This window comes from Hemiscyllium ocellatum, chromosome 31, assembly GCF_020745735.1.
Source record: "Hemiscyllium ocellatum isolate sHemOce1 chromosome 31, sHemOce1.pat.X.cur, whole genome shotgun sequence".
Lineage (NCBI taxonomy): Eukaryota > Metazoa > Chordata > Chondrichthyes > Orectolobiformes > Hemiscylliidae > Hemiscyllium > Hemiscyllium ocellatum.
Window position 1 is genome coordinate 35,763,782 of NC_083431.1, and position 144,179 is coordinate 35,907,960.

The 144,179-nt window shown below is 42.1% G+C and overlaps 2 protein-coding genes and 1 long non-coding RNA gene across 3 annotated transcripts; 2 read left to right on the forward strand and 1 right to left on the reverse strand.

Moving 5' to 3' along the window:
* Positions 1 to 4,242: 4,242 nt before the first annotated feature.
* LOC132830279 (eosinophil peroxidase-like) lies at positions 4,243 to 51,045 on the forward strand. The gene is made up of 15 exons (XM_060847824.1): positions 4,243 to 4,323; positions 6,319 to 6,392; positions 16,780 to 16,873; positions 18,363 to 18,538; positions 19,278 to 19,410; positions 24,864 to 24,993; positions 25,928 to 26,134; positions 27,545 to 27,899; positions 29,369 to 29,529; positions 31,679 to 31,937; positions 37,572 to 37,742; positions 41,390 to 41,627; positions 48,628 to 48,833; positions 49,199 to 49,360; positions 49,650 to 51,045. Exons 2-15 carry the CDS (start codon positions 6,320 to 6,322, stop codon positions 49,841 to 49,843), a joined length of 2,559 nt encoding a protein of 852 aa, XP_060703807.1. The 5' UTR covers positions 4,243 to 4,323; position 6,319; the 3' UTR covers positions 49,844 to 51,045.
* A 5,992-nt stretch (positions 51,046 to 57,037) lies between these two features.
* LOC132830281 (uncharacterized) lies at positions 57,038 to 80,144 on the reverse strand. The gene is made up of 4 exons (XR_009646357.1): positions 80,070 to 80,144; positions 77,996 to 78,099; positions 75,462 to 75,578; positions 57,038 to 57,407 (listed from the first exon to the last, which is right to left on the reverse strand). It is a non-coding gene; the product is annotated as an uncharacterized LOC132830281 (long non-coding RNA).
* An 874-nt stretch (positions 80,145 to 81,018) lies between these two features.
* Positions 81,019 to 115,944, forward strand: LOC132830257 (eosinophil peroxidase-like). Its single transcript, XM_060847802.1, has 12 exons — positions 81,019 to 81,092; positions 82,170 to 82,345; positions 83,510 to 83,642; positions 89,899 to 90,028; positions 90,535 to 90,741; positions 93,532 to 93,886; positions 99,937 to 100,097; positions 102,762 to 103,020; positions 106,378 to 106,548; positions 111,500 to 111,737; positions 114,108 to 114,313; positions 115,530 to 115,944. The coding sequence occupies exons 1-12, from the start codon at positions 81,019 to 81,021 to the stop codon at positions 115,709 to 115,711; spliced, it is 2,292 nt and encodes a 763-aa protein (XP_060703785.1). The 3' UTR covers positions 115,712 to 115,944.
* Positions 115,945 to 144,179: the final 28,235 nt, after the last annotated feature.

The following is a 144,179-nucleotide window of genomic DNA, read 5'->3' on the forward strand; positions in this document are numbered from 1 at the left end:
TTGGAAAAGATTTGGGTGAGGGCTATGAAGTAATTTAAGTACTTGTTACAACCACCAAGAAGTTGAAAACAGTGAAGTTTCACTTGGTCTTGACCTGCTCTTAACATTTAAGAGACCAAAGATCAGCTTGAATGTATTCATGGAACATGCACAGATCTCTAGAATAAAGAATTCTAAAGATTCACAGACCTTTTCATATTTCCACCTAACTCTGCGTCAGCAGCAAACTTACATACAATTGGTCTCTGAATTTCTTTGTCTAAGTCATTAGCATGGCTTGCAAATTGTTGAGTCCCCAGCCTTGATTCTTTTGGCATTTCACTAGTTGCAGCCTGCAATGGATCTCTAATGTCTGATTCTTGTCAATTAATGAGTGTTCGACCTGTGCTGAAATATTGCTGGCAATTACATGAGTCAATTTTTAAAAAATTAACGTTTGCCTGTTGGAAATCCAATATGTTACATCCACGACTTGTTGTTTATTTACCTCTAGCAACTACATATTTTAAAAGGTAATAAATTGATCAGGCCCCATTTCCCTTTCCGTGTCTTTGTTTATTGCGATTATGAATCTATAATTGCATTGCAAAGATTTTGGTAAAAACAATATGCTTCAGGACTCAGTAGGTGTGGTATCATTAATTTAATCTGGGTGATGGGCATCACAGGTCTACATTCAGAGATTAGGCTGTGTCCTTCCAAATGGTACAAATGGAGGAATACCAAATCAACAGCCAGGAGAAGGTGATAAATGACAATTCGATTTGACCTGTCACCATGAGATTCCATGGGGCCCCAACACAGTCAAGTGTTGAAACTCACTCTGCAACCTTAAGTAGGTCTGATTTGGAGGTGCCAGTGTAAACAAGTTGGTCTGTTTTGGTGGTGAAACAGGATGAACACAGAGATAGTGATGGAGGAGTCTGAAATATTGATAGGTATAATTTGGTTAGTCTGACTCTGTTAGGCAATAGTTTGTGTTATGGACAAGACCAAACACCCTCAAAATATATTCAGAAGATAGACACTAACCTTTTATTATTTTAAAAGGGAAGTAGAAGATGTTGTGCTCTAGATGCAATTCAATTGGCCAAACTACTTGATGCTAAGCAAAACAAACTTTATTCAAACACTATAGTTAAGATGCAACAAAAGAAAAAAGAAATTGGAATAACCACTCCATTAAAATACTTAACAAGAAGATAGATTATTTAATAAACAGTAACTATTCCAACATAATAACATCCCATAAACACACCCTTATACAAAGACAAATTCAGTAAATTAGATTGGCTCTAGCTTTTAGTGTTACCGTGACAGAAAAATATAACTCCCATATCAAGCTTCAAGATCTCAGTATCTGTTACTGAAAAACTAAAATTAAAAATCCTAATTCTGTGGGAGCTTCACTCCACCCATTCAGGATGCTTCTATTGTTCACTGTTTAAAAAAAACCCAGACCTCACAAGCTGTTTACTTTATTGGCCACCAATAGACAGCTCACTGCCTCTGTCTGAAGACCTCTGTTCAAAACAAAAACAGGACAAAATACACCTCTTAAAAGCCATAGTATCTTCACACTTGATGAATCATTGATCTTAAAAATACAGAAGTTGGCATGAGAAACTTGCACTGGATTATTAGCGAATGACAGCAGCACCATTCTCCCAGGCATACAATACAGTACAAGGTAGAACGTTGTGGTACTTGATCAACATTTAGATTTGGGGGAGGAACAGGATACATAAGTGTCTTGTTTAATAATTGTGACTTATTTTTATCATTCATCCCTGTGTTGTGGGTGGTATTGATAAGATCAGTATGACAGGTTGTAGAACAGATAGATGTAGAAATTCAGGTTCATAATTCTTTGAAGTTTGTGTCACATGGAGACAGGATAGTTAAGAAGGCATTTGGCATGCTTGCTTTCATTGCTCAGTCCTTTGAGTATAGGAATTAGGAATTCATGTTGAATTTGTACAGGACATTGATGAGACCTCTTCTGGAATACTGTGTCCAGTTCTGGTTGCCCAGTTATAGGAAGGATATTATCAAGCTGAAAAGAGTTCTGAAGAGATTTACCAGGATGTTGCCAGGTATAGAAAGTTTGAGTTAGAAAGAAAGGCGGGTTAGGCTGGAACATAGGAGGTTGACAGGTGACCTTATAGAAGTTTATGAAACAATGAGGGGTATAGATAGAGTTAACGGTGGATGTCTTTTCCCTAAGATGGGGGATTTCAAGACTAGGACACACATTTTTAAGGTGAGAGGACAGAGATTTACAAAATACATGAGGGGCAATTATTTTATACAGAGAGAGTACATGAATAGGAAAGGTTTAGGGCCAGGAGCAGGCAGGTGGGACTAGTTTAGTTGGGATTATGTTTGGCATGAACTGGTTGGACTGAAGGGTCTGCTTCCATGCTGTATGACTCTATGAATAGCTGTCTTAACCTGTATTGCTAGGCCAGTGAGTTGGGCCAATCCCAAAACCTCCATCAGAGCTTGCTGTCTAGGCCTTGATACTGTGCAAGGGAAGTGAAGGCATGCTCATTATGATACCAAAAGGCCCGGGATTGGCCCTTAAGATCATCAGTGATGAAATTTCTGTTGCAGTTTTTAGTTCATAGAATCCCCACAATGTGGAAACAGGCCATTCAGCCCCACAAGTCAACATCGACCCTCCCCCCCCCCCAAACAGTAATCCACCCAGATCCATTCCATACTGTATTATGCAACATTTGCCCCTGACTAATGCACCTAACCTGCACATCCCTGAACACTATGGGCAATTTAGCATGGCAATTCACCTAACCTGCACATCTTTGAACTGTGGGAGGAAGCCCATGCAGGCGAGAATGTGCAAACTCCACACAGTCAGTCGCCTGAGGCTGAAACTGAAACGGAGTCCCTGGTGCTGTGAGGCAGCAGTGCTAACCACTGAGCCACTGTGCCGCCCATATGCTATTACATAGCTTTTTATTCTTGTTTTGTTTCTGTTAACTATTTAATGTTATATTAACTGATTAATTGTAAGCATATTGTAAAATGTTAATGATTTTGCAATTAGAATTAGTTTTGTTATTTAATGATTTCTAGTAAATGAGTACAAGTGAGCGAGGAAATTGAGTAGGAGGATAGCCTGGCAAATGGGTAGAGTTGCAGGTGGGGAAGGTAGCAGAATGGGTAGGGTAATAGTTAAGTAGATAAGGGTTAAGGTGATATTCTGGATGGGTAAGGCAGTTAGTGTAAGTCGGGTCTGGCCTGGAGGCATTCAGGGAGGAGGGCGTTTGGGGGATTGGTTGGGGCATAGGATGTAATTATCAGGGAGTTGGGAATCAGGTCTTTGTGGAGAGGAGGAGTTCTGGGAGATGGTGTCAGGATCTGGTGGAGAGGTATTGGACCAGGTGAAACTATGTTGGAGGGTGTCAGAGGAGTTGGGGAAGGGGTTATGGATCTAGGAGAGGAGTGAAGAGGGTAGACCTGAGTGAAGTCAGTATGATGTGTTTATTGGAGGGTTGTTGTGAGGATGTAGGGGGTGTGTAGCAGTTGTTGTCAGCTGGTTTAACAGTTACTCAGGAATTAAGCTAATTCCTCTAGTTTTTCCCGGGTAACCATTAGTTCGAACTATCCAAAGTGTTAAACCGTAAATCAGACTTCCGGACCTATGGGGCAGGTTGCTAATGCCAGTAACTACCCAAAAAAGTTTTCAATTTCTCTGTTAATTTCTAAGAAGTCAGTTGCATCAGTACTTTCATGAGGTAAAACTCCTGGAACTTCTCCCTGATATCATTGTGGGTTTACTTAAAACAAATGGATTGCAGCAGTTCAAGAAGGCAGCTCACCACCACCTCCTCAAGGGTCAGGCAATAAATGCTAGCGAGCCCACATTCCATGACCGAACTGAAAAAATAGGATTTCCCTTTCACAATTCCTGCTTTATTTAAGCGTGCTGCTATCACATTAATAACAGCTAAACTTCATTACTGATTGGCAATTCCTGTCTAGATTGCTACAATAGGAAGATCCAAGCCATCCAATTATACCTAATCTACTAAATGTTGGTACTGCAAGTGTTAAGGATCTTTGGCATTTCACTACAATTTTTTTTGATGAATTGCATCTGTTTAAAGAAAAAAAACATCCTCATTCCAATGAGATCAATGATAACATATCTTTCGCAGTTGAAATTAATTTTAGATTTGCTTAGAATCTTGTCAAACTAGGATGTGTCCTCCTTTTATGCAAATAGTTAAACAGTAGGAATGATTTATAAACCAGGGTTTCAGAACTATCCTAACAGTAGGTGTTGGAGGTTTGAAGGTGAGTGTCATCTGATTATAAGAGATTTGTTCTATTTGGGAAACTCTGATTGCCTGTCATTTTCCTTTTGAATATTTGAAGATTTGATATTCAGATACTTACTATTCTGAATTAATTCTTCATTTAAGCATGTTTTTACTCTTAAGTACAGAAATTATTTGTTATTCTTCACCTAGCCAGTGCCTTTTGTTGTGTTCTCCTTCAGTCTTCTGATCACCCTTTACATGTTACTGTTTAGTCTTGGAATCATCTGAGGAAATGTTTGTATTTTCTCTCTCCAGAACTGGGAAAAGTCTATTTTACTCTTGATTTCTCTTGTAATTTGATCATGCATTTAGGAAATTATTTGCTGAGAAATTTATTTATCCTGCATACTCAGAGTTATATATTAAAAGATCCTGCACTCATCATTAAACCCTAGAAGCATTTTTAATAGTTTTTTTGAGTTTTACCCTTTTAATGTTAAATACCTAGCTCCTGGTCTTAGGTGCCTCTGACTATCCAGTCAAGTTCAAACTTGATCAATCTTTGAACGTGCTTCCCCCATGGGTGGGACAACTTCCAAGTCTTGAAGCAAATTGTTTGGGAAGGGGATGATCAAATGTGAGAATGTGCAGAACAATGTTGAAAGAGACAATGCTCAAAGAAAGGATGCTGCTTGTGCAAATCAGTTAGTTTTACAAATTGTCATAAAATGTTCTATTAGAGTCATAGAGATGTACAGCATGGAAACAGACCCTTTGGTCCAACCCATACATGCTGACCAGATATCCCAACCCAATCTAGTCCCACCTGCCAGCACCCAGCCCATATCCCTCCAAACCCATCCTATTCATATACCCATCCCAATGCCTCTTAAATGTTGCAATTGTACTAGCCTCTGCCACATCCTCTGGCAGCTCATTCTTAGACAGACCACCTTCTGCGTAAAAAAGTTGCACTTTAAGTCTCTTTTATAGCTTTCCCCTCTCACCTTAAACCTTGCCCGGGGTCTCTTTTTTTAAGTAATTTGATCTGATTTGTCACTGCTATATTTACTGCTGTCCCCAACGGCTCGAAATCTTTGTTCAACAGTGACAATATCTCTGATTGATAGCATGAAAGTATGCTCTTGAAAGGAGTTGGAATTAGGTGGGGTTGTTGATGTTGATGCCAGACATATTTTCCTATTCACAAGCTAGAAAGAAAAATAATGAACTTTAATTACACAATCTGAGTTTTCAAAGGTTTGTCAATAGAGTACAATGTCAATGTCATTGACATTGTCAAGTAGTTTTCAGACTTCTAATCCAGTAATTGGTAGACCTGACATTTCATTCTTGTCATTTAATTTGGAAGAGAACTCCGTGACCATTTTACTGAAGCTCTCTATTACTAATATTGTTAAAGTGTAGTTAGTTGAAAAAATATATTCTCTATTTCTGGAGATAAATAGCTAAAAATGAAATGTCAGTGCTTTGCAAGTAATCCAAGTTGCGTGTGTATATGTTTGTACCTATTTGTCTTGACACGTTTCTATGTATGTGTGTGCTGTGGTGTGTCTGCTTCTAAAGGGTGGCATGGTGGCTCAGTGGTTAGCACTGTTGCCTGTTAGCACATAGCACCACAGACCTGGGCTCAAATCTAGCCTTGGGTGATGGGGTCTATGTGGAGTTTGCACGTTCTCCTTTGGCTGTGTGGCTTTCCTCCTACACTCCAAACATATGCAGGTTAGGGGAATTGGCCATGAAAGATTGCTTTGTAGGTTAGTCCAGGGGAAATGTATTATAATAGATTAAGGGAATGGGTCTGGGTGGATTCCCCTCTAGATTCCAATGTGGACTTATTGAGCTAATTGTCCTGATTCCACACTGTTGGGGTTCTTAAAAAATATCAGTCTGCACTGGGAAATATGGATGGCCTTGCAGAAATGTTCACTTTATATCTTCAAGTTTTACTATATCATTGATCTGTATGTACAATCCCTGACACATTGTCTGAATGTGGATCTTTCAGAATGGCACCTCTATGGTCTCTATCCGTGCTCCTCACTGCATTTGTCCTGCTTCAGAATGAGAAAGCTCATGCAGGTAAGAGTCTAAACTAACAATTCACATCATTAACATTTAGCATGGTACAGTCGGGCAAATTGCCGATGACACAAAGATTGGAGGTGCCGTTGATTGTATCAAGGGCTTTTGCAGACTATAACAAGACATTGACAGAATGCAGAGCTGGGCTGAGAAATGGCAGATGGTGTTCAACCTGGATAAATGCAAAGTGATGCATTTTGGAAGGTTGAACTTGAATACTGGATATAGGATTAAAGACAGGATTCCTGGCAGGTGGAGGAACAGTGTGATTTTAGTGTTCAAGTGCATAGATCCCTCCAAGTTGCCACTCAAGTGGATAGGGTTGTTAAGAAAGCATATAGTGTTTTGGCTTTCATTAACAGGGGAATCGAGTTTAAGAGCTGCGAGGTTTTGCTGCAGCTCCCTGGTGAGACCACACTTGGAATATGGTGTCCAATTCTGGTTGCCCTACTATAGGAAAGGTGTGGAGGCTTTGGAGAGGGTACAAAGAAGGTTTACCAGGATGCTGCCTGGACTGGAGGGCTTCTTTTACAAAGAAAGATTAACTAAACTCAGACTTTTCTCTCTGGAGAGAAGGGGGAATAGAGGTGACATGATTGAAATATACAAGGTAATGAGCAGCTTGGACAGAGTCGATAACCAGAGACCTTTCCCCAGAGCAGGATTGATTGTCACAAGGGATCACAGTTTTAAGGTGTTAGGAGGAAGATAGTGTTTTTTTTATGCAGAGAGTTGTGAATGCATGGAACACGTTGCCAGCGGTGGTGGTGGAAGCAGAGTCATTAGGGACATTTAAGTGACTGCTGGACGTGTACATGGACAGCAGTGAATTGAAGGATGTATATGTTAGGTCATTTTATTTTAGATTAGGATTAATCCGAGGCACAACATTGTGGGCCGAAGGGCCTGTTCTGTGCAGTACGTTTCTGCATTCTATGTTCTAAACTGAGCCCAATTCTTCATATTTGCCTCAGGCTAAATCAGGTGTGCAAAAGTTTTTGTGTCCTGTGGGAAATGGCTTAGGGAAGTGAACAAGCAAATGTAAGAAGACTCCTGTGTTAATGGTATAGAATAGCCTCTTAATAATCAAAATTAAATAAATGCAAAGCTTTTCTTGACAGGACATGCTAATGGAAATTTCTCCCCATAAGTAAGCTTGAAGCAAAGACATGAACAGTTACACCAAAAATAATACATAATAATAAAGGGATTTAATCTGACTCTAATGATATTCATTACTTATTTCTTAAATTTAAAAGGTTTTAAATAAAGATATTTATGGCATTGATAAGTTTAGTCATGAGTCATATTAACTTCTGCAAAATTCGGATCCATTAGATGTTTCACTAAAGTAAAATGTAAGCTACATTCAAGCTTGGAGTTTCTTTCTGCAAGCAAAAGTGATATGTACCCAGTATGTGAAGGATTGATATTTTTAATCAACTTATTCAGACATAGATCTGGTACAAGAGAGGGAACCCTTGAATCCTCACTTTCTAGTGAGGATATAACTGCACTGCAAGTCTCCAGGAAGATGAAATGGATATGCCAAGATGAAATTACACTGAAGTTACCAAACAAGCTGAACAAGATCATAACTCATGATGAGATAATAAATATAAATCGCCAATTGATTAGTTATTTCAATACGTTAACCTCCAACATCATGACAGAATATGACTCACAGGAAACAAACAGTTTATCAGAACTTTCATAGAAAGGCAGCAGATCAATTGAACGCTTTAATGCATTGCTCATTTCTTCTGTTTTCAAGTGACTGCTGGTCAATTAATTAATTATTATAACACAGCAGGAATTGTTTGCATGACTTCAATGACTGTGGGTTACCTGCTTGATATATCCAGTGCTTACGAATTAACTAAATTCAAATTAATTTTGAATGAATTTACAGCAAATGCTACAATCATGGGCCAATGTGTTCAATTAAGTTGTATTCTGCAGGAGAGAGGAACATGTGCAGAAGGGAAGAATTGTGATTGATAGTGTAAAAGGGAGACAGTTGCGATTGATAGTGAGCCAGGAAGGGGCTTTAACTGACAGTACACGGAGGAACTAGGCTGTCATTGACAGGGTGGAGCTGTCATTTAGAGGGTGAGACTGGGACTGACATTGAGGGGGAGACAGTGAGGCTATAATTGTTAGATGAGAGAAGAAGCTCACCAATCAGCAGTGCAGGCAAGAGGTGTTGTAATGTTTTTTATTCAGTCATGAGATGTGGATTTTGCTGAGGAAAGGATATATCTTCCATTACCATTGAGAAGGTAATGGTGAGCTGCTTTCTTGGTGAAGGAAGTTATTTCCAGGTTTTGACCCAATGACAGTGAAGGAACAGTGATGAATTTCCAAGTCAGGGTGTTGTGTGGCTTGGACTGGAACTTTCAGATGATGGTGTTCCCCTGTATCTATTGACCTTGTCCTTCTAGATATAATGGATATAGATTTGGAAGATGCTGTCTAAGAAGCCTTGGTGAATTTCTAAAGTTCATCTGGTGGACGGCACACACTGCTGCTAATGTGCATCAGTGGTATTGGAAATGAACATCAATGGTTGTGAATGTAGTGCCAATGAAGTGTGCTGCTTTGGTGTGGATAGTCTTGAGCTTCTTGAGTGTTTATAGAGCTGCATCCATCCAGGTAAATGGGGATTATTCCATCACACTTTTCACTTATGTCTTTTGGACGTTTGTTAGTTCTGAAAGCTATGACAAAAATACAGGGCAAGATTAAACAGAAAAAGAAAGCCTATGGTATTCACAAAAAAAACTTAACACTGCAGAAAGCCTATAGGAATACAGACAGCACAGGGATTAAGTTTAAAGAAAAGTAAATCAGAGCAAGGGCATGTAAAAATATTAGCCATCAAGATAAATGAAAACCTAAAAAAGATGTTTTATTAGCATATAAGGAGCAAGAGGATAGTTAAGGAAAAAGTGGGACCTATCAGAGATGAAGAAGGAAACTTGTGTGAAGATGCAGAGATTATGGGAAGAACTTTAAACCAATATTTTGTCTCTGTATTCACAAGGGAAATGTATGATGCAGATATGGTAATCCGAGAGGAGTACTGTGAAATATTGGACAAGGTAATAATAATGCAAGAGGAAGTGTTAAAGGAATTGGAATCCTGGAAAGTGGATAAGTTGCCACGGCTGAATAGATTATTGCTAGAATATTGAAGGAAAGGAAGGAAATAACAGATACTGTGAGGATTATTTTCTAAACTTCAATACACGCAGGTGAGGTGTTGGACTGGAGGAATGCAAATGTGTTCCATTGTTTATAAAAGGTACAATGGAAATGCCAATAAATTATAAGCCATTTAATCTTACTTCAGCAGTGGACAAATTGTTAGAATCAATCCTGAGAGATTGTATAAACTATCACTTAGAAAGGCATGGACTAGTCAGCTCTTGTGAAGGGAAGGTCATGCTTTATAAATCTGATCGATCATCCTTGTCACACACACAAAGAATTCAATGAGAGTTGTGCAGAAATGAATTTTAGTAAAGCATTTGACAAGGTCCAACATGGCAGACTGGCCATAAAGGTAAAAGCCCACAGAACAAACAGTAATTGAATCCAAAGTCAACTTAAATTAAAATTCAATTCAACTTAATAACAGAGAAAAAAAGAATAATGTTCAATGGCTGCCCTTGCAAATAAAAAGCTGTTTCAAATAGTGCTCCATAGAGCTCAGTGTTGGCACCCTTGCTGTTTGTTTTACACATTAACGATTTGGACTTGACATAAGGGACACAATTGGGAAATTTGCAGACTACAGAGAAATTGCTCCGAAATTATATAGGTGGATTAGTGGAGAGGCCAGGAAAGTGGCAGATGGCGCTCAATTCGGATAAGTGTGAGATAGGTCAAGCAGTAAACCAGAAATACACAATTAAATGGGTTAAAAATCACACAACACCAGGTTATAGTCCAACAAGTTTAATTGGAAGCACACCTGCTTTCGGAGCGACGCTCCTTCACCAGGTGACTGTTTGATGAATCACCTGATGAAGGAGAGTCGCTCCAAAAGCTAGTGTGCTTCCAATTAAACCTGTTGGACTATAACCTGGTGTTGTGTGATTTTTAACTTTGTACACCCCAGTCCAACATCGGCATCACCAAATCATGAAATATACTGAGAGGCGTTGATGAAGCGGAAGATCTTGAGCATGCAAGTGCACAGGTCCTTCAAGGTAACTGGACAGGTAGGTAAGGTTGTAACAAAGGTAGGTTAAAAACAATGACTGCAGATGCTGGAAACCAGATTCTGGATTAGTGGTGCTGGAAGAGCACAGCAGTTCAGACAGCATCCGAGGAGCAGTAAAATCGACGTTTCGGGCAAAAGCTCTTCATCAAAAATACAGGCAGAGAGCCTGAAGCGTGGAGAGATAAGCGTGGAGAGAGAGGAGGGTGGGGGTGGGGAGAAAGTAGCATAGAGTACAATAGATGAGTGGGGAAGGGGATGAAGGTGATAGGTCGGGAGCAGGAGGAGGGTGGAGTGGATAGGTGGAAAAGAAGATAGGCAGGTAGGACAAATCATGGTAACAGTGCTGAGCTGGAAGTTTGGAACTGAAGTGAGGTGGGGGAAGGGGAAATGAGGAAACTGTTGAAGTCCACATTGATGCCCTGGGGTTGAACTGTTCCGAGGTGGAAGATGAGGCGTTCTTCCTCCAGGCGTCTGGTGGTGAGGGAACGGAGGTGAAGGAGGCCCAGGACCTGCATGTCCTCGGCAGAGTGGGAGGGGGAGTTGAAATGTTGGGCCACAGGGCGGTGTGGTTGATTGGTGTGGGTGTCCCGGTGATGTTCCCTAAAGCGCTCTGCTAGGAGGTGTCCAGTCTCCCCAATGTAGAGGAGAGCGCATCGGGAGCAACAGATGCAATAAATGATATTAGTGGATGTGCAGGTAATGGGAAGGGAAATTGTGGTCTTAAAGAAGGAAGCTATCTGGTGTGTTCTGTGGTGGAACTGGTCCTTCTGGGAGCAGATACGGCGGAGGCGGAGGAATTGGGAATACGGGATGGCATTTTTGCAAGAGGTAGGGTGGGAAGAGGTGTAATCCAGGTAGCTGTGGGAGTCGGTGGGTTTGTAAATAATGTCAGTGTCAAGTCGGTCATCATTAATGGAGATGGAGACATTCAGGAAGGTGAGGGAGGTGTCAGAGATGGTCCAGGTAAATTTAAGGTCAGGGTGGAATGTGTTGGTGAAGTTGATGAATTGCTCAACCTCCTCGCGGGAGCACGAGGTGGCGCCAATGCTGTCATCAATGTAGCGGAGGAAGAGGTGGGGAGTGGTGCCAGTGTAATTACGGAAGATCGACTGTTCTACATAGCCAACAAAGAGACAGGCATAGCTGGGGTCCATACGTGTGCCCATGGCTACCCCTTGGTCTGGAGGAAGTGGGAGGATTCGAAGGAGAAATTGTTGAGGGTGAGGACCAGTTCGGCCAAATGAATGAGTGTCGGTGGAAGGGTACTGTTGGGGACGTCGGGAGAGAAAAAAAACGGAGGGCTTGAGGCCCTGGTCATGGCGGATGGAGGTGTAGAGGGATTGGATATCCATGGTGAAGATGAGGCATTGGGGGCAGGGGAAACGGAAGTCTTGGAGGTGGTGGGAGTGGGTGGTGTCTCGAACGTATGTGGGGAGTTCCTGGACTGGGGGGGATAGGACAGTGTCGAGGTAGGTAGAAATGAGTTTAGTGGGGCAGGAGCATGCTGAGACAATGGGTCGGCCAGGGTGGTCAGGCTTGTGAATCTTGGAAAGGAGGTATAACCGGGCAGTGCGGGGTTCCCGGACTGAGGTTGGAAGCTGTGGGTAGGAGATCTCCTGAGGTGATAAGGTTCTGTATGGTCTGCGAGATGATGGTTTGGTGATGGGGGGTGGGGTCATGGTCGAGGGGGCGGTAGGAAGAGGTGTCCTCGAGTTGGCGTTTGACTTCAGCAGTGTAGAGGTCAGTGCGCCAGACTACCCCTGTGCCCCCTTTATCTGCTGGCTTGATGGTGAGGTTGGGATTGGAGCAGAGGGATTGGAGGGCTGCGTGTTGTGAGGGTGAGAGGTTGGAGTGGGGGAGGGGGTAGACAGGTTGAGGCGGTTTAATGTCCCGGCGGCAGTTGGAAATGAAGAGGTCGAGGGCAGGTAATAGGCCAACGGGGGGTGTCCAGGTGGATGCAGTGTGTGCAAAGGGGTCCTCGGAAGGTGGGCGGGAGTCCTGACTGTGAAAGTGAGTTCGGAAGCGAAGGCGGAGGAAGAATGTTCAACGTCACGGCATGTATTAAATTCATTGATGCGTGGACGGAGGGGGATGAAGGTGAGTCCTTTGCTGAGGACTGATCGTTTGCCCTCAGTGAGGGGAAGGTCTGGAGGGATGGTGAAAACTCGGCAGGGCTGGGAGCTGGGATCTGATGTAGGTGTGGAGCTGGGAGTGGGGGCGGCACTGGTAACTGGAGTAGATGTGATGGTGGGGGGAATGGGGGTGGAGTCATGTGCAGGGGTGGTGCTCCCCTCAGGATTTAGGGGGCCGGGAATGGTGACAGTGGGATCTGTTGGGAGGCGTGTCAGCCGAATGCAGGTGAGTGGCGTTGGTGGGGGTGGAAGTGGTGGCAGACACAGAAGTAGGGGTGGGGGAAGTCACTGAGCGTGTGGCATTAGCGATGATGTGAGGAGCGGAAGTGATGTCGCGTGTGATACATGAGGAATTGTGAGGGGCAGAAGTGGTTGTGGGAGTGGCCATGATGGGGACAGAAGTGACAGCATCAATCAGCATGGGGGTGGTAGCTGCACCAGCCACATGGCTGTTGTCTTTTATCTCAAGAGGGTTGGAATATAAAAGCAGAGATGTGCTACTGAGACTTTATAAAGCTCTGGTTAGGCCCATTTGGAGTACTGTGTCCAGTTTTGGTCCCCACACCTCAGGAAGGACATATTGACACTGGAACATGTCCAACGGAGATTCACACGGATGATCCCTGGAATGGCAAGTCTAACATATGAGGAACGGCTGAGGATCCTGGGATTGTATTCGTTGGAGTTTAGAAGATTGAGGGGAGACTTAATAGAGACGTACAAGATAATACATGGCTTGGAAAGGGTGGACGCTAGGAAATTGTTTCCATTAGGCGAGGAGACTAGGACCCGTGGACACAGCCTTAGAATTAGAGGGGGTCAATTCAGAACAGAAATGCGGAGACACTTCTTCAGCCAGAGAGTGGTGGACCTGTGGAATTCATTGCCACAGAGTGCAGTGGAGGCCGGGACGCTAAATGTCTTCAAGGCCAAGATTGATGGATTCTTGTTGTCTCGAGGAATTAAGGGCTACGGGGAGAACGCTGGTAAGTGGAGTTGAAATGCCCATCAGCCATGATTGAATGGCGGACTGGACTCGATGGGCCGAATGGCCTTACTTCCACTCCTATGTCTTATGGTCTTATGGCTAATGGCATCTGAGCAGTTCCAGAGGCCGGGAGAATCTTCTGGAATGTTTGAGGAGCGCTGGTTATGGAGGTGGGTGGATAAAAGCTTGTTGTACTTACAGTTTTTGATGTTTGAGATTGAAATACTGTTTGTTGAGAGTATGAATTCTTCTGAGGATGTAGTACAGAGTGGGCCCTTTGCAATTCTGAGAGAGTGTGGCCCTCAGCTGAGGCAGGGCTGACTGTAGAGAGGTTAGGTGCCGGCGCATTGCTGCAAGCGTGGATCGGTGGATCCTGAAAGAGAACTCTTGCAGGTGTTTTTGAATCTGTAGTCTGTACTGTTTGTCCTGTTCGGGTCCAAACTCTGCTGGTTTAAAGGTGGTCCGGAGTCCGTGTGGGATGAGTTGGTTACGGAGGCAGGCACTGAGGAAGCAAATGTGGCTGTGGGAGCGAGTTTGTTTCACGACATGGTTGAAGAGCTTCAGGGCAGAGGAAATGACCTGGGAGTTGCAGTGGGATAGGGACTCCCTGAGATTCTTGTAGAGAGAGGAGGAAAACTTCTTCAAGGCAGGCATCCTTGCAAGAGGATTCGCAGTAGGGTTAAAATCAACGAGGTAAAAACAATGACTGCAGATGCTGAAAACCAGATTCTGGATTAGTGGTGCTGGAAGAGCACAGCAGTTCAGGCAGCATCCGAGGAGCAGTAAAATTGACGTTTCGGGCAAAAGCCCTTCATCAGGAATAAAGGCTGAGAGCCTGAAGTGTGGAGAGATAAGTGAGAGGAGGATGGGAGTGGGGAGAAAGTAGCAAAGAGTACAATAGGTGAGTGGGGGAGGGGATGAAGGTGATAGGTCAGGGAGGAGGGTGGAGTGGATAGGTGGAAAAGAAGATAGGCAGGTAGGACAAGTCATGGGGACAGTGCTGAGCTGGAAGTTTGGAACTGGGGTGAGGTGGGGGAAGGGGAAATGTGGAAACTGTTGAAGTCCACATTGATGTCCTGGGGTTGAATTGGTCCAACGCGGAAGATGACGCGTTCTTCCTCCAGGCATCTGGTGGTGAGGGAGCGGTGGTGAAGGAGGCCCAGGACCTCCATGTCTTCGGCAGAGTGGGAGGGGGAGTTGAAATGTTGGGCCACGGGGCGGTGTGGTTGATGGGTGCGGGTGTCCCGGAGATGTTCCCTAAAGCGCTCTGCTAGGAGACGTCCAATCTCCCCAATGTAGAGGAGAGCGCATCGGGAACAACGGATGCAATAAATGATATTAGTGGATGTGCGGGTAAAACTTTGATGGATGTGGAAGGCTCCTTTAGGGCCTTGGATGGAGGTGAGGGAGGAGGTGTGGGCGCAGATTTTGCAGTTCCTCTGTGGTGGCAGGGGAAGGTGCCAGGATGGGAGGGTGGGTTGTAGGAGGACGTGGATCTGACCAGTTAGTCACGGAGGGAACAGTCTTTGTGAAAGGCAGAAAGGGGTGGGGAGGGAAATATATCCCTGATGGTGGGGTCTTTTTGGAGGTGGCAGAAATGTCGGCGGATGATTTACTTTATGCAAAGGTTGGTAGGGTGGAAGGTGAGCACCAGGGGCGTTCTGTCCTTGTTACGGTTGGAGGGGTGGGGTCTGAGGGTGGAGGTGCGGGATGTGGACGAGATGCGTTGGAGGGCATCTTTAACCATGTGGGAAGGGAAATTGCGGTCTCTAAAGAAGGAGGCCATCTGGTGTGTTCTGTGGTGGAACTGGTCCTCCTGGGAGCAGATATGGCAGAGGCGGAGGAATTGGGAATACGGGATGGCATTTTTGCAAGAGGTAGGGTGGGAAGAGGTGTAATCCAGGTGTGGGAGTCGGTGGGTTTGTAAAAAATGTCAGTGTCAAGAAGGTCGTCACTAATGGAGGCTGTGGGAGGTTGTAATGAAGGTATATGGAATGATCTCCATCATTAGCAGAGATATAGAATACAAAAGTCAGGATATAATGACAAAACTATGGAAGACACTACTGAGGCCACAGCTGGAGTATTGTGTGCAGATCTGGTCACCACTTACAGGAAGGACGTAATTGCCTGGAGAGAGTGCAGAGAAGATTTACTAATGTGTTGTCAGGGCTGAAGAATTGTAGCTATGATGAGTGATTGAAGAGTTTGGGATTGCTTTCCTTGGAACAGAGAAGACTGAGGGGTGACATGATGGTGATATATAAAATTGTGAAAAGTAGAATGGACTAGAGGAAACTGTTTCCCTTCCCAGTGAGTTCAACAACCAGAGTCATTGATTCAAACTGAGTGGCAGAAGGATCCGAGGGGATGTGAGGTGAAAGTTTCTTTATGTAAAGGGAGGTGGGTATTTGGCATTCACTGCAGAGTTAGTGGTGATGGCAGACACCCTAAACTCTTTTAAAGAGTAACCCAGATTTGCACTTTACCTGCTGTAAACTGCAGTGCTTTGGGCCGTGTGCAGGGAGATGATATTAGAAAGGGCACCTGGGTGTCTTTGGGTTGGCATGGACAAGATGATCCAAATGCTCTCCTTCTGGGCTGTGTCATTTTAATGATTCTAATACATAAATAATTGTTGAGAGTGAGGCAATTGGTGTTTTGGGAAAGTAGTTGTAGCAGAGAATACTGGTGAAGGATATGGCTTAATATGTACAAAGCTTCTATTTAACCTTGTGTGTCTATATCCTCTCCTGTCCCTCTCTCAATAGGATTTTAAGATGTACCCTACCATTTTCTTTAAATGATGGAGATTGTTCCCAAATTACTTTAGTTTCATTGTCTAACACTGTAGATTAAAGAAGAAAGTAAAAGTATTTCAGTACATTAACAGGTTGTTAGTTTCACTTTAACAGTTTTGCAATACTTCCATGTGTTCAGCTTTTCACTCAATCCTTCCATCCCTTTTATTTGAAGAATGCTTTTATGTCCCTACTGACACTGTGACTAAGAGGTGTTGTGTTTCTACTGTAGATGACGACAAACCCTTGGGCAGTCCATTTGTACAAAGAGCTGTACGGGAAGCCATTGAACTGGTGGACAAAGCGTACAAGGAGACCAGAGTGAGGTGGGTTCTTTGTTAATGTAGCAGTGTCCGGTTGGGTTCTCCATAAAGAGCTCAACTCCTTAAATTTATATGGAACAAGGGTTATCATATTCGCAATGCAAAGAACATCTATTTTGTGAAGAGCAAATTTCAGTAGAGACTGTCAATTTGAAATAAAGAACATGTTGAAAATACTCAGCAGGTATGGCAGCTTTTGTACAGAGAAAAAGTGAATATTTCATGTCTGCCATCTTTGATCAGTTTTTTGGTGTGCTAATTCACTCAAAGATCTGGTATTGTGCTAATTGATTAACCTTATTCTGGGCCTATAAACCTGAGCTCTGGGCACTCCAAGTGGCAGAAACAGTTTATTTGCAATCTTTAGAGAACGATACACATGTTTGTAATATCATGCTACATTCATACATGACCAAGTCAAAACGTACCTATTCTACTCACCTTCTTCTCAAAGCACGTGCTAGGAATCAAATTAGCGTGTCTTTATTACAGACATTTGTTTTTGGTTAGATTAGATTAGACTTAGTGTGGAAACAGGCCCTTCGGCCCAACAAATCCACACCGACCCGCCGAAGCGCAACCCACCATACCACTACATTTACCCCTTACCTAACACTACGGGCAATTTAGCATGGCCAATTCACCTGACCTGCACATCTTTGGACTGTGGGAGGAAACCGGAGCACCTGGAGGAAACCCACGCAGACACGGGGAGAACATGCAAACTCCACACAGTCAGTCGCCTGAGTCGGGAATTGAACCCGGGTCTCCGGCGCTGTGAGGCAGCAGTGCTAACCACTGTGCCACCGTGCCGCCCACATCGTTAATGAAGTGAAAAATGCATGGTTCTCCAGCTGCTGTTACAGCAAGACCTCTACAATATTATAATGCAACCCCTTAGGACAAAATGCCAGCATACAACTTCCCTTCTCTATTGTATAGTGTTGAAACAGTACTACGTTAAAGCTGCAATTTGTAGCGTTCACTTGAAACTGCCATATTGAGCAGCACCAGTAGATGGAGATAGAAGAAAAGCTGGAGCTAGATTAGAAAAGCTATCACTAAAATATCTAGATTGTTTAATTCTACAATATTAAATGCTCATCTCTCTCAAGTCCAAAGAATCCCAAATCAGTCAAAAACCTCACAACTTGCTTGTTGTACTTTCTATTTGTCATTCTCTCGGGTACCTAAATCCCTCTGAGTGCCAACATAATTCTCACCTTTTAACACAAAGCCTTATACAATTGCTTTACCTATTGCTGCCTTATTTCCAACCACCTTGCAGCTTGCTTTAGTGCCCAGCTTTGTATCATCAGAAAACTTGCACATAGTGCACACATGCTCTTATCCAAGCCATTAGTCAGTGAGTGGATCTCCATCACTGACGTTAAACACTGAGCTTGTTCGTTGTAACGTGCGATGGCTATAGTCTGAGTCAGGATCTGAATTCCTCGTTATCTCTGTCTGATCTGTGTCTATTATTTTCCAGCCAAAAACAGCATCTGAGCAAAAGATCCTTGAATGCTGGTGACCTCCTGCGTTTCTTCAAACACCCAGTGGCAAAAACCAGGGTTGCTGTGCGGTCAGCAGAGTACATGGAATACACACTGCGCCTCATTCAGCAGCATGTCCATCGAGTCCACAAACGCTCACTGAATGCAACAGGTCAGTTAGAGAACAAGGGACTGGGACCTGGAGCAGATACAGATGGGCTTCCATCGGCCCAGTCTCCTCCTTCTAACATTCCCAGTGAATGATGGGTTGGTTTTAGAAATCCCTGTGATTTTACAAATCCATAACAAACTGAGCTATGTGAGGATGACTCAGAAAAGTTGGGTTTGCAGGAGGATGGTGCAGGCAGGGGTCAGGGTGAGTGTGAGCCAAGGCGGAACAGCGCTGGTGATTGAATTCAGTAAACCGAGAGGCAATATCCTGTCTGAATTTCAGCAGCTTACCCTGCATTTTACTGGATTGCTCAGTTCAAGACTTGCTTCTTGCATCAGATACCTGCCCCAATGCTCTGCAGTCAGTCTGTCTCATCCTTTCAGCAGGAGCAGGATCAGGGTAGATTTCCTGGGTACCAGTTCTAGCTGTTGACCAATGTGAGAGGCTGTACTCTCATAAACATCCCCGGAAGCAGCCTGTTTGGGAGCTGGGGAAAGTACCTCATACATAGTTATGTGGATCAGAGATCAAACCCCTAGTGGTGCAAACAGCAAACCACACAGTGGCACAAAGCAACAGACAGAACATGGAGTGTTGTGAATGTCTGCACCGTTATCTAACCAAGAATTTACCAACTATAAATACGGGGACTCCTATTGAACTGGTTATTTAACTGGTAGAATTAATGAGTGAATTTCTCAGAGATCATAACTGGTTAACGAATGTGTGTTTCCTGCAGATTTATTAACACAAGTTGACCTGGATACCATTGCACGTGTCACAGGCTGTCAGGCCATACGTCAACCTCCGATATGTAAATATGACTGTTTTTCAGACCGATACAGGACTTTCACCTCTGTGTGCAACAACAGGTAGGAACTGATGCTGCTACCTGACCACTTTGTTAAGTTCCAAGAAGCACCAGGAAGTCAAAATGTTTAACAGGTGGAGCTGAACATGTGAATCCAATCATATGACGTAATGATGCCATCTGGTCTAACCTTGCTGTCCGTTTACTCAACAGACAGTAAAGTTAGGCCAAACTCTTTTCACCCGAAATGGCAGATGACATCATTATATCACATGAATGGACTCTTAAAGTGACAGTCCAACAAACACACACAAACATACAACATTCCACGCTCCCCCCCTCACACACACACACACACACCCCACTTCACATTAGAGATTCCTGGAATGAAAATATCCACGATATTGACAATCGTGTATACCACACTTGGTAGGTAAGATGTTCTAGAAGATGTCAATTCCTTTATGGCTGTCAGTGTTCTTCATGTGTGTATTTACTTTTCTCATTGACTTAGACATCATCTGTCACTGTCCTTTTCCTGAGACCACTGAATGTTTGAACAGTGTTGTGCTATTCTTCACTAAGGTACTGAATTGACAAATGGCCAAAGTGTTTAATGAAGGAGCTTTATGAAGGAGATGTTTATTTTAAAGGTATCAAGGTTAAACTACCCTGCTCCCATGCAAAATGTTCAATGATGTCATCAGTATGTCATATGAGTGGACTTTTAAAGGGACAGTCCACCAAATGTACACACTGGATTGGTCCCCTATAGACAAGAGACATTGTAGTGTGGAAAAGACATTCAGATCAACTCTTCAAAACAATGCACCAGAGATAACATCAGTCGAAGATCTACAAATTATGTGTGAAATAGAAATCTGGATTCAGCTGACGATGCAATAGCAACACCTGAGGGAGGCATTTGATGAATGTCTACATTTCTTTATCTCCATTCTAATTAACATGTGTTGATAAACTTTGAATTATGAGCACACACAAAAAAACCATGAAGAAAGCTATACTCTTCTGAATAAAGGAAGTGAGTGTGTTCCATTTCTGTCATTTCTGCAGAGGATGGTCAATATTCTTTTATCATGTAGTGATTGGATGATGTTTTCTCATACACTCCCAAAGGACAGGCCTACAACTGGTTAGCAGCAGCTTCAGAAGCCAGCACAAAGTAATGAGAGGTTTCAGCCTCCACAAGCTGCAGACTGAAGGAATCTTTAGACTCTGCCATACTTCAGGCTTCAGACAAAGCAACTTGCATTGATATAGTGGCCTTAACATGGAAAACTATCCCAAAGTGTCGCATAGAAGTATACTGAAAGAAAATGGATAAAATGTGTTGAGGTTGAAGTATTGTCAATTTGAAGAGTATGTTTCAAGCATGGATTCTGAGATAACAACATCCTTTCAGCAGCAGATGAACAGATAGAGGGGAAAAGACAGACAATATTGCAGAGTGGCTTGTCATTGTGAAGACAAGTTTCAAAAATATAGATTCAAAGTTCCTCAGGCTTTTCTGGGCAAAGGCAGACCATTGAAGCCAGACAAGGGGCCTGCTTTCATGGAAACAAAGCAAGCATATGTCATAGAGCTGTACGGCATGGAAACAACTCCTCCAAGCTGACCAGATCTAGATACAAGAATAAAGTTAGCTGATATCCCTATGTTTGTTGACAATCATATTAATCAGCAACATCTCAGTGAATAAGAAGAGATTCTTCGGGGACTCTGGAAATATTGAGCCTAGGATATGGAAGTGCTAGGCCACTGAATAGTTCCTCCTTCTGAGCTGCGCAGTCTCCATTTATACTTTATTTTCATCTCCTAACATTTTCTCTCCCTCTCTCTCTCTCCCCCTCTCTCTCTCTCTCCCCCTCTCTCTCTCTCTCCCCCTCTCTCTCTCTCTCCCTCTCTCTCTCTCTCCCTCTCGAATATCTAATATTATCTCTATTGTTGCAGTTGTTTTTACAAATGATGCCTTCCACATTTGTGACAAGGGTTACTTTTACCTTAATACCTTAATCCCAAGGATAAGCAACATATAAAATGTATTTTGCCTCTCCCAAATTAACAGCTATAAAAGATATGCAGCAGAAGCAAGAGGAGGCTGTTTGTTTCCTCAGGCCTGTCAACCATTCAAAAAAGTCATGACTGATATATCTCAAGCCTCAACTCCTCTAACATAGTTCTCATTGCCCTGAACTCCTGATATTACAAAATTCCATCCAATCCTTCTTTAAATACTTAAGGATTTTGTCTCAACAGCTCTCTGCAATTGAGACTTCCATGCATTCACTATTGTCAAGGAGAAAAAATTCCTTTACATCCACTTTAGTTTATATGATTTCCCTTATTCTGTAAACATATTGCCTAGTTAAAGATTTTCTCTCCAACCATTCTGTCAAGACCCCCTCAGAATCTTGTATATTTAAATAAGATCATTCTCCTAAATAGTAATGATTAACATGTTTTGTCATTCCTGATAAGTCAACCCATTCATCCCAGGAACTGCCAGTTAAATTTGTTTTGAATTGTCTCCAGTACCAATAATTCCTTCCTTAAAAATGGGAACCAAAATTGTACACAGTTCTCTAGGTGAATTGAATTGAATTTATTGTCACGTGTACCGAGGCACAGTGAAAAGCTTTGTCTTGCAAGCAATACAGGCAGATCAGAGTTAAGTCGCATAGATAGTAAATAATAGGTAATCAGCGGCAAAATCAAAACACAGGTACAGGGAAATGCTAAGAGTTTGAGTCCATTCGATATTCTAACAACAGTAGGGTACAAGATGTTTCGAAACCATCTGGGGCGTGTGTTCGGGCATCTGCACTTTCTCTCCGATGGTAGATGTTGTAGAAAAGCATTGCCAGGGTGGGATGGATCTTTGAGAATGCTGGCGGCCTTTCCTTGACAGCGGGCCTGTTAGATGGATTCTATAGATGGGAGGTTGGCCTTTGTGATTGTCCAGGCCGAGTTCACCACTCTCTGTAACCATGTCCAATCTTGAATGGTACAGTTGCCATATCAGGTGTGGCTTCAACAGAATGCTGTATGCTTATAAAAAAGTTTTACCTTATTTTTAAACTCCAACCCCTCAGCAATAAAGACCAAAATTCCATTTGCTTTCTTAAGTATTTTTGGCTCCTGCATGCTAACTTGTATTTCATGTTTGAGAACATCCAGATCGCCCCATCCAGCCCTGCACTGAACCTTTTCTGATGTCTCTCTCTGTCTTCTATGTAAGTAACAGTCTGCTTTTCAGCTCTTCCTCACAAATGACTGACCTCACACTTCCTTACATTGGACTCCATCTGCCAGTTTTTGCCCACTTGCTCAGTCTATCTCTATCCCCAAGCAGATTATAGGGCCCCTCAAAGATCAGCAAGGCGGCCTTTGTGTGGAGCCACAGAAAGTGGGGGAGATACTAAATGAGTATTTTGCAACAGTATTTACTGTGGAAAAGGATATGGGAGATATAGACTGTGTAGGGAAATAGATGGTGACATCTTGCAAAATGTCCAGATTAAAGAGGAGGAAGTGCTGGATGTCTTGAAATGGGTAAAGGTGGATAATCCCCAGGACCTGATCAGGTGTACCCGAGAACTCTGTGGGAAGCTAGAGAAGTGTTTGCTGGGCCTCTTGCTGAGATATTTGTAACATCGATAGTCACAGGTGAGATGCCAGAAGACTGAAGGTTGGCAAACGTGGTGCCACTGTTTGAGAAGGGTGGTAAGGACAAGCCAGGGAACTATAGGCCAGTGAGCCTGACCTCGGTGGTGGGCAAGTTGTTGGAGGGAATCCTGAGGGATGGGATGTACATGTATTTGGAAAGACAAGGAATGATTCGGGATAGTCAACATGGCTTTGTGCGTGGGAAGTCATGTCTCAAACTTGATTGAGTTTTTTGAAGAAGTAACAAAGAGGATTGATGAGGGCAGAGCGGTAGATGTGATCTATATGGATTTCAGTAAGACGTTCGACAAGGTTCCCCATGGGAGACTGATTTAGTAAGGTTAGATCTCACGGAATACAGGGAGAACTAGCCATTTGGATTCAGATCTGCCTCAAAGATAGAAAACAGAGGGTGGTGGTGGAGAATTGTTTTTCAGACTGGAGGCCTGCGTCCTCTACTTTTTGTCATTTACTTAAATGATTTGGATGAGAGCATAAGAGATATAGTTCATAAATTTGCAGATGACACCAAAATTGGAGGTGTAGTGGACAGTAAAGAGGGTTACCTCAGATTACAACAGGATCTTGATCAGATGGGCTAAGAATTGGCAGATGGAGTTTAATTCAGATAAATGCGAGGTGCTGCATTTTGAGAAAGCAAATCTTAGCAGGACTTAAACACTTAATGGTAAGGTCCTAGGGGGTGTTGCTGAACAAAGAGACCTTGGAGTGCAGGTTCATAGCTCCTTGAAAGTGGAGTCACAGGATAGTGAAGAAAGTGTTTGGTATGCTTTCCTTTATTGGTCAGCATATCGAGTACAGGAATTGGGAGGTCATGTTGTGGCTGTACAGGACATTAGTTTGGCCACTGTTGGAATATTGCGTACAATTCTAGTCTCCTTCCTATCAGAAAGATGTTGTGAAAGTTGAAAGGATTCAGAAAAGATTTACAAGGATGTTGCCAGGGTTGGAGGATTTGAGCTATAGGGAGAGGCTGAACAGGCTGGGGTTGTTTTCCCTGGAGCATCGGAGGCTGAGGGGTGGCCTTATAGAGATTTACAAAATTATGAGAGACATGGGTAGGATAAATATACAAAGTCTTTCCCTGGAATGGGGGAGTCCAGAACTAGAGGGCATAGGTTTAGGGTGAGAGGGGAAAGAGATAAAAGAGACCTTTTTCTCACAGAGGGTGGTACGTGTATGGAATGAGCTGCCAAAGGAAGTGGTGGAGGCTGGTACAATTGCAACATTTAAGAGGCTGTTGGATGGGTGTATGAATAGGAAGGGTTTGGAGGGATATGGGCGGGTGCTGGCAGGTGGGACTAGATTGGGTTGGGATATCTGGTCGGCATGGACGGGTTGGACCGAAGGGTCTGTTTCCATGCTGTACATCTCTATCACTCTATCTGTGGCCAATATTCCCCATGCGGTGAGTTTTGGATCCCTCTGTTTTGAGTAGCAGTTTGTCAGTGGCTGGAAAGGACTAGTTGCTAATTGATTCCCTGTTCTCCACCCAAGGTGACTGCCCTTTTTAATGAAACCAGTGGAAAAGGAGGGTAGGTGAGGTGGGTAATCCTTCCCAAAATAACAACTGGCCCTGAGCTGTTTAGATCAGGGACAATAATCATTTATGACTTTTACTTAATGCCATTATTTGTTAATTATTACGTTAATTGAAAGAAAATTCCTGCAGAAACATCGAGCAGCCACATGCTGTCAGTCCTTTACTGCGATATTGTTTGTGCCAGTTCCCCTCAAACTAATTTCTTCTTTTGGATCAGGTGCCCGCATGTAAAGAAATGAATGTTTTGTTTTCCTGATTTCCAGGAAGAATGCTCGCCTGGGATCATCCCACATTGCATTCACCCGATGGCTCCCACCTCACTATGAAGATGGGTTTTCACTTCCACTGGGCTGGACCCCAAACAGACCAGTATCAAGATACACTCTGCCACTGGTAACTATTCATACATCAAACAGAAATAAATCTGGGGTTCACTGAAAAATCTACTCTCAAATATATTGAACCCCACCTTCAGGAAGCAGGCAGTGGGTGTGTTAGTACAGTGTCCTTTCACTTAGCAATAAAACCAATCCAGTCAGATGGAATGAAGCTAATTTTTTTTCATCTTTTAGCATCCTTTAACAAGTTGTCGAAAAAGCCCAGTTCCTAAAGGGCACAGCCACAAAATAAAGTGCTGTTCCTTAATGCAGTGCAAACTAGCTGCAGGTTTGTAGCCACACTTAGAAAGACTGTTGAATGAAGAGATGCACAAATGACCTTGAATAAAAGCCAACTGTGAACTATCTTTGGAGCTGTATCTTTAGAGGGTTGGCTAGATTAATTCCAGTGATGAAAGACTTGTCTTACAAAGAGACAATGAGCAATTTAGGCCTTTATTCACCAGAGTTTAGGAGACTGAGAGGCAATCTATAAGATGGGAAAGTAGATGTTCACCCCTTGTGGGACAAACAAGAATGAGAGTTCATAGTTTTAGGCTAAGCTGTGGCAGATTTAAAAACAATGTGGATTGCTTTTCTCTGTGTCATGAATCTGTGGAATTCACTAACCAGAGTGCCGTGGTTGCTAAAACACTGCAAATTTGAGGAAGAGTTGGACACATTTTTAATTAGTAATGTGCTAAAAGGTTATGGGCAGTGGGCACAAAATGAGACCAGCCATGATTGATTAAATGAGAGTGCAGGCTTGAGGTTGAATTGCCTGTTCGCAATTTTTATATTTTTATTACCAGAAAGAACAGCATGTTTAATCAATGCCCCCTTAGTTGCAAACATACCACAGAGGGGCAAACATAATGACATAAAAATGGTGTGATGATAGATTAACCTTTGTCCTGTTTTCCTGTAATGAACACTTTCTGTTTCTCCAGGTTCGTGACGTGTCCAATAAAATCTTGAGAACACGCAATGAAGATGTGGTCAATGATTTAACGGTCACTCACTTGTTTATGCAGTGGGGTCAGTGGATTGATCACGATATGAGCTTAAGCCCTCATTCTGGCAGCATCCAGACCTTCAATGATGGCATTAACTGTGAAAGAACCTGTGTTCAAAGAAATCCCTGTTTCCCAATACGGGTGAGAGCTCTGTTCAACTTCATTTTGAAATAGTGTTTGAATTTTTACTGTGTTTTCCTGACCACAATGAAAGTCCTGGATCAATAATCTATCCAAGTATTCTTGGACAAAATTGTCCCACAAACACAAAACGCACCCGTGACCAAATTGTATGTTTTTATGGGAATAGTTGAAGGATTATTTTCATTAGGTGAGAGGATGAAATGGGCTTAAAATTTCTCCTTGTGTTGTTAAGGAGACAGTGTTGAATTATACTATATCTTAAGAAGATCCCATTTTATTTTTCTCAAGATGAGTTCCTCGACTTTTTACTCATCTGTCAAAGCTGGTAGAAGATTATGCAATTGGATTTGAATCAGGAAGGGAGAGCAGTAGGGATCAGTGAAGATTGGTTTGGAGCGTGATGTTTCACTTTAGCTGTGCAGTCAGGGGACCAGATATGTTTCCAGGCTTCACATTTCAGAAAGACACCTTTAATAATGTATTGTCTTAGAAATTTAGAAACATTAAAAATGGGCAGTCCAGAGGGAGGCTATTTAGTTGTCATATCTGTCCTGGTCAAAAAAAGTAACATTGCATTATCACATTTTCCAATTCTACATTTTTTCACCTTCAAGCACACATTTTATAAGAGGAACAGTGCGTGTTTTCTGCCTCTACCGCTCTTTCAGACAGTATGTTCCACATCCCCAGTATTCTGCGGGGCTGCAGATCCCTCCTCAACTGCCTTCTCATCATCATTTGGCACTGGCTAGTCACCTCTCTGTAAAACAAAACTGATCCTTCTTATCCACTCTATGCAGGACCCCCCAAGTGTTATTTACTTCAAAGTAAGTCACCTTGTCATTTGCAGCTTGCTAGCGTGATAAACCAACTACAAGCCTCTGTTTCCTGAGGGCATGTGATGTGTCTTAGCCAAATGACAGAGAGGTAGAGAGACTCTCATTTCTATATGGTGAAGGTTTAATGCCACTTTGAGGAATGGGCACTGTGGACAGAATTTAAAATTTACAACCTATAATGGTCAGTATACCTCCAGCAGGTAGTAAATGTCTGCCATATTGAAGCTTTGCACCAGAAGAAACTTTCTGAATGTCTGAACTTACTGACTCCAGACAGATTATTTTCTTCCAATTTACATTCACAATGTGTTCCAAACTCAGGGATCAGTTCCATAATTTGTCTGGTTTTTGAAAGCAAGTGATACCAACAGCATGAGTTCAGTTGTCAGGCTGACAACCATAAAGGTCCTCCCTTCAATGCGCTGTGGGAACTCACATGTTATACTCACTCCCAGTCATCTCTCTCTGTGATGAGTCAGCAGTCCAGTGCTCCTCTTGGATTTTTTTATTCCTCTGGATGTATTTATAATTAACTATGTTTGACAGATTTCTGCACTTTTCCTGACAGATCCCTCGAGGTGACACAAGAATCAAGAACCAGCGTATATGCTTGCCATTCTTCCGGTCAGCTCCTGCATGTGGCAGCGGTGAGCTGGGCTCATCCTTTGGAGATGTCAACACTCGGCAGCAGATGAACGTACTTACATCTTTCATTGATGTGAATGAAGTCTATGGCAGCACGGACTGTGTGGCCAACAAACTCAGAAACCTCACTAATGAACTTGGTCTGTTGGCTGTCAACACGGAATACTCTGACAATGGACGAGAATATTTACCATTTAACACCATTTCAAGCAACCTTTGTGGAAGTATGGGGGAAAGTTGTTTCACCAGTGAAAATTCAACTCCGTGTTTTATAGCTGGTGGGTAACAGCTGGATTTAGAAATCCTGCCTCAAGTCACTTTTGTATGGGACATACTTTTTACATACACAGCTCCAGCTTTACTATTGTTTAACACACATCACAGGAATTTACATATAAAGGTGTTAGGCAATAATGATGTAAAAGTTGGTTGATTAACTAGAAATGAACACCAAAGCTTCCAACTTGATGATTGTGTGCACTTACTGAGCTTCAAGAACAGCAGTCACCATATTGACAAAGATACAGATAGAGGCATCAATTTCTAGGATATGTCCCCAAAGTTCCACAGTAGTTCTGCTGTTCTCTCTTTATTTATATATATATATATATATATATATAGTTTAAAAACTATGTCTTAGTAGCCTGTGTAGAATCTCTCAGAAATACCCACTGCATGAGTCTTCCTCAAGTGATTAAAAAGTCAGCCAATCTGTTGCAGAGTAAGTAAACTTTGAGGTATCAGAAATTGCCTCAGCTAGATGTTGGTAAGGCAGATACTCTGGAGTGGATTGAGGGCAGGGCCAGGAATGACATTAGCAACAGTAGCATACCTATTCCTCATTGCTACGCATTAACACCAAAACAATTAGCTGCAGGTTATACAGGGATAGCGGGGCTTTGTGGCAAAAAGGGCCAAAACGTCTGGGTTCAAATCCTAACAGTTCTGGGTGTGTCATAACGCTTGTGCACATTGACTAAAAATAATTCTGATTCTTCACTACTTTGCGACAGGGACTGCAAACAGACATTTCACATCCTTTTTGTATATTTAAGGAATCTAATGTCAGTATTGGGATAATATCAAGAGAACATCTACAGATTCCAAGCTAATCTGGCATCAAGCATGTTGTGACACTGTTAGGACCTAGGTCTGATGCTTTAACATGAATGCTGTGATGACACTTTACACCGAGAGGGTCTAAAGATCAAATGTCAATTCTACATTTCTCCAAGATATATCCAGTCTCAATCCCACAGCAGAGTACTTTCTTTCTGAGTGCAATGATAGCAGTGTGAAGAAACAAGTGATGTGGTAGCCTGGTGTGGAGAATAAACTGTATGCCAAAGAAAAGGAAGGGATGACACCTAATGACAATAAAAACAGGAAAGATGACTCAACTAGAGGAAAGAAAGGGAGTGATTTCTAACAGGGGATTTCTAAGCAACTGTGATTGTTACTGAGGTTGAGTAAGCCACATCATAAAACAGATGGGATAACCCACCTTAAACTTTGCTAAGGATGATTCATTGTTGTTCTATTGAATGGGTAGCACCATCTGGTTGTTAGAATGGAATGTATAATGCTATCTGAGGTTCAATCTTGTGCTTCCTTAAAACCCTGGATTTCTTGATCTTCCTGACCATCTAATCCATACTCAAGTGACTGTTCTTTTGGATATTTCTCTATGTCTCTGTCTCCTTCATTAACAAGACAATGGTAAATCCAACACTGATCCTGTTCACAGGGGATGTACGTGTCAATGAACAACTGGGGATATTAACCTTCCATACAGTGTTTCTCCGGGAACACAATCGTTTAGCGAGAGAGTTGAAGAAACTGAACCCTCACTGGAGCGGAGAAACAACCTACCAGGAAGCGAGAAAAATCCTGGGAGCTTTTCAGCAGGTACAGAGAAAATATCTCTGGTAACACCACGGTAATTCAACTCTCTAACTAAATTCCAAATCCCATCACAGCAAGTTGTGGGACTGAATTTAATATATTTGTTCTAAACAGCAGACACTATTTTTATTTTTAAAATCTATCCATCAAAAAGCAATCCTGTTTCCTTCTCCAAGGTTGAACTACATGTGATAATAGCCCAACGCCACGTCGTAGAGTCAGAGAGTCCTCCAACACGGAGACAGGCCTTTTGGCCCAAACTGGTCCATGCCGACCAAAATGTCTGCCCATGCTAGCCCCATTTCTCTGAACTTGGCCCATATCCGTCCTGATGAAGGGCTTTTGCCTGAAACGTTGATTTACCTGCTCCTTGAGTGCTTCCTGACGTGCTGTGCTTTTCCAGCACCACTCTAATCTAGACTCTGATTTCCAGCATCTGCAGTCCTCACTTTTGTTTTGCCATATCCTTCTAATCCTTTCCTATCCATATAGTTGTCCAAATGCCTTTTAAATGTTGCTCACCTACCTGCCTCAACCACTTCAGCTGGCAGCTCATTCCATACTCATGCCATCCTCTGTGTAAAAAAACATTGCTCCTCAGGTTCCCTTTCATTCTTTCCCCTCTAACCTCTGGTTACCCTGGTCATTGATTCCCCAGCCCTGGGGAAAAGACTGAGTGCATGCCTCTCATGACGTTATACACTTCAGAAGGACCCCCTCAGTCTCCTAGGCTCTAAAGAGAAAAGTGTTAGCTTGTCCAACGTCTCTCTATAATTCAGACCATTGAGTCCTGACAACATCCTTGTGCATTTCTTCTGCACTCTTTCTAGTTTAGTAACATCCTTCTTACAACCAGGTGAGCAAATCTAAATACAATACTCCAAAAGCAGCCTCACAATGTCCTGTACAAGTGCAACATAACTTTCCAACTTCTATACTCAGTGCCTTGACTGATGAAGGCCAGTGTGCCAAAAGCCTTCCTCACTGCCCTGTCCACCAGTGGATGGATCTTTGTATTTTTAACAAAGGGTTGTAATGCTGCCATGCCTGTTTTGCCTACATCTTGATCTAACTCCGTACTGAAAACTATGGTCACCTGGACATTGGTGGAAGCTGCAAGGAAAGCAATCAAGAAAGAAGATTTATGAAGTTAATAATATAAACTAAAGAACGCCGGATGCTGGAGATCTGAAACAGAAATAGAAACTTTGGCAGCACCTATGGAAAGAAAGCAGAGCTAACATTTTGACTGAGTTCTCATGAAGAATCACTGGACTTGAAACATTAACTCTGCTCTCTTCCCACAGATGCTGCCAAACCTGCTGAGTTTTACCAGCAATTTCCGATTTTGATTCATGAAGTTACGTTCATTCACTTTGAAAGAAGACTGCTACAGCTGAGAAATATGAACAGAATTGGCAAAACTCAGCTAAGCACGCTGCTCATCTTGTTGAAATGTTGAAACCTGAGGAGCTGTTTCTTCACCGTGAAGAGTCAGAAGGAAAGCCGTGAGAAATGGTCAGTGGGTTTTGGCTAAAATTCCTACAGGAAGGAATGTAAGGGGGAGCAAAGGAGTACCCTCCCCACACTACCCCTCCCCCACCCACGCTTGTTCTAGCAGTAAGGATGTCTGACCCCCTCCCCACCTCCCACCCACCCTGTGTTCAGACTCTATGGAGGCCCTGATCTTCTCCCACCCACCCACCCCCACCCTCCAACATGTTCACACAGTGGGGAGACCCTGATCTCCCCCGCCCCCACCCCACCCCCTCCACACCCCCACCCCTCCATGTTCAGACAGCGGAGAGGCCCTGTGCACACCCTCATGTTCGGACAGTGGTGAGGCCCTGATCTGGGGTCACACAGCGTGTTAAATTCAGATGATTGCTTCGTACTGTGGTAAGTATTTAACCAAATGAGACTGATTCACATGAGAATCTTGCGGTAAAGGCCAATTTGCAATCCTTCTCACTCCCACACCTCAGCAATGGTGAAAACACGAATCCTTCTCTCTGTGCCAGAGCTCTAAGTATTTAATATCCAGTGGCAAATAGTTCATTTGTTAATGCTCTTAATGGTCCCTGTTAAATGGATTATTTTTGCATCTCGTTGTACTAATTTTTGAAAATGTTCTCGTTTCTCACTGCTACAGATAATAAACCACAGAGACTATGTTCCCCTGGTAATCGGAAAGGAGGCAACAAAGAAATATCTCTCACCTTATGAAGGCTATGATGAATCTATCGATCCTGGTATTGCCAATGTAGTCGCAACAGCAGCTTTCCGTTTCGGACATCTCAGCATTCAGCCAAAGCTATTCCGTTTTGATGAAAGCTACCAGGAACACCCACAATTCAAAAGCCTTGACCTGCACCAGGCTTTCTTCACTCCCTGGAGACTGATCAAGGAAGGTAGGTAACAATCTTTAATATGACGGCAGCAATCTCATCCTGAGAGATTGCAGTGAGTCTGAGAGCAGCTTTCAACTGACCAAGAAGTCCTGTGTTTCTTTTTGAGCTGAATGTTTTTCCTTGCTATATCTGCCCCAGCCATAGGCAGGAATAACACATCCAGAGTAAACTGTTCCTTTCCAGGTTTTTAATTTGGGGACACATATTCTCATGGACACAACAGAAAGGCAGTTGCATAAGAAACTGAGCTGGTCAAAGGGAGAGGGAAATATCCATCAGATACAGACTCAGAGTGTGGTGCTAGAAAAGCACAGCCGGTCCGGCAGCCTCCGAGGAGCAGGAGAGTCAACGTTTCGAGCATAAGCTCTTCATCAGCATCAATGTCTGATGAAGAGCTTATACTTGAAACGTCGACTGTCCTGCTCCTCGGATGCTGTCTGACTGGCTGTGCTTTTCCAGCACCACACTCTTCAACTCTGATCTCCAGCATCTCCCAGATACAGTCTCAACCTTGGGTCCATTTAACTGCTCACCTCCCAGAGGATCAAGGGATCATCATGAAGGTGGGGATGTGGGGGGGGGGGAAGGGGGGGATTTGGGGTGGGGCAAGAGGGGAACTGAAAGAAGGAAAAGCCTTTACTTTTGGTTTCTTTGGTCTGCCTCACGTCACTGCACATCTTCACAGCACTGTGGTTAGCACTGGTCCAGTGGTTAGCACTGCTGCCTCACAGCGCCAGGGACCTGGGTTTGATTCCACCCTCGGGCGACTGTCTGTGTGGTGTTTGCACATTCTTCCCATGTCTATGTGGGGTTCCTCCTACAGTCACAAAGATATGCAGGTTAGATGAATTGGTCATGCTAAGTTGCCAAAAAAACTTTCTATTTCCCAAACTCAACCCTGAGAAATAAATGCTACATTCTTCCTTCCCACAACCCCATTATCATCCAAATCTGTCATCTGAATTTGATATGCAATTAGATATGCCCCCTATGTCCCTTCTGGAATTCATTTGTTCCCGTGCTTTTTGGGAAAGGCTGATGTAGGCATGAAGGAGAAAAAGAGTGCACAAGGCAACACCTAACCTGTAAATATGTGCGCCACAGCTTCTACAGAAAACAAAGGACATTTCCTAGATGTCGGTCTTCCCTCTACACTATTCATGTCAATTGGTGGAACTTGGAGAAAGTGAGGACCTCAGATGCTGGAGATCAGAGCTTAAAAATGTGTTGCTGGAAAAATGTGTTGTGGCCAGGCAGCATCAAAGGAACAGGAGAATTGATGTTTCGGGCATAAGCCCTTCTTCAGGAATTGGTGGAACTTGACTTGTAGCCTCTGTCCACAAGTGGTGCTGCACTGTCTTTGGCTATGAAGATTGTGTTTTTTAATTGTTCAATTGTCTGATATTTGATTATGTATTTTGTTTGACGTTTCACTGTTCTGAGCTGTCAGTGAAGTGTAGTGACTGATCACGGATAAACTCATCGGTTCACCACATCATGTCCAGCTCCAGAGCAGAAGTGTGACATCAGTTAATGTAGAACTACTGTGCAAACATGGAAGCCATTACAACATATTGGGGAATGAATGTGGGTAGTTAAAGCTGCCTGTGATAAACTATAAACTTAAAGAGTATACAACTGGGGTAGTGTACTGGCATGGATACAGAACTAGCTGGTAGGCAGGAAATGATGTGTAAGAATAAATGGGTAATTTTCTGAGTGGTAGTCATTGACTAGTGGAGTGTCTTTGGGATCATTGCTTGGACCCTAGCTATTCACAATATATATTAATGATTTAGATGAGGGAACTAAATGTAATATTTCCAAGTCATCCAAGATTCAAATCTGGGTGATAACACCCACTACCCACACTGAATGTGAAGGACCATTGCTTTTCGATTTTGGAAAATTCCACATAATACACCAAGTGAGGTCACAGCAATGCCCTATATAAGTGCCTTGTATAGAAAGACATGTGTACTTCTGAATTCTCACCCTGGCACTATGAATGCCAATGTACCATTTGTCAACTTCACTGTCTGCTGTACCTGCATGTTTGCTTCCAATGACTAGTGCTCAAGGGCACTAAGGATTCATTGTACCTTCCCCTTCCCAATCAATCGCAAAGTCTATCAACTTGAACACCCCAGTCCTGAAGAAGAGTTACATCCAAAACGTGGACTTCTCCACCTTCTGATGCTGCCTGGCTTGCTGTATTCTTCCAGCCTCCTGCCTGTCTCCCTGATTTTGCTACCAAAGTGGATAACCTCACAGTTATCCACATTATACTGCATCTGCCATGCATTTACTCACTCGGTCAACTTAGCCAAATCACATTGAAGCTTCTCTACATGCTTCTCATAGATCACCCTCTCACCCAGATTTGAGTCTTGGATGACTTGGAGATGTTACATTTAGTTCCCTCATCTAAATCATTAATATATTGTGAATAGCTAAGGCCCAAGCACTGATCCCGAAGACACTCCACTAGTCAATGACTGCCACTCGGAAAATTACCCATTTATTCTTACACATCGTTTGCTGCCTACCAGTTAGTTTTGAATCCATGCCAGTACATTACTCCAGTCACATATGCTTTAATTTTACATGCTAACCTCTTATGAGGGGCCCTATCAAAAGCCTTCTGAAAGTCTAAACAAACCACATCCACTGACTCCTCCTTATTCACCTTGTCAGTTACAACCTCAAAATTCTGGTAGGTTTTTTCAAGCATAATTTTCCATTTGTGAATTCAAACTGAATCTGTCCAATCCTAGCACTGTTTTCCAAGTGCTCTGCTGCTAAATCTTTGAGAATGGACTGTAGCATTTTCCACTGTGCCAATATTGGGCTAACTGTTCCATAACTCTGTTCCTGCCTACCACCTTTTTAAAATAGTCAGTTACATTAGCTACCGTCCAATCAATAGGAACTGTTCCAGAGAGTGTAGAATCTTGAAAGATGATCACAACCTCCAATCCATGAATCTCTAACATGGACAACCTTCATATGTCAATTATGAGAAAGGACACTCAAGTGTTAATGAAAGACTTGATGTACATATATTTTTGTTTATGATTGTTTAATTTATGATGAGATCTTTTAGTTTTACAAGAGAGAAAAGTTGAAGTGTCAGAAGTTAATTGTACATTGCTTCTTGTCTTCTTAGTTATTAGTCAAGTTGGGTTGTGGTGACTGAGAGAGAAACAAAACTGAAAGGTGCAAGTGGATTCTTCTGATGCAGACACTTCAGAACAATCTAGTTCAGGGTTAGAAACTGATGTATGTCACCTCTTCATATTCCAAGGCATAAAGCATCCAGAAGTGCAAAGACAACTCTTGAATTTTATTCATTTAATTGTTTCCAAGTAGCAGTTAGTGACATGAGTTACATTGGCTGGTTAGCCATTGATTGTCGCCTTAGACATGTCTTGAATACATGGTCAGGAATGGCTTGGAGTTAATCGAATTCCTTAGGGAAGCAGACAGAAACACCAATGTGGATGGAAACACCAAAGGGAGGATATGAATAGTACAGTTTTGTTGAGATGAAGGCCACAGTCTGAAAGCTCCCATCAGTTGCCTCAACATGCAGAGATTTCATTACCCTAGTGACCAAGTAGTTATTGAATATAGGCAACGTCAGTGTGTGCAATTTTGCGATTCAAGTGATTTATTTCTTCTCCAGCTGTATTGCACAGGCAGATACAGGAGAAAGTGATTGACAGAAGACCAGGAGAATCACTTTCACTGTGGCTGATGAATTTGTCCCAGAATTCACATTCAGGTGCTGATAAAATGATGCAATGGACAAATATTCTAGTCAGTCACTTAAATACTGAAGTCAGTATAAGGCATATTGTTCACACTTCAAACAAATCCTGCACATTTTGGTTTGGATATCAACCCTTGGAATATCAATTCATCCTTTTTTCGTTTATTAACCTAAGGATTTGGATTAAAATCCTCTTACTTCAGCAAGTCCAGAAGTTTGTCACTTGCTCTCTATAATAGCTAGTTACTACCAGTGCTGCCTTCAGTATGTTATCTGAATGTTGACAAGTCTCACACCTTGCCCCTCAAGACTGGTTGAACCTGCCAGGTCACATTCTTCATGGAATGTACAATTATATCTGTTGATAAATTACAAATAGATTATTCTGAATGATGGAAATTGGAAAGCAAAGCAGAAAATGCTGCAATATTCGGCAGATCTAGCAGTATGTCAAAAGAGAGAAACTGAGTGAATATTTTGTTTTTCTGTCTTCACAGATGCTGCCTGACCTGTTGGGTATTTCCACAATGGATGTAGGTTTGCTAGCTGAGCTGGAAGGTTCAGTTACAGATGTTTCGTCACCATACTAGGCAACATCATCAAACAACCTCTCGATGAAGCACTGGTGGTATGGAATCCAAGTCGATGTGTTTGTTGAAAGAGTTCAGGTTGGAATACCATGCTTCTAAGAATTCTCACGCATGAATTTATTTGGCTTGTCCTAGGATGGATGTGTTGTCCCAGTCAAAATGGTGTCCTTCCTCATTTGTATTAAAGATACTAGTGAGAGTGGGTCACGTCTTTTTGTGGCTAGTTGGTATTCATATATCCTGGTGGCTAGTTTTCCACCTGTTCAGACAAACAGTCAGAAATCTAGCTTGGACAAGCCAAACAGAGACACGCGTGAGAATTCCTAGAAGCATGGCATTCCAACCGGAACTTTATCAACAAACACATTGACTTGAATTCCAGTTACCGCCCCTTGAGAAAAAGAATAGGAAATGACATCACCATAGGAAATGATGCCACCAACTCAAGGAAACCTGAACACATTAATAAAAAGTGGGCATCCCACCAGTGCTTCATCCAGAGGCTCACTGATGATGTTACTGCGTATGGCGATGAAATGTCTGAAACCAAACTTTCCAGCTCAGCGAACAAACTTGTATCCACAACTTCACCCTGAGCTACAAATCTTCTCAAAACTCACTGTTTCCACAATGTTCTGTTTTTGTTCACAAACTCTTACTGTTATTGGGTTGGGTTGGTTTCTGTGCCTGAATATGACTCTGATCTGCGTTGTTTGCATTATTCATTCACCATTCATCAACGACTAACTTCTCCCTATAGAGAAGGATAGGATTCCAGTCTGTGTTCAGTAGTGAAGAACTTTTTATCTCCATTCTGGGCAACTGTAGATTATTGAGAATGTTCAGCACAATCAGAATTCAGGAGATTATTCCAAGTGAAGTCCTACACTTTCTCTTCAATTTATTCCGGATGTTAATGCAGGGTGATACCTGATAACAGATAGTTACAGTTTAATGCAATGAACAGCGGTCTATCCTCTGTTTTACTCATGTCAAGAGGAACAGCTGTCTAGCATTGCCATTTACCCTTGCGTCAGTGTTGGTTTAGGGACTTCAACCTGAAGGGTAAAATAACTCATTATGGGTATCGTTTCAATGGTGCTTTTATTGGGTAATAGTCATTGTCACAATATTCCTGTTTAGCTCAGTTGGAGATATTTAATGTGCAGCATCAGTCACTGTTCCACCAGCTGCATGTCAGACAGTATGTTGTCAAACTGGGAAATGGATGAAAGGGTCTTGTTTTGTGTATGTGTCTGTGTGTATTAGGTGGAGTCGATCCTCTCATGCGAGGGTTGTTGGGCAGACCAGCTAAACTGCCGACACAGGACAGGATGTTACCAGACGAATTGCGGGAGAAACTGTTTGAACTGACTGCTCATTTAGGAATGGACCTGGGTTCCCTGAATATGCAGCGTTCCCGGGATCATGGACTCCCAGGTAAGTAGAAAACAAACACTGGGTAGAGGTTGACTCTGAAAAGCAAATTTGTAAAAATGTGAGTTAATACAAGAATTTCAGTGTCTGGAGCCACATTATCAAGAGACCAGCAGCAACATATTGGTCATACTCACTGAGAAAAACTGATTTCCCTCAGCATTATTGGGAATGATATGGAAAGGCTGATGAAAGGCTGAAGTCCAGTGCTGGGTAGTAGAGAGCAGGTACTGAGTGAGGAACTGAGAAACAATCTGTGGGATCATCTTACAATCATCAGAGACTGCGGAAAATGGGATCAGAATCACACCTCTGGGTATCTTATCTGCTGTTATATGATACATGTCTGAGATCTCGCAATAATTCCCTCTGAATTATTCCTGGGATTATTTGCCAGGATGGATTCAGTCAGGAGACTTTATCAGAGGGATGATCATTAGGAGAGTATTGACTGAGGAGTTTTGTTTTAAACAATAAAGATAAATTAAGGTTATTCACTTGCCAATATTTACCAGTGAGTACTTGTAACTTATGTTTGCTGAGAAGTATCAGCCATGAAATATTTACCAAAGACTATTAATTGATATGTACTGACCAGAGATGATTTGCTGGAATTCATGCCATGAATTCTGCAAAGAAGTAGAGAGCAATATGTGGAAATATGTTCTCATTGTAAAGAATTGGGAAAGAAAATGATTTTATTGACAGACTATTAATCCAAAAACTCAGCTGAAGTTCTGGGCACCTGGATTAAAATCCTGCCAAAACTGGTGGTATAGCTTGAATTCTGAAAATATCTGGCATTAAGAACTTACTGTTGGCTATCAAATCATTGTCATTTGTCAGGGCAAAAAAAGACCCATCTGGCTCACAATGTCTTTCAGGGAAGGAAATCCACTGTCCTCACCATGTCTAGCCTAGCTACGACTCTGAACCTACAGATCTGTAGTTGATTCTCAACTACCCTCTGAAATGGTCCGTCACCTTCTGAAGGCTAACTAGGGATGGGCAATAAATATTGGCCATCTGGCAATGCTCAGGTCCCACGAGTGAAAAAGCAAAAATGAGTTAGAACATAGAACATAGAACAGTACAGCACAGTACAGGTCCTTCGGCCCACGATTTTGTGCTGAGCATCTAAATCTAAGATCAACCTAACCTACATACCCCTCAATTTACTGCCATCCATGTGCTTGCCCAGCAGTCGCTTAAATTCACTAATGTATCTGACTCTGCTACCACCACTGGCAGTGCATTCCACCACTGTGTAAAAAACCTACCTCTGACATCTCCCATATACCTTCCTCCAGTCATCTTAAAATTATGACCCCGTGTGACAACTATTTCTGCCCTAGGGAAATGTCTCTATCTAGGCCTCTCATTACCTGGTACATCTTTATCAAGTTACTTCTCTTCCTTCTTCTCTCCAGTGTGAAAAGCCCTAGCTCACTCAACCTCTCTTCATATGACATGCCCTCCAATCCTGGTAAATCTCCTCTGCATCCTCTGTAAAGCATTTACATCCTTCCTATGTGAGGCGAGCAGAACTGGACATGATATTCCAAATGTGGTCTAACCAGGGCTCGATAGAGCTGCATTAAAACCTCATAGCTCTCAAACTCAGTGCCCCTGCTAATGAGAGCCATATACTTTCTTAGCACCCCTATCAACTTGGGTGGCAACATTGAGGGATGTATGTACATGGACCCCAAGATCCCGCTATTCCTCCACACTGCCGAGAATCCTGTCTTTAACCCTGTATTCAGCTTTTGACTTTGATCTTTCAAAATGAATCACTTTTTGCATTTATCCAGGTTAAACTAGATCTGCCACTTCTCAGCCCAGCTCGGCATCCTGCCACGTCTTGTTGTAGCCCTCAACACTATCTACAACACCACTGAACTTTGAGTCATTGGCAAACTTACTAATCCACCCTTCCACTTCTTCCTTCAAGTCATTTATAAAAACTACAAAGAGTAGAGACCAAAAACAGATCCATGTGGGCCATCACTGGTCACCGACCTCCAGGCAGAAATACTTTCAATCCACTACCACTTGCTGTCATCTTTCAGCAAGCCAGTTCTGTATCCAGATAGCCAAATTTCCTGTATTCCATACCTCCTAACTGTCTGAATGAGCCTACTGTGGGGAACCAAATGCCTTACTGAAATCTATATACACCACATCCACTGCTCAACCTTCATCAACTTGTCTCACCACATCCTCAAAGAACTCAACAAGGCTTGTGAGGCATGATCAGTTGTTTTTGGCTGGCTACTAGGTAGCTGACTTGGAGCTATCTGGATGAAAGCATTCATTACCTGCAATACAGTGGTGACTAGGGGATAGGTTTTCAACTATACTTTCACACAAGTTAACACTCAAACACAGGCTGGTACATATGTCAATGTTCAGCCCACACCAACAGAGTTGAAATTGGCTTAGTAATCTCTATTTTTGTGCATTTATCAAACAGCAAAACACAACATTGTCTACAGTTTGGGGCATAATTTGCAGAGGTGGCTTGCTAATGGGCAGTTAATCTCAGTCCTTTATTGCCTTTATTGCCACTGTGACAAGAGGTCATAGTGCAGACTGAAGTTTCCTTCACATCTTTAGATGAATCATCCCATCAATCAAGCACACAGCATTCACCAGCTGGCCAACATTGATTGCCCATCTCTAGTTGGCCTTGAGAAGGTTGTAGACCATTCCAGAGGACAGTTCAGGCAACCACGTTATGGGTCTGGAGTCACATGTAGGCCAAACCAGGTGAATGTACACCTGCACTTTTTTTGCAGCAATCGTCTTTTTTTTAAAAAAAAGATTTTGAATTAAAGACTAAAAATGTCCATAATATTTTGGGGTTCTAAGTCATTGTGATAGTATTTACTAGAGATTCACTGTGGTTGAATAATTTATGGGTGAATATTTAATGATTGATTTATTTATAAAAGAATATTTTTCAAATAGATTTTATGGAAAAATACTTAGCATTTGTTATTTCCAGGGTGTATTTACCAAGAAATGGCTAAAAGAATGTTTACCAGAAAATGTTTGCAGCATCTTGGGATGTCCTAAATTCCCAAAGGACCCAAAAGTAATAAGTTACTTTTGAAATGTATTGAATGTTGGAATCTAGGAATCATTTTTATCACAAAGGAAGATGGTTACAATTGTTGGTACTCATGCGTCTCAGGAAGTGCAAAGTTTTTTAATCACACCAACTCCCCCAGCTTGAGTCCTTAGTCTGAGCTAGTACCACTAGATGGAGACATGAGACAGCATCCATTCATATCCACAAATCCATCTTGAATGAGTTATGGTAAGATATAACAAGAAGAGTACTTCCAGAACATTCTACAAAGCTTCAGAAAGGCATTGCCATTATCTGATGGTTAGCTGGTCAAAGTTAATTGTGGTACTGGTGGGATGATGCAGCTGAAGATGTGAACGAAACTTTAGTCTGCACTGTGATCTCTTGTAACTATAAAGGCAATAAGGTACTGAGAATATCTGCTCATCACCAAATCTTTGAATCTCAGTGTCTATGTCATAAGAAAATAAAGTTTATTGTGCACATTTTGTCCAGTGTAACATTTAGTTGCTGACAGATATATTTTATGTTTCACACTCTCTGAACTTCACAGGTTACAATGCTTGGCGAAGATTCTGTGGCCTTTCAGCACCCAGAAATTACAGTCAGCTCTTTCAGGTCCTCCGCAATACTCCTTTAGTGAGGAAACTCATTAGCTTGTATAGAATTCCAGAAAATATTGACGTGTGGTTGGGGGCAATCTCCGAACCCTTTGAAGCAGGTGGCAGAGTGGGCCCTTTGTTGGCTTGTTTAATAGGACAACAATTCAAGAACCTGAGAGATGGAGACAGGTAAGGAACAATAGTAGCAGCAAAATAAAACTTAAAAGCGTTAACATTCATTGAGGTGAGAGTTTATATTTCACAATAAAAGCACTGCAGTTCAGAGATACAGAGCTACCAGCCTGGGCACTAGTAGGTTCAGTCATTAATTTATGTTGTTGGATAAAGCAGATAGAGGGAGTGCTGAAAGATTGTCAATGACTTTTTCTTCTCCATAATTGTGTTGTATAACAGCCAATTGAAAACCCAACAGACCATGAGGACCCCAAGTAGCTTCAATCACTTAGTCCCCTGAGGAAATGTAAGGGTTAAAAACATGCAAAACAACATTAATGGAAATGTCTGGGCCTGGGTTCACTGGAAAGGTGAAGAAAGCCATTTGGCAGATCGTGCCTCTGCCAGTTCAAGAGCAGGGGGATGTGATGGATGGCAGTTATAGGAAGGAAAAAAGTTTCAGATACAGTCATATAGACGGGTTAATTCCAGGAAAGATAAGAGAGGTAGGCAAGTGGTGCAGGAGTCTTCTGTGACTATCCCCATTTCAAACGAGTACGCTGTTTTGGAAAATGTAGAGGGTGATGGATTCTAAGGGGAATGTAACAAAAACAGTCAAGTTTCTTGGATCAAGACTGGCTCTAATGCAATGAGGGGTACATTGGGTTGCAAGAGATCAAGTGTGTTAGGAGACTCTCTAGTCCGAGGCACAGGCAGACATTTCTGTGTCCAGCAGTGAAACATCAGAATGGTATGTTCCTTCCCTGGTGCCAGGATCAAGGATGTCTCCGAGAGGGTGCAGAATGTTCTCAACGGGGAGAGGGACCAGCAGGAGGTCATTGGACACTTTGGAACCAACGACATAGGAAGGGAAAAGGATGAGATTCTGAAGGAGGATACAGAGAGTTAGGCAGGAATTTAAAAAGGAGGTCTCCGAGAGTAGTAATATCCGGATTACTCCTGGGACTACGAGCTAGTGAGGGCAGGAATAGGACGTTAGAGCAGATGAATGCATGGCTGAGGAGCTGGTGTATAGGAGAAGGAGGGGGAGGACTCAGAGATAGTGAGGAAAGAGATCAATCTAAGACTGGTACATTTGAGAAAAGAAGTGAGTCAAACAGTCAGGGCAGGCAGGGACAAAGCAGAGAACAAGGTAGGACTGATAAATTAAACTGCATTTATTTCAATGTAAGAGGCCTAACAGGGAAGGCAGACGAACTCAGGGTATGGTTAGGAACATGGGACTGGGATATCATAGCAATTACAGAAACATGGCTCAGGGATGGAGAGGACTGACAGATTAATGTTCCAGGATACAAACGCTACAGGAAGGATAGAAAGGGAGGCAAGGAAGGAGGGGGAGTGGTATTTTTGGGAAGTTATTTGGATGGAACTGAGAAATAAGAAAGGGATGATCACCTTATTGAGATTGTACTATAGACCTCATAATAGTCAGGGAAATTGGGAAACAGATTTGTAAGGAGACCTCCGTTATCTGTAGGAATTAGAGTGGTTATGGTAGGGCATTTTAACTTTCCAAACATAGGCTGGGACTGCCATAGTGTTAAGGGTTTAGATGGAGAGGAATTTGTTAAGTGTGTACAAAAGACGTTTCTGATTCAATATGTGGATGTACCTACTAGAGAAGGTGCAAAACTTGACCTACTCATAGACTCGTAGACTCTTAGAGATGTACAGCATGGAAACAGGCCCTTCGGTCCAACCTGTCCATGCCGACCAGATATTCCAACCCAGTCTAGTTTCACCTGTCAGCACTCGGCCCATATCCCTCCGAGCCCTTCCTATTCATATACCCATCCAAATGCCTCTTAAGTGTTGCAGTTGTTCAAGCCTCCACCACTTCCTCTGGCATTCCATACACAAACCACCCTCTGTGTGAAATAGTTGTCCCTTAGGTCTCTTTTATATCTTTCCCTTCTCACCCTAAACCTATGCCCTCTGGATCTGGACTCCCCGACCCCAGGAAAAAGATTTTGCCTATTTACCCTATCCATGCCCCTCATAATTTTGTCAACCTCTATAAGGTCACCCCTCAGCCTCCGACATTCCAGGGAAATCAGCCCCAGCCTGTTCAGTCTCTCCCTATAGCTCAAATCCTCCAACCCTGGCAACATCCTTGTAAATCTTTTCTGAACCCTTTCCTGGGAAATAAGGCAAGGCAAGTGACTGAGGTGTCAGTGGGGGAGCACTTTGGGGCCAGCGACCATAATTCTATTAGTTTTAAAATAGTGATGGAAAAGGATAGACCAGATCTAAAAGTTGAAGTTCTAAGTTGGAGGAAGGCTAATTTTGACAGTATTAAGCAAGAACTTTCAAAAGCTGATTGGGGGTAGATGTTCACAGGGAAAGAGATGGCTGGAAAATGGGAAGCCTTCAGAAATGAGATAACAAGAGTCCAAAGACATTATATTCATAGCAATGTTTGAGATGATTTGTAGCTCAGGTTGAGGTTCTGGATGTAAGTTTGTTGGCTGAGCTGGAAGGTTCTTTTCCAGGCGTCTCGTCACCCTACTAGGTAACATCTTCAGCGGGGTTCCGGGCGAAGCAATGCAGTTGATTCATGCTTTATTTTTATTATAAATAGAAAGGGAAATAGATGGTGACATCTTGAAAAATGTCCATATTACAGAGGAGGAAGTGCTGGATGTGTGAAATGCATAAAAGTGGATAAATCCCCAGGACCTGATCAGGTGTACTCTAGAACTCTGTGGGAAGCTAGAGAAGTGATTGATGGGCCACTTGCTGAGATATTTGTATCATTGATAGTCACGGATTCGGTGCCGTGAGATTGGAGGTTGGCTAACGTGGTGCCACTGTTTAAGAAGGGTGGTAAGGAAAAGCAAGGGAACTATAGACCAGTGAGCCTGACGTCGGTGGTGGGCAAGTTGTTGGAGGAAATTCCGAGGGACAGGATGTATTGGTATTTGAAAAGGCAAGACTGATTAGGGATAGTCAACATGGCTTTGTGTGGGGGAAATCATGTCTCTCAAACTTGATTGAGGTTTTTGAAGAAGGAACAAAAAGGGTCCACTGCAGAGCATTGGACGTGATCGATATGAACTTCAGTAAGGTATTCGATAAGGTTCCCCATGGGAGACTGATTAGCAAGGTTAGATCTCACAGAAAACAGGGAGAACTAGCTCATTTGGATACAGAACTGGCTCAAAGGTAGAAGACAGAGGGTGGTGGTGGAGGGTTGTTTTTTAGACTGGAGATCTGTGACCACTGGAGTGCCACAAAGATTGGTGCTGAGTCCACTACTTTTTGGTATTTACATAAATGATTTGGTTGTGAGCATAAGAGGTATAGTTTGTCAATGTAAAGTACATTGGTTAGGCCACATTTGAAAATTTATGTGCAATTCTGGTCTCCTTCCTATTGGAAGGATGTTCTGAAACTTGAAAGGATTCAGAAAAGATTTAAAAGGATGTTGCCCAGGGTTGGAGGATTTGAGCTATAGGGAGAGGCTGAATAGGCTGAGGCTGTTTTCCCTGGAGCGTCAGAAGCTGAGGGGTGACCTTATCGAGGTTTATAAAATCATGAGGGACATGGATAGGGTAAATAGACAAAGTCTCTTCCCTGGGGTGGGGAAGTCCAGAACTAGAGAGCATAGGTTTAGAGTGAGAGGGGAAAGACATAAAAGAGACCTAAAGGGAAACTTTTTTCATGCAGAGGGTGGTGTGTGTATGGAATGAGCTGCCAGAGGAAGTGGTGGAGGTTAGTATGATTGCAACGTTTAAAAGGCATTTGGGTGGGTAAATGAATAGGAAGGGTTTAGAGGGATATGGGCCGGGTGTTTGCAGGTGGGACTAGATTAGGTTGGGATATCTGGCTGGCATGGACGGGTTCGTCCCAAGTGTCTGATTCCGTGCTGTACATCTCTATGACTAATGCCAATCTCCTGCTTTTTTCCCACACCCTTGCACATTATTTTCATCCAAATAACCACCCAATGTCCATCCTGAGTGCTTCAATTGAACCCGCCTCCTCAACATTTCCAGGCAGCACATTCTGTACCCCAACTGTGAGAAAGTTTCATTTTCTCACATCTTCCTTGCTTCATTTGCACATCACATTAAATCTATACCATCATGATCTTGTTCTTTTTAGAAATAGGAACAGCTTCTCCCTAAATACTCTATCCAGCCCTGCTCAAGGCTTTGACTTCTCGATTAGATCTCCCCTTGACTGCCTTCTCTCCTGTGCATCTCTCCCTGAAAACACTCACTGGGTGAGGCAATACCTGTCCAGTGCAGGTGTTGACAAAGGGAGATGATAGCATTAAACTAATAATCCAGAGGATCAGACTGTTGCTCTGGGTTCAAATCCCACTATTGCAGCACATGGGAATTGATTTCAATTAATAAACCTGGAATCGAACAACCAATCAGTAAAAACCAAAATCAAGTAAGAAACTATCATCAAACTCATCTAGTTCATCAATGTCTTAGAGGGAAGCAAATCTGCCATCCTTAACTGGTTTGGCTTTCAGGTGACCCAAGTCCCATGTTGCTTGAATCTTAAATGCTCTCTAATATGGCTGAGCAAACCATTCCATTCAAACAGTTAGGGGGGGGGAAACAAATGTTGACAGTGAAGCCCAAGACCCAGGAAAGAATTTTTTAGAAAAAACAGTTTGGATTGATGATCTTTGTTTGGAAGTGGAAAGTCTCACAGCAAAGTGTCAGAGAGAGAAAATAGAGTAAAGACAATCTTAGAAATTAATTGTAAAATAACCAGCTGCTTCACTCTTGTATGATAAACATATTAGAGTCATATAGTCATAGAGATGTACAGCATGGAAACAGACCCTTCGGTCCAACCCATCCATGCCAACCAGATATCCTAACCCAATCTAGTCCCACCTGCCAGCACCCAGCCCATATCCCTCCAAATCCTTCCTATTCATATACCCATTCAAATGCCTTTTAAATGTTGCAATTGTACCAACCTCCACCACATTCTCTGGCAGCTCATTCCATACATGTACAACCCTCTGCGTGAAAAGGTTGCCTCTTACGTTTCTTTTATATCTTGCCCTCTCACCCTAAACTAATGCCCTCTAGCTCTGGACTCCCTCACGCCAGGGAAAAGACCTTGTCTACTTACCTTATCCATGCCCCTCATAATTTTGTAAAGCTGTACAAAGTCACTCCAACGCTCCAGGGAAAACAGTCCCAGCCTCTTCAGCCTCTCCCTATAACTCAAATCCTCCAACCCTGGCAACATCCTTGTAAATATTTTCTGAACCCTTTCAAGTTTCACAACATCTTTCTGATATGAAAGAGATCAGAATTGCATGCAATATTTCAACAGTGGCCTAACCAATGTCCTGTACAGCCGCATCATGACCTTCCAACTTCTGTACTCCATATTCTGACCAATAAAGGAAAGCATACCAAACACCTTCTTCACTATCCTATCTACTTGCGACTCCACTTTCAAGGAACTATGGACCTGCACTAAAAGGTGTCTTTGTTCAGCAACACTCCCTAGGACCTTGCCATTAAGTGTGTAAGTCCTGCTAAGATTTGCTTTCCCAAAATGCAGTACCTCACATTTATCTGAATTAAACTCCATCTGCCACTTCTCAGCCCATTGGCCCATCTGATCAAGATCCTGTTGGAATCTGAGGTAACCCTCTTCGCTGTCCACTCCACCTCCAATTTTGGTGTCATCTGCAAATTTATGAACTATATCTCTTGTGCTCTCATCCAAATCATTTATGTAAATGATGAAAAGTAGTGGATCTAGCACTGATTCTTCAGGCACTCCACTGGTCACAGGCCTCCAGTCTGAAAAACAACCACCCTCTGTCTTCTACCTCTGAGCCAGTTCTGTATCCAAATGGCTAGTTTTCTCTGTATTCCATGAGATCTAACCTCGCTAACTAGTCTCCCATAGGGAACTTTGTCAAATGCCTTATTGAAATCCATATCGATCACATCTACCGCTCTGCCCTCATCAATCCTCTTTGTTCCTTCTTCAAAAAACTCAATCAAGTTTGTGAGGCATGATATCCCACACACAAAGCCATGTTGACTATCCCTAATCAGTCCTTGCCTTTCCAATTACATGTATATCCTGTCCCTCAGGATTCCCTCCAACTTGCCCACCACCGACATCAGGCTCACTGGTCAATAGTTCCCTGGCTTGTCCTTACCACCCTTCTTAGTCACAGGTGAGGTGCCAGAAGACTGGAGGTTGGCAAACGTGGTGCCACTGTCTATCAGTGATTCAAATATCTTGGCAAGTGGCCCATCAATCACTTCCCTAGCTTCCCACAGAGTTCTCGGGTACACCTGATCAGGTCCTGGGGTTTTATCCACCTTTATGCGTTTCTAGGCATCCAGCACTTCCTCCTCTGTATAATGGACATTTTTCAAGATGTCACAATCTATTTCCCTACATTCTATATCTTCCATGTCCTTTTCCACAGTAAATATTGATGCAAAATGCTCGTTTAGTATCTCCCCCATTTTCTGCAGCTCCACACAAAGGCCGCCTTGCTGATCTTTGTGGGGCCCTATTCTCTCCCTTTTGTACTTAATGTATTTGTAAAAACTGTTTAGATTCTCCATAATTCTATTTGCCAAAGCTATCTCATGTCCCCCTTTTTGCCCTCCTGATTTCCCTCTTAAGTATATTCCTACTGCTTTTATACTCTTCTAAGGATTCACTCGAACTATCCTGTCTATACCTTACATATGGAGAGGAGTAAAAATGATGCCAAAGGAAAGGAGACAACAATGGCATCCATCCTTACTCTGAACACAATGAACAGTCCGCGTTACATCTTTAGGTTGAATCTATTCCTTCAATGGTGAAAAGTGCAAGTTTACTGTATAGGGGTGAGTAAATATCTTCCCCTATCACCCTCTCTGTTGTCCAGCTCCGATAGTTCACCTGCCATCTTGCCCATCTGCCAACACAATTTAGGTCTTGATCTGAAAATGTCAGGTGTTTAACAATGAAACTTCCCTTTGTTCTTCAGATTCTGGTGGGAAAATGATGGCGTTTTTACTGGTAGTCAACGTCAGGCTCTTCAAAAAATCTCCATGTCCAGGATAATCTGTGATAACACAGGGATTGAGCTTCTTCCTCGGAATGCTTTTAAATTCCATCAAAATTCACAAGAATACGTTCACTGCAGTAAGATCCCAAAGGTCGACTTGAGTGCCTGGAGGGAGGATACACAAGGTATGAGATGATTGGACTGGACCCAGTCTGCAGAAAGCTGGCATTATCAATCAGTTATGTTTGAGTATGAAACAATCAAACTCTGATGGTATAATAAAAGGCCAAAAGGAATGTGAGAGCTCAGTTTCTCAAGTACCTGAAACATTCTCTCTCTCTTTGTTGATTCTAATGTTTTATTCAAATATATTTATTTCGTCTGGAAAATTTTCCATCTGCACTAGGGACTAAGTCCGGCAGCACCTTGGAAAGAAGTCAGTTAACATTTCGGATCTGGTGACATTTCTTCAGAACTGGGGGTAAAATAGGATAGCTCCAGGTTTCCTTTTTCCTTTTTCCTAATTAGTGTCTGTTTGTTCTGTCTCCAGTAACCCCCTGTGGCTCTGTTCCTGTTGTTAAGCATGCCCATTTCTCCATCTGTAAGTCTTCAGTCAAATATACCTGCGAGTCCAGATTCGAACTGGTGGGAGGAGACACATTAACCTGTCTGAGTAATGGACAGTGGAACCGAGAACCACCTGGCTGTGTAGGTAAGAGCCGAATTCCAGTGGATTGCATTAGGACTGCCAATGGTTGGCATCGGGAGTAAAAAGTTAAATCTAAACATAGAAACAGAAATTTTCACCTCCATCATCTGAGCACTGACCTGTGATAAGCGGTCACCTTTCGAATCCTCCACCTGTGACCCCTGTACTGTTACCTCCGGCTACCCCTCTCTTTCTGTGAACATGTATGTTTATTCCAAATGCTTTAATGAGAATTATTAAATAAATCTTTGATGCAAATAAAAATGATGATCTTGTCTTTCAAATCTTTCAGATCCCCAGTCAACTGGATATCACAATGTTCGAATTAAAGTAATACAAGGAGGCAAAGGTAGTTGTGTATCAAAAGGATCTAATGGAGAATGTATTCAATCTGCATCACAAAATGAGGTGGAAAAGGTTCAACTCAATGAAAAGAATGCGAAAATAAAAGATGCAATTCTATCTGGAAAGAAGAACAATGGCTAGAGAGGTTACAAAGGTCAAATAGAAATATTTACTTGTCAGATACCTGGGTTTATCGATTTTCTTAATACTGTGAAGTGAGCAGAGGCATCATTGTGTACCTTTATAAAATAAAATTGGGCTATATTGAGTGTCTCAGGGCAGGATGTCAAATATGGGAGAATTACTTTTTGGGAAATAGCATCCTTCAGCTAAATTCTGGTGATCAAGCTTGATTTGAGCTTGAGCTGGTTCCTTAATCTATTACCAACTTTTTCCTGGCCTGCTTACTTTATAGTTTAATTACTTTACTTTGCTTTCCTTCCAGACATAAATAAAGATCTTTCCAAGTAAATTGTTAGCAAAATTTGCTTTTGGGGTTTCTTAGAAACTGAGCTGGGTAATCAGGAGCCACTCCTGAATCTTTATAATAGACAAGCTGATTTCCATAATTCTCATGTGTAGAGCAAATCCATCCTCTGGTCTGATCTTGGGATCTGGCTCAGTCACAGATTCTTTTTCCCAATATTATTTCAGGGCTCCCCAGAGTGATTCAGTCAAAGAGCTGAGATATTACCAACAAATCTGAGTTATCAAATTAGATTCACCTTCAGTGTGGAAATACGCCCTTCATCCCAAAAGGTCCACACCGACCCTCCAAAGAGTAACCCACCCAGACCCATTTCCCTCTGACAAAGGTACCTGACAATATGGGCAATTTAGCATGGCCAATTTACCTGACCGGCACATCTTTGGACTGTGGGAGGAAGCCCATGTTTTCACAATTAACATTTCTACCTGTAGCACATTTTGGACGAGCCATGTAGCAAAGATCTATTTTTGACAATGGATGGCAGTGAGAATATCTAATTATGGGTACTTCTGTGAGAGGGGCTGGTTAACTTGGACGGCTGGTCTCTGATGCAGATTTGACAGCAACACTGTGGGTTCAATTCCTACACTTACTGAGGTTAGTATGAAAGACTCCCCTTCTTAATCTCTTCTCACTTGTTGTTAATTGGGTTCAATTATTAATGTGTGCATAAAATTTAATATATTAACTAGAAAATGTCTAATCACACTGAGTGATGTAATGAATCATGTCTGAATTTTCTGGATATAATGTGACGAATTGCTTTCAAATTGTTTATTTCAATGAAAGCTTAAATGGTGAAGTGTGAGATCTCAATTGCATGGAACTTACAATAAATTCACAAGGACACTGACTGTATTACCTCCGTGTCGTTTATTCGCTGTTGCTGCTGCTCTCGCAGGTTGGCAGTGTCCATCACATGCCATCTCTGTCTATTCCAGTTGTGCAGGACACACTGTACAATGATTATATCGTACATTCTGTACAGATTGTTCCAAGCGTCAGAAACATCTTTTCAGGAGGCCCCTCATCTGTTCGGCTGTTATGTCAGAAGTAGGATGGGATGCTTTGTATCTACATCCCACCCTGAATCAGGAGTTGTATTATGGAGAAATCAGCCAACAGGGGCGGTACAGCTCCAGGCCATGCCTGGGCCCGGGTACCAGATGAAGGAGGCATTGGCATTCCAGCTGCAGAGCTGTGCGGGATCTTGGGAACACCTGAGTGTTTGCAGATCGAGCGATGGACTTTGTGCTTTTTCTGTCAGCAAGGACTCATGGTGGAGACAAGGGGTGGGGAGTGATGTACTAGACGTTTCACTTTCTTTTGGCTGCTCCTTTTATTTCTGCTTCTGTCTGAAATTCTGAATATTTTATCCTAAGATGCACCAGAGAATGGTGACTGTACTCCTATATTCCTGTACTTAAATACACAGGACAATGAAATCTAAATCTAAGACGAAATAAACTAAAGGCTGCAATATTAAAGGGAGTGCAGAAGCAGCACCACCTGGATGTTTCGGTGCAAAAATCGCTGAAGGTGGCAATGAAAGAGCCATTAAAAATACACTTGGCATTATGGACTTTATAAATAGAGGTGCAGAGTATAAGAGAGGAGAATGTAAGTTAAAGCTGTGTAAAAATGTGTCTTTAACCTCAACTGGTTTGTTGCATTTAATCCTGGATTCCATACTTTAGGAAGCATGTGAAGGCACAGCAGACATTACAGAAAAGATTCAAGAGAATTTTCAAAGGATGAGAAACTTAATTATGTAGGAAGATTAGAGAACTGTTCCTTATTGGATAAAAGAAGGTTGATAGGAGATTTGATGGAATTGCTCAAGATAATGAGGGGGTCAGACGAGATCAGTTAGTGAGAAAATGTTCCCATCAGTGGAAGGATCAATAACAAGAGGGCGCAGATTGAAAGGATTTCACAAAAGAACACATAACAACATGAAGAAAAGCATTTTCAGCCAGCAAGTGGTTATAAGGAATGCACAGTGTGGTGATGGAAGGATCAAAGAAGGCTTTCAAAGGGGAATTGGATCATCGTAATTCAAAATTACAGACAGTATGGTCTGACAGGTTTCCTTCTCTGTGTGTTTAATTATTCAATTAATTGTATGCGATATCTGTTAACAAAAGGATGGTATGCCTCAAACAATTGTGTTACCTCATGCATTATGCTGAAAGGGACCTCTCAATCTGCCTTGGCCAAATTGGCAAGAGATTCTGGAAAATTTCTCATCAATCTTGCTTATTGACAGGCTACAACACTGATAATGATCTTGAATAGTTTCTTCCTATTTCTTGTATGGTGTTACCTCTGTCTGTGCCATGAAATAGACAAGCTTCCTTAAAACATAAAACACCTTTATTCAAACATATTTCATCTTTCTATAATTTAAAGCCGTGTCACCGAATGCTCTCCAACTTATCTGATTGATATAATTTGCCAGCAAGAACTGGTTCACTAATGTCCTTCAGGAAAGGAAATCTGCCATCCTTACCCAGTCTGATCTATATTAGATTACTTACAGTGTGGAAACAGGCCCTTCGGCCCAACAAGTCCACATCGACCCACCGAAGCGCAACCCACCCATACCCCTCCATATACCCCTTGCCTAACACTATGAGCAATTTAGCATGGCCAATTCACCTGACCTGCACATCTTTGGACTGTGGGACCTTCTGGGCATTTAGGATATGCAAAAACATTGAGGTCCATGTACCATGAATGAATTTTTTAAAAGTGCATAATCCAGTCCCCTGATTCTTTTACGCACCTCAAACAAATTGATTCTGACATCTACCATTTTCTAAATTCTGGGCAGAACCTTCCCAGGCCCTGAATGATGTGGTGACAATCTGGGAAAATAGCATGACATGTTCAGTGAGGCCTTTCTCAGCACCAAGTTGCAGCTTCCAACCAAGTTCCAGATGTCATGGCAAAATTCTTGCTCAGGAGCAGGGAGATGCGTCCTCAAGGGTTAGCACTGCAGCCCCACAGCACGAGGGATCTGGATTCGATTCCTTCCTTATGCGACGGCCTGTGGGGAGTTTGCACATTCTCCCTTTGCGTGTCTTTCCTCTGGGTGCTCCGGTTTGCTCCCACAGTCCAAAGATGTGTGGGTCGGGTGAATTGGCCATGCTAAATTGCCCAGAGTGTTAGGTGCATTAGTCAGAGGGAAATGGGTCTGAGTGGGTTACTCTTTGGAAGGTCAGTGTGGACATTTTGGGCTGAAAGGCCTGTTTCCACATGGTAAGGAATCTAATCAAGTAGCCTGCTGCTCTGAACCTCCATCTTAGACACTGGCACCAACATCCCAGAGCATGCCCAGGGCAGCAGCCACACTGGTACCTGACAGGTACTACTGCTTCATCGTTGCACCTCTCCATTCCACTTCTGCACTTCAGTGTCGTGTTTTGGACAATGCCAGTGCCTCTGAGTGTAAGGCTACTGACAGGACACCATGGTCACATAGGGACAAGTATCACTTCATAAATCGGACCAAGAAGAATCTCAGGGCTGCTTGCTCACTCTCTTTGCTCTTTGCATCCACCTGAACAATCCCAGCATTCCTGCTTCATATTGTTTTTACAAATAGAAAAGGGAGCAGTCAATTCAGTGTAGGCCTAATGAATTCAATCTCTCTGCATAAGACAAACCCCTCATCTCCGGAATCAGTCTAGTGAAGCTCTTCTTGTCTTGCCTTGGTGTTGTCTTGTATTTTTGTATTCAGTCCCCTCAGACAGACTTCAAAGGCTCGGAATGCTTTTATTTTGCCTCGTCTTTTGATGCAGACACAAAGCAAGGCAGCTTATTATGGTTCTCAGCATTTACTTGTCAAAAGGGTTAAACATGTTGCTCTACTGCACATTGCTGCACTCATTTCACACATACAGGATATGCCAGCAGTTTAAGCAGCAAAGACACTGCATGGACCTCACCCAAATAGCCTTTCCTCCAACACAGAAGGCCTCAGTCAAGTCAAGAGGCCTGCCAGCAGTCAGGGGATCCCCGCACAGTCAGTCAAGGGCATGCAATATTTGTTCACTGTCCAGGGGTCAGTTGTCTGGTCAGATGATCAGGGTTAGGGGTTCTGTTTTACTGCAGTCTGAGATGTGAGTCTGTATGTCCAGTGCAAGCAGTCAGGGGATTCACAAATTTGTCAGGAAGCTGAATGGAAACAGGGTTAGCCAAAGGCTGAACTCTAAACCCATCATAGTCAGGGGTCCAGTCAGTTCTCAGTCAGAGCTGTCTGTCCATTCTGGTCAGGGTAGTGGGCCATGGTCAGCCTTTAGGCTCTGTTCAATGAACATTAAGGAAGGAGCTGTCTGATGACATGGCTATCATAGGGAAATGGGGGGGAATGAATTCTGGAGATTGGAGGCAGCAACATCAATGCTGAGGGGATAAGGACAGTGAATGGGAGAAATTCAAAATATAGAACAAGAGCCAGGAATACATGGGATGCTGCAACAGTGTGTTAAATGTTGATATAATCACTGTGGCCTCAACAGGGAGTCCACATTTCACAATGGTGGTGAGCACTAAACTGTGGGGTTTCAGAAATAAAGATTTAATTTGCAGGTGTAACTCCAAGTGGTAGTGGAAGCATGTAGTGGATCAGTAATGATGGGTGGTCTATGAAATGCCAGGTAGAAAAATATATGGAGCTTTGGGATGATTATGATTAGGCTGAGCCTAGCACCCATGGAGCTGAGGCTAAGTGTGTCTTGTATTGCCTTCTGTTATTTATCAATTTCTAATCCTATCAAACCCTTCAAATGGAAAATGGTTGTGATCATACCAAGATTGGGTAGTGTTTTTGTCTCTGGGCCAAAACGAGGGCTCCATCTCTGAGCAATGGGAGCCCCTTCAGAGGCAATTACAGCAGTCATACATTTGTAGAGAGCAGCTTGAAGTCATTTCCAATTAGACCATCGTGCTTGTAAAATGCTCACAGTGTACACCTGTATAGGGTGTAATTGCTGCGAGCAATCTTTCCTACCTCACTGGTCCATTCAGACTGAAGATAGGTATCACTGTGAAGGAGAGGTAATCTCAGGAAACCTTAAAAGAGACCCCAAAACACAAGGATAATGCAAGTCTTATAGGCTACAGAGAGTATGAAACTGGTTCAGTCTCAACTTGATATGTGTTGATAATATAAAATGTTCTTGCATGCACTGTTATATTTTATGGTAGATGGGGGCCGTGAAAGAAAGGTTCAATACTTGTGTGGGACTTGTAATGTCCAATGGTCTTAACTCAACTTCCCAGCCTAGTTTTCTTTTGAGGTTTTCCTCTATAGGATCGAATCTATTCTGTGTGTCCAGTAATCAGGCTCTTTGTGTGGCTGCTCAGACTGGATTTACCCCCTTGTCTGTTAATGGGCTTTTATTGTTCTCACTGCTTTTCTCCAAGAAGTTTGTATCCCCTCTTACTGTTTGTAAAAGTTGCCATTGACTTACTTGATGAATTCTGTATAGGGTTTTCTGCAGGAATTTTACCTTCAAACCTGCTGTTTAGCTCTGTACCTGTTATGGCTGTTAGTTGATCTAAAAGCTGTTATGATTTTGTTTTGGAAAAGTGTTTTTCTTAAGTTCTCTTCCTCAACATTTGTATTCTGTTCCAGTCAATTTCTGGTCTGGTCCGTAACTTCAGTTCTGCTGTAATTTTGTAAGCATGGAATCCTATCACTGACACTATTTTTTTTTGTCATGTGGTTTTTGGGTCATACCTGAGAGTTTGAGGTTGAGTTGACAGGTTGAGGAGAAGGCAAAATCAACAAAAGTTTTCAGGCTTAGGAGTCTGTAGAATTCTATTGATTGCCTATTAATACTAAACACAACTATATATGGTAAACTGAGACATACCAGGTTCAGAGCTATTTATTATTTGTTAAGGGACTGCAAGCTACTTATGCTTCTGGCTTTATTCCACTTCCAATCTAATTAACTCCTCCCACACTGAGTTATTTATGTCATATGGGAGGCAATTTTGGGATCTCATTGTAAGAGCGTTCTAGGGTCCTGAAGCTCTTATTCAGTACTTTGCACTAAAGATTTTGCAAGTATCTGAGATGGAACTATGCTTTTGTTGGTGCTGCTCACATGCATAACATTACAGTAGTGTAAGTTGAACAAATGATGACATATTTCATCAACGCTTTGAGATCAACTTCCTTTAGTAAGTGAACACTATTCGAATCTTAGTGCAAACTGTAAAATTGTAGGTCATTCCCTATTATGATCAGTTCTCAGAACTAACTGATCCCACCACTGCCATTTCTTCTGATCAACTCCACTGCTGCAGCTTGTTAAAATACTGCTTCGATCCCCGTTGCATTGATTTTGTGGGCAGCACGGTGGCACAGTGGTTAGCACTGCTGCCTCACAGCGCCTGAGACCCGGGTTCAATTCCCGACTCAGGCAACTGACTGTGTGGAGTTTGCACGTTCTCCCCGTGTCTGTGTGGGTTTCCTCCGGGTGCTCCGGTTTCCTCCCACAGTCCAAAGATGTGCGGGTCAGGTGAATTGGCCATGCTAAATTGCCCGTAGTGTTAGGTAGGGGTAAATGTAGGGGTATGGGTGGGTTGCGCTTCGGTGGGTCGGTGTGGACTTGTTGGGCCGAAGGGCCTGTTTCCACACTGTAAGTAATCTAATCTAATCTAACTAACATCTCTCCAGTTGCAACAGAGGTTTAAGTATTTCATTTAGCACAAGATGACACGCTTTTGCAATTACAATATAGCTAAATATTTTAATTATAAGCAATTAGGAGCTAATTTCAGGACTTCCATGAGTTTAAGAGTGAACAGGTTTGTTAACTGCTAAATAATAAAGACACCATTAAGACATGGACCACACACAAATACAAAGTTAAATCAAAATGGGGATCATCATGAAAGAAGATAAAAGAATACATTGTTGAAAGTCGTTTGGATGTCTTTGAGGCTAAGGTTTCAACTTGAGACATCGGTTTCTTAGACTCAAAGTATTAGCAAATGTTGCAGTTACCTTGAAAATTCTTGGCTCTCTGAAACTTCTTTCTGATCGGTGTTGTCACTGGATATTTTGTTTCTTGTTTCTTGAGAGAGAGAAAGACCCTTCTTCTGTCTACGTTCAGTTGTGCAGACTAAAGTTCACCTGCTCCAGCTTGTCTAGGATTCTCCAATGCACTGGCAGCACACCCTGTAAAAGCAGATCTGCCAACAAGGCAGAATGGCAATCAGCAGTGTAGGCTGCATTGGGTACAGGTACTGCACAGGATCAGGAACCCAGTCTGTAGCGTGGATAAGGCTGCCTCCCAGGAGCACTCCTTTGCTGTCTCAGCACGCATTCTCCTCGTGCCATGCCCTTATTCTGCACACCTTCTCTTGCATTGGCAATTAGCACAGTCACAGCAAGAGGCAAGTGGCCAATCTGAGCAGCAGTCCTCAATCAACGGCACTTATCTTACATCAGTGTGCCATGCCAGCCTTGCAGCTGTTACACATGGCAGCAGCATTCATGACAAACACATGGCATAAATAGCAAGCAATGGAACATGCCTGAGAGGATTAGGATGCAGTGTAGATGTTGACAATTCTCCAGCATTCTCTGAGGACACAAGGCCTCTCTGTCCATGACTGCCACCAACCAGTCCAATGATACAGACAGCCAATTGCAGGACTGCCTCCACTTAGGCAGTATCTCAGTGTGTACAGGCAATGTGTCAGTGAACTGCCTGCATTTCTCCCCAATAAAGGCCGGTGCCTCCTGTCTGCCTGCCTGTCACTGCTGCTCCTCCCTGGGTAACTGGTGTTATGTAAGTGGTATACCTGTTAGGGCTTGTGTGGGAAAGGTGTTGAGGTGTTCCTAGGGTGTGAGGAGGCAGCGTGGAGGGTATGCAGGATTAGTGGTGAGGGAGGATGAAGGGAAATGAGAGCAAGCAAGGGAAGGTGTTTCATGCAATACAGTGGGTGAGACTTGGTGGGAAATGGGTGCAGTGGCAGCGATACAGTGAGTGGGAGGTAGCAAAGAGAAGTATATGGCACTTTGCCTGGCAGGGTGGAGAAAGTCATTCACCTTCTTCTTGCAATCCTCCTCCCCTTGGAGGTTGCACTGACCCAGGTAGCAAATTCTGACTAGGTCGACACAATCTGGTAGCGTGGCCTCTTCAGCTGATCATCCCGGAAGATGACTTCCCTCTTCCCAACAATCCCTGTCTACAAGGGACCTGACTTCCAGTCCCTCCCTGAGGGGGGGTGTATTCCAGATTCCCCATCTCAGACATCTTCCCCGACCGAGTGGGAAAGCTTTCAGATACCAGTGCTCCTGCTGGTGAACAGCAGCTTAGGAAGATGGCATGGTTGCAAGGGGTGCTGGTGATAGGTCGGATCTCTGGTGAGTGACGTGTTGCTCTGGTAATGGCACATGCGGTGGAAATTGGACATGAGAGCTGGATTGCCAATAATTGTGACGAGTTTGGTAAGAATCACTCAGCCAAACACAATATAACTTGCACTTTGCCAAAAGAAAATACTAGATTCAGCCCCATATTTTATATAATCGAAATAATTTTGTTTCAACCGTTCGAATAAATATTAAAGAGCAAAGGACTTACTCCAAACCTGTGGGGCAACATTAGTTTCACAAGCCCAAGCAGATCCACAGTTTTTGATAGTACATTTCTACTTTGGTTTTGGTGGATAGTTATTGATGGATACAAAGCTGTAATAAAATTGGAAGTTATTCACAAAGGGGCTGGAACATTATCTTTATTCATGATCTTGTGTTGTCCTAGATTAAGCAAACTAGCTGCAGGGATTACTGCTCTGAAGTTTGAAGTGGAGAAGATGAGATAAATTGGAATATGGTTACTTGTTAACAGTGAATTCGAGTTTTGAAAGCTTTCTGTTGTCAAGAATAAAACAATACTGATAGCACATGCTAGATAGTGAGCACAAGTCATTAACAGAACCCTGAAGAGATACCTGATTATGTCATTAAGATTAAAATGTAAGTATTGAACATTATTAGGGCATAAAAAGAAAATGGGCACAGACCTAAGCTGTAACGCTTTATAATCCTACTCCACTGTTTAATAGATAACAGCTGATCATCAACTTCAACTCAACATTCCCAATCTACCACTGTCTTCCCTATGTCCAAAAATCTTTTAATATCATTCAATTGATCCTGCCAACATGTGGAGAAGCATCTTCTATACGTTTGGCTGTTAAGTGACTGCAGGTCAGGGCAGGAACTTCCTGCTGAGGTGAACTTCAGCTCTGGATGCAGGCAGGGACAGGCTGCTGCCTGGATTTTATGTCATTGCCTGGTCCATGCTCTCACATTGCTGCCTGCAGCATTGACTTCTCACTCCATTGGTCCTACCTTGAAATTCTGGGCTTGGTGGCTGCAAGCTGTTGTTCTTGATACTATTGATGAATTCAGAATTGGGGAATTCCAGAAAATAGTTTCAAGGAGTAGGGACAGGAAATAAACAATTAGCAACAAAGCCCTCCAAACTAACATTCAGTAGTGATGTCAATGTTTAGGAATACCTGTAATTTTAACGATTAATACCCTTCAAGCCAGTCTTTCATTTGCCCATCGCCAGACACAGCTGCACTAACTGAATGAGCTACATGGGAGGTCAAATAATAGTTTCCCATGCAACAGTGGAACACAGTAAGCATCCAAGATCCAACTTCTAAACACAATTTGTGTGCATCACTGGCAAATCCCAGCATTTGATTTTCAATTTCTGATCAATGATGGCCCTTGAGGTTGTTAATAATAGAAGATTTGATGATGGCCATTGAAGGCTAAGGGAAAGCGGTTAGACTGTCGCTTGTTGAACAAACTGGTTGACTTGGACTTCACTAAGCTGAGTGCTATTTATGATTTCCAGACCTTTCTGAACAAAAAGGTGGGCTGCATGAATGTTGCAAATGGAATTGAACGCTATGCAGTCAGCACAAGCACAGATCCACTTCGGACCTTATGATGGAGAGAAGCTTGGAGCTAAAAATAGTTGATAGGATCCTGCCTTGAAGAACTCTTTCAACAATATCTTGTGGCTCAGATAACAAGCCTCCAACAATCATAAGAATCTTCATTTGTGTGAGTGAAGATGCCAGCCAGTAGTGACTTCTCCTTCAATCACATCACTTCCAGTTTTCCTAGGTCTCCCTGGTGTCATCATTACTCAAATGCTACTCCTCGCTGATGTCAAGGGCAGTGAGTTTTACATCATCTGTACAATTTAGCTCTTTTGTCTTCATTTAAACAAAGACCATTCTGGAGCCTGGAGATAAATTGTCCCGATGGAACCCAAACCAAGCACGACCGCAGACTGATAACACTAACAATGCCATCTCATTCTGACGCACTGGTCTTCAGGGATGTTAACCTTTACTGTTCCCAGAATTCTCAGCTTTTCTTGACATCATGTGGAATGAATTGAATAGGTTGTAGGCTGACATCTGTGACAGTTGGAATCAAAATAAGACATCAGTATGACACGTTCACTCAATACCTGTGGTGGAAAATGGTTATGAATTTAATTTCATATCAATGATTGAATGTCCTCTTCCTCATATTAATTGTCCAATTTGCCCACATTCCTGTGCCAAGTTTTCAGAGCTTTAATGTGATTTTTTGATTGTGAAACTCCTTTGTCTTCTATATGATGTGCTTCTTTAGCTTATGTAGAAGGTATTGTATCCTTACAAAGTTAAAAATTCATGCTTGTTGCCCCTCTGTTCTGCACATCTCATTGACCACTGGATTTGTATTAATGGTACCTATCTTATGATCTGAACATGCCGGCAATCCATAACATTTGTGAAGCAGACAGTTTTAAGAGTTACCAGAGGGCAACATTGAATTCTGCCCATCAACAAGTGAGGGGTTATTATAAGGTTTTCAAAAAGGACAGGACAGATCGAGGCCCACAAAGGAGGGTCAAAGCCAGTGAGTGGGAAGATAAAATAAAAAAAAATAGAGAAATGTAGAGCCTTTAAGGCTTGATGTTGAGATCAAAAAGCCCCATTTTGCAATCAAATGTTGCTCATCAGGGTGAGATTCTTGTTCATGAGCAGGAGAGATCCATAAAATGGGTTATGGTTCATTATCACCCCCTGCTACCACTTAATCTCACCTTATTAATATGTTGACTTCCATTTTACCACTGGCAGGGTAAAAGCTAAATGCTAAAAATTCCTGACAGGAAAGTCAGAGTGGATACTCCTGCTCACCACGTGTTTCTGCAGACCTTCATTTCAGACCATCAATTCAGGACACACTGTGTTGCCAATGGCCACTCACACCCCTTGTCCAAGGTCAGTGCTGCACAAGGCGAAGTATCCACTCCATGCTCAATTTGTCAATTCCCTTTAATATCTTATTTCTTGATTAGATTTCCTCGCATTCTTGCAAACTCTAGGAAGCATAGGCCTAAACTACTGAACTGTTCTTCGGAAAACAAACTGCTCATCTCAGGAATCAATCTAGTGAATCTCCCCTGAACTGCCTCCAGAGCAATTACATCCCTCCTCGAGTAAAGGGATCAATACTCCAGGTGCAGTTCCACTAATGTCTTGTGCAGTTGCAGCAACACTTCCAATATTTTATTATCTATTCATTTAGCTATAAATAGTAAAATTCCATTTGCCTTCCTTATGAGTAGTTATACCTGCAAACTAGTTTTCTGTGATTCATGCAAGAGGACATTCACATTCCTCTGCATGAAACATGCTTCTGTTTCTAAATAAAAGCAAATTACTGCAGACTGTTTCTCTTCATTTAAATGATAAGTTGTTTTACTGTTCCATAGTCGGTCAAATCTCAGATGGCGATGAAACAAACTACAGACGGGAGGTAGAAGACCTGAAAAAATGGTGCATTGAGAACAACCTAGCTCTCAATGCCAGCAAAAACCGAGGAATTCATTATTGACTTTTTGGCGGGATGTTACTCATGTCCCCCTACACATTAACAGAACAGAGGTGGAACGAGTGGAAAGTGTCAAGCTCCTGGGAGTGGTAATCAACAATAAGCTTTCTTGGACTCTTCATGTGGATGCACTGGTTACAAAGGCCCAACAACGTCTCCTCTTCCTCAGGCAGCTGAAAAAATTTGGCATGATGGCAAATACCCTCACCAATTTTTATAGGTGCACATCGAGAGCATTCTGTCTGGATGGATCACTATTTGGTATGGCAACTGTACATTCAAGATTGGAGATGGTTACAGAGAGTGGTGAACTCGGCCCAGACAATTACAAAGGTTAAGCTCCCATTGAAGACTCCATCCACCAGGCCCGCTGTCAAGGAAAGGCCGCCAGCATTCTCAAAGATCCATCCCATCCTGGCAATGTTTTTCTATAACCTCTACCAGGTACAGAAGCCTGAGCACACGCATCAGCCGGTTTTGCAACAGTTTGTGCCCTACTGTTGTTAGAATACAGAATGGACTCACAAACTCTTAGCATTTTCCTGTACTTGTGTTTTTGTTTTTGCCATTGTTTACCTATTATTTACTTATCTATGCTATTGAACTGTCTGATCTGCCTGTATTGCTTGCAAGACAAAGCTTTTCCCTGTGCCTTGGTACTCGTGACAATAAATTCAATTCAATTCCACTAAACAAAGTAAATAACTCCACACTTATCCAATGTTAAACTCCATCTGCCAAACATTGGCTTGTTCACCTAATCTAACTATATCCAGTTATACTTTTTCTATTTTGTCATTTCAACTTACTTTTGTACTTTTTGTTTCATTTGCATAATTGGCAATAGTACTTTCCACCACTTCATCCTAGTCATGAATACAGATTGTAAAGATTTGGGGCCGAACTCTATGGCCCCCACTAATTACACTATGCCAACACTTTGTGCACATCTTATCAAGAGCCTTCTGGAAGTCCAGTTATAGCTACAACATCGACAGAATCACAATTATCCATCTCACTTGCAACATCTTCAGAGAAGTGTAGCAAATTAACCAAAGACAATTGACCCTTGATAAAACCATGCTGACTCTGATGCATTATGTTTTAACTTTCTAAACAACCTATTGTTACATTTTTAGTAATAAGATTCTAACAAGTTCCCAATACATCTTAAACTAACTGGTCTATAGTTTCTGACTTTCTGCCTCACCCTCTTTTTCAATAAGTAGATTATACAAACATATTTCCAATCCACTACAACATTTCCAGCATCCAGGGAAATTTGGAATATTATAACAAGTAGTACTATCCCTGCTGTCACTTCCTTTAAGACATTAGGAAGCCATCAGGACCAGGGGACTTATCTGCCTTCTTCCCAATAGTTTGCTCGGCATTTTTTTCCTGAGTGACGATAATTGTTCTGCATTCCTCCCTTTCTATAACCTCTGCATTACCTGTTACTATTGGAATGCTATAGCTTCCTCCATCCTGAAAACTGAGGCAAACTATGGATTTAGTGTCTCCCTCTTTCTATGGTCCCAACTATTAATTCCCAGAATCATTCTCTAAGGGTCCAACATTCATTTTTGCTATTGTCTTCCCTTTTATATATATATAAAACTTTCACTATCGTTTTTTATCGAGTTATATAGTTATAGAGTTATACAGCACAGAAACAGACCCTTCTGCCTATTTCATCTATGCCAACTAGATATCCTAAATTAATTAAGTCCTATTTGCCAGCATTTGGCCAATATCCCTCTAAATCTTCCTATTCATGTACCCGTCCAGATTCATTTTAAATGTTGTAACTGTACCAGCCTCCACCATGTCCTCTGACAGCTCACTCCATACACACACCACCCTCTATGCAAATAAGTTGCCCCTTAGGTACCTTTTGAATCCTCCCCCATTTACCTTAAATCTATACCCTCTAGTTTTGGGTTCCCCCTTCCCTGAGAAAAAAAACCTTGTCTATTCACCCTATTCATGATTTTATAAAGCTCTAAAAGGTAACCCCTCAGCTCCAGTGAAAATGGCCCCAGCTTATTTCGACTCCCCTGGTAGCTCAAACCCTCTAACCCTGGCAACATCCTTGTAAATCTTTTCTGCGTGTGTCATGAACATCAACTAGCCACAAAAAGATATGACCCACTCTCATTAGTATCTTTTCATACAGATAAGGAAGGATACCACTTCGACTTGGACAACATATCCATTGTAGGACAGGACAAACAGAGATATGCACAAGAGTTCTGAGAAGCGTGGCATTCCAACCGAAAATCTATCAACAAACACATTGACTTGGATCCCATTTACCACCCCCTGAGAAAAAGAACAGAAAATGACATCACCACAGATAATGATGTTGCCACATGAAATGACATCACTGACTAATGGAAACCCAAGCAGGTAAATAGAAAGTGGGCCATACCCACCAGAGCCTCATCTGGAGGCTCACTGATGATGTTACCAAGTATGATGATGAAACATCTGAAAATGAACCTTCCAGCTCAGTGAGCAAACCTGCATCCAGAACCTCAACCTGAGCTACAAAGTTTCTCAAAACTTGCTTACTTCATGCTTGTTTTCTTTCATAATTTCTGTTTTCGCTTTTCATTATTTTATTAGTAACTACCCCTATTAATAGGAATGATTCTTTGTTACTTTTACTTCAATGTATATGGATTGTATTCTGTCTTACTGATGGCCAATGCCATCTGTTATGTTATCTGTTTAAAAAATTATCCAGAGATAATTATGTTTGATGTGCTTATTTATGACTTAGCTCCTGCTTCTCCACCAACAGGGCCTCATTCTCTGTGATATGCTCTTTGTTTTCCCTCTCTTTTTTAAACATGTTATACTCTACGTAGTTTAATTGCCAGCAATTCTTGAAATGTCTAGTTCCTTACAATGTGATTTCACTCGTTCCCTTTTCTCATTATGCTCATTCTACACTTTACTATGTAGGCATTCTATTAACAATTCTCTCACTTCACTTTTGACCACATTTGAACACATTAGTTCTATTTATTCCCTGGCCATTTAAGTTCTCCATGTATGATGTTGTTCACAGCACTTCTTTTCTGTTTCATATTGTGCTTCACCTATTTTCTATAGCTCTCTCCCCAGTCTTAACAGCATAAGGCTTTTACTGTTTTCCCAGCTGGGCATGTCTCATTCTGCTTCAGGGAATGTTTGTCCCATTGCTCACTTCGTTCTTCTAGCTCTTGGCGATGTGCCATGCAAAGGAGCCCATCTTGCCTAAACATGCCCTTCAGCTAAATGCTAATTCTCTCCACAAATCTGTCTATATGCTAATTTGCATGTGGTTTGGGTAATAATCCAGAGATAATTATGTTTGACATGCTTATTTATGACTTAGCTCCTACTTCTCCACCAACAGGGCCTCATTCTCTGTGATCTGCTCGGATTCAGATCACCCAGCTTTTCCCTTTCTTTCTCAAATTACTCTTCTGTTGCCTTCAGATATTCCTCACCCTGGCATCAGGTAGGTTTTGCTTATCCTTCAGTGTTCTTGTTTGTTGTGGCAGAATACACAATTTAATCTCTTGATCACAGAATTGCCCCATCACTACAAGATTTCTATTCCGTTTTTCTCCATCTCCTCCTTTATTTTAGATAACCTTCTGAGTCACAGTGCCTTAGGATATACATGGTATTGTGGCTGCCTTCCTCACATTATTCCCTTTGTCCTCACAGATAGGGAACTGGACAGCAGCCACATTTACAACTTATCCTTCCCAAACTTCCTTAAATCCCCAATGCCAAATTCCCTGGCAGTTATCTCTTCTCCTATCTTGATCATGGGATTTTCTCTGACGTGTTACTGTGATCTGGAGAAAACTATGCAGAAATTCTTCTTCAACCACCTCTGCCATTGCCCCTCATCCCCAACCTTCCATGCATTCTGGTGCATCTCCAACTCACTCTCTAGCACAATGACTCTGAGTTGAAATGGCTCAGCCAGAGCATTTACAGTCTTTGTTGTAAGTGCTCAGTTTCACTTAAAACTAATGTACTGGTGCTTCTCTAAAAGTGTGTGCTGTTCTAGTGCATTTATTTAACCAGTTAGAATCCAATCATAGAATCCCTACAGTGTGGAAACAAGCCCTTTGGCCCAACTAGCCCACCCTGACCTTCCGAAGAGTATCCCATCTAAACCCATTCCCCATTACCGGTTATTTTCAAAGATTCTGTAAACGTAAAAATTGTCCAGCTGAGATTGACTGGATCATAAATCCCATTGAATGTTGTTTGAGCATTTTGTTTTCCAAGAAAATTCTGTGAAGATGCCCATTTCTCACATGAAATGAAATTTGCAAATATTAAAACCAACACAAAATGCATAACATCGAAAGATTTCAACGCTAGTAAATCTCAAACTCATGGAAGCTATTGGATTACTTTCTGTATTACTAACGCAACTTCTGCTTATGTCATTTCCATTTGTTGTGATACATATCAAGTGACAAGAAAACTGAAATAATTCATAGTTAAAAATCACACAATACCAGGTTATAGCCCAAGAGGTTTAATTAGAAATAAACCTGTTGGATTATAACCTGGTTTTGTGTGATTTTTAACTTTGTACACCCCATTCCAACACTAGCACCCCCAAACCAGAAATAATTCACTACTTACAAAGCGCCTAAGAATAGCATTGAGGAGAATCTGCACTTTTGACCATTCACCAGGTTTGAGTTTATGTAACACTGAGGTTGCATTTAATTCTAAAGACACACACTCTGAGCTGACTTGGATGGGGTGGGGCTTATATGAAAGTGAGCGTTTGCCTTCCAGACTGGTGTTTTCACCTCTCCCAGACTGGAGCATTGATAGGTTTTTGGGGTGGAAGGAGTAGGGTCCGGGGGCTGAAACAGCAATTTAAGTTGGTTGTAACAGCCTGTCATCATGATATTCCTGAAAAGTAATAGAAAGAGTGGACAGAGTCCTGCTGGATGTCATAGGTGAGACTTTATCTAAAATAAAGCATTTATCTATATAGAATTGGAATTGAGGCTTGTATATACGTATGGGGTGTTACAGGGTGAGAATTGAGTTTTGTAATGTCTCTCCAATCAAATAGTCTTTTAACATTCCCTGTCATTACATTATGGAAGTCCATAAAATTACAAAAGGAAAATTGTGAAGTTTCCACTTGTGGGGACAAACAAGCCTGGAGGCCGTTCGTACAGTGGCTCATCAAGAAATCAAATCCAGAATTCAGAGGAAATTTAATTCCCTTTAGAACATGGATGTCACCAATACAGGAAGTGAAGGTGTTAAATAATATAGATTCGCCAAGGGGACATGAAGGAAAAGATAACAGGGGGTTATGGAGATAGAATTTAACAAGATCGAATGGAAGGAGGCATGAGTGACAGGAAGGACTAGTTGAGTTGAACGGCCTGTTTCTATGCTGTATATTTTGATATGTGGTCACAAACTAAGAAACACAGCAGCCAATTTTGGTGAAGGAAGGTATCATCAATATCATGAAATGACAACCAAGCAATGTATTTTAGTCACTTCCAGTTTGGGATAAATAATGTCTGTGGCAAATAGAATTTAATCCTGAAAAGTGTATGATGATGCAGTTTGGGAGGACTAACAAGGTAAGGAAGTAGATAATGAAGAGTAGGACCCGGAGGAGTACAGAAGAACAGATGTTCCTCTTGTGTATGTCCATAGATCTTTGAAGTAAACGACAAGGTGGATAAGGCAGTTAAAATGATATGTATGGGATATTTATCTTTATTAGTCAAGTCATTGAAAGCAACAGTTAAGATGTTATGATGGAGCTGGAAAAGATGTTTAGTTAGGCCATAGCTGGAGTAGAGCAGTGCTGGTCACCACACAATAATTGTAATAAAGAGGGGGCAGAAACATTTCACCAGACTGGTGTCTGCGCTGGAGTGCTTCAACTAAGAAGACAGACTGGATAGGCTAGCTACTCACTCACTTCGGATACTACTCCACATCCATGAAAAATGGTGACTGTGCCATCTATTTTCCCTTTCTTCATATTTGCTTCTCTCTCATTCCAGGAGGAAAACAGCCCACAATAGGGCAGGAAGTGTTAAGGCAGGTGGTGGGCCTGTTTCTTATCTGTTACAAAAGATTATCCTGATTCTGACTGCCCCGAGTAGCTGACTGATTGTGTCTAAGCCTCTGGACTGGTATTGAAGGTTTCCCTTTACTTACTGAGCCAATCCCCTTGAGCAAAACCTAACTCCTTCAACTTAACAAACACGACAAGCTCTGCCTTTGTGTTTGTACTAAATGGAAAGGTGAGGCAGAAGTACCATGAGCCTGGGATCTGTGACTGAAGGAACAAAGTGCAAAAAGGCAAGACAATGCCTGGTATGGTAGGAAGATCGTATGAGGAAAGGCTGAGGCACTTGGGGCTGTTTTCATTGGAAAAAAGAAGGTTTAGGGGTGACTTGATAGAGGTGTACAAGATGATTAGGGGTTTAGATAGGGTTGACCATGAGAACCTTTTTCCACGTATGGAGTCAGATATTATGAGGGGGCATAGCTTTAAATTAAGGGGTGGTAGGTATAGGACAGACGTTAGGGGTAGATTCTTTACTCCGCGAGTCGTGAGTTCATGGAATGCCCTGCCAGTAACAGTGGTGGACTCTCCCTCTTTATGGGCATTTAAACGGGCATTGGACAAGCATATGGAGGAAAGTGGGCTAGTGTAGGTTAGGTGGGCTTGGATCGGTGCAACATCGAGGGCCGAAGGGCCTGTACTGCGCTGTATTTTTCTATGTTCTATGTTCTAATGTAAGACAGCAATGTTGTGAGCAGCCAGGTAGGTTCTGAGTGAGTGAGTACCAAGAGAAAAAGTGAAAAGCCAGGAGACACAGCTGGACCAGTGCATGAGCTGGGTATACGTCCCTGAACACTCAATGTCCTTACTGCAGTTTTGCAACGATAGTGCCCGCCACAGCCCAAAGTGCAACATAGAATTGTGGAAATATCCTGTACGTGGATTGTAGAAACGCCATGAGGATTGTGAGAGCTGGCATGCGTTGGATGCCAATGTCTGTGGGTGTGAGATAATTGCAGCCAGTGCCATGGAATATGCCTGAGGTACTGGTTTCCTTTGCAGTCAGTGACAAGATAAATCTGCCAGGTACTCACTCTGGTTTCCACATTGAGTTTTCTTGTCATTTAACTTGTTGGATATGTCTGGGAAGCTATAAGTTGAGTGTTAATGAGGCACGTTGAGCCATCTACAAAGCAATGATTCCCATTATTTCGAAACTTGTCACTACCCAGTTAAAAATTCACCAAATTACTCATGAAAAGCATAAAAGATGGAACAAGATGCTCCCAACATGAAGATCAGCCTTGTTGGACTCTTTTGTTACTTTGCCACAAATCCCACCTTTACCCATGCCACTCAGACTCTATTAGCTTGCACCTATGACATTATATTATGATACTGTAGACAGCTCTACTGAGTTTTTCTGAAATATCACCAGATCAGTTCTTACATTTGCTCGGCTTAATATCTCATCTGAAAGGCAGGGCTGCCTCAGCACAGCACTGGGCTGTCAGCCAGGAACAGGAGGATGAAAACAGCAGGGTCATGTGATTTTGAACCCACAACCAGCTGCCTCAGGGGTGATAGTGCTATTGGGTAAACCATAGCTGGAATCTTTAATATACAAAAATAAACTGTATTTAAGGGTTCATTGGGAGTTCTGGGATTTTTGCCTCCACTTCCAACAGATCCTCCTCTAAAACTGTGCAGACCCTTTGAGGTAATTCTCCATGCTTGAGAGTTTATATTTTCACATCCGAGTGAACATTCAACACCATATGTCAAAACTCACCACACGTGAGCATTGTTGAGATCAGTGAATGAATGAAATTGGCCTGATTGCTAAAACAGCAGATCTGTCTCTGACGCTAGTGATCCAGACTAGTGCAGTTAAGAACTGTCAAAAAAGTTTGTCCAAGATTTTACAATCAACCTCATTTTACAAGGCAGTGAAGAGAAGCCAAAATATTTTTTTTTTTGGAGGGCTTTTCCTGAGATTTCTTCAATAGCTACTTTTTGATTTTCAGCAGCTAAGTTTTTGTTTTCTGGAATTTTTAAAATTCACTTTAACTCATTATTAAATGATACAGTAACCTAGTAACAATTCCTCTGTATATAAATAGATATTTGCAACTTCTGGACTCACAAAGAAAAAAATTAGAACAATTTATCAATGTCCTCACTCACTAAACTTGAAACCACAACACACAAGGAGAACATTAATATAATTTAAGTAACAGTATTGAATTTAGCATAAAAAGTAGATACAAGTTAGCAACAAAAACTTTATTTTTCAAAATAATTAACACACTTCTGTACACAAAAAGCCATCACTCTAAACACATCTTCTGCAAACTGGTACAGTCACAGTTTATGTGTTTACAGCATAAATACACAAACTTGGAACATTGTAATTAGATTAGATTAGATTAGACTTACAGTGTGGAAACAGGCCCTTCGGCCCAACAAGTCCACACCGACCCGCCGAAGCGCAACCCACCCATACCCCTACACTTACCCCTTACCTAACACTACGGGCAATTTAGCTTGGCCAATTCACCTGACCCGCACATCTTTGGACTGTGGGAGGAAACCGGAGCACCCGGAGGAAACCCACGCAGACACGGGGAGAACGTGCAAACTCCACACAGTCAGTCGCCTGAGTCGGGAATTGAACCCGGGTCTACAGGCGCTGTGAGGCAGCAGTGCTAACCACTGTGCCACCGTGCCGCCCCAACTGTGCCACCGTGCCGCCCCCCACTGTGCCACCGTGCCGCCCCTTTTTTACTACCTTTTTTACTGCATCACTGATCTCAAACCCAGATTTAAATTTAACAATTGATCCACTGTTAATTACGATAGTATTTATTACATACTTCCCCCCCAATATAATAGATCCAGAATATTCAGCCTTAAGCTAGTTTAAGCTACGTTTATTTTTAAGACATTCACTATTTCAATAATTTAAGTTTTCCTGGTTCTGAGTCAGCTGAGTCTTTCCTTATTGACAGATTTAATCATCTCTGCTTTGCGGCCTCTCTCTCTGAATCCCTTCCACTTTCAGCTTCTTTCTCATACCCAAAGATTTGTTCCGACCCATACAGCGTCACAAAGCCCCGTCTTCTCTTCCCCATTACAAACCTATCCTCCACACCCGCCACAATCCCTTTCTTTCCTCACTTGCAGTCCTCTTCCTCTCTCTAACACCTCCCCCAGTTCCCTTCATCACTCTCCTCCTTCTTGTCCTCCCTTGCAGCACTCATCATCTCCCCATACATCGCAGCACCATTCCTCTTTCTTCAACCCCCCACAGCCTTTGTTTCCTGCATGCCCCTTCTCCCTGTCCAAACACTGTCCACTCGAGTGACACACTGGCTACAGCAACTTATCTGCTCTTCCCGTCATGGGCTGGGGTTCTCTCTCATGTTTGCTACTGATGAGGTCACTAGAGGAGCAAAGAGAAACAGTCTGTGATTGGGGAAATAGCCCCTCAGAGATTTTGTCCATGTTCAGTGTTGATGGTTTTCCACTTTGGTCCCTGTATTTGAATATTCCTAGGTATTTTAATGGTTTTTGACATTGAATAGATCTACTGCCCCTGTCTAAACTTAGCTCTGATGGTGAGGGAGATGTGGCCAAGATTCTTAGGAATAATTTAGCAACTTGAACTGCCATCATGACAGAGGAAGTTTCTGGAGCTTCTAACTGTAATTTACATTGTTTACATTTAATTTATGAATTAAATTCTTTATCATTGACCCCATAAATTCATCAACTATATCAGCACTGGAGGAGACCCAGTCAATATGATTCTCACATTTTAATTAAAATTATAATACCCTGAGGAGCTTCAACCCCTTTAAAGTAGTCAAAGTAGTTACTCTTTTTATCCAGAGGAGACAGGTGTTGAGTCTATTTCTAAAAGTATTAAGAATAATTGAGAATTCTTGCATGACTATTTATGATGTAATATTGCACCTGTATGATTATAATTATCTTGATTACACCTTTTAGATTCAGTTAGGTTATTATTTTAAACAGAATCTGGTCAAACTGGAAATGTCAACATTTTATGCAAATATTTAAACTACATCAATATTATTAAATGCAAGTTTCAGGAATATTGTAATAGAAGATGTTGGAAGTCTTAAGGTAAGTTTCATCTGATTTCTGAGGCTGGATCTGTCTGAAAAGAACATGCTACTTCTGTTTTCCCTTTTGAATATTTAGATGGATTGACATTCAGAATATTTACTAATTAGTATTTATTCTCCTTACAAGCACATTGCATCTTTTAAAGATTGATATTTTTGTCTTGTAGTTTATTGTATGCACTACATAGTTACTCTTCTGTTTAGTCTCTGTTGTTGTGCCTTTTCCCATTTTCAGTTTAGCTTTTGTGACTACCCACTTCAATATATTTCAGTACACCAGTTATTTAAGCCATCCAATATTCTTTCCCCTATATTTGTAAAAGTCTATTTAAACCACGTATATTTGAGTTTATGTTGCTTATCAGTGAGTAAATTTACATAGCTAGCCTACATCTCTGAAAGGGATTCTACTTTCCATTAAGTCACAGCTCTAGTCTGAAGCAATCTTTAAATTTAGTTCTTTTAATGTTAAATACTTGACCATTACAGTGATATTTGTTGTCTGTCTCTCAAATCACATTGAACCTGATTTCCATCAAGCTATTTAGAAATGCATTCAAATACATTAAGAGCAACAAAGATCAATCTAGCAAAATGTTTTTGATTGTGATAAAGAGTGAAGTATATACCAAAATAACAGTAAAACTTCATCCAGATTTATGCCTCAAATAAATAATTTGGTATGATTTGACATTATCACCATATGTACCAATATCTCCAATAATTTCCACGCGTTGTGAGGGAACTTTCTCTGACACTTTGACAGACAGTATAGTTTGTATATGAATTACTTTATTAATTAAAGGAAAGAAAATAACAAGCAAATTGTAGATGAAATCACACCATCTCTGAACATAAAAACACTTTCTATATAAACCCCATTCTTTGTTAATGTTGAACAGTTTGTATATAAATGACATTGCTCATCGCTTCGTTATAGTTCAGTGTGAATATATTATTCTAGTAATTGACAGGATATTGCATTTTATCTTTGTCCAATAACTTCGATGGGAGCACCATCACACCTGTGCAGGACCTTACTGTTATCACTACCTTCAAGATTTTAGTACTTAGTAGGATCAGCACGTTCCGGTTTCTATTTCTGGATACTACTAGAGAAAAGTTTAAGATGGTTTTGTGCAGCTGTCATAGGTTATGGATTTGGTGTGTGTTTCTCTCTATTCATGGCTGTGACAGTGCTGTTATGTGTCTGCACATATGTCTGTCTGTTCCTGCAATAATACTTACCTTTAGTCTCTATCCCTTAATACCTTAGCTTAACAAAAAAAACCTATGTCAGATTTAAAATTAAAAACTGATCCACATTCCACTATGATTTGTGGAAGAGAGGTGCAACCATCTATTATCATTTGTGTATAAAATGAAGGATATTATTAAGCTAGAGAGGGTTCAAAAAATATTTGCCAAAATGTTGCTGGGAATGGAGAGACTTTTGTTACTGGAGTTTAGAAGGTTGAGAGATGATTTACAGAGGTTTATAAAATCATGAGGGTTATAGATAAGGTGTTTGGCAGATGTCCTTTCTTTGAATTTAGGGATTTCAAGGTTAGGGAGCATATTTTTAAGGTGAAAGGAGAAAGATTTAAAAAAGACATGAGGGGTAACCTCTCTACACAAAGAGTGATTTGTATATGGAATGAACTTTCAGACGATACAGGTACAGTTATAATGTTTAAAAGACATTTGGGTAGGCACAGGAATAAGAAATGTTTGGAGGAATATGGGCCAAATGCAGGAAGGCGGGACTAGTTAAGTGTGGGATTATGGTCGGCATGGACTGTTTGGACTGAAGGGCCTGTTTCCATGCTGGATGACTCTGTGATTCTCAGACTATAACATCTCTCCAGAATGGTCTGACCCTAATTCTCAGACTGTGCTACTAGTTCTCAAACTATTTCCACTGGTTCGGGATTTATCTTCATCAACCAGTCCTTTTCCTGTCAATAGCTTGAAGGCTTTGATATGATCACCCCATAACTTTCTAAATTCTTGAGGCCTAATTTGTGTAATCTCATCTCATAACTTAATCCTAAAGTCCAGGAATCATTCTTGTAGACCTATGCTATACTGTCTCTGTAGTAAGTTAAAAATCACACAACATCAGGTTATAGTCCAACAGGTTTAATTGGAAGCACTAGCTTTCGGAGCGACGCTCCTTCATCAGGTGATAGTGGATGAAGGAGCGTCGCTCCAAAAGCTAGTGCTTCCAATTAAACCTGTTGGACTATAACCTGGTGTTGTGTGATTTTTAACTTTGTACACCCCAGTCCAACACCGGCATCTCCAAATCAGATCTCTGTAGTGATTAGAATGAGGTAAGTCACGTGGACCTCATAGGGTTCCCTGGTTGGGGCTGTTAATCTGGTCCATTCGAAGCCCTGGCTGACAGATAAGAACAGGAGTGTCAAAGATTCTGCTCACTCAGAGGGCTGGCTCTGAGAGAGCTGGATCAGTGTCAAGGACTCTCCATGTGTAGAGCAATGGTGACTTGGTGATGGGATACTGGCCTCTGAGGAATTAATTTACCCTCCAAAGATATGATGCCCTGATCTGCTCAGTATTCAAGTGGGGTCTGACCTGGATTCTGTATAAGTCCAACATAACTTCTGCACCCTGTATTGTAGTCTTCTTAAAATTAACGCCACAATTTCATTTGCATTTTTGATTATTTTCTAAACCTCTTTGTGACTTCTTAATGATTTATGTACCTGAAACCCCAAATCTCTTTGGACATCTATTGCATTTAACTTCATACAATCTAGAAAGTACTCTGATAAATCCTTTTACAGTTCAGATTAGATAACCTCAGACTTGCTTACATTGAACTCTGTCTGCCACAGTTTTGTCCATTCAGGGGAGGCAATGGCCTAGTGATATATCCAGGGCCAGTACTGATTGGTACCTGGGTTTGAATCCTGCCATGGCAAATGGTGGAATTTGGATTCATTTAAAATCTGGAGCTAGAGGTCTAATGATGACCATGAAACCAGTATCAGTTGTCAGGAAAAACCCATATGGTAGACTAACGTCCTTTAGGGAAGAAAATCTGCAATCCTTACCTGGTCTAGTTTACATGTGACTCCATACGCACAGCAATATGGGGGTTGCCTCTTAACTGCCTTCTGGGCAGTTAGGGATGGACAATAAATGCTGGCCTAGCCAGTGACACCTACATCCTGTGAATGAAAAAAATTGTACTTTGTCTATCAATATAGTAATTTTATGCTATCATCTATAGAGTCTACAATTCCACCTACATATATGATCTTTTCATATTTATATCCTAGTTGTTTGAACTGTCAGCTTTCTAGATTTACTATATTAGTGATCTCTCTGTCCAGTCCCTGACTCATGTACTGCATGTCAATCTTGCAGAATGGCACCTCTGTGGTCACTCAGTGTGCTCCTCACAGGATTGTTCCTACTTCAAACTGATGGAGTTTGTGCAGGTAAGAGACTGAACCTAACTCCCCAGATCCATCTTGCCTAACTTCACTGAGTGAGAGACAAATGAGACCAACATTTCTCATATAACCTGGCAAAGTAAGAGAGGTTGAATCTGACTCTCCAGTTCTTGATGTGCACCGGTCCCTAAAGTTAGCAGGACAGGTAGATAAGGTTGTAAAGAAGGCATATGGAATAATCTCATTCATTGGCAGAGATATAGAAAACAAAAGTAAAGATATAATGATGAAACGATATAAGACACTGCTGAGGCCACAACTGGAGCATTGTGTGCAGTTCTGGTCACCACATTACAGGAAGGACGTAATTGGTCTAGAGAGAGTGCAGAGAAGACCTACTGGGATGTTACTATGTCTGGAGAATTATAGCTTCAAGGAGAAGTTGGAGAGGTTGGGATTGCTTTCCTTGGAACAAAGAAGGCTGAGGGAGGACATGATTGAGGTCTACAAAATTGTGAGGGGTAGAGATAGAGTAGACTGTAAGAACTGTTTCCCTTGACAGAGAGTTCAAAAACTGGGGTCATAGATTCAAGAGCACAGCAGTTCAGGCAGCATCCAACGAGCAGCGAAATCGACGTTTCGGGCAAAAGCCCTTCCTGATGAAGGGCTTTTGCCTGAAACGTCGATTTCGCTGCTCATTGGATGCTGCCTGAACTGCTGCGCTCTTCCAGCACCACTGATCTAGAATCTGGTTTCCAGCATCTGCAGTCATTGTTTTTACCTCATAGATTCAAGCTGAGTAGCAGAAGGATTAGAGGGGACTTGTGGAAAAAACTTTTTTACACAGATGGAATTGATTGCCCGAGTTGGTGCTGGGGGCAGATACACTAAACTTATTTAAAAAGTACCTGAACCTCGCCTTAACTGCTATAAGCCACAGGGCTATGGCTGTGAGCAGGAAGATGTGATTTGAAAGGGCACTTGGATGTCTTTCTATCAGCATGGACAAGATGGACCAAATGGCCACCGTCTTTGCTGTATCATTTCCATGGTTCTGTGGTTCTACCTCTCTGACCTCACCACAGACTAGATGATACCAAGAGTGTCTCCTCAATTTTGTTGAGGTGCAGAGTAGGCTTTCTGTGACATGGTGCATTGGTACTTCCTTCCAATCTTACCATTTTAATGGTATTATCTACAATGTAAGGCGAGTGTAGGCAGAATAAGATAAACAGATTAAGAAGATTATCTACAGTGTGGAAACAGGCCCTCCGGCCCAACAAGTCCACACTGACCCTCCAAAGAGAAACCCACCCAGACCCATTCCCCTGCACCTAACATTATGGGCAATTTAGCATGGCCAATTCACCTAACTCGCACATTTTTGGACTGTGGGAGGAAACCAGAGCATCCGGAGGAAACCCACGCAGGCATAGGGAGAATGTGCTGGGACAGTTGCCTGAGGTGGGAATTGAAGCTGGATCTCTGGCACTGTGAGGCAGCAATGCTAACCACTGTGTCACTGTGTCGCCCATTATCTTGTTAATGATACCAAAAAATTTCTTAATAGCCAATATTAAACAAATGCACAGTTCTTTTCAACAGGATATGCCAGAGGAAATTCCTTGCAGTCAAATATTGAGTGAGCTTAGAGCAGCTAAGATGGGAACAGCGAAGCTAAAAATCAATGTCAGATAACAAGGAGGGGACATCACCAGACTTTCTCTGACATGAATAGGGATTCATCATTTTTCACTTAATTTGAAAGGTTTTTATTTAATCTTCATTTCTTTGTAATAATTGTTGTTTTATCGCTAAAGCAAAAGTGTGGGCTTGATTCAGTGAGGGACCACTTTATTAAAACCAAAACAGATCAACATATGATCCATCAAACCAGGTTCTCTCTTAGATCTGACTTCTCTAATATTAGCATGAGCTGAGATCATAACAATAAGATTATTCTATCATGTTTGGAATGGAGACACTTGTTCCCACTTTGTCTCAACTTCCAACCTAGTTCATCAGGTAAAAGAGGAAGAAAAGTGCCGCCGAACTGTATAAAGTTTTCAGTTTCAATATAACAGCCAGTTCCAGTTAATGACCTTCTCACTCAATTTTAAAGTCCTGCAATCTCTAAGAATATTTCAATACATCCTATTATACCATCTCTGTTATTGAAAAATACTTACAGGTAGAAGCTGCCCTAGGCCTTTCTCAGCATGAGTAATTCAGAGGCGTTGTGTTTCTGTTATAGGTGATGACAAACCCCTGGGCAGTCCTTTTGTACAAACAGCTGTACATGAAGCCATTGAACAGGTGAATAAAGCATACACAGAGACAAGGATTAAGTAGGTTTTTAACCTTCTTATCTGATTTCCCTCTGATTTTGTTATCTGTTACTTAATTCAATTCACCCACACCAATTTGTCAGCAATTTGTTCGAGAATTTAATCCATTTATATCTGTTCAGACGAGACCTAACTAATTAAGAAAAGACAGTAGATTGAAAATGTTACAAAGTTTCTTAAAACAAAAAGGTATACTTAAAGGTAATTTTCACAAGATACTGTCTTTGAACAGAAGATGATAAGATTTAGGAGCATCATTTGACCCATTGAGGCTGTTCCACCATTCGATCACGGTTAATATGTTTCTTAACCCCATTCTCCTGCCTTCTTCCCTTAAACCAAGATCCCCTTACTAATCAAGAACCTAACTATCTCTGCCTTAAGTACCCTCACTGCCTTCTGCAGCAATGGGTTCTAGAGATTTACTACCCTCTGGCTGAAGAAAGTCCTCTTCACCTCAGTTCGAAAGAGTCGTCCCTTCACTCTGAGGCTGTGCCCTCAGGTCCTAGTATCTCCAACTGGTGGAAACATCTTCTTCACATCCACTTTACCCAGGCCTTTCAGTCTACTACTTGTCAATACTCTCTGTCTTATTACTTGTCCTGGAAACTTTAATAACTTTCACTGATCCCTCCCGCCCTTTAACATTTTCCATAATTTTTCATGTAACTGAGTCCACCCCACAACTATATAGTTGAAAGCTCTATCCACAACCTGAGTCATGTGATTCACCAGTACTCTGATCCCAGCCTGAGTCAAGTGGAGCCCAGTCCACTGAAACAGCTCTCTCCTTCCCCAGTACTCATGTCAATGTCCCATGAATTTCAACCTGTTTATCCTATATTATTCTTTGAACCATGCATTTTTGACCCTAATTTGGTCGTACCTCAAGTAATAACCTGGAGATTATGACATTTCTGGCTCAGATTTTTAGCTTAGCCCCAGGCTACTCATATACACTCAGTAAACTTTTTTTCTCTTTCTATCTATACCGTTAGTACCTACATGGACCACAACACTGGATCTTTCCCTTCCCACTCCAAGTTCCTCTGAAGCCCAGGAGAAACATCTTATCAATCACGGCATAGAGAATAATGTCTATTCCCCTGGTTATATATCCCTGAGACGAGATTTCCAACTAGATTTCTCTTTTCTCCCCCCTCTCTTGAATGGTTCCTTGTACCGTGGTGCAACTGTCAGTTTGTTCCTACTGCCCCCACTCTCATCCACACAGGGAGCAAGAAGCTCCAATCTATTAGACAAGCTCAAGGACTGAGGTTCCTACAGCCCTATTCACTGGATCTCTCAACCTGCCTCATTCATAGTCACACCCTCCTGTCCCTAAACACTGATTGAATTCAAAAGTAGTTAATCTAAGGGGTGTGACTGCCTCCTGGAACACAGCGTCCAGGTAATTCTCTTCCTCCTTGATGAGTCACATTGCTTGAAACACGAACTTTAGCTCATTAATTCTGAGCCGGAGATCCTCCAGCAACTGTCACTTGATAAAGATGTGGTCACTATGGATCACAATAGGATCCGCCCGCTCCCATATCATGCAGGTATAACACATCGGCTGGCTTGCCTCTCTATTTTAATGACTTCATTCGTGATATGCTTTTAAAAACATTTCCTATTGGAATTTTAAGTTGTAAACAACATTTCCCCTAATTACCTACAATCTGACTGTGACCCAGAACAGATAGTTAAAGTAATAGCTTTTACCAGTCAATGGATTTATAGATTTCCTGTGATGTTACTATTTGTTTTGTGCTGGGTTCCCAATCCTAGGCTTCAATTTATCCTGTTAAAATAACTTACAAAGACCTTACAAAGTACGAACCAACAAAAAGCAAGCAAAAAGCACCTCTTCCCCTTGGCAGTGAATTAAAATCCCACCAAACTATATACTCACTTGGTCTATGTCTTACTCTGACATGATCTCTTTCCTGATCGTGTGCAGCTTACAGTCTTGGGCATATTCCAAAGTGCAAATATGATTCGCACCTCAAGTGGCTTCAGGGCTTCACTGCAACAAAACATTACAGAGCCCAGTTTTTAACCCCCGAGTCACTCCCCTTCTGCCTCAGAATCTGGCTTTTCTTAACAGCATTTCTTAATATTACTTTTCTCAATAGACAGTGGTCAGATGACCATACAAAAATATAATGAAGTTTGTTTCACATAGTCTTTTAATCTGAATTTAAGCATCATTTCTAATCGTTGAACTGAACTCCGAAAGGCTGTGATTTGCCTTTTTTCTGGGACCTTTATCAGTGATCCATAATACTTTAATGTTGTAATAATTTGTCTGAAACTGCACTTTCTCACACAAACACATTTATAAGAGTTGAACTTCAATTTCAAATGAAAACCCAATGTTTCTACTGTCATTAAACTTAATTAATTGTAACTAAATCAACATTTAATCATTTGATTCATGTCTGGTCACTACCATATTACAGTAATTAGGATCTTTTGATGATGCATGTGATTAGTACAAAATACAAAATGGCCTATTTGGCCATGTATCAATATCAAAATGGCTTCCTTGGCCTTGTTACAGCATTACAGGGGACACAACATAAGAAGAGTGTAATTAAACCATCTCATCCAACACTGTAACATTGTCAGGTTGGTTTGTCCACAAAGAATCAGCTCATTGAATTTATGTGGAGGTGATGTACTTTGGTGGGAAGAACATTGAGGGACAATATAAAACAGGGGATACAATTCTAAAGGTGGTGCAGGAGCCAAGTAACCTGAGTGTACACGTGTGTAGATCACAGAAGGTGGAACGTCAGAAGGAGAGAGAAATTAATAAGCTTTATTAATAAGAATATAAAGTATAAGAGCAAAGAGTGATGTTGAACTTGTATAAGATACCTGCGATACCTCAGCTGGAGTATTGTATACCGCACTGGGTAACACACTACAGGTAAGGTGTGAATGCACTGCAGAGAGTGCAGGTAGGGTTTACTAGAATTGTTTACTAGATGAGAAACTTCAGTGATGTGGATAGATTGTATAGGTTGGGACTCATCTCCTTGGAGAGAAGAAGGCTGAGAAGAAATTTGATAAAGGTTTTCAAAACCATGAGTAGGTTGGACAAAATAGGAAGTGTGGGGGAGAGTGAGTCCAGTGTTGGTGGGGGAGGGGGCTGGGGGGTAGAGTGAGCCCAGTGGGGTGAGAGAGTGAGTCCAGTGTGGGAGGGGGAGAGTGAGACCAGTGTGTGTGCGTGTGTGTGTGTGTGGGGGGGGGGGGGGGGGGGGGAAGAGTGACCCCAGTGTGGGAGGGGAAGCGTGAGCCCAGTGCAGGGGGAGGGTGAGCCCAGTGTGAGAGGAGGAAGTGAACCCAGTGCGGGGGGAGGGTGAGCCCAGTGTTAGAAGGGGAGAGTGAGCCCAGTGCAAGGGGGATGGTGAGCTCAGTGTGGGAGGAGAGAGTGAGCCCAGTGCGGGGGAGGGTGTGTCCAGTGCAGGGGGAGAGAGAGCCCAGTGTGTGGGAGGGAGAGAGTGAGCCCAGTGTGGGAGGAGAGAGTGAGCCCAGTGTGGGGGAGGGTGTGCCCAGTGCAGGGGGAGGGCGAGCCCAGTGTGGGAGGGGGAGAGTGAGCCCAGTGTGGGAGGAGAGAGTGAGCCCAGTGTGGGAGGAGGGTGTGCCCAGTGCAGGGGGAGGGTGAGCGCAGCATGGGAGGGGAGAGTGAGCTCAGTGTGAGAGAGGAGAGTGAGCCCAGTGTGGGAGGAGAGAGTGAGACCAGCACGAGGAGAGTGATGGATGTCTCTTTATGCGATATTTTTCATTTTTCTCTTTTTACTTTAACTATTAAAATGGTGCTATATTGGAATAGCTTTTCACTGGATTTTATTGTAATTCCTGCTGTAAAATACGTGACAATAAAATCATTCATTGTTTATCATTCATCACTGAGCTTGTGCGTTGTAACATGCAATAGCTATAGTCTGAGTCAGGATCTGAATTCCTCATTATCTCTGTCTGATCTGTGTCTATTATTTTCCAGGCAAAAACAGCATCTGAGCAAAAGATCCTTAAATGCTGGTGACCTCCTGCGTTTCTTCAAACACCCAGTGGCAAAAACCAGGGTTGCTGTGCTGTCAGCAGAGTACATGGAACACACACTGCGCCTCATTCAGCAACATGTCCATCGAGTCCACAAATGCTCACTGAATGCAACAGGTCAGTTAGAGAACAAGGGACTGGGACCTGGAGCAAATACAGATGGGCTTCCATCGGCCCAGTCTCCTCCTTCTAACGTTCCCAGTGAATGATGGGTTGGTTTTAGAAATCCTAGTGATTTTACAAATCCATAACAAACTGAGCTATGTGAGGATGACTCAGAAAAGCCGGGTTTGCAGGAGGATGGTGCAGGCAGGGGTCAGGGTGAGTGTGAGCCAGGGCGGAACAGCACTGGTGATTGAATTCAGTAAACTGAGAGGCAATATCCTGTCTGAATTTCAGCAGCTTACCCTGCATTTTACCGGATTGCTCAGTTCAAGACTTGCTTCTTGCATCAGATACCTGCCCCAATGCTCTGCAGTCAGTCTGTCCCATCCTTTCAGCAGGAGCAGGATCAGGGTGGATTTCCTGGTAACAGCTCTAGCTGTTGACCAATGTGAGAAGCTGTACTCTCATAAACATCCCCGGAAGCAGCCTGTTTGGGAGCTGGGGAAAGTCTCTCATACATAGTTATGTGGATCAGAGATCAAACCCCCAGTGGTGCAAACAGCAAACCACACAGTGGCACAAAGCAACAGACAGAACATGGAGTGTTGTGAACATCTGCACTGTACCACTAGAATAAAGTGTATTAGATAGGAGTAGCAAGAGGCCATTCAGCCCTTGTGGCCTACTGTGTCATTCAGAGATCATGGCTAGTCTTCTATTCATGCCCTATCCCTGTATCTCTGGTTACTTCACTAATACAATCAACAACATTACACTTTTGATGCAATGAATTGGCAAATATCTTCACAGAAGCATGATGAAACAAGCAAAGAAAGATGTATAAGGTTAGATATCCAAAATCTTTATGACAGAGGTAGAATTTAAGGTGTATTTAAGTATAGAAATGAGCTAGAACATGGACACATGTAGACAGGGATTTCTAGCAGTTAGGAGCTAGGAAACAGTCACCAATAGTGAAGCAGTTCTAACTGACAGTGGAATTAGAGGAACACAAATACTTCAAAGAATTATTGGAGGGGTGAGGGTCTCAGGAAATTTCTGACTGCATCTGTCATTGGTCCTTCCATGACAAGAAATTCAATTTTTGTTTAACCAATGAATTTTGTGTGAATTTCTCAGAGTTCAGAACTGCTAATAAGTGTGTGTTTCCTGCAGATTTGTTAACACCGAATGACTTAGACACAATTGCAAGTATCACAGGCTGTCTAGCCATACGTCAGTCCCCAATATGTAAATACAACTGTTTCTCAGACCAATACAGGACCTTCACCTCAGTGTGCAACAACAGGTAGGAGCTGATGCTGCAGGTGACTATTGTCTACTCTACTTTCAGCAAATAACTGCTTAACAAATCTCCTCATTCTCAAGTAATCTCTCAGGACAGAAGATACCTGGCTTTGATACTGGCCAATTGGACTGTTAGATGAACTTGAGCATCTCCATTCACTTGCCAGGCTGGGGAGTGGGGTTTTGGAGGCTAGGGGTCCCAGCTGCACTGTATAATCCAGTCTGAGATGGAAACGAGGAGAAATTTCATTTCTCAAAGTGTAATGATCTTTGGAATTCAGTACCCAGGAGGCTGAGTCATTGAATATTTGCAGCACCAAGTTAGGCAGATTTTTAATTGATTAGAGAATCGAGGATTGTCGGGCAGCAAGCAAAATAACTGGAGTTGAGTCCAGCATCAGACCATCCATAACCCAAACAAATGGCAGAGCAGATCATAAAGCGTTGAATGGCTTACTCCTGCTCCAGTTTGTCATGTTCATGTGGTCTTTCATTTGATTTAATTTGGTTTATTGTCATGTGTACCTAAGTACAGTGAAAAACTTGGTTTTTGAGCAATACAGGCAGATCAGAGTAAGCAAGGACATATAGATCATCGGGTGAAAGAAAGCTTAGACAGAGACATACTGGTTACGTCACACAGCAGGTGTGCTAGGCAAGCTCAACATTAACAAGATCAGCATTCTTTGAAGTTAGGAAGGCTTACATATAAAGTCTAATGAGCATCACCATGATTTCAACGAACCTTGGAATTATTCTGTTTTATTGTTAAAAGGACCTGCATTTCTAACACTGACATTAGCCCCATTATTCTCCTCTCCAAACCGATGTAAAATTCAATCGCATTATGATCACTGCTATCGAGAGGAACCCTTACTAAAATGTCATTAACTAATCTTGACACAATGTAGCTGTAAGAAACTTGAAAGCATTGTATGAATTCTTCATTGAGATACAATTACCAACTGATTTTTCCAGTTTATATATAAGCACTGATGTTTATTGTGGTCCCTTTATCATAAGCACTGAGTATTATTTCCAATGCACTTCTTCCAAATAGACAGTCCATTCAACAGTCTAATAATGGCAGGGAAGAAGCTGTTCCTGAACCTGCTGGTCCGTGTGCTCAAGCTTCTGTATCTTCTGCTTGACAGAAGAGGTTATAGAGCACTGCCAGGGTGCAATGAGACTTGATGATTTTGGTAGCATTTCCATGGCAACGAACCATGTAAATTGAATCCAAGAATGGAAGATTGGCTCATATGATGGTCTGGGCTGTAGTTTCTTATGGTTTTGGGCAGAGCAGTTGCCATACCAGGCCATGATGTACCCGGAGAGTATGCATTCTGTGGTGCATCTGGAGAAGTTAGTGAGGGTCCTTATGGTCATGCCAAATTTCCTGAGCCACCTGAGGAAGCAGAGGCTTGACTCTGGCATCGATGTGGGAAGTCTAGGACAGGTTGTCAACTATCATCTGTCCGATGACACTCTCCACCCTCTCAACCTCAGCTCCATTGACGCAAATGTGGGCATATTCTCCTCCTTCCGTTCTGAAATCAAATGATTCAGAAACATGAGAGATTAGTGATGAGGAAAAAAGACATTCTTTCATGCATAAAGGCATTGCTGGATATAGGAACAAAGAACAAGAAAAAAGAACCTGTTTTCTTCTTTTACTCTGGGCCTATTGAGTAGTGCTTGTAATTTGTTATTTTATCTAGTGTCATGTGTGATTTGGTGGTGGTTTATTTTATGAAAAAGGAGCTTTCTCCTTCCCCAGTGGAGAAGGCCTTTAATCAGGGAAAGATCCAGAAAAGAGACGTGGAAACTGGTTTTTGTGCTGAACTATTGATCTACAAGAAAGTCCTTTGAAATCTCTAAAAGGTCTTGCTGCCTAATTCAATTGTAGACATCAGACTGTTAAACATCGGAGTATTTAAATAAGAGTAACAAGGTGGGCCTGAAAGCTGAGCCAGCTGAAGTGAACAAGGATATTAGGGTAGGGGAATAGATCAATAAAGAAGCAGTGGCAGACACTTAATGAGATATTTCAAAATAGGTGCATCACTACAACGGAGAAAAATACCAAGAAATGAACTCAACGTCTGTGGTTATCTAAAGAAGTTAGGGAAAGCATCACATTTAAGGAAAAAGTCATCATTCTGCAAAGCTAAGTAGCAGGTTAAATTAAATTAGATTACCTACAGTATGGAAACAGGCCCTTCAGTCCAACAAGTCCACACCAATCCTCTGAAGGGCAACCCACCCAGACCCACTCCAAGATCCCATATTTCCCCTGACAATGCACCTAACACTCTGGGCAATTTAGCATGGCCAATTCACCTAACCTGAACGTCTTTGGATTACGGGAGGAAAGCGGAGAACCTGGAGGAAACCCAGGCAGACACGGGGAGAATGTGCAAACTCCACACAGACAGTCACCTGAGGCTGGATTTGAACCTGGGTCCTTGGCACTGTGAGGCAGCAGTGCTAACCACTGAGCCACCCTTAAATGACTCATGAGAATCCCAAAAACAACAGGGAATGCCTAAAAACTTAATCAGGACAAATAAATTGGTGCATGAGAGGAAACTAGCTAGAAATGTGAAATCAAATAGCCAGAGTTTCTACAGGTATCTGAAAAAGAGAAGAGTAAGTAAAGTGAATGTTGGTCCTCTGGAGGGTGAGAATGGGGAATTAATATTAGATAGAAAAGAAATAATGGCTGTAGTGAATAAATTTATTGCTTCTGTAGAGGATACAAAGAGCATCTCATTCATACCAAGAAATAGATTGAAGGAAAAGTGGCACTTGATTAAACAGTAACCACGAGGGAAGTGGTATTGGACAAATTGATAGATCTATAAGTTAATAAGTCTCTAGGTCCTGATGGGCTTCATTCTAAGGTCTTAAAAAGGGTGACTAATGAGGCAGTAGTTATATTGTTGGTAATTTTCCAATCTTCGTTAGATTTTGCAAAGTTCCATCAGATTGGAAAGTAGCAATAAGCCGTCCACTCTAGAAGGGACAAAGGATGAAACTGGAAAAAATATATGCCAGTTAATTTGTATGTTTTTGGATGCTATTTTTGAAGGAGTAATATGTTGTCGATAAAGGGGAGCTTGCTGATGCACAGTACTCGGATTTGCAAAAGTCTTTTGACGAGGTTCAACATAAAAAGATATTATTCAAAGTAGGAACTCATGATGCCAGTTGCGACATATTAGCATGGAGAGAAGGTTGATTGGCTGGCAAAAAAACAGGCACTGTGCATAATGGGTCATATTTAGATAGGCTGGATATGATAGTAGTGTTCCACAGAGGTATGTTGGATCCTTAAAATGTGTGAGTGACATTCAGATAGGTGAGAAAGTATAAAAGTGATGCATATCAAATGGATAGACTAAGTGAGTGGGCAAAAATCTGACAGATGATGTACAATGTGAGAAAATGTAAAAGTGTTTACATTGGCAGTAAACTTTTTAAAAAAGGCTTACTTAAACAAAGAACAGCTACAGAATTCTGAAATGCCAAAAGATTTAGATGCTCCAGTCCAGGAGTCACAACAAGCTAGAATGTAAATGCAGCAAGTGATTGAGAAGGCTAGGGGAATGCTATCCTTTTATACAAGAGGAACTGAATGTAAAAGGAAGAACATTATTCTTCCATTATACACAACCACAAATGAATTTAAGATTGCTCAGAGGAGGTTTACTAGATTGATACCTGGAATGAGCAGATTGCCTGATGAAGAAAGAGTGAACAAGCTGGGCTTGTTTTTGCTGGGGTTGAGATTGATTGAAGATGTTCAGATTCTGAACAGTCTTGACAAGATGATGGTGATTGGATATTCACTCTTATGATTGAGTTTAAAACACTTTTAAAATTAGAGGTGGGACAGAAATGAGAGGATTGTTTTTTTTCTCTGAGGATTGTGTGACTTTGGAACTCTCTGCCTCAGAAAGTGACAGAACTGGGGTTATTGAATACTTTTAAGGAGATCGCAGATAGACCTTTGAAAGGCAAGAAAACACAAGCTATCAGGGGTAGATGAGAATGTGGAATTCAGAACAGAAACAGATCAGCCATGACCTTTATTGATGAAGGAGGTGGCTTGAAAGGCTTAATGGTTTCCTGCTAGTCCTAATTTGGAATATTCATATCGATGTACGTATTCCATGAAATATTTTTAAGAAGCAGAGCTAACTGTCTTCAGCAAGCAGCTGGAAGCTGATTCTATGTCTGTGGATGATGTTACCAATGTGGAACATTGTTATGCTGGGAGGGGAGCTGAACAATTTGTTTGTTGGAATTGCAGAGATAATGATAGAGGATTTGAATGGAAACAATTTTCAGATTCAGGAACCAATTTGTGGACATCCCACCAAACTGGATAAATGAGGAGAGGAATTAGAAGAGAATTGTGTAGTTGACCATGTTATAATTTCCATCAAGGTTTAGTAATAATAAGAGCCTGACTGCAGTTACTGTAACTTTTATCCATATCATTCGTAACCTCAGAACCCATACTATGTGTAATTCAAGATACTTAACAAGAATCCAGTTCTTGAGGTATATATTTGGCTAACATGTCAGGGACATCAGACCAAATCATATTGGTAGTTACCCAATAAACCACATCAATGTTGGGTTTTAAACAGTCAGTTATGGAAGAAAGACCGAGATGAAGAATTAATCTTGGACAGTATTCCAGAGCTTATCACTTCAGCAGTATAAAGCTCAGCCATTAATGACAGAGCAATTAAAACCAAGAATAATTAGATGAGCAGATATCTTAGAGGGTTGATGGAGGAGATTACTCAAAGGAAGAGGTCATGGAGGAATTGAAAAATCCGGGGGAGAATTTTAAATTCAAAGTATTGCTTAACAAGGAGTCAATTTAGAGCTCAGCAGGTGTAAAAGAACTGTGTGAAGGGGCCTTGTTATGAGTGAGATCATGGGCAGCAGAGTTTTGGATGGATTCAAGATTACCCAGAGTATCATGTATGAGGTTAACCAGGTGTATGGTGGAATAGTTAATACTAGAGGTAGCAAAGCATGCATGAAAGCTTCCGCAACAGATAAACTGAAGCAGGAGCATGGGTGAATAAATTTACATCCCAGGGACAAAGTTAGCAACAAAACATAACAGTGTGTTTCAACTTAAGACAGTTGCATGGAGAAGGATTAAGGTGATAGTAAGGGAACAGAATCTCTCACAGGTCTGAAGACAATGACTTTGGTTTTCCCAATTTTAATCGAAGGGACTTCGTACTTGTCCAGTACTGGCTGTTGGAGAAACAGTTTGGTCAAGTATCCCAAAAACTTTAAAGGGTCAATTTCAGCAATCCAAGGAAGGTATCACGCTTAACACATTTGTATATACACCTGCCCTCTCCGTCCCTGGCCATTCCCTTGTAGAATTCATACTCAAAAGACTTTTTGCTTCTTACAAGGTTACCTTCCCGCTGCCTTGGCAAAGCAGCCAACATTATCAAAGATCCTTTCCAGCCTGGTTATAATCTCTTTCACCCTCTTCCGTTGGGCAGAAGATACAAAAGTTTGAAAATATATGCCAACAGATTTAGGAACATTCCCCACTGTTATCAGAGCCACAGAGATGTACAGCATGGAATCAGACCCTTCCGTCCAACCCATCCATGCCGACCAGATATCCCAACCCAATCTAGTCCCACCTGCCAGCACCCGGCCCATATCCCTCCAAACCCTTCCTATTCATATACCCATCCAAATGCCTCTTAATTGTTGCAATTGTACCTTTTAAATGGACCCCTCATATATTAGGATTGATCGTTCTTTGCACCTTCTCTATAGATGTAACACTATATTCTGCATTCTGTACTGTTACCCAGGTGTACCTTCTCAGGTATGATTTGATTGGTTAGCATGCAAAATAAAACCTTTCACTATATTTCAGTATGTGACAATAATAAATCAAATCAAACATTTCCCATTTTTTATGTTTTGTCCTCCTTCGGGTATTGATGTTCTTCACTTCAATCCCTCCTTTGATCTCAGATGGAATTCTAACTTTTTCTCCATCACTAAAGTTGTTTTTACTGAGCTTAGTTTCTACGTGTGAGTCAAAGAATCATTTTTAATATCACCAACTCTTAACTTAGCATAAAACATAAGCATTTGTGAGATATTAATTCCGCCCAGATGTCTAGGCAAACTCTTCTAACAGCTCTTACATTCATGAAAATATAGAAATGAACATTGTTTTTGATTTTCAGGATGAAACCTCGCCTGGGATCATCCCACACTGCACTCACTCGATGGCTCCCACCTCGCTATGAGGATGGATTTTCACTTCCACTGGGCTGGACTCCAAACAAGCGAATATTAAGATTCCCTCTGCCACTGGTAACTATTCCCACGTGAGGCAGAAATAAATCTGATTTGCTGAAAAATCTACTGCCAATTGTACAGAACCCCACCTTACTGGGAGCAGGCAGTGGGTGTGTTAGTACAGTGTCCTTTCCCTTAGCAATAAATCCAATCCAGTCAGATAGGATGAAGCTCATTTCTCTCTTTCCATCCTTTAACATTCTTTTATGACTTATCCCTACATTGAATGAACCCAATTCCTAGAGAGTACAGGCACAGAACAAAACAGAGAGCATCATTTGGAAAGACCACACTGCAGACTGATGTGTGAAATGGTTCCCTTTGTGAGACAGTCTAAAGAACATTGCCATCTCCTTTTGGATATCTCTGGAGCTGCTCAGATGCAATGTCAGCCTTCATTAGTGTCCCCATATTTACTAACACAGCTCAAAGAGCAGATCAGGGTGCCATGAAGATGGTGTGATGATAGATTAGCCTTTGCATTGTTTTCTTGTCATGAAAATTTTCTATTTCTCATCCAGGTTCGCAAAGTATCAAATACAATCCTGAGAACACCCAATGAAGCCATAGTCATGGATACAGAAATTTCTCACATGCTAATGCAGTGGGGTCAATGGATTGATCACGATATGAGCTTAAGCCCTCATTCTGGCAGCATGCAGACCTTCAATGATGGCATTGACTGTGAAAGAACCTGCGCTCAAAGAAATCCCTGTTTCCCAATACGGGTGAGAGCTCTGTTCAACTTCATTCTGAAATAGTGTTTTGAGTTTTTGTATTTTGTCCAGCATGGAATTAAAGAAAGCTTACATTAACAATCTATTCAAGTCCTGTTAGACAAAATATTCCCATAAGCAGGAAATTCAAAAAGAGTGAATTGGTTGTTGTCTTGGCCTTAGTGTTGATGTTGGTATCGGTCTTGGTTTCGGTGTCAGCGTTTTGGTGTAAAGAATCAGGAGCTAGAAATTCATTAATTTCCATTTATTCGCATTGGGTCACAATCATTTTGCTGCCTAAGCCATTGAAGACAAAATAGTCAGCATTCAATGCATCTCAGTGTAGTATGACGACAACCAGCTTCTGTACACTCCTCGAAAATTGTACTGGTCCCCTACGCATGAAATGTTTCATGTAAAAATATACATTGACAGAGTGGTAGCTCATGCTGCTGTGGTGGGACTAGCACCTGCAGAGTCACAGTATAACTGATGACTTCGGAAATCCCCTATCCTGGGAAAGACTGGTGCTCTTTCATCAAGGGAGTTCCACTTTCAGCCACATCTCCCCCTGATATGTGTACCCTTGTCCTCTGCCCAATTCTTCCAGGAAAAGCAAACTGCAGCAAACTACGTACAGCGTATGGTGGGGTCCCTCTGAGTAGAATACAAAGGCTACAACCATCTTCACAACCATTGGGTGGGCAATCCTCTCCTGATTTAAAACTCCAGGCCATGTTGTTGATTCATATAAAATCCTCTTGAGACTCTGCTCATTATCAGTGCAGGGTTGATACTCATAGGAGGCACTTTGGAGGTAGGAATTTTGAAAGAACACTCTCCCATTCACATTAAAGTTACCCTCTCCTCCTCTTCATATATGATTTATATTGTAGAATCTGTAGCACTGCAAATACTGCCCCCTTATCTGTGAATGTTATTTTCTGCCTGTGGCCAGCAAAATACTCTATAATCCTCCAGTAACTCACCACAGTGTTTCCAACGAACCTTCATTTGAGCATGTAGTCAAAGCACCTCAATTGCAATTTGTTGACAAGAAGTACAAATACCCCTAAAAACAAGGTCCATCTTGTTCTTTAATACTTTGAGTAAGAGAGACATTGTCTGCATATTTATTGACCAGCCGTGGTCAACCATAAGGAATGTGTCTGCCAGCACTTTCAGGAGACACAACCTTGAGGACTACACCAATTCCGTAACATTGTGTAACATTCAAGTATTGCAGAGCATTAGACAGGTCTTAGTAGTGTCACCAGAATTAATCTAGCGTCCCATATTCTGTGGGACAGAAGAATCCATCAGGAGTGGAGAATTGCAAAGACCAGTGAGGAATAATGAGGGGAAATTCTGGGTACTCCAAAAAAACAGTGATTTTCAAATATGCTGTCAAGAGGAACACCTCTAAGTTCCATGTTTGGATATTTGTAGTTTAACAGCCAGATAAGCTCCAAGTAGGCCTGGTTTCTCAGAGTCGTGGGGGATCCAGTTGTCTCATTGTTAACTAATTCTGTAGTGGGATTCTCAAAAGAGCACTGGAGACTCTTCTTTGTAAATGCAGGGAATCGCTGCCTGTTTCGGACATGGGCGATATACACTGTCATTTTTAGCCTTCACTGATAGGAGGCCTCAGCTTGTAATAAGAGACAGTGGCATAGCAGTAATAATAGAGTAGGTGTGATGCACAGATATTATCAGTAGACTTGTCAACCAGAAACCCTTGCTAATCTGTGGAGATAATAAAACAAAGGACTACAGATGCTGGAAATCAGAAACAAAAATAGAAATCACTGGAGAAATTTATCAGGTCTGGCAGCATCGGTACAGAGAAAACAGAACCAACATTATGGGTCCAGTGAACTTTTGTGAGAAATACTAGTGGCTAGGAAAATATGGTATATATGCTGAAGACAGGCAGTGGAAGTTTGGGGAAAGAAATAAGTAAATAGGTGGAGACAGAGCTCAAAGAGTGAGAGAGAAAGGGCCAGGGGTGTTCAGGTGAGTAAAGGACATCTAAGAAGTTGTACAGGTTCTGAAATTATTGAACTTTTTATTGAGTTCTGAAGATTGCAAAGTCCCCAAAAGGAAAATGAGGTGCTGTTTTTCCAACTTGCACTGAGCTTGACTGGAGCACTGCTGCAAGCCTGAGACCGAGATATCGGTCAGGGATCACAGTGACTTGCTGAAGTGTCAGGCAACTGGAAGCTCAGGGTTTTTTTTGCAGACATATCATAGGTTTTCTGTAAAACAATCTCCTACTCTATGTTTTATCTCCCTAATTAAAGAAGACCATGGCCCAAGCAGCAATGAGGTCATTGATTCAAATTAAAGTTGGCGAATTAAATGTGGAATTAAAAGCCTGCCAGATGTTGACCATGTAACTATTACTGATTGCTGTAAAGCCCATCTTCACTAAAGTTCTGTAGAGAAGGAAATTGCCATCCTTGCCTGGTTTTCTCTGTTCTGTGTGTACCTTGGAGTTGATTCGTGGCTGCCTTCTGAAATAAGCCTAACAAACCATTCAGCTCAAATACAATGAGAGTAATAAATGCTGCATAGTTGGTGATGTCCACATTCTGTGAGCAAATAATCTTTAAAAAGTCCAAATCTTACGGAGGCTTTTCTGTTTACCTTGGCACTGTGTACCCATCCTAGAGTAGTTAACTTTCTAATCAACTGAAATGTCGCTAATTTGCTCAGCCCCAATTTTCTTTCTACTCTTCTTATTAGTGTTTGTAAAACAGTTTGTGACTGACCTGTTGTGTTCTGCACCTTTCCTGACAGATCCCTCGAGGTGACACAAGAATCAAGAACCAGAGTATATGCTTGCCGTTCATCCGGTCAGCTCCTGCATGTGGCAGCGGTGAGCTGGGCTCATTATTTGGAGGTGTCAACACTCGGCAGCAGATGAACGTACTTACATCTTTCATTGATGTGAATGAAGTCTATGGCAGCACGGACTGTGTGGCCAAGAAACTCAGAAACCGCACTAATGAACTTGGTCTGTTGGCTGTCAACACGGAATACTCTGACAATGGGCGAGAATATTTACCATTTAACACCATTTCAAGCAACCTTTGTGGAAGTATGGGGGAAAGTTGTTTCACCAGTGAAAATTCAACTCCGTGTTTTATAGCTGGTGAGTAACAGCTGGATTAAGAAATCTGGTCCCGTGCCACCTTCATAGGGGATATTCCTTTCACTTTACCCAAGTTTGCCCTGACAGATATCGGCCTAAAACTTCACAGGTTTAAAAGGGGCACTAAGCTTCCAACTTGGTGGATGTCTGCAAATTCTGAACTGGAAAGAGTGCCAGCCACTATCTTGATCAACGTAGAAAAATGGGCAACCATTTTGAGGATACTTTCCCACAAATTTGACAATGGTTTTGGCAGAACTTAGCAGTCATAGAGAAGTACAGCATGGAAATAGACCCTTCGGTCCAACCCGTCCACGCCAACCAGATATCACAATCCAATCTAGTCCTACCTGTCAGCACCCGGCCCATATCCCTCCAAACCCTTCTTATTCATATACCCAGCCAAATGCCTCTTAAATGTTGCAATTGTACCAGCCTCCACCACTTCCTCTGACAGCTCATTCCACACCTGTACCACCCTCTGTGTGAAAAAGTTGCCCCTTAGGTCTCTTTTATATCTTTCCCCTCTCACCATAAACCTATGCCCTATAGTTCTGGACTCCCCAACCCCAGGGAAAAGACTTTGCCTGCTCAGTGGTTAGCACTGCTGCCTCACAGCACCAAGGTCCCAGGTTCAATTCCAACTTTGGACGACTGTCTGGGTGGAGTTTGCACATTCTCCCCGTGTCTGCGTGGGTTTCCTCGAGTGCTCTCGTTTCCTCCCACAGTCCAAAGATGTGCACCTCAGATGAATTGGCCATGCAAAATTGCCCATAGTGTTAGGTGCATTAGTCAGAGGGAAATGGGACTGGGTGGGTTACTCTTCAGAGGCCGAAGGGCCTGTTTCCACATTGTAGGGAATCTAATCTAATCTAATCTAATCAGTCACTGCTGCTTCTCGGGAGCCTCATAGAGTCGTAGCGATGTGCGGCATAGAAATAGGCAATTTGGTTCAAGTTGTCCACGCTGACCAGATATCCTAAACTAATCTAGTCCCATTTGCCAGCATTTGGTCTATATCCCTCTAAACCCTTCCTATTCGTGTACCCACCCAGACGCCTTTTAAATGTTGTAATTGTGCCAGTCTCCATCACTTCCTCTGGCAGCTTATTCCATACACGCACCACCCACTCCATGAAAAAGTTACCCTTTAAGTCCATTTTAAATCTTTACCCTCTCACCTTAAACCAATGCCCTCTAGTTCTGAACTTCCCCATCCTGAGAAAGAAATCTTGTTTATTTACCTTCTTTATCTATGCATGCCTCTCATGATTTTATAGACCTCTATAAGGTCTATAACCTCAGCTTCCGACACCCCAGGAAAACCAGCCCAAGCCTATTCAACCTCTCCCTATAGCTCAAACCCTCCCACCCTGGCAACATCCTTGAAAATCTTTTCTGAATCCTTTCATGTTTTACAACATACTTCCTATAGCTGGGAAACCAGAATGGCATGCAGTTTTCCATTAGTAGCGTAACCAATGTCCTGTACTGCTGCAACGTGACCTCCCAACTCCTGTATTCAATGTACTGACCAATAAAGGCAAGCATACAAAACACCTTCTTCACTATCTTATCTACCTGCAACTCCATTTTCAAGGAACTGTGAGGTCCAAGGTCTCTTTGTTTCACAACATTCCCTGGGGCACTATCATTAAGTGTATATGTCCTGCCCTGATTTGCCTTTCTAAAATGCAGCACCTTACATTTATCTAAATTAAACTCCATCTGCCACTCCTCGGCCCATCGGCCTATCTGATCAAGACCCCGTTGGAATCTGAGGCAAATGGACTTCACTACACCTCCAATTTTGGTATCATCTGCAAGCTTACTAATCATTCCACCTATATTTACACCAAATCAATGATTTAAATTATGAAAATCAGAGGGCCCAGCACTGATCCTTGTCACACACCGCTGGTCACAGGCATCCAGTCTGAAAAGCAACCCTCCACCACCTCATCTGTCTTCTAACTTTGAGCCAGTTCTGTATCGAAGTACAGTGATTTCCCACACACAATGCCATGTTGAATGTCCTTAATCAGTCCTTGCCTTTCCAAATACATGTACATCCTGTCCGTCAGGATTCCTTACCACCTTTCCTAAATAATGGCACCACGTTAACCAACCTCCAGTCTTCGGCCATTTCGTTGTGGCTATCAATGGCACAAATATCTCACAAAGGGGCCCAGTAATCACTTCCCTGGCTTCTCACATTGTTCTAGGGTACACCTGATCAGGTTCTGGGGATTTATCCACTTTTATATGTTTTAAGATATCCAGCACCTCCTCCTCTGTAAGGACATTTTTTGAGAATGTTGCTATTTATTTCCTCAAGCTCTATATCTTATATATCCTTCTCTACAGTAAACACTGATACAAAATATTCATTTTGTATGGCCCCCATCTCCTGCGGTTCCATACATAGGCTGCCTTTTTGATCTTTAAGAGCTCTATTCTCTCCCTAGGTACCCTTTTGTCCTTAATGTATTTGTACAATTCTTCTGGATTCTACTTAACCCTATTTGCCAAAGCTATCTCGTATTCCCTTTTTGCCCTCCTGATTTCCCTCTTAAGTATACTACCGCCTTTATACTCTTCTAAGGATTCACTCGATCCCTGCTGTCTATGCCTGACACATGCTTCCTGCTTATTCTTGACCAAAACCCCAATTTCTTTAGTCATCCAGCATCCCCTATACCAACCAGCCTTCCCTTTCACCCTAACAGAAACATGCTGTCTCTGGAATCGTGTTATCTCATTTTTGAAGGCTTCCCATTTTGCAGCCATCCCTTTACCTGTGAACATCTGCCCACAACCAACTTTCGAAAGTTCTTGCCTAATACTGTCAGAACTGGACTTCCTCCAGCTTAAAACTTTAACTTTTAGATCCAGTCTATCCTTTTCCATCACTGTTATAAGTCTAGCAGAATTATGGTCGCTGGCCCCAAAATGCTTCCCCACTGACACCTCAGTCACCTGCCCTGCCTTATTTCCCAGGAGCAGGTCAAGTTTTGCACCTTCTCTAGTAGGTATATCCACATCCTGAATGAGAAAATTGTCTTGTACACACTTAACAAATTCCTCTCCATCTAAACCCTTAACACTATGGCAGTCCCAGCCAATGTTTGGAAAGTTAAAATCTTCTATCATAACCACACTGTTATTCTTACAGATAACTGAGTTCTCCTTACAAATTTGCTTCTCAATTTCCCTCTGACTATTAGGGTGTCTATAATATAATCCCAATAATGTGATCATCACTTTCTTATTTTTCAGTTCCACCCAAATAATTTCCCTGGATGTATTCCCAAGAATATCCTCCATAAGTCCAGCGATAATTCTATTCCGTATCAAAAACACCATTCCCCCTCCTCTCTTGCCCCCTTTTCTATATTCCCTACAACATTTGTATCCTGGAACATTAAGCTGCCAGTCCTGTTATTCCCTGAGCCATGTCTCTGTAATTGCTATCATACCCCAGTTCCGTGTTCCTAACCATGCCCTGAGTTCATCTGACTTCCCTGTTATGCTTCTTGCATTGAAATAAATGCAGTTTAATTTATCAATCCTACCTCATTATCTATTTTATTCCTGCCTGCCCCTGACTGTTTGACTTGCTCCATTTCCCAACTGTGCCAATCTCAGTCTGATCACTTTCCTCACTATCTCCCTGGGTCCCACCCATCGAACCTGCCACCAAACCTCCTCCCCCTGTGCCACTCTACCCCATCACCTTACAAGTTTAAATCCTCCTGAGCAGCTCTAGCAAATCTCCCTGCCAGTATATTAGTCCCCTTCCAATTCAGGTGCAATTCGCCTTTCTTATACAGGTCACTTCTACCTGAGAAAAGATTTCAATGATCAAAAATGTGAATCCTTCTCCCATACACTGGCTCTTCAGCCATGCATTCATCTGCTCTATCCTCCTATTCCTACCCTCACTAGCTTGTAGCACTGGAAGTAATTCAGACATCACTTCCTTCGAGGGCTCCTTTTTAAATCCTTGCCTAACTTCCTATATTCTCTCCTCAGAATCTCGTCCTTATCCCTTCTGATGTCGTTGGTTCCAATTTGTACAATGACCTTCTGCTGATCCCTATCCCCTTTGAGGATATGTTGCCCCCTCTCCAAGATATCCTTGATCTGGACACCAAGGAGACAACACACCATTCTGATGTCTTGCTGTCAGCCACAGAATCTGTGTCCCTATCACAATCGTTCACCTCTAACCTGGCGTATCCCTCGTTACATTAGAGCTAATCATACCAGAGCCCTGGCTGCCAGTACTACATTCCCCTGAGAGTCCATCACCCCACTACATTTTCCAAATAAGCACACTTGTTTGAGATGGGGATGGCCCCAGGAGACTCCTGCACTATCTGCCTCCCTCTCCTACCTTTTCTGGAGGACCCCATTTATCTAACTGTACATTTAGTTTAACTCCCTCCCTGCAACTGCCAACTATCCCCTTGCTCCTGTAAATTCCCCATTGCCTCTAGCTGCCACTCTAACTGATTCATAATCATCATTAACATGGAAACTGTCTCCCATATCTGACAGGAAGAGCACATCACTCTGCTAACGGCCATCTTTGCACCTTAACAATCTAAAGACCTTGAAAATAGCGCAGTTTTCGCTGCACTAAAATCATGCTTGTTTAGAACCTATGTTTTCATATTTTTAAAGTTTAAGCAACAGACAGATCTTGATAACTAGGTATAATTTTTAAAAAACTCTATTCACTATTGTAGATTGACAAAAGAAAGCCAGTAAGATTTGAAAAGCCATTTAGCTGCTGTCCTGCAGTGAGCTCCCACATTCAGGTTTCTCCAAGTTCAGCTGTGCATTTTGCTGTTTGTTTATTTTTCTTAGAACAAGCTCCGATGTCCAGACATACTTGAAAGCAGGCAGCAAAGGCAGCAGCTACAGCTGGGTCAGACAGCAGTGGAGGTTTCTTTTTCTGTATGAATCACTACCCAAGTGGTCACTACCTTTGTCTGTTTTCCTCCTTTTTAAAATGCTGTTGTTTTGATTCTTCTTTCCCAATTTTCCAAACCAATGCAACAATATAAAACAGTAAACACTGCTCCTAGAATTCAAGGAAATCAGTTCCAACACCTAAACTACCTCAAAAAAGGAGCAGGTCTTACGGCCACAACTTTTTTCCTTCCCTCCATCTTGGAAATACCCAGAATTTCCAGGCTCCTTCACAGATTTCATGGGAAGGATGGAGAGAAATCAACAGCACAAGCTAGAACCAGTCAGATTTGATAAGAAAATTAACTGAGCATCTCTGTACAGTGGGTTCTCATTGGAGCATTCACAAAAGTGACATTTCAGTAAAACATATTTTCTGTGGAATTCTGTCTATCCTGTACAATCCAAATATAAAACTGAGGACATTAAAAATGAACTTAATTTTCTAATATCTCTTAGTAAAACAAAATGCCCCAAGATGCTTCAACAAAGTGTTGTAATGACTCACAAGGAGAGGTTGGGTTAAATGATGAAGAACTGAATCAAAGAGGTAAGTTTGAAGGAGTGGAATAAAGATGGGAATGAGTTTGTGGGATGTAAGGAAAGTGCTGTTGCTTGGTTCAAGTGGCCACTCATGGCAGAATGATTAAAATTGGGAATACACAGGGGCACCCCCTCTCCCCCCCCCCCCCCCCCCCCAAGTTTAGAAGGCAGGATCATTAAATACTTTCAAACCAGACTTATGTAGATTCTTGACGAATGAGGGGCTCACTGTGTTTAATGAGTAGGCATGAAAATACATTTTAAGCCACAATCAGATCAACAGTGGTCATATGGAATAGAAAAGCTCCCCTAATTCTACTCATAATTCATACTTAATTCATGTACCTGGCTGTTAAAAATGGGATGTATAATGCTCTCTGAGCTTCTTTCTCGTACTTCCTGAATACCCTGGATTTCCTGATTCTACTGCACCACCATATTCAGGTGGCTGTTCTGTTACGTATTTCTCCATCTCTGTCTCTATCATTAACAAGACAATGGTGAGCCAACACTGATCCTGTTCACAGGGGATGTACGTGTCAATGAACAACTGGCATTGACAGCTACGCACACCGTATTTCTTCGAGAACACAATCGTTTAGCGAGAGAGTTGAAGAAGCTGAACCCTCACTGGAGCGGAGAAACAACCTACCAGGAAGCGAGAAAAATCCTGGGAGTTTTTCAACAGGTACAGAGAAAGTGTCACTGGTAACGTCACGGTGACTCAAGTCACTAATTAAATTCCAAATCCCATCACAGCAAGTTGTGGGATTGAATTTAATAAATCTCGGGGGAAAATCTCTGACACCACAGTAGCCCATCTGTGGGAATACCACCGTGTACAAGTTTCCCTGCAAGTCATATGCCATCTTGACTTGGAAATACATTACCATTCCTTCATAATCACTGGATCAACTTCTGTAAAGGGACTACTAATATTTTAAAACACCAGACAAAAACAAACAAGCTCTGACTTTGGATAATATTAGTGTGCTCCAATTCGCTCTGTGTTTTGTGGATATCTTGACAGAAACCCAGCAGTAAATGTTTCTCAAAATTGCAAGTGGAAACAATTAATTGCAGCTTTGTTTGAAGGATTATTGCTTTTTTTTTAGAAAATGGTGATAATTTGCTTTAATATAATGTTAGCATTTTTGTATCGAATGTAGTGTTAGACCATTCCCACTGAATGTTTTCACTTTGTTTACCCACATATCAGGTCCCTCACCATTGGAACAGACACAATAGATTTAGAGTCATAGAGGTGTACAGCACAGAAACAGACCCTTCGGTCCAACTCGTCTATGCTGACCAAATATCCTAAACTAATCTAGTCCCATTTGTCAGCACTTGGTCCATATCCCTCTAAACCCTTCCCATTCATATACCCATCCAGACGCCTTTTAAATGCTGTAATTGTACCAGCCTCCACTACTACCTCTAGCAGCTCTTTATCAACTTTTACAATACAGTCAATATTTCCATTAGACTGGCGATGTTTCTCGGCATGTTCAACTTTGCACAGTTCAGTAGCATTCACTGTCTTGTTCTAAGACATTGCATGTTCAATCAATGCTTTTCCAAAAGAATGAGCTGACTCACATTACCCTGTCTTCATTGGCTATCCCCAATATTGCACCAATGCAAAGTACAGGAACCATGATGCCCTTCTTTCCTGCCTTTTGCTATGAAATCAACTTCTTTTGACTAGTAGAGAATTATACATCTTTATCCAAATATTTGAGCCTGGTAGGAGTCAGGGTGTGGGCATAATGGTCAATACTAGAATTTTCTTTTAGTGAATACTGACCTGGAAATGTTTTTGATTGACTCAACTTTGGTGTTAGATAAAAGTTTGGATAATGTTGCATATCATTGAAGGTGGCATCATAGAGGAACAAGGTGGGTTCAGGGCAGCTCTCGTTATGAGTATATTCTGGACCCACCCCCGGAAATGAATTCTTGACTAATATTTAACCAAATGAAGCAGATAGGTTGACCATTTTGTTCATTTGGATGTCATCACATTATTCAGCTCAGTCAGTGAGTGCTCGAAAATGAACACCTTCCCTCATATTGGCTGTAGCATTACAAACAGTGAGAAATTTAAAATATCAGACACAGGACAGTTCAGCACCAGGATGTGACCAATAGTGCGGAATACAGGACTATATAAAATCAGTGTGCACGTTGACTTAGCTGCAATGTGAATTCGGGTCAGACAGCAGGATGTCCATGTTTTGGGGTCAGACAGCAGGATGTCCATGTTCTGGGGTCAGACAGAGTTGTCTGTGCTCTGGGGTCAGACAGAATTGTCTGTGCTCTGGGGTCAGACAGAATTGTCTGTGTTCTGGGGTGAGACAGAGTTGTCACGTTCTGGAGTCAGACAGTATTATCCATGTTCTGGGTTCAGACAGAGTTGTCCGTGTTCTGGGTTCAGACAGTGGGCTGCCTTTGTTCAGTTAAAGGCTGAACTTAACAATTTCAGCTCCTATACCTGCTTGTTACTTCCTGAAGCCTCACTACACACCCAGGTCTTAGGGTAAAGGACAATCTGCTCTCACTGTCACTCCCAAACCTCAACAATGGCAGAAGCTTTCTGTGTAGACTGAGGAAAGCCCACCTCCCACTCCCACTATCCGTACTACATTCTACACAGGGTTCATTGAGAGTACCTTGAGCTGCTGCATCACTGCCTGGTTCGGGAATTGCACCATCTCAGATCATAAAACCCTACAACAATAGTGAGGACAGCCGAGAAAACCATCGGGGTCTCTCTCCCCTCCATTATAGACAATTATACCACATGCTGCATCCAAAAGGCTAAGAGCATTGTGGTATACACACACTTCACTCAACCTGTTCTCCCTCCTGCCATCTGGCAGAAGGTACTGGAGCACTTGGTTTCTCACAGTGCAACAGTTTCTCCCCTCCAAGCATCAGGCTCCTTAACACAGTATGATCGGACTTTCTTCCAGCTGAAATTCCTTGCATGACTTCAAATTGCTGCTAGAACAATGTCTATCAATTATTCTTCTACTTTTACACTGTAACTTGCGTGTTTTGCACTTCTTAAGCACTTTACACTGCCCTTTGTATTTGTGCTGTCTATGTAGCACTCTCGATCCTGGAGGAACGCTATCTAGTTTTTACTGTAGACGGTAGAAGCGATAAATAACAAAGCTACTCTACTCTAACTTAATCCTTCTGTCTGTGCAAGAGCTGTAACCAATAACATCCAGCAGAAAAAAATCATTTTCAAGCCCAACACTTACTCATCTCTTTTGAAGTGATTATTTTTAGGTTTCATCAAGCTGATTATTTTTCACTTTCTAATTTCTCACCACTACAGATAATAAACCACAGAGACTATGTTCCCCTGGTAATCGGAAAGGAGGCAACAATGAAATATCTCTCACCTTATGAAGGCTATGATGAATCTATCGATCCTGGTATTGCCAATGTTGTCTCCACAGCAGCTTTCCGTTTTGGACATCTCATGATTAACCCAAAGCTATTCCGTCTTGATGAAAACTACCAGGAACACCCACAATTCAAAAGCCTTGACCTGCACCAGGCTTTCTTCACTCCCTGGAGACTGATCAAGGAAGGTAGGTAACAATCTTTAATATGACGGCAGCAATCTCATCCTGAGAGATTGCAGTGAGACTGAGAGCAGCTTTCCACTGCAGTAATGGGCATTTAGTCTCATGATGACTTGAACTGGGTTCTAGCTGTAAATGAGTGTGAGACATTATACCAAGCTTAATATTTAATTACCTCTGGTCCCAGTTGTAAAAGTTATTTTAACCTATATAGAGTTTAGTTCCAGGCAAGGAAGTATTTTTTGAAGTCTAGTTACTGTTATGATGTAGATAATACAGCAGACAGTACGCATGCTGCAGCGAACTCTCACCAACAACAATGTGATACTGATAAGTTGAACTATTTTTTGTAATTTGATTTGATTTATTATTGCCACATGTACCTAACTGTAGTGAAAAGTTTTGTTTTGCATGCAGTGCAGGCAGATCATTCCATACAAAGTGAATAATGATAATAGAACAGTGTGAGAAGTACAATGTTACAGCTGCAGAGAAACAAGAACAACCTTAAACTTAAAATTTGCAAGATTCATTTAGAATCAAGATATAGGATAGCATTTTGCAGGAGGTAGGGTGGGAAGAGGTGTAATCCAGGTAGCTGTGGGAGTCAGTGGGTTTGTAAAAAATGTCAGTGTCAAGTCGGTTGTCATTGATGCAGATGGAGAGGTCCAGAAAGGGGAGGGAGGTGTCAGAGATGGTCCAGGTGAATTTAAGGTCAGGGTGGAATGTGTTGGTGAAGTTGATGAACTGTTCAACGTCCTTGCAGGAGCACGAGGTGGCGCCAATGCAGTCATCAATGTAGCGGAGGAAGAGGTGGGGAGTAGTGCCAGTGTGACTATGGAAGATGGACTGTTCTACGTAGCTAACAAAGAGACAGGCATAGCTGGGGCCCATACGGGTGCCCATGGCTACTGCTTTGGTCTGGAGGGAGTGGAAGGATTTGAAGGAGAAATTGGTAAGGATGAGGACCAGTTCAGTCAAACGAATGAGTTTCAGTGGAAAGGGTACCGGTGGGGACGCAGGGAGAGGAAGACACAGATGAAGGTGAGTGCAGGGAGGAAATTGGAAACAAAATTGATTTATTTTTCAAATTCTGGAAGAGAGAGAGAGAAGCAGCACCAATGATGTTGTTGATATACCAGAGAAAGAGGTTCACTTAATCTAATCTGCTGTATTCACTGCTCACAATGCCGTCTCTTCTACATTGGGGAGACAAAGTGTAAACTGAGCGACTGCTTTGCAGAACACCTATGTTCTATCCTCAAAAATGACTCTGAGCTTTTTCTGACTTTCCATTTCAACAGACCATCGTGTTCCCTGGCCAATGTCTGTTCTTGGGTTTGCCGCAGTGTTTCAGGGAAATTCAGCACAAGCTGGAAATACAATACGCTCGGGGATTCTGCAGCCTCTGGACTCCATACCAAATTCAATAACTTTAGGGTCTGAGCACCATCTCCTTAACCCAACCCATACATACCAGGCCCTGTCATCACAAGGATTGCTACCACAAACAACTCATTGTCAGCCAGTAACAGTCCGCAGTAGCAGCTCTTGATTTTCCCAGGCCAACCTTTACCCATTCCTTTGTCTGTCCAACTATGTTTCCATCAGGACTCCAACTCCACCTATCATTTATTCTTTCCCCCTCCAACTCCTACCCCTTCTTTACCATAAATGCCAACCTTTTCTGAGCTGTCATTAGTTCTGAGGAACATTAACTCTGATTAACTCCACAGATGCTGTTAGATCTGGAGAGTTTCTCCAGCAATTTTTGATTTTCTTTTTGGTTTCCAGAATCCATACTTCTTTGGGGGTTTTTTTATATAGTGGTTCTGTTCGCCGAGCTGGAAGTTTTTGTTGCAAACGTTTCGTCCCCTGGCTAGGAGACATCATCAGTGCTCTGGAGCCTCCTGCGAAGCGCTTCTTTGATGTTTCTTCCGGTATTTATAGTGGTCTGTCCTTGCCGCTTCCGGGTGTCAGTTTCTGCTGTCCGCTGTAGTGGTTGGTATATTGGGTCCAGGTCGATGTGTTTGTTGATGGAGTTTGTGGATGAATGCCATGCCTCTAGGAATTCCCTGGCTGTTCTCTGTCTGGCTTGCCCTATGATAGTAGTGTTTTCCCAGTCGAATTCATGTTGCTTGTTGTCTGAGTGTGTGGCTACTAGGGATAGCTGGTCGTGTCGTTTCGTGGCTAGTTGGTGTTCATGTATGCGGATTGTTAGCTGTCTTCCTGTTTGTCCTATATAGTGTTTTGTGCAGTCCTTGCATGGTATTTTTTTAAACTACATTAGTTTTGCTCACGTTGGGTATTGGCTCCTTTGTTCTGGTAAGTTGTTGTCTGAGCGTGGCTGTTGGTTTGTGTGCCGTTATGAGTCCTAAACGGATACCCGCGCAACTTTATCAACAGATGCCTAAGAGATAGACCACGGAACGAGGACATGCCACAACCAAAAGGACTAGCCACACTACCATACATCAGGAGCGTTTCAGAACTGACAGCCAGACTACTGCAACCCTTAGGACTCATAACGGCACACAAACCAACAGCCACGCTCAGACAACAACTTACCAGAACAAAGGAGCCAATACCCAACGTGAGCAAAACTAATGTAGTTTAAAAAAATACCATGCAAGGACTGCACAAAACACTATATAGGACAAACAGGAAGACAGCTAACAATCCGCATACATGAACACCAACTAGCCACGAAACGACACGACCAGCTATCCCTAGTAGCCACACACTCAGACAACAAGCAACATGAATTCGACTGGGAAAACACTACTATCATAGGGCAAGCCAGACAGAGAACAGCCAGGGAATTCCTAGAGGCATGGCATTCATCCACAAACTCCATCAACAAACACATCGACCTGGACCCAATATACCAACCACTACAGCGGACAGCAGAAACTGACACCCGGAAGCGGCAAGGACAGACCACTATAAATACCGGAAGAAACATCAAAGAAGCGCTTCGCAGGAGGCTCCAGAGCACTGATGATGTCTCCTAGCCAGGGGACGAAACGTTTGCAACAAAAACTTCCAGCTCGGCGAACAGAACCACTACAACAAGCACCTGAGCTACAAATCTTCGCACAAACTTTGGTTTTTTTATATCCTTGTGTCAGTGTTGGTTTAGAGACTTCAATCTGATGAATAAAAGAAAACATTATGGGTATAGTTTCAATGGTGCTTTTATTGGGTAATAGTCATTTCACAGATATTCCTGTTTTGCTCAGTTGGAGATATTTAATGTGCAGCATCAGTCACTGTACCACCAGCTGCATGTCAGACAGTGTGTTGTCAAACTGGGAGATGGATGAAGGGGTCTTGTTTTGTGTATGTGCCTGTGTGCATTAGGTGGAGTCGATCCCCTCATGCGAGGGTTGTTGGGCAGACCAGCCAAACTGCAGAGACAGGACAAGATGTTACCAGACGAATTGCGGGAGAAACTCTTTGAACTGACTGCTCATTTAGGAATGGACCTGGGTTCCCTGAATATGCAGCGTTCCCGGGATCATGGACTCCCAGGTAAGCAGAAAGCAAACACTGGGTAGAGTTTGACTCTGAAAAGCAAATTTTTAAAAAATATGAGTTAATACAAGAATTTCAGTGTCTGGAGCCACATTATCAAGAGGCCAGCAGCAACATATTGGTTATACTCACTGAGAAAAACTGATTTCACTCAACACTGGTTGGAAATGATATGGAAAGGCTGATGAAAGGCTGAAGTCCAGTGCTGGGTAGTAGAGAGTAGGTATTGGGTGATGAATTGAGAAACAATCTATACGATCATCTTACAATCATCAGAGACTGTGGAAAATGGGACCAGAATCACACCTCTAGGTTTCTCAGCTGCTATCATAATTGAAAGGGCACATCAGCTCCTCTCTGAAATGCCAGAGAGCATTTACAAGGGAAAGTGGGCTTTATCAAGGAGTACAAGAAATAAAACTACCAAAACCTAGCAAGGGAGTTTCCACTTTTAGGTTCTGTGTTGTTCATGACATAGTTTAGCTGACTTGGCAAGAAGGCAAGAGACATTCCTTGAGTTCATCATTTGAAATCTGTATTTTGGACATGGAGTAACCTCTGATGAGTGCCAGTAATGAATCAGTGAAGGCATACTGACTACAATTGGCCCAAGAAGAATCTCAAACTCAAAGTTGTTAATTCCTACCTCAGGATAGAAATAGTGATTGACTCTGCCCAGATTTCATGTGTTGGCAGCCATCTTGTGAAGTTACTGTATAGTTAACTTGTGATCTGACATGGCAAGGTTCCAATTGTATGTTTATGTGGGTGACCTGCAGTTTTCACCTGCCACCCATAGATTTCTCCAGTCTTCATGTTTCATTTTCAGTTTCCCTCCCTGCAGACCCAGTGACTTTACAGTCACCCCCTCATTTTGGTTAAGCCCCTTTATTTCATTGTTTGTGTGCCCATTTTACTATCTGAATTTATGATTTTTGGAAATTTTCAAGCCTTTGTTGGTGCCATCCCCTCTCAAAGTGGAGGCCAGCATTATGTGAATGTCTCTGTTGATGACTCCTGGTGCCCTTTTACTCAGTAAAAAATGTTACCTTACGCTCTGAAATTGCTCCCTATAAGTGTCTATTCCCTTATCAACCCAGTTTCATGAATCCTATTCCAGTCTAGAGCTGTTCGCTTTTCCCATGGCTCCATGGACTACACCCCATAAACTCCTGCCCATTATGGACCCAACCACTAGGATTGGCTGCGGCCTATCTCTTGGACAGACTTAATAGAACAGGCCCAACTGACTACTGCTAACCTACAAACACTGTCTCAATAGCAGCTCCTATCTAAATCCCAGATTGGTTGCACTTGACCTTCAGAATTTTTTTAAAAATGAATTCATTTAAATTCTGGCTAGGCCAGTAGTTATTGCCCATTGCTGTGGTCCTGAAGTCACATGCAGGCCAGACCAAGTAAGAATGGGTGTTTCCTTCCGTAGAGGACATTAGTGAATGGGTATTAGGAGACATTAAGGATACAGATGCTGGAGAAGTCAGAGTCGATAACGTGTAGCACTGGAAAAAAGCCCAGCAGGTCAGGCAGCATCTGAGGAGCAAGAGAGTTATTGTTTCGGGCTTAACTCTTCATCATGACTTCATCCAATAATCCACAAAGTATTTGTGATCAACATTAGATACTTAATTCCGGAGCCTGATTGAATTCCTCCATCTGCCATGGCAGGGATTTGAACACAGGTCACCAGAATATCACCTGGGTATCTAGATTAAAGTCTAGCAATAATCCCATCGCCTCCCCTATAAGGGCACAAATCCCTCGATTCACTAAAGACCAAGCACCTGACTGATTGATTGTGGTCAGGCTCCTGTAGTCAGGTGAGCCTCTTGTCTGTGGCAATACCCTCTGACTGATGCAATCTCCCTTCACCCCACCAAGGATTTTTTCCCTTTGTCTTTCACACATCAACAGTTACTTGAAGTGCGCTTGCTGTGTCAGTTGCTGGCACATGCTGCAGCTCTGAGATAGCTGGAGCAAGGTATTGTACAGATATACAGCCATTCCCTACCTGTCTGAAACATAAATGTTTAATGTTCTCTTTCATCACAAGCTATTGGCCTTTCCACCAACATTGAAAAAGAACAAGCTAAACAGCAATGATTGCCAATCTGTAACTGAATGCTCAGGTCCTCATGCACTAAAATATCAACGCAAGCTACAGAGTCCAGCATAACAACCATCACTGGAAAGCTGAAAAAAATACTGAGGGAATGTTGGAGAAAACCAGCAAGTCTGGCATTTTCTGTGGAAGCCTCTATTTCTCTTTCCAGAGAGGCTGGAAGCCTGAAACTAAGCATTGCAGTCAATTTGCTCTAAGAAAGTAATGTCACCCACATAGAGACTGAATACACCCAAGTGCTAAAGTCAGGGTGTACTAAGAAAGCAAATTAATGCGAGTGTCCATGTCACTGCTTAAGCATTCTGCACAGAAGCATGTGAGGAGTGGCTGTCTCTGTGTGCCAAGAGACCTAACAGAAGCATGAGTATTATTGGTGTTGAGGGCCTCTAATGGCTTCTGAGTTGCTCCGAGAGTGGGCAAGGGGATGTGGTGAGGATGGCAGTTTGCTGATGCCCACTTGCTCAGATGAAAGATCAGGGAGGATGATGCCCATGGACCAATGCAGGGACATGGTGGAGAAGACGTTGTGATCTAATGGATAGTATGTGTATTCAGTGAGCTGCAGCTACCATCTACTACTCTCTTTTAGGTTATTGGATTTTTAAACCATCTAGTTTGTCTCTGGAGAAGGGGAGAATTGGAAGTGCAGTACAGTGAGTTTGGTATGGCTGAGGAAGAAATGGCTGAGGAACTGAATAATTACTTTGCATCATTCTTTACAGTAGAAGGCATGAGTAACATCCCAAAAATTCAAGAGCGTTAGGGAGCAGAGACAAATACGATGGCCGTAACCAAGGAGAAGATGTTAGAAAAATTGGAAGATCTGAAAGTGGATACATCACCTGGACCTAATGAGCTATACCCCAGAGTTCTGAAGGGGATAGCTGAAGAGATAGTGGGGGAGCTTTAGAGTTGAGCTTTCAGAGATCATTGGAGTCACAGAGGGTCCCAGAGGACAGGAAAATTGCTAATGTAACCCCTCCATTGTTTAAGAAGGGAGCAAGGTAAAAGACTGGAAATCATAGGTCGATTAGCCTGACCTCAGTTGTTGGTAAGAGTTTGGAGTTTGTTGTGAAGGATGAGATTTCTGAATACTTGGAAGTGCATGCAAAATAAGGCAAAGTCAGCGTGGTTTCATCAAGGGAAGGTCATGCCGACTAGAGTTCTTGGCAGAGGTAATGAGAAGGTTAAACCAAGAACAGCTAATGGATGTTATCTCTCTGGACTTTCAGAAGGCCTTTGATAAATTACCATACAAGAGGCTGCTGAGTAAGATAAGGGCCCCTGGTGTTAGAGGCAAGATGCTAACATGGATAGAAGCGTGGCTATCTGGCAGAAAGCAGAGAGTGGGGATAAAAAGGTCCTTTTCAGGATGGAAGCCAGTGACTAGTGGTGTTTCACATGGCTCGGTGTTAGGACCACAACTTTTCACTTTATACATTAATGATTTAGATGAAGGAACTGAGGGCATTCTGGCTAAGTTTGCAGAGGGTACAAAGGTAGCTGGAGGGCAGGTAGTATTAAGGAGGCATGAAAGCTGCAGAAGGATTTAGACAAGTTAGGAGAGTGGGCAAATAAGTGGCAGATGGAATACACTGTGGGAAAGTGTGAGGTCATGCACTTTGGTCGGACGAATAGAGGCATGGAGTATTTTCTAAATGGGGAGAAAATTCAGAAATTGGAAGTGCAAAGGGAGTCCTCGTTCAGGTTTCTCTTAAGGTAAACTTGCAGGTTGAGTTGGCAGTTAGGAAGGCAAATACAACATTGTCATTCATCTCGAGAGGACTAGAATAGAAAAGCAAAAGTTCTTTTGAGGCTTTATAAGGCTCTGGTCAGACCAGAGTATTGTGAGTATTGTGAGCAACTTTGGGCCCCATATCTCAGGTAAGGTGAATCGGCCCTGGAGAAGGTTCAGGGGAGGTTCACGAGAATGATCCAAGGAATGAAAGGCTTAACATATGAGGAACCTTTGATGACTCTGGGACTATACTTGATGGAGTTTAGAAGGATGAGGAGGGATCCGATTGAAATTTACGGAATACTGAATGGCCTGGACAGAATGGACATTGGAAGTATGTTTCCATTTGTCGGAGAGATGAGGACGCACAGGCACAGGGAAGACCTTTTAGAACAGAGATAAGGAGACATTTCTTCAGCCAGAGAGTGGTGAATCTGCGGAATTCATTGCCACAGAAGGCTGTAGAGACTAGGTCATTGAGTGTATTTAAAACAGATATAGATAAGTTCTTAATTGCCAAGTGGATCAAAGGTTACGGGGAGAAAGCGGGCAAATGGGGTTGAAAAACCTATCAGTCATGATTGAATGGTGGAGCAGACTCAATAGGCCGAGTGGCCTAATTTCTGGTCCTATAGTCTTCTGGTCTTAAATGAGATGCCACTGCATGGAAATAGGCTAGTCATTTTTGAAGGACAAGATTCTGAAGTCATCATTTAAGGTTTGAGGGAAATCAAGCCAGATTTTCTCAATATTAAAATCCGACCAATTTATTCTTGCCTTATTTAGTTACTTCACTCCCCAATATATATGTCTGGAGAGGAAAATATATGTCTGTATCACTGTATCATTCTATGAACCTTCATTCATTTAGCTTCAGAAAGTCTTTGTCAGAGACCTAACAGCTGATCTTTCGCCAAACATTTGAACCTCAGCATTTATGTAGCAATAAAATAAAATTTATTGAACTTTTTCCAGTGTAACATATAGTAGACAGATATATTTTATAGTAAGCAGATCTGTCATATATATGACAGATATATTTTATGTTTCACACTCTCTGAACTTCACAGGTTACAATGCTTGGCGAAGATTCTGTGGCCTTTCAGCACCCAGAAATCAGGATCAGCTCTCTAAGGTCCTCCGCAATACTGCTTTAGCAAAGAAACTCATTGACTTGTATGGAACTCCAGAAAATATCGACGTGTGGTTAGGGGCAATCTCCGAACCCTTCGTAAAAGGTGGCAGAGTGGGCCCTTTGTTGGCTTGTTTAATAGGACAACAATTCAAGAATCTGAGAGATGGAGACAGGTAAGGAACAAAAAAAGTTACAAATTTTGACATTCATTGATTTGGGGCCTCATAGTTGCGGGCTTTTGTGACACAATGGGAGTATCCCTACCTCTGAGCCTGAAGGCATGGGTTCAAGTGCCATCTGCTTCAGAGATATCTCATAACATTTAGAAGTGTGAGATGCCTTCATAGTAGCAATGGTGAAAGATGGGGATGTTTGGTTTGGTTATAGCAATTGGTCAGCAGCAAACCTACAGTCCCCATGCTAAAGTTAATGCCTTCCAATCCCAGTTATTCTGCCCCAGAGGCTTTCCAAGCTCAGTGCAAGAGCTCCTCAGATTCAGGAACAAGCCTCTATATTAGGTACCAATCCAGGCCCTATGATGCATTGAGGACCTCACTGGAATTTCCAGAGTGTATCTTGCTATGTGCACACTCCACCCAGTCAGACCAAGTTGAGAAGCAGGATGGATAAGTTCCAAATTACATTTCTGGCGCTCAGTGGGAACTTGGAGTGAGCAGCTCCCACTTAAAATTAACCTCCTACTGCCCAGCTTACGACCTCATCAGCTATTATTAAGTTGGTCTGGGCCTGTCCAAATTTCATGGGGCATCTAGTTTGTGTGTTCATGGTAATCAGCTTTCGTACATGGCTTAGCCATCCTACCATCAGCAATGCCAATTGAGCCAATCCTTGCAAGTTCAGAGTTAACATCTAGTGCATTTAGTCACAACATGCAGTTATATTCACACAACACGGAAACAAACCCTTTGGTCCAACTCGTTCATGTCAACCAGGTTTCCGAAACTGTAATGATCCAATTTGCCTGCGCTTGGTCCATATCCCTTTAAGCCTGTTCAAATGTATTTTAAATATTGTAAGTGTACTGGCATCTACACGTCCTCTGCCATCTCGTTCCATATATGAACCACCCTTTGTGTGAAAAAGTTACCCCTCAGTGCCCTTTTAATCTTACTCTTCTCACCTTAAACTTATGCCCCATAGTTCTAAACCACCCCTGCCCCCACCCCACCCCTACCGGGAAAAGGTATTTGCGATTCAGCTTATCTATTCCCCTTATGATCTTATAAACCTCTATCAGGTCACCCCTCAATCTCCCAAACCCCAGGGAATAAGTCCCAGCCGATCCAGCCTCTCCTTATACCTCAGACTTTCCAGTCCTGGTAACATCCTTGTACATCATTTCTGCATCCTTTCCAATTTAATAATATTCTTCCTGTAGCAAGTCAACCAGAATTGCACATAATATTCCAAAAGTGGCCTCACCAATGTCCTGTACAGCCACAACATGACAGCCAAGTCCTGTACTCAATACTCTGACCAATGGAGATCAGCGTCCAAACACCTTCTTCACCATCCTGTTTATCCTTGACACCATTTTTAAGGAACTATATACCTCTGTTCAACAACACTACTCACGGCCCTACTCTTAACAGTGCGAGACCTGCTCTTGTTCGTCTTACCAAAATGCAATACCACACATTTATTTCAATTACACTCCATCTGCCATTCCTCAGCCTTTGACCCAGTGGTTAGCACTGCTGCCTCAGCGCCAAGGACTTAGGTTCAATTTCACCCTTGGGAGACTATGTATATAAAGTTTGCACATTGTCCCCGTCTCTGCATGGGTTTCCTTTGGGTGCTCCCATTTCATCACACACTCCAAAGATGTGCAGGTTATGTGTATTGGCCATACTGAATTTCCCATAATGTCCAGAGATATTAGCTATATGAAATGCAAGGTGATAGGGTTGGGGTGTGGGCTGAGTGGGATGGTCTTCAGAGGTTCAATGTGGACTCAATAGGCTGAATGGCTTGCTTCCACACTGTAGGAATTCTATTCTATGATCAAAATTCTGTTGTAGACTTAGATAACCTTCTTCACTATCCACTATACCACCAATTTTGGTGTCATCCATAACCTTACCAACCGTGCTTCCTATATTCCTATTGAAATCATTTACATTAATGACAAACAATAGTGGATCCAGCACCATTTGCTGTGGGACAGTACTGGTTGTTGGCCTCCAGTCTGAAAAATAATCCTCCACCATCAGCATTGTTTTGATCGAAAACATTGCAGTTTAAAGAATGGTCAAGACAAAAAGTGACAAGTGTGTTTTCTGCATCTTACAGTGAATGCAATTACTTATATTAAATCTTCAGACTAAGAAACAATTCAGGAAATCCAAATCCCTCTCCCTCATCATAATCTTACATGGGATCAATGAACATCCGTTAATGCTCCCAACCTTCTCAGCAGCTCATTCAGTCAGGAATGTCAGGACACTGTTTTAATCAACAAGTTGTCCCTGATCTGAAAATTCCAGAGACTTAATATTAAATGATCTCCCTTTGTTTTTCAGATTCTGGTGGGAAAATGATGAAACATTTCCTGCCCACCAGCGTCAGGCTCTTAAAGACATCTCCTTGTCCAGGATAATCTGTGATAACACAGGGATTCAGTTCCTTCCTCAGAATGCCTTTAAATTCCGTCCATTCCCAATTGGATATGTAAACTGCAGTGAGATCCCACAGGTCGACCTGAGTGCATGGAAGGAAGATTTACAAGGTATGGGGTGTTAGGACTGGGCCCAGCGTTCATTATGGTATTAAGCTGGTATTATGGTTCAGTTATTTTTGTGTATAATGCTGACCAAATGTACTGGTGTAATACATGAGCAAAGGAAAGCTCAGAGATGAGACTGTGAACAGTCACTGAGGTTAAGAACGATAACATTAGAAGCAGGAAATGTAGACCTAACTATTAGATCAGCTCATCTATTCACTTCCTTGACCTGCCACTAAAATCACTGTCATCATCGAATTGCATATATCTTGAATCAACTCCCATAATTGATCAATTCCTCCTCTCCCCAGAACCAGCTAATTATTTCCTGAACCCATTTATGCCATTTACACTTCTCTGATAATGTATTTGCTGCTTTTGGTTTATCTCCGTTCTTATTTAATCCCTTCAATCATTGTCAGTTTACTGCCTCACCAAAGCCTCGTTGAAAGTGTAGCATTCATCCAAATACTGCACTGGAGTGCAAGTCTGAATTTTTGACTTCACCCACATTTTTCTGAAACATTGAGGGTGACATCAACTGAACCAGAGTCCAGTGGCATCCAGTGTCAAGGTATAGTTTCTGCAAGTTAGCTTCAGGATAGATAGTCATGGTGAGTAGTCATTCTGTGGACAGTTGGTAAGTTGTGTTTGCCAATTTTCCTGGTGATGAATGAAAGAAATATTGGTTCGCACCATTCTTCTATGGATGTAAAGTGGACTTTTATTTCATTATAAACAGGATGTTTCTTTGAAAGCTGTGTCAGTGGGTGAATCATGTGCAGAGTATAACTGATCATTATTGAGAAGATGGAATATACAAATCAATCAATGTCCTGATCATTTGTTACTTTCAGGAGTCAAGAGGAAATTCCTCTCAGTTTCTCCATGTGCCTAGTTGGGAGTCGGGGATTGGATAGATATGTGCTTGGTTGATATCGAAATAAATCCTCATTGCAATTGTGCTTGACTGAAAGGGTGTTTATCATTTCACATTTACTTCTGTTTTCATACGTGGCAAACACTGTGAGGTAGAAATTGTTTCCACATTCTACGTCATCCACTCCATGGTGAATCTTCACTTATCTTTCTTTACTAACTTGCCTGTTTAGCTTCTAGCAACCTGAACATTGTTTTGTGATGTGCGTGATGCTTCAAACATTCTCCATACCTCTCAGCTTTCTTTCTCCTAATTAATATCTGTTTGTTCCATCTACAGTGACTCCTTGTGGCTCAGTTCCTCTTGTTGACCACGGCCACTTCTCCATCTGTAAGTCTTCAGTCAGGTATAGCTGTAAGTCTGGATATGAACTGGTGAGAGGAGACACGATAACCTGTCTGAGTAATGGGCAGTGGAACCGAGAACCACCCGGCTGCAAAAATGGACACGGAATCCAGTGAATCGTGACTTCCAATGGTTGGCACAGAGTCCAAAAGATTAAAAATAAAAACAAAAAACAGAAATTGCCACTGCCATCATCTGAGTGCTAATCTGTGATGAGGTCACCTCTCAAATCCTCCTCCCCCTTCCTTCACCGTCCCCCATCATACACATTCCAATCTCTTATTGATCTTCCCTTTCTGTAAATGTTAGCACTAGCTTGAAGCTTAGATGTTACAGTTTAAAATCAGAACATGCTGAAAAAAATTCAGCAGGTCTGGCAGCATCTGTGAAGGCAGAAATAGGGTTAAAATTATGAATCCAATATGACTGTAATTCAGAACAATCAGTTCTGGGAAAGAGTCATATTGCACTCAAAACATTAAATCTGTTTCTGTCTCCACAAGATATTGCCAGACCAACTGACTTCTCCAGTACTTGTTTTTATTTCTGACCTCTTGCACCTGCAATAATTTTCACTTTTAAGATAAAAGCGCTGATCCACCCCCGGAATTCTTTCAGAACTCAATCAGCCGAGACCAGATAAAGTTCAAACTCCCACTGCACCAATAGCATTGAAAGGACATAAATGTGGCACTGAACCAAAAATGCCTACCTGGAAATGCTTTAAACCGGTCCTACAATTTCAAAAGATCCAGATAAAATCAAACTTTTGTTCAACAAACTAAAAACAAGGAAAGCCAATTCATTGCAGCCAGAGAGATTACAAATATGGAAAAGGAATGTTCAGTTGTCAGATATCTGGGGCATATCAATTTTTGAATAAGCAGAAATGTAATTGAGTTCTTAAAGACACAAGATCCACAAGACCGTGTAACCATAAGGAGCAGAATTAGACTTCTTGGCCCATCAAGTCTACTCTACTATTCAACCAAGGCTGATCTTTTTCTCAACACCATTCTCCTGCCTTCTCCCTGTAACCCTTGATCCCCTTACCAATCAAGAAACTATCTATCTCTGTCATAAAAACATTGAATGACTTGAACCCCACAGCCCTCTGTGGCAATGAGCTCCAGGGATTCACCATCCTTTGGCTGAAGAAATTCCTCCTCAGCTCAGTTCAAAAACATCTCCTTTCACTCTGAGGCTGTGCCCTCAGGTCCATGTTTCTCCTTTCAGTGGAAAGATCTTCTCCACTTCCACTGTATCAAACCTCTCAGTATTCTGTACGTTTTATTGAGAATCCACCTCAACCTTCTAAATTCCATCGAGTATAGACCTAGACAAGTCCTTCACCCTAGGATCATTCCTGTGAATCTCCTCTGAACCCCCTTCAAACTATTGCTGGACATCTTTAGAAACCTGAGCTCAAAAACCTAGCCACCAGTCTGGAATCTTTACAATGCAAAGGTTGCTATTAACACTTACCTTGGTTGTTATGTAGAACAAACCTATCCTCAGCACAGAGGTCTGATGTTACCAAAGGCTTCTGGGTGCATCAAGGTGTTACCAGTATATCTGTGACTCACCATTTCACATTTACCACCTGTAACTGAGATATATTTTCATGGATGAATATAAAACAATTTCTTAATCACACAGCAAACATGATTTCCTCAATTCATTTTCTGAATATTTTGAATTTTGGTTTGTTTTATTCCACACACCACCCCCACCCCCAAAAAAAAATCTGGCCCATTGAGAGAATTTTAAAGGAGTAATTGACTGTAGCATTTCAATACATTGGTAGAAATTCCAACATTTTCTGTGCTTCTTTGTCAATTTCAGTACATGAATTAGAAGTGAGACTGTTCATCATGATTCTCAATCGAAAGCCCCTTCAACTAACTGAGTCCCATTCACTATACATTTATTTTTAACAATTGTGGAAACTTTAGTCCTAGTCAAAGTTCATGTACCATTCATGTACCATTCACCTCCCTGTTTAACTCATCAATTCTCTGTGAATGTTCTGCTACATTGTCAGTCTCAGCAACTCCTGAAATGCATTGAAATGTTTAATTTGTGCTCATTAATTCTCACCTGGGCCAAACTGTAGACATTGCAAACTGATTGGCCCACCTATAGGTGTCAGATTTTGAAAAAAGTATTCAATGTGACCTTACGATAACAATGTAACAGACAAGTAAATCTTCCATGTCCTAACAACACATGACTAACAACCATTTAGAGGAATATCTACATTTTCTGTGCTGTCAATAACATCAATACTGTCAAAAATCACACAACACCAGGTTATAGTCCAACAGGTTTAATTGGAAGCACACTAGCTTTCGGAGCAATGCTCCTTCATCAGGTGATAGATGAAGGAATGTTGCTCCGAAAGCTAGTGTGCTTCCAATTAAACCTGTTGGACTATAACCTGGTGTTGTGTGATTTTTAACTTTGTACACCCCAGTCCAACACCGACATCTCCAAATCATCAATACTGTCAATTACAAATTATACTGTGATAACAGTTTGAAGAAAAGAAGGTTTTTTACTGATCTGTTGCGAGCACCCGAGCTACAAATCGTCTCACAAACTTTGTTGTAGTTAATGCTTGCTATTGTATTGTCAGAATACCTCATTGTGATCATCGAGAGACTCTTCCATGAAATTCAATATTGAATATTCATAATGGACACAATGTTGAGTCATTGTGTCTGCTAAAGGCTGACTCTGCAAATTCAAATTCAGTGCTGTTAGTGACTGAATATTGGGAACAGATGCTTTATATCCCAAATGCTGTCTAACATTAGAAAGATAAAAGAGTTCTCATTTGTGTTCTTAACTCTACACTCATGGGGCCATCAATCTATTCATATTTACTATTGTTTATTGTTGTGACAGTTTTGCCATGAAACTAGTTTCATCGAACCCGTTTGTCAGACTTTGACCTGTTGAATTCCTGTGATAGCTCTTGGCCAATGGGAAGTCTCTTTCATGTCCACCAACAATCTAAAGATGGTATTTCTTGGAAAGGATCAAGGTGAGATTTACAATGTGACAGATACCCTATCATCAGGTTAACAATGTGTTCATAATCCAGACCAGTTTCAGCTGGTTTCAGCTCCAGCCCCTCACTCACTAATTCTCCATCAACAGTTCTTGCCCCTCACAGAATGAAAGTTATTAGATGGAGGTGTGTTGCTCCTGGTTTCTTTGAGGCTGATCCTTCATTAACACTGATGATTGATTCTTTGTCTCTATGTAAAGTGGGTTGGTATTCTTCTGATTTGATCATGTGGTCTTAGAACAGAATTGGATCCAATTATTAATGTAGGTATAAATTATATTGGCCTAAAATGGATAATGTGCCGAATTCTAAATAATTATTTCGTGGCTCAGTTTTGAACACAGTGGCTACTCATCTGCAGACATCAGCTTGGTAGAACTGTCCTTTCAAAATGTTTATTTCTATAAAAACACACGGTATGAAAATCAAAATCCTGATGTTATGATATTTACAATAAAGTCACATGAATTCTGGGTTCTCACCTCTCATTGATTGTCGCTGTCATTTAAAGATAATGATTTATAATAAGTTAACCCAGTTTGGGCAATTTGATTTTTTTTCATTTACAATTATGCAAAAAGGTCTAGCAGGCAAATACCAGCCTGTTCCATATAATTATCATACTTCACCAAAAACACCAACAAGCACCTTACTCTTTATCTATCGTTTAGTTTACTGAGATGATGTAACACTGGATCAAAAACTGAAAGTCAATTAAACAGGAAAATGTGAAAAAGACCTCACTGAAATATTTCAGGAGATCACACTAACAATGACTTTTACTGTTCTTTACCTAATTCTTGAGATCAGCCATGAAATGGTGATGCTCCCTTTTGAAATGGTATAATGAACTAAAACTTAGTTACCGATTTGTTCAACTGGTTTCTTCTCTGGAAAATGAAAACAAATCCACAATGAGTCTAGTTCATTCTTTGTGTAACTTATAAGCATCTGATATTTCCTGCCCTATCTAATTGAAATAATTTGTCAACAAGTCCAATGCTTTCGTGCGAGTACTCACAAGGAAGTTGCCTTTGATACCAATCTTTTTCTATGATATATGATATTTGGGTGGATAACCTTTTCAAACTTATCTCAACATCAGGAGATGTGATGACTGGAGGAGAAATACCTCATCTTCTGCCATGGAAGCCTCCAACCACAAGGAATCAATGACAATTTCACCAGTTTCCTCATTTCCCCTTCCCCCACCTTATGCTAGATCCAACCCTCCAAATCAGCACCACCTTCTTGAACTGTCCTACCTGTCCATCTTCCTTCCCACCTATCGACTCCACCCTCCACTCCAACCTATCACATCACCTCCATCCACATATTGCATTCCTAGGTACCTTTATTCCAGTCCCACTCCTATTCCTACTTATCTATGAGACCCCTTGCACCCCCATCCTTCCCCAACATTCCTGATGAAGACCTTATGTTCGAAACGTCGACTCTCCTGCTCCATAGGTACTGCTTGACCGGCTGTGCTTTTCCAGCGCCACACCTTTTGACTCTCATCTCAGCATCAATCTTCTGGCCCTTGTTCAATTCTTTTGCCAAGTGTCAATATTGCCCATGTCAGGGGATCAAACCTATACATCTTTCTCATTGAAACCTGTTCTCATACAAGGGCAAACTGGATGTTTTTCTTTTCATACTGGATTATTCTGTGAACATAACCCAGTTCATTACTTCGAAAAGTTATGCGCTCCGATACCATGACTTGGTTCTTTTTAATCACAGGTTTCAGTTGTGGAAATATGACGCACTCATTAAATTGCAGAAGTGCATGCTTCAGAGATCTGGAATTCCTGACAATGCAACTTACCAAACAAAAATAATTAAAACATCAATACACTGCATCTTTACCACTACTAAAATAGCCATGAATCATTTAATAACTTTACGTTTTTCCATAATATATGTTCAAGATAGGGGGAGGATGTGGGAAGTAGTTCAAAGGGTGGTGGGTGCCTGGGACACACTGCCAGAGGAGGTGGTGGAAACAGATACAATAGGAGCATTCAAGAGTCACCTAGACAAATACATGAATAGAAAGGATATAGAGGGATAAGGATCCTGTTGGTGAAGACAGCTTTATTATGGAAGGGCAAAATATTTTGACGCAGGCTTGGAGGGCTGAAGGGCCTGTTCCTGTGCTGTGTTGTTCTTTGTTCTATAAGTACATCAACTGCAAATTCTCAAGATCTATTTGATAAGTGGTAATACCTACCACCAGCATAAATTGCTGGATAGTCCACAGACTCTCATTAAATCAAGCAAATCGGGAGATCTGGTAATGTTGATAAGACTATAATAAAAGTGTTAAAATACATTGTTTAAAACAGGCAATAAACATAACTAACAGGAGAAAGTTTGGCCACATGCCCCCTCAAGTTCAAAAAGATCATAGTCTGTCTTCTACCTTGGTTCCAATTTTCCTATCCCATTTTACTTTATTTTTCGATTTCCAAAGGTTGAGTGATCTCATTCCTGAATTTACTCCAAAGAGTACTCATGGTTTCTGGGTAGAGAATTCTGAATACCCAGATTATTCCTTGTTTTGAAATTATAGCCTCTTGTGCTAGATTCTCCACCAACAGAAAACAGCCTTCTTGATTCTGTCCTCTAAGAATCTCGTATCTAAGATCACCTTGCATTCTTCTAAACGCTTTACAATGCGGAGTATAGCAAGTTCAGGAACTAAATTAACAAATGCTTGCTGCCCTCCAGATTGTGAATAGATATCCATAGTACTGTAAGCTTCAAGTACCTGGCCCACTTATATTGATAGGATGGCAATTAAGAACTAGATTTAGCAGTCAGTAATGAATAGTGCTTACTGCTATATGTGGTAATGGTTCTAAATGCATTATGTGGAACAATACACACATCCTAACAGAGGAAAAGTAAAGAGACACTCAAGAATTCTTTGAGGCATGGCATTCAAACCATCAATAAACACATCAATTTAGATTATATCTCTTGAAAAAAGAACCGGAACTGAAATCACCCACCTTAAGAAACCAAGACCTATAAATAGATTAGGTTCCCTACAATGTGAAAACAGGCCATTTGGCCCAATAAGTCCACACTGACCCTCCAAAGAGTAACCCAATCAGACCCATTTCCCTACACTTACTCCTGACTAATGCACCTAACACTATGGTCAATTCAGTATGGCCAATTCACCTGGCCTGCACATCTTTGGACAGTGGGAGGAAACCGGAGTACCCAGAGGAAACCCATGCAGACACAGGGAGAATGAACAAACTCCGTACAGACAGTCGCCCAAGGCAGGAATCAAACTCAGGTGCTGTGAGACAGCAATGTTAACCTCTGAGCCACTGTGCTGCCCATGAGGTGGGCCATTCCACCAGCACTCCACCGGAGACTCTCATTGATGATGCTACCTAGTATAGTGACGAAACATCTGAAAACAAACCTTCAAGCTCAGCGAGCGAACTTATATACTTAGCATTATGTTCATATTACATTGGCTTCTTCCATTCCACTAATATCGTATACAGATATTTGGGTGGAGACAAGGAGTTCTACTCTAACTTCTGGAGGGAGTCAACGTATCTGTACCAGCTCACTAGAGTCTTCATAACGATGCCTGATCAAATATAGTTGTTCTTATTGCTATCATGCAATAAACCTTCATGTTATCCAAGAGCACTACCGCTTCTGTGGATACTGCACAGTGATGTCCTCTCTACCTCTCACAATGAGACAGGCCGATGTCAGAGACAAAGAAAGATTAGCGACTGTGAAAACAAACTATACTTAATACCACATACAAATAAGGGTGGTGAATACCACATTCAGGACTAACCTCAAAGAATTTAACAATCCCTGCTGTACAAATCCAACCCCCTTCTTGATAGCAACATAAATATTTCCCAAATCAAAGGGATTTCCCTGATTACATAACTGTGACATCAGCAAGCAGGGTAACCAGCCAATCATATTGCAGCATTCTCATAAATAACAAACTGAGAAGGTAAAATGCACAAATTATCTGCCACACTTAATTGAAACATTCAGATAGCAACACACACTGTGAATAATATATACTCCAGCCGCAAAGTATCGATAGTGATGAGACTAGATGCTTCAGGCCTGGTATGTCAATCAGACAAATTGCTTTGTTCTGAATGGCAATGAGCATCTTTGATGTTGTTGAAACTACAATGATCCTAGCAAATATGAAATATTCCATCATACTCCAGACTTGCAATCCATAGTTGGTGCAAAGCTTTTGAAGAACCAGGTGCTGAGGCCTTCATCACAAAGTACCTAATCTCTGAACTGCGTCACACCGATTTCCAGAGATGCTTGTACTTTCACAGTCAGCCATGAGATTTACTGCTAGGTGTTATTTTCTGATGTACTCTCGAGCTATTCTCCAAACTCTCACCGCAGTCTCTCCTGAACCTCCTGATCTCTATCTTTCTTCCCATTTAAAATACTATTGTTTTTGGTTTTTATTTTAAAGTTTCAAAAACAAAACAGAAACTTAGAAAAAAAATCAGGCATTACTTCTCCAGAAAAACGAGAAAATCTGTTTCAACACTTAAAAAGAAACGCAAAAAAAGGTGCAGCTTTTTCAGGCATGATTCTCTGCTGTCTACCATTTTGGAATCACGTGAATAAGTTCTGTTAGTGGATCATAATACCAAGCCATTCTTCATGATGGACTCTGATTCACCTAATCTCTGTGGTGTATCTCAATGCTTCCACCAATTAATGTTCATCAAGTCTACAACTCATCAACAAAGTAAAACCAGTAGATAATCATCAGCAGAAGCCTCTCACATCCATGTTTGATTGAAAGCCATGTGACTCCAGTGTTTAGGACTCCTCGGGCCATTTCATTCCAAATATAGACTGTTATATCACATCTCAGAGAGCCAAGAATGAAGATAAAGAAAGATGGCAAATTAGCTTATATAAACATTTATATAGTTATTTGAACATGTCTAAGGTAGACTATTGTTTAAATAATCTGTGGTACAGCTCCCCCAACCTTGTTATTTGCACTCAAATGTTAGTATGGAGAAGTTTGTTACATCAACTAGGATGAGTGTCCCTTTGTCACTGTTGAATGGTTCATCTGGTTTTATTTTCATAAATCTATTAACAGTCCACCTCAACTAATAGGGAGTTCGACCTTTCAAAGGATAGAAATAAACATGATACATCTTGTCAAGGAGAATTCTTAATCCTTGCCCTTGTATTAAAACTGAGACTTTCTTGTGCATGTGTCAGCAACACTGGGTAGGGTCTGGAGAAGCCTGCTTCACAGCAATCCATTCCCTCAGAGATTCATAATAAGATCAGCAGTGAAACATTTTACTGTTTACATTAAGGACATATTTTTCATAAATCAAAACAGTGACAGAGGTTGTCAAACAGGTATAACACATAGGAGCAGAATTAGGCCATTTGACTGAATGAGTTTGCTCTGCCATTCAATCATGGCTGATATGTTTCTCAACCCTATTCCCCCTGCCTTGGCCCCATAACCTTTGAACCCCTTATTAATCAAGAACCTATCTTTCTCAGATACACTCAATATCTTGGTCTCAACAGCGTTCTGCTGCAATGAGTTCCACAGGTTAACCATCCCCTAGCTGAAGAAATTCCTCCTCAGCTTAGTTCTAAAGGATCATCTCTTCACTCTGAGGCTGTGCCGTCAGGTGCTATCTTCTCCTACTAATGGAAACATCTTCTCCGTGTCCACTCTATCCAGGCCTCTCAGTATTCGCATCCTTCTAAATTCCATCACGTATGTACCCAGATTCCTCAACTGCTCCTCATGCGACAAGCCCTTCAACCTCAAGATTGTTTTTGTAAACCTCCTCTCAAACCCTCCAACTCCAACATATCCTTTCTTCAAATGGCCTAAAACCAGTCACAATATTCCAAATGCATTCTGACCAGAGCCTTATACAGCCTCAGCAGTACATCTCTGTTCTTCTAATCCAGCCCCCTTACAGTGAATACTAACGTTGCATTTGCCTTCCTCACTGCCAACTGAACCTGAATGTTAACCTTAAGAAAATCCTGATCCATGACTTCTAAGTCCATTTATGTTTCAGATTTCCAAAGCCATTTAGAAAATAATCCACAACTCTACTCTTCATATCAAAGTACATAGCATCGCACTTTCTACTATGTATTCCATCTGCCAATTCATTGCACACTCTTATAGCCTGTCCAAGTCCTTTTGCAGCCTCCCCGAACCTGTCCTTCCATGTATTTTTATGTTATCTGCAAATTTAGCAACGATGTCCTCAGTTCCTTCATCCAGATCATTAATTTATATCATGAATAGCTGTGATACCAACACTGACCCTGTGGAAATCCACGAGTCACAGCCTGCCATCCTGAGAAAGACCACTTTATCCCCAGTCAGCCAATCCTCTGTCCCCTAACACCATGGACTCTTATCTCATATAACAGTCACCTATGCAGCACCTTGTCAAAGGCCTTCTGGAATCCCAAATCAATCACATCCAATGGCTTTCCATCATCTAATTTGCTTGTTACCTCCCTCAAAGAATTCAAATAGATTTGTCAAACATGACCTCCCCTTGAATCCCCCAGTTCTCACCTGAACAGGCAGGCAATGCAGAGTCACTTTCAAAGTACAGCAGCCCCTCACAATACATTATACTCATCTTTCCAGGTTTAAGTTACAAAGACGTTAAGTAATTTGTAAATGCAGATAAGACATAAATATTTTATCTGATCCACCCTCAAATCTGCAGTAAAATTATGCATTATAAATGGTATATTCTTCAGTCAACTTTACACATTACATGCATTGTTCATCGTTGTTGAGTCATCCATTTGTAAGGCAGGCATTTCATTGTAGAAACAACATTTCAATGAGATAGCTGCCTCGCCTCTGTTCACTGACTGTTGCCTAGTTATTGTTGTCACATGCATTATTTGACTTCTTTGAAACTTACATTAATCACACAAATCACAAAGTGATTGATACCACCTTCAGGATTCTAACCTGACTAATATACATAAATATGAATGTCAGAGCCTCCCATTGATGATGAATGAAACTAAAAATAGAAAAGTCACCAATGGAGGAGTGCAAATTGATGTGTTTTTTTGCTCTTTGTTTTCAGGAATTGGACATTGCTGGTGAGGCCAGCACATATTGCTCATCTCTTATAAATGTCTAAAAAGGGGTCAATAAACTCCTCAAGGCTATTATACAGTGCAGTTATGAGTCAGTCTCATTACTGTGGGTCTAGGTTCATACATGTACCAGGTTGGGTTGCAGTAGCACGTCAAGTTTCGTCCCCTAACTAGAAAGTCGGTTTGACATTTATTTACCACACAATACTAATTACTGACCATCTTTCTTTTCCAGATTTAGTTCAATGTAATTGAATTTAATTCATAAACTGCCCTGATAGGACTTAAATGTCTAACCCATAGAATAATAGCCTAATTCTCTTTGTCTAGAAACATAATTACAGTATCATGTCCAAAAGATTTCAGTAGAGGAATCAAAGGATGATCAAAGCATAACTCAGGATACCAGCTTGACATTAGAATGTGTCCAGGTAATCTCTAGAACAGGCAGCAGACAGTGCTGAAACAAAGGGCAGGACACAGTGAAATGGTAGAATCTAACCTAGGGTCAAGGGCATAAGTTTAAATGTAAGGCGTATTACCTTTCATTAACAAGATAGGACCCCACATGCTCCAACAGCAGCTGGAACATTTGGGTGTTGAGGGCAGGCTAGACATAGCGAACTGATGTGAGAGATCAGAGCTGCAAGGCTTTCCAGAGACAGGCTAAGATAACATGGTGCTCCAAGAATAAGTTGGAGCCCAAAGAGTAGGGTTGGTATTATGTATGTCATTGTGCGTGTGCTGCCCCTTTAAGACAATGGGTTGGGTGAGCCAGAGGAAGAGATAGAGGAGTAGTCTAAAACTAATTGTGGAGCTGAGAGGGCACACAATAAAGTATTCCCTGTTCCAGTTTATCCTCAGTCTACCGTGTTTTTTATTTATGGTTCTAGGGAACCACATTCGCAACAATTCATAACGAGAATGGGATCTGGCCCACAAACTGTGGGTGAGGGGCATTTTTTAAAATTGGGAGGAAGGACGTCACCCAGACTTTGAAAATAGCGTGGAATTGTGGAGGTATTGCCGAGGGCAATGCTCGTAAGGGGATATGAGCTATAGGATGAAGAGATGAAGAGAGGAGCACCAAACCGAGAGCTTACTGAAGTCGTCACTTAAAGCAGTCGCAAGGGGGCTTGATTACAGGCGAAACTAGAGATGTACAGTGTGTTGACACAGATATTGATGGAGCAGCCGATGCAGAGCCATTCACTGAGGAGACTAGGGCTACTAGACTTGAGTGGGGAATACAATTTTGCTAGTGGGAAAACAAACTGATGGAGTGATTAGACCATTTGTTAAGGAGACCGTTGGGTGCTGTGTACCAAATGTTTTGACACATTTTTAAAGGTGAATAAGGTGGCCAAAGACATTATTTTACAACTTTTCTTGAATACCATAGGGAGCAAGATATTCACGATTCTAACGAGTCGAGTGCAACCAGAAAATTCCACACAGAAGTCACATTAAGAACTATGCGAAGTGTTAGGGAACTACTTTGCTCCAAAGCCACTGATGATCATGGAATATTTCTGCTTTTATGAACAAATACAACATGAAGGACAGTCCATAGTCCAATCTGTGGCTGCCTTAAAGAGTTTAGTGAATTTGGAGGGCGCCTTGTGGGGCCATTTTGGTTTGTGACTCCCAACAAGAAGCCACCCAACGGAAGCTACTAACGAGAAGAGACCTAGATTGCAAGACAGCGTTGAACATTGCTACCCTTAATGGAGTTGGCCACCAGCAAAGCAATACAGTTGAATCTGGATATCTGATACATAGAGTAGCGAAACCTCAGCAGATTGCAGTACTAACTGTAGAATGCTGCAGATGTGGCAAGAGTGGTCACAAGCAGTCAATGTGTTGGACTCAAGAAGCCCAGTGCTACAAGTGTCAGCAAGTAGGCAGTCTCGCCCAAAATTACAACTCAAGCAAGAGAAGGGGTGTCTAAAGGAGACGATTCAGAGAACACAGTATAAGATACATGCCACCAGCCAGGGAGTAGTCTCCGAGTCAGTTGGGTCTCCGGGAGAAGCCAAAAGGCCAGGGTCAGCTGAGTTTCAGTTAAACATCGTGTTGGTATGGAGTGAAGCTAATCATTTCTGGGTTCTTCCTGAATTAAAGGGTAAGACCAGAAAGATGAAAATGGATATGGGTTCAACAGTAACTCTGGTTCCCAAATCAGTATACGGGGAAAAGTTACATGCACTGCTGTAAAAGCCTGTCAAGATTACTCTACGGACATACACGGCCTTTCAGTGGCACTACTTATTCTATGTGCTAGTAAAAGTACAGCTAAGGGACCAGTATGTCAAACTGCCTCCATATGTAGTGAATGGTGACTGACCTGTATTATTTGGATGCTCCTGGTTATTGAAATTAAAGCTAAATTGGGGCTTGGTTAATAGTGGGCTCAAAACAAGTTTGTGAGAGATTGTTGGACAGGTATAAAGGGAACCCTGGGGGAAATTGGTCAGAGCATTGAATATAGAAGTTGGGAGGTCATGTTGTGGCTGTACTATTGTTTAGGCCACTTTTGGAATATTGCGTGCAATTCTGGTCTCCTTACTATCGGAAGGATGTTCTGAAACTTGAAAGGGTTCAGAAAAGATTTACAAGGATGTTACCAGGGTTGGAGGATTTGAGCTACAAGGAGAGGCTGAGTAGGCTGGGGCTGTTTTCCCTGGAGCGTCAGAGGCTGAGAGGTGACCGTACAGAGGTTTATAAAAACATCAGGGGCATGGATACGATAAATAGACAAAGTCTTTTCCCTGGGGTGCAGGAGTCCAGATCTAGAGGGCATAGGTTTAGGGTGAGAGGGGAAAGATATAAAAGAGACCTAAGGGGCAATTGTTTCACGCAAAGGGTGGTACGTGTATGGAATGGGCTGCCAGAGGAAGTGGTGGAGGCTGGTACAATTGCAACATTTAAAAGGCTTCTGGATGGGTATATGAATTGGAAGAGTTTGGAGGGATATGGGCCGGGTGCTGGCAGATTGGGTTGGGATATCTGATCGGCATGGACAAGTTGGACCAGCTGTTTCCATGCTGTACATCTCTATGACTCAAAATGAAAGGAGTAGAAATTAAACTTCAGTTGAAGCAGGAGGCTCCTTTCAAGGTGTCTGAAGGTACATTCTTTACTGTTCATCATGGGCCTGAAGTGGAGGCAGAATTGGAACAGCTGGTGAACCTGGAAGCATCGAAAAAACTAACCACTCCAATGGTTTCTGTTTTAAAAACAGCGCAGTGAGGATTTCTGGTGACTTTAAAGTCACAGTCAACCTAGCCCAGCCCTGTGTGTGGATCAATACCCACTTCCACATAGAGTCATAGAGATGTACAGCATGGACCCTTCGGTCCAACCCGTCCATGCCCACCAGATATCCCAACGCAATCTAGTCCCACCTGCCAGCACCCGGTCCATATCCCTCCAAACCCTTCCAGTTCATATACCCATGCAAATGCCTTTTAGAAGTTGCAATTGTACCAGTCTCCACCACATCCCCTGGCAGCTCATTCCATACGCATACCACCCTCTGCGTGAAAAAGTTGCCCCTTAGGTCTCTTTTATATCTTTCCCCTCTCACCTTAAACCTATACCCTCTAGTTCTGGACTCCCCGACCCCAGGGAAAAGACTTTGCCTATTTACCCTATCCATGCCCCTCATAATTTTATAAATCTCTATAAGGTCACCCCTCAGCCTCCGATGCTCCAGGGAAAACAGCCCCCAGCCTGTTCAGCCTCTCCCTGTAGCTCAGATCCTCCAACCCTGGCAACATCCTTGTAAATCTTTTCTGAATCCTTTCAAGTTTCACAACAACTTTCCGATAGGAAGGAGACCAGAATTGCACGCAATATTCCAACAGTGGCTAACCAATGTCCTGTACAACCACAATATGACCTCCCAACTCCTGTACTCAATACTCTGACCAGTAAAGGAAAGCATACCAAACGCCTTCTTCACTATCCTATTTACCTGCGACTCCACTTTCAAGGAGCTATGAAGCTGCACTCCAAGGTCTCTTTGTTCAGCAACGCTCCCTAGGACCTTACCATTAAGTGTATAAGTCCTGTTAAGATTTGCTTTCCTAAAATGCAGCACCTCGCATTTATCTGTTCAGTAAACTGGTTGGGGGGGACAAAATTCTCAAAAATGAATCTGTTGCAGGCATACTTGTAGATGGGAGTTAAAAAGGAGTAATTAGCCATCGCTAATGTAAGTGACACATGTTCCGCTGCAAGCAATTACATTTTTGCATCACATCAGCGCCAGCTCTATCACAGAGACCATGGACCAAATTTTGAGTGATTGTCAGGTGTCTAGTATTATCTGGATAATATTCTAGTTACTGAATCCTCTGAAGAGGGGCATTTGAAAAGCCTAGAAAAAAAAACTTTTAAAAAGGTTGCAAACACACAGTCTGCAAGAAAAAAGGAAGAAGTCCAAGTATTTTAAAGACCCCATAGAGTACCTGGGCCATGTAATTAATGGTGAGAGACTACAAAAGGCTCCCAAGAAGATGGAGGTAATTGCGAAGGCCCCTAGACTAGAGAATGTGTCTCAGCTGCGATAGTTTTTGAGCGTTGTGAATTACTATGGCAAGTTCTTGTCTGATCTGGCAACAGTGCAAAATCACCTGCATGACTCGCTGGGAAAAGGCTGACAGTGGAAATGGGCCCAGGAACGTGAGGAGGCCTACCGGGAGGTGAAGCAAGCCCTAAACAAGGTTGGAAGTGTTGACTTATTTCAACCCAAAGTTGCATCACCTCACTTTATGGGGTTGGCGCTGTACTGTCACATATCTTGCTGAATGGAGATGGACGACCCATTGTATTCGCATCATCACTAACCACAACAGAGGAGAAGTATGCCAAAGTGGAGAGGGAGGATTGTGCATTGTATTCGGTATTAAGAAGTTCAACCATTCCTTTTGCAACAGGCATTTTGTGCTACCAACAGACCACAGGCTGCTAACCTCCATTTTTGGCCTGTTTACGGGAATACGATCAATGTTGGCACCTGCAGAGATGAGCACTGGCTCTGTCAGCCTACTCATGTCAAATCAGATACTGAAAGTCAGAGAAATACAGCAATGCAGATGCTTTGTCAAGGGTACCACTATCAGGAAATAATGTTCCTCATTGGAATTGAAAAATTATGTAATTTTCCTAGGAAGACAAGATACCGGTGTCAGCGAGTCAGTCTCAGAATACTACCCAGAATGACCTAGTCTTGAGCCTAGTGGTAGACTTTAGGACTGAGAAGAAGGACTTGTCATAGAAACTGCATAGATTATATCCAAGAGATGGGGGTTGTCCATATCAGATAGGTGTTTAGTCTGGGGAATAAGACTTGTTATCCCCCATTTAAGAGGAAAGTACTGAAGCAAGTGCACTGAGGACACCCAGCATGGTGCGAATTAAAGAAATAGCCAGGTGTTACTTTTGGTGGTTGAATGCGGAGATATTTGTAGAGAAAGCAGGATCATGCGAATACTGATTATAAGTAAAGAAGGCTTTGCTATTTCCTCCTGTTCATCCATGGGAGTGGCCTCAGTCACTGTGGCAGTGGATTCACGTCAATTTTGCAGCATCAGTACAGGGTCGCATGTCACTAGTGGTTATGGATATCCACTCCATGTGGCCTGAGGTGGCGTTCATGGAATCAATATCAGCAGAAGCAAAAATTGAACAACTGGATGAAATGTTTGCCAGGTTCACAAAGTCATGAGTGACAACCTTCCACAGCTTGTGGCGCAGGAGTTTGAGGATTATCTGAAAGATTATGGAGTCAGACATGTGAGATAAACTCCATATCACCCTGCAACAAACATCCAGGCAGGGAGATTCGTCCTAACCTTAAAGCAGGCCTCAATGTTGCTAGCTTAGCAATTCAACAAGCTCCTAAGCATGTACAGGAACATAGCACTGATGACGACCCAGTGCTGGGTGGTGTCCTTAATGGTTTTTAATTGCTCTGGATGGTCAGTCACAGAGCAATGCCATGCCACTCCTGTAGGACTTTGGGGTGGACTGGGCAGATAGTCATCGCAGTCTTTTCATCTCAGAAATAGCCTCCTGCTCTCCCTCAGGTAGGTGCCCAGACTCAGGGCTGGGACATGGGCACACAATGCTCCTGCTCACCACCCCCGACATGTAAAAAGTTCTTGTTTTGTTAAGTCTTTTATTAATTGCTCTGGATTGCCAGGCACAGAGATCTGCCACGCCCGGGTGCTTTCAAGGTGGAATGCAAAACATTAAGCTTTCAGCCTTTTCTGTTTTCTTTCGGTAATAACCTCCTGTCCGCGCAGTAGGGGCGGGAATCAAGGCTGCAGGGCTTCTGTCACCTAGAATGCTCCTGCTAACCACCCACGCCCTAGAAATGTTCTTGACATTGTTAAATCTCACAAAATTGCTCCGGCACCAGACTCTTTGACACTGATCTCCGGCATTTGCAGTCCTCACTTTCTCCTAGCATCCTTAATGTCCTACTACCAGCTGAGAACGATGTTTGACTCACTGCGGCCAGAAGAGATCAGAGAGGTGGAAGACCAAATGGCAGATGGTCAGAAAGGGAGGAACATGGTGATCAAGGGAAAAAGAGGAGAAGCTGTTTTGGCCCAGAATTAAACATCTGGGGAAAATGGGTCCCAGTGGTGGTGGTGGTGGTGGCTCAAACAGAACCGTTGCCATATACGGTACAGGCTAAGGATGAATTGATCTGGAGAGACAAGGACCAGCCAGCTGCTGGACCTCACCAGTAGGAGGATGTTACTCTGAATACTGTACCAGTCCAGATAGGACCACTGGTGTCAACTAAGTAATATGTCTCTTAGCCAGGATTGACCATACCCAGGGAGGAGACAATAATCACAAGGCAACAACAACCAATCAGCAAGGGGTATGCCTGCAGAGCAGCAGGAGCTTATGGAAGCCTGGGAGACTACATTAGAAAAGGTTCCTGAGGTGAGGAGATGGTCTTTGAAGAATTGCCATCCCCCTGAGAGACTAATCATGTCAATGTATCAATGGAAGGGTTGTTTTCTTTTTCTATGCTTTCTTTTATGTATTTCTGATCATGTTAGCGACAATCCTTGTGTAATATTTGGAATTGTTATATGTATATTTATAAGGGGAATACGGAAATAAAGGGAGAGGAGTGTTCTGTATGTAGTTGTGGTGTAGCCCCTAAAAGACATAGGTCAGGTGACCTGGCACAGCAGCCAGGAGATGCAGTCTCAGACCAGCTACGGGGTTGAGAGTATGCTCTGTTCTTGTTTGCCTTCTGTCCATTTCGTGTTGCATTTATGATTCTAGTGAACCACAAAAATAATCGTGGGGTGGTGGGGACAGAGGCTGAAGGAGCAGGTTAAACCCTCAGAGGCTCTAGTAACAGATGAGGTCCTTTTGGTTTCTCCTTTATGAAGCAAAGGTTAGGTGTTATGGTGGTAGGTACAGACTCAGCATAGCAAGAAACAACATCGGCTCCTCATAACAGTCATGATGCAGGCTTTCAGTACAGCAGCAGGATCTCAATGTCAAGGAAGTTGGACATTCTCAATAAGTGAAACACCATCCAGAGGGTTGGATACGGAATGGGAAACATGTTCGGATAAAGCTGGCTTTAACTCATTGAGACAAAAACTCAAAGACTTAACGCTAGGTAGTGGAATGAGGAGAAAGAGAGAAGTGAAAGAAGAACTGGTATAGGATGACCATAGAAGATGTCAAAGAAAAAGCAGCTCTTCCAGGAACTGTCATTCCAAGTGCTATTTTAAGCAGACTTTAAAATGCACACCATTGTTTCATCACAGCACATGCAAGGAAAGAAACTGTCACCTTATCTGGCCTAAATGTGCCTCCAGACCCACAGTAATGTGGTTGACACTTCACAGCCTGGGGATGATCACTGAAAAGTGAATTATTCTGCTTTGAAATGATGTTCGTTCTCATGTTTAGAAATATGATTAGATTTCCTACAGCATGGAAGCAGGCCCTTCTGCCCAACAAGTCCACACTGACCCTCCAAAGGGTAACCCACCTAGACCCATTCCCCTACCCTACACTTATCCCTGACTAATGCTCCTTACACAATGGGCAATTTAGCATGGCCAATTCACCTGACCTGCACATCTTTGGATTGTGGGAGGAAACTCACGCAGGTACAGGGAGAATGTGCAAACTCCACACAGACAGGCACCCGAGGTGAGACTCAAACCCGGCTCCCTGGTGTTGTGAGGCAGCAGTGCTAACCACTGAGCCACTGTGCTGCAACTACCTTGCAATGGAGTTGAAACAGTTGGAGCAGCTTATTTGCTTCTCAGATTATGTTATTATTTTCATGTAATTGTATATCTCATATTTCAGAAGCAGTAGAATAATAATTGATACTTATGTAGCATGTTTGACACAATAAAACAAGCCGCTTACAGAAATAAAACTGGACATCGAGACTAACAACATGCTGTTAGAGCAGATGTCCAAAACATGTTGTAGGTCTTAAGGTGAGTTTGAATGGAGGAGAGACGGGTAGGGAAGTGTGGAGGTTTAGAGAGGGAATTTTAAGGGCTTTGGTCCTGGGTAACTGAAGGCAAGGTCACAAATGTGGAGCAATTAAAGCTCAAAGGCCTGAGTTTACAGCATTTTAAAAGCTTTACTTATGAAAAACAGGAAAATATAGAATCCCTACAATGTGGAAACAGGTTCTTCAGCCCAACAAGTACACCCAGACCCATTCCCCTATTACTCTACAATTACTCTGGACTAATGCACCTAGCCATCATCCCTGAACACAATGGCAACTATGCATGGCCAATTCACCTAACCTGCACATCTTTAGATGGTGGGAGGAAACCAGAGCACCCGGAGGAAAACCACACAGGTACTGGGAGAATGTGCAAATTCTACAGACAGTCGAACCCAGATCCCCGGCACTGTGAGGCAACAGTACTAACCACTGAGCCACTGTGCTGCCCCAAATGCTGGCATAAACTGTGATGTTTGAGAAAACATTTGAGACTTGAATAACTGCAGAATCTCTGTGTACTGTGTCTGGAAGATGTAGAGTACCTCTGTGATTGTGAAGGTTTGGATACAAAATAGGTACTACTGAACATGTAATGATCTGTTATCATAGAATCCCTACGGTGTTCAAGCAGGCCATTCAGCCCATCAGGTTTACATTGACCCTCTGAAGAGCATCCAACCCAGACCTCTACCTATCCCTAGAACCCTGCATTTATCATGGCAAACCCCCCTCGACTGCACAGCCCTGGATGATATGGGAAATTTAGCATGGCCATTCCACCCCAACCTGCACAACTTTGGATTGTTGGAGGAAACCAGAGCACCTAGAGGAAACTCGTGCAGACACATGGAGAATGTACAAACTCCACACACAGTCACCCAAGGGTGGAATCATACCTGGAGTGTGGAGCTCTGAGACAGTAGTGCTAACCACTGAGCCTCTGTGCCACCCATTTGTTACATTCTTCTGTTTGGTGTCATTCTGTTTTCCTTCAAAATATTTTAGTTTTGAATTGTAAAAGAGCTCAAAAGAAATAATTTCTACAGAAAGAAAGGGTCTAAAACATGCTCCAAAGTTCCATAACAAATACATCTCTCATTCAGGCCTTCAATTGGATTTCGTTATGAATTGTATGGAGTTATATCAACATGACAACTTGGAAATAATTCTGATTGAGCTGAATGGTGCATGTTAGTTTTATTCTGCAGATGAGCAAAAGGTCCCTTAGGTATTTATAGTTCTTGATTTTTATTCCTTTTGTAAAGTCGTGAATCTATGAATTACAGCAACTGCTTATTTGCAATTAATTTCAATTTTATTTTAGAGCTGTCAGCCTTTTGACAGCTGTTGACACTTTTTTTGAATTTCTTGGTTTTCTGGTTTGGCCTGTATTCACAGATCATGGTGGATTTTCTTTATTAAAGAAATGGAATTCTTTTGTTGTTTTGTTGTTGGGCATGGGCGTAGCAGGCTCAGCCAGAATGTACTGCCCATCCCTAATTGACCAGAGGGCAGTTAAGAGTCAACACCATTGCTGTGAGTCTGGAGGTAGATGCAAGCCAGGCCATGTGAGAATGGTAGATTTCCACCCTTCCTGAAATTCACTATTCAGATTTGGATAACATTTATCCTTCATTTTTGTTTCAAATTTATAGATTGAAGAGATAGAAGCACATCCAATAGACAAGCTTTATTGGAGCTAACATAACACCAGGAATGTCTGTGAGATTGATGTCACTAATACCCAATAAACCAAGAATGCTTTGCAACATGTAAACCATATCCTCTATCATAGTCTCATCAACAGTACTTAGACTTTCCAGTTTGCTGGTATCATATCGTAGGCTGAAGGGCCCATTCCTGTGCTGTATAGTTCTATGTCCAATTGTATGTAGAATTATGAAAGATAAGTATGATGTTGGTATATGAATGTGTCACAAATATATGTACCCAAGTTATTACAAAAGCATGTGTAAGTACACAAGTTATTACAAAAGCATGTTAGGAGTCATGCAGACCGCTTTTCCTGTCACATACATGCTCAAATTTTACATCATCGGCTTACTGTTCTTCAAAATGCATTTAACACACATTAACAACAGTCAGTATCTCTCAGAACCTTCACTCCTTAGCAACCCGAATACATCATTCTAAAGAAGGGTCGTGAGGCTTGCAACATTACCTCTATTTCCCTCGCTACTGATGGTGCCATACTTGCTGAATGTCTCCAGCAATTTCTGTCTTTGTAACCCAAATAGACATTCTTCACCTACACTCCAATATTGCCCAACGGGCACTCGATTGTAAGGCCAACTCATGAACACTCCACAAGTCAACCATTCTGTACTTAAACTACTTGGAATCTATTTATTGTCTGGGGTCTGGGACTTGATTAGCTCAAACATAGCTATGCCAGTGAGACAGTTGGCACTTTCCTTTTCCAAGCAGTTGAACAATGATGAACTAGACAGCCATCCCATCAGTTCAATTCATTTAGACATCTCATAAAGAATCACTGGGATAATATATATCTGAACAATTCTGTTAAATTTCATAATACAACTTCGAAACAACACCAAAGAGAAACAAACCATTCAGCTCCTATTGTGGCTGTTGGAATAGTTTTGGGCTTGTGGTGAGTAAGTAACTGTTGGGGTAGTACTTACTGTGTGTGGGCTATAACTGAGTATGTGGCTGATGGCTAGTGATACACATGTATGTGGTGGGCCAGTGGTGAATCCATTTATACAGCAAGTTTAAACTACTTAGGCTAGTAGTTCTGTGCTGGGTTTGTGATGCATATGTGCCCAGTGAAGTGTAGAGGTGAGGTTGTGTCACCTAGGTTGGTTGAGTATGTCTGTCCAGTTAGCCTAATGATTACTATATGTGTGAATACTGACATGCGGTCATATGTTGCACCTCATACCACCTCATCTCTGTTCAAACAGGACTATGCGAATAGAATTAAAATCCCGACAGTGCGGAAACAAGCCTTTCAGCCCAACAAGTCCAAACCAATCCTCCAAAGATTAACCCACCTAGATCCACTCCGCTACCCTATTACTCTGCATGTACCCCTGACTAATGACATAGCCTACACATCCCTGAATACTCCAGGCAATTAGCATGGCCAATTCACCTAACCAATTCACCTATCCACACAATCCTGCACATCTTTGGATTGTGGGAGGTAACCCACACAGACAGGGGGAGGATGTGCAAACCCAACATAGATGACACCCAAGGGTGGAATCAGACCTGAGTCTCTGGTGCAGTGAGGCAGCAGTGCTAACCACTGAGCTACCATGCAGCCCTCTCTAAGATTATGTCCTATGTCCTAGCATCTCCAGTAAGAGGAAACAACCTCTCCACATTTATTCTGTCAAGTCTTTTAAGAATCTTGTGTACTTCAATAAGATTTCCTCTCATTCTTCTAAACACCAATGAGTACAGGCCCAGCCTACTGAACTTGTCATCATAAGAACATCCCTCCATACCTGGGAACACACTGGTGAACTTTCTCTGGACTGCCACCAGTTCCAGTATATCTTTCCTTAGATTAAGTGACCAAAATTGTTCATGGAATTGTAGGTGTGGTCCAACATTCCTTTATATAGATTTAGCAAGATGTCCCTTTTCTTTCAAACAAACACAGAGAATGCTGCAGAAACTCAGTAGGCTTGGCAGCAAGTTTCGAGAGAGAAACACAGTTAGCATTTCAAGGCCAAATTTGACTCTTCTTCAAATCTATTTTGATAATTTCTCTCCTTTAAAGTAAAGGCCAACATTCCAATTACTTTCCCTATTACCCACTGATCTTGGATGCTTGCTTGCTGTGATTCATAAATGAAGGCCCTCAAACCCCTCTATGTTTAAGCTTTCTGCAGTCTTTCTCCATTTAAATAATATTCAGCTCCCCTTCTCCCGGCCAAATGCATAACCTCACATTATATTCCATCTGCCAAGTACTGTTCACTCATTTGACTTCCTTATGTATCTCTACAGATTCTTTGTATCATCCTCACCATTTACCTTCCCATCTATCTTTGTGTCATCTGTAAACTTGGCTATCATATATTCTACTTTCTTCACCTGAGTTAGTAATATATACCATGAATAAATGTGTTTCCGGCACTGGTCTCTGTGACACTCCACCAGTTAAAATATGCTGCATGTCATATTATTTCTTAATATTTATTTCTTAATTATATTCAGGGACCTTGTTTCCACAGCCCTATGTGGCAGAGAATTCCATAAATTTACCACTTCCTGAGTGAAAAAAATCTCTCCTTATCTCAGTTCTAAATGGCCCATCCCATATCATAAAACCATAACACCTTGTTTTGGACCCTCAGGCAGGAAAAATATCATCTGTGTGTTCAGTCCGTCCTGGCTATCAGAATTTTATATGTTTCTATGATATCCCTGATCATTCCTCTAAACTCTTCTCATTACAGGCATAAACAGCTGATTCTCACCTGACTCAATAATCTATTTCAGAATCAATCTGGTGAACTTTTGCTGCACTTCTATGGCAAGAGGGCACCGCATTCTTCTATATTTTTTACAGTACACCAGGTGTGGTCTTAATAAGGGTCTATACAGCTTCAGCAAGATATCTCTGCTTCTGTACTCAAGGTTCCTCCTCATCTCTTTCTACACTCACTCTTTCACTGTACTCTGAAAATTAAGTTTGAAAATTGATCCCTGTTCCCTTTCTACTGCTCTCCCCCTACACTAAGCTCAAGCTTTGGCTTCAGAAACAGCAACTAAATAATTGATCCATGGAAAACTACTGGCTGTTTGATAATGTGTATGCCATCATTTGTTTCAGTATTAGGGGTCTCTGTCTCATTGTCCTGGTTTTTGAGATCTAGTACAGGGCTCTACTTCCAGCAATCACATTATCTGGCTTTAGTATTTTGTTATCGTGAAAAATCTCTGGACGGTCACTGCCAGGAATCATGTTTGATGATCATTAATGACAATGAGAGGTAAAGTGCCTTAATTGTCAAGATATGTGCCCACTGTTCAAATTCACAGTGAATCTTTGAATTAAACTGTTCAGTGGATTGAAATGCAACTTAAGTCAAAGAATGCAGTGCCTCTTGAGGAGCTGAATTGAAATATTGAAAACACCTCACACCTCAACACAGTGTACAAATGTGCCCCAACTCAAACTCACCCACCCACCATCACCATGTAAAGATACCAGAATTTTAGCCTTTACTGTCTCACAGATTAAATCAGTCTTAAAGGAATTACTTGCCATTTTGAACCTTATGCTACTGTTCAGGTTTAATTAATGAATATACAAAGTTCTTGAGGATGGGTCAAATTAGCTCAAAGTTGTAAGACTGCTTCCAGTGCCAGGGAACTTTGTTCTCCAACTCTTACACCTACCGCTCCCACCTGCCCCGCACCCTCCCCCCAACCCCCACACATCTCCACCCCCACCCCCCTACACACACACATACACACAACATAGCACTGTCCTACATTAGTCCTAACATTACCAATCCGACCTCCTCCACTTTTAATGCCTTTCCTCAAATCGGAATGAGAGACTTCTTTGCCCCACTTATTCTTACACTCATGCCCTCAAATGTTTCTAATGCCCTCTTGGCAAATTAGTTTCCTTTAGCTCACAGTTACATAGGGCTGAAGGAGAGCATTCAGCTCATCATGCCTGCACTGGCATTTTTAGTTGGTAGTTGGTAGTTGCTTGACGCTCTCAGCAGAGTAATGAAATAATGGTGCCATTTTCTCCAGTGAGGTAGGCCAAGAGTCAATCATGGCCATGAGTCAATAAATGTCACCAACAAACTCTACCTTAGTTATTACCTCATTCATTCTCACCAACAGTTGTCAATATAATTTATTGCAACTAAAGATTCAATCAATTTGAGTCTGCCTAAGACTTCTTGAAATTGTTTCACCAAGGCAAAGATTAATCAATTTTGTTTTGTGCAGAAGTATTTGGCACACAATCTTGAAGTGAGCAAGGACAGATCCACATTGAATGGATCCTGACATGATTCCAACAGCACCTCAGGACAATTGGCAAAGAGAAGCTGTAGAGCATTGGAGAGAACGAGGCTGCAGACTACAACTACCAGGGTGTTGCAGGCTCTCTCTTTCCTCCTGTCTTTCAATATACTTCTAACATGCAACATTGCCTGACATCACTGCATCTCAGCTCATCAGCTGACAAACCCCTATGCATGCCTTTCTTATCTCTAGACGCAAGTATTCCCAATTACTGCTGCTAATGTTTTACGTATTACCATCTGTAAGCATAAAGTCATTCAAAACTCGTCTGTCCATTTCTTGCAGCCAGTCCCAATCCCCTATCAGCCCTGTGTTCGTTGACCCACATCAGCTCCAAGTCAAGCAACATCTTGATTTAAAAATTTTCAACTTTGTTTTCAAATCCCTAATAGCCAAACCCATCCCTATCACTGTACTTCCCTCCAGGGTGGTTCTGGCCTCTAGCGCATTCTCAATTTTAATTGCTCCACCAATGGTGGTCATGCCTTCAGATGCCTGGGTATTAAGTTCCATGCACTCCTCATACCTTTCTACCTCTTTGTCTCACTTTCCTACTTTAAGACAGTCCATAACAACTATCTCTTCAAGCAACCTCTGAAAATTTGACATAATGGGCAGAAATTTATTGGGGGGATGGCTTACACTCTCCAGAGCGGCAGTCTGTGGCAAGCTGACATGCCGACAACAAGCCTGTCCCACACTCGTAAAGTGCTGCTGGTTAATAAGACTGCTGCCCCTCAGTGGGAGGAGGTCCCACCCACTGGAGCTGCTGTGGCAGAACTACTCCGGTCACTACTGGTACTACAGGCAGGTCCACAAAAATGCCCAATGGATTCCAGAGTCAGGTAAGTTGCAGGGGGAATGGGGGGATGTTTCAGGCAAAGGTCTTATTTTAAATCTCAGGAAAGATGTGAGGATCAAGTGGTCCACACATGGGGATAGGATGAAGGGGGTACGATCATATCAGCATGAATGTCTCAATGGGTAAAGGGTATCCCTTAAAGAAAGTACTCCCTTCCTTCCCACCATCTTAAACACGTCATTAAAAAAACAGGAATCCCATTGTCACTTGTGTGTAGAACTGTTTTATGGCATAGGCAGTAACATTGGAGTCAAGCTTAATAAAGCTTAGTTAACCCTTAATTATGAAGTTACATATGGTGGGCAGGCTGTGAACTTCAGCATCACTTTTCTCTAAAGGAAATGAACTGGAAATGGGTGGTAAGGTGGTAGGGGTTAGCCACTCGATCTATATTACATGCCCTCCTCATCAAAAACACATCCAGCAGGGACATTAATCTCTAGCCCAATATTTCCTCTTATGGCTTATACCTTTGTTCTACATTGCTCCTGTTAAATGCCTTGGGACATTTCATGATGTTAAAGGCATTACTTTAACACAAGCTGTTATTATTGTTTCTTGTTTACATTCTACACACCTTAGAGTCGCAGGTGTGAGCAAGGGTGTAGAGTTGGAGAACTTTTACAGAGGGTGGGGAGTTACTCAACCGTTCAAAAATAAGGATTAGAAGATCAAAATTGATTGACTTAGGCTTACATCATCATCCACAGATATGGTGCTTGTCCTTTCCTGTTGCCTGCACAAAGCATCACAAACACTCATAACTCTCCTTATAAAAGAGAACACCGTAACAATAAGAGGAGGGGACCTGGGAGCTGGCCTTCTAATAACAGGCACCTCGATGGTTACTAGCAATACATTGCCATAGGCTCAGTAAGAAATAGGTAATGTTTTAAGAAGCTGTAAATGTCAGTAATGACCTGCCATGAAAACCTAAACCTCCTGAGGCACTTGAGTGCCAACACTGTCTGACTGAAGGTCCTATGTTATGGATCCTGCCTCTTTATAGGTGGTGATGCTGTTGCAAATCCATTTATTCTTCATCTGAGATATAAGCTGGAGCTACTATAGTGATGAGCTGGTAGCAAGGAGAAGCTTCAGCTAAGTAAAACACAAAAGAGGGGTGACATAATAGTTGGCACTGCTGCCTCACAGCACCAGGGACACAGGTTTGATTCCAGCTTTGGATGCCTGGGTGGAGCTTGCACATTCCCTCTGTGTCTGTGTGGGTTTCTTCTGGGTGCTCCCACAATCCCACAATTTCCTCCCACAATCCAAAGGTTAGGTGGATAGACCAGGTTAAATTGCCCCATAGTGTCCAAGCGAGGTGGGTTCACTATGGTAAACATGGGGTTATGGGTGTGGTTGAACTTGGGGGGCATGCTCTTCAGAGGATCAGTGCAGGCTCGGTTGGCTGAATGGCCTCTGTCAGCACTTTAGGGATTCTATGAGGTATAATGTCTTCATAAAATAATTCCCCCTCAAAATAAGAGGGAGCAGATTCAGGATTAAGTTGAGGAGGAACTTCTTCTCTCAGAGGGTTGTAAATCTGAGGAATTCCCAGCCCAGCAAAGCAGCTGAGGCTGCCTCATTGAATGTTATCAATAATTTTTGAACAGTAAAGGAATGAAGGGTTATGGTGAGCGGGCTAGTGAGTGAAACTGAATCCATGAAGTGATCAGTCATGATCTTATCGAACGGTGGAGCACAGTCAAGGTGCCAAGTGGCCTATTCCTGCTCCTAGCTCTTATGTTCGATGTTCGTAAGTTCATAAAGCTTGTTAATCTTTTGTTAAGTAATGAAAGCACTCACTCAGAAAGTTGTCTGTCACCTGCCCATGAATGGAGATCTTCGTTTTCGCTGATCAAAGCCTTCTCGGCTTGTTAGTATCACCGAAGATCTTCCTCCTATCCATTTGCCTCAATGATCCTGGAAAATTGCTGACAGATTGAGGGACAGCAGCTCTGGCAGGGAATTCCTGAATTGAGGGCAAATGGGGGGTCCTTCCACAGCAATTTGCCCACTTTAGATACTCAACCAGTAGATATTTAGATGCAGGGGTGTCCCACATTTGCCATCCAAGCTACCGTGGAGAAACCAGGAAGAGTGCTGTATCATATGGGATATCGTACATTCAAATAAAAAAGTATAATTGCAGTCAACAAAACCCATTTCCATGTATCTTATTACTTTCACAATTTCGTCTTTATATTATAAATTCCTAAAGCCATGTTGCAGCCTGTGTAAATCTGGCTGCAAAGACACTGGGGCAGGGGGGAACAATTCTCTTTGTAAGGCTTCACTTCCACCTTAAGGCTTCACTTCCACCTTGCTCTCAACCTCCCCAACCCACTCAACTACAGCCTCTGTGCCCTCCTTGCTATCAGTCTCCTCCACAAACACCTCCTCATCCGTAGCCAGTGGAAAGGAGAACAACTTCCCAGGGGAGGCCCCACTGAAAACCAAGCACTGGCTACAAATGATTACAAAGAACTGTGGCAAATGCACATTTGCATTCCATTGGTATGGGCTGTCCGAGTATTTGCTACTGCTGACGTCACTGTGCATAGAATGCATTTGGTGTAGGTAGGCCCAAAATGGTGTTAGGCAGGGATTCCAGGATTTTGACCCAACAGCGCTGAAGGAACAGCATTATATATATATAAGTCATAATGGCGAGTAGCCTAGAGGTCAACATGGTGGTGTTCCCATGTATCTACTGCCCTTTTTCTTCCAGATGATAATGGTTGTGGGCTTAGAGGTTGATGGTTATGGAGCCTTGGTGAATTTCTGTGGTGTAATTTGGAGATGGTACACACTGCTACTTCTGAGCATCGATGGTGGAGAAAGTGAATGTTTGTGAATGTGGTGCCAATTTAGCAGGATACATTATGC

Excerpts from the sequence above, each read along its gene's own strand:
- LOC132830279 (XM_060847824.1), top strand. The coding sequence starts at position 6,320 with ATGGCACCTCTATGGTCTCTATCCGTGCTCCTCACTGCATTTGTCCTG. Across the intron at positions 19,411-24,863 it reads ACCTCTGTGTGCAACAACAG|GAAGAATGCTCGCCTGGGAT; the intron begins GTAGGAACTGAT and ends CCTGATTTCCAG. Across the intron at positions 24,994-25,927 it reads CAAGATACACTCTGCCACTG|GTTCGTGACGTGTCCAATAA; the intron begins GTAACTATTCAT and ends CTGTTTCTCCAG.
- LOC132830257 (XM_060847802.1), top strand. The coding sequence starts at position 81,019 with ATGTTGAACTTGTATAAGATACCTGCGATACCTCAGCTGGAGTATTGT. Across the intron at positions 90,742-93,531 it reads ATCCCTGTTTCCCAATACGG|ATCCCTCGAGGTGACACAAG; the intron begins GTGAGAGCTCTG and ends CTTTCCTGACAG. Across the intron at positions 111,738-114,107 it reads AATCTGAGAGATGGAGACAG|ATTCTGGTGGGAAAATGATG; the intron begins GTAAGGAACAAA and ends TTTGTTTTTCAG.